General features: G+C 48.2%; 17 protein-coding genes across 17 annotated transcripts; 8 read left to right on the plus strand and 9 right to left on the minus strand.

Annotated features, from left to right (window-relative positions):
• Positions 1 to 12756: 12756 nt before the first annotated feature.
• On the plus strand, positions 12757 to 13062 carry PtA15_7A404 (uncharacterized protein; the record flags this gene model as incomplete). Its single annotated transcript, XM_053171007.1, has 1 exon — positions 12757 to 13062. The coding sequence occupies one exon, from the start codon at positions 12757 to 12759 to the stop codon at positions 13060 to 13062; it is 306 nt and encodes a 101-aa protein (XP_053022231.1).
• Positions 13063 to 19041: 5979 nt separating this feature from the next.
• Positions 19042 to 22148, minus strand: PtA15_7A405 (uncharacterized protein; the record flags this gene model as incomplete). Its single annotated transcript, XM_053171008.1, has 14 exons — positions 19042 to 19161; positions 19235 to 19374; positions 19437 to 19687; positions 19756 to 19936; positions 19993 to 20098; positions 20167 to 20240; positions 20300 to 20479; positions 20538 to 20737; positions 20817 to 20830; positions 20923 to 21002; positions 21079 to 21167; positions 21255 to 21370; positions 21439 to 21657; positions 21720 to 22148. The coding sequence occupies 14 exons, from the start codon at positions 22146 to 22148 to the stop codon at positions 19042 to 19044; spliced, it is 2199 nt and encodes a 732-aa protein (XP_053022232.1).
• Positions 22149 to 22907: 759 nt separating this feature from the next.
• PtA15_7A406 (uncharacterized protein) lies at positions 22908 to 25056 on the minus strand (the record flags this gene model as incomplete). Its single annotated transcript, XM_053171009.1, has 7 exons — positions 22908 to 23074; positions 23138 to 23249; positions 23318 to 23733; positions 23796 to 23904; positions 23971 to 24517; positions 24586 to 24607; positions 24696 to 25056. The coding sequence occupies 7 exons, from the start codon at positions 25054 to 25056 to the stop codon at positions 22908 to 22910; spliced, it is 1734 nt and encodes a 577-aa protein (XP_053022233.1).
• Positions 25057 to 26103: 1047 nt separating this feature from the next.
• Positions 26104 to 26704, plus strand: PtA15_7A407 (uncharacterized protein; the record flags this gene model as incomplete). The annotated part of the gene is made up of 3 exons (XM_053171010.1): positions 26104 to 26224; positions 26327 to 26415; positions 26522 to 26704. The coding sequence occupies 3 exons, from the start codon at positions 26104 to 26106 to the stop codon at positions 26702 to 26704; spliced, it is 393 nt and encodes a 130-aa protein (XP_053022234.1).
• A 4589-nt stretch (positions 26705 to 31293) lies between these two features.
• PtA15_7A408 (uncharacterized protein) lies at positions 31294 to 31562 on the plus strand (the record flags this gene model as incomplete). Its single annotated transcript, XM_053171011.1, has 2 exons — positions 31294 to 31385; positions 31442 to 31562. The coding sequence occupies 2 exons, from the start codon at positions 31294 to 31296 to the stop codon at positions 31560 to 31562; spliced, it is 213 nt and encodes a 70-aa protein (XP_053022235.1).
• A 547-nt stretch (positions 31563 to 32109) lies between these two features.
• Positions 32110 to 32653, plus strand: PtA15_7A409 (uncharacterized protein; the record flags this gene model as incomplete). Its single annotated transcript, XM_053171012.1, has 3 exons — positions 32110 to 32239; positions 32317 to 32396; positions 32483 to 32653. 3 exons carry the CDS (start codon positions 32110 to 32112, stop codon positions 32651 to 32653), a joined length of 381 nt encoding a protein of 126 aa, XP_053022236.1.
• A 5562-nt stretch (positions 32654 to 38215) lies between these two features.
• Positions 38216 to 41020, plus strand: PtA15_7A410 (uncharacterized protein; the record flags this gene model as incomplete). Its single annotated transcript, XM_053171014.1, has 5 exons — positions 38216 to 38359; positions 38432 to 38511; positions 38571 to 39433; positions 39507 to 39601; positions 39680 to 41020. 5 exons carry the CDS (start codon positions 38216 to 38218, stop codon positions 41018 to 41020), a joined length of 2523 nt encoding a protein of 840 aa, XP_053022237.1.
• Positions 41021 to 43258: 2238 nt separating this feature from the next.
• Positions 43259 to 44075, plus strand: PtA15_7A411 (uncharacterized protein; the record flags this gene model as incomplete). The annotated part of the gene is made up of 2 exons (XM_053171015.1): positions 43259 to 43269; positions 43355 to 44075. 2 exons carry the CDS (start codon positions 43259 to 43261, stop codon positions 44073 to 44075), a joined length of 732 nt encoding a protein of 243 aa, XP_053022238.1.
• Positions 44076 to 49774: 5699 nt separating this feature from the next.
• PtA15_7A412 (uncharacterized protein) lies at positions 49775 to 50022 on the minus strand (the record flags this gene model as incomplete). The annotated part of the gene is made up of 2 exons (XM_053171016.1): positions 49775 to 49778; positions 49856 to 50022. The coding sequence occupies 2 exons, from the start codon at positions 50020 to 50022 to the stop codon at positions 49775 to 49777; spliced, it is 171 nt and encodes a 56-aa protein (XP_053022239.1).
• An 8953-nt stretch (positions 50023 to 58975) lies between these two features.
• PtA15_7A413 (uncharacterized protein) lies at positions 58976 to 61496 on the minus strand (the record flags this gene model as incomplete). Its single annotated transcript, XM_053171017.1, has 3 exons — positions 58976 to 59065; positions 59267 to 59295; positions 61280 to 61496. 3 exons carry the CDS (start codon positions 61494 to 61496, stop codon positions 58976 to 58978), a joined length of 336 nt encoding a protein of 111 aa, XP_053022240.1.
• Positions 61497 to 70808: 9312 nt separating this feature from the next.
• Positions 70809 to 71643, minus strand: PtA15_7A414 (uncharacterized protein; the record flags this gene model as incomplete). The annotated part of the gene is made up of 4 exons (XM_053171018.1): positions 70809 to 71104; positions 71172 to 71207; positions 71284 to 71460; positions 71538 to 71643. 4 exons carry the CDS (start codon positions 71641 to 71643, stop codon positions 70809 to 70811), a joined length of 615 nt encoding a protein of 204 aa, XP_053022241.1.
• A 1095-nt stretch (positions 71644 to 72738) lies between these two features.
• PtA15_7A415 (uncharacterized protein) lies at positions 72739 to 75925 on the plus strand (the record flags this gene model as incomplete). Its single annotated transcript, XM_053171019.1, has 7 exons — positions 72739 to 73191; positions 73291 to 73437; positions 73527 to 73606; positions 73694 to 74109; positions 74210 to 74487; positions 74581 to 74955; positions 75038 to 75925. The coding sequence occupies 7 exons, from the start codon at positions 72739 to 72741 to the stop codon at positions 75923 to 75925; spliced, it is 2637 nt and encodes an 878-aa protein (XP_053022242.1).
• Positions 75926 to 76610: 685 nt separating this feature from the next.
• Positions 76611 to 77840, minus strand: PtA15_7A416 (uncharacterized protein; the record flags this gene model as incomplete). The annotated part of the gene is made up of 4 exons (XM_053171020.1): positions 76611 to 76693; positions 76768 to 77002; positions 77103 to 77374; positions 77474 to 77840. The coding sequence occupies 4 exons, from the start codon at positions 77838 to 77840 to the stop codon at positions 76611 to 76613; spliced, it is 957 nt and encodes a 318-aa protein (XP_053022243.1).
• An 8785-nt stretch (positions 77841 to 86625) lies between these two features.
• PtA15_7A417 (uncharacterized protein) lies at positions 86626 to 86979 on the minus strand (the record flags this gene model as incomplete). Its single annotated transcript, XM_053171021.1, has 1 exon — positions 86626 to 86979. The coding sequence occupies one exon, from the start codon at positions 86977 to 86979 to the stop codon at positions 86626 to 86628; it is 354 nt and encodes a 117-aa protein (XP_053022244.1).
• Positions 86980 to 93771: 6792 nt separating this feature from the next.
• PtA15_7A418 (uncharacterized protein) lies at positions 93772 to 94404 on the plus strand (the record flags this gene model as incomplete). Its single annotated transcript, XM_053171022.1, has 2 exons — positions 93772 to 93963; positions 94039 to 94404. The coding sequence occupies 2 exons, from the start codon at positions 93772 to 93774 to the stop codon at positions 94402 to 94404; spliced, it is 558 nt and encodes a 185-aa protein (XP_053022245.1).
• A 6055-nt stretch (positions 94405 to 100459) lies between these two features.
• PtA15_7A419 (uncharacterized protein) lies at positions 100460 to 101362 on the minus strand (the record flags this gene model as incomplete). The annotated part of the gene is made up of 3 exons (XM_053171023.1): positions 100460 to 100997; positions 101069 to 101172; positions 101294 to 101362. The coding sequence occupies 3 exons, from the start codon at positions 101360 to 101362 to the stop codon at positions 100460 to 100462; spliced, it is 711 nt and encodes a 236-aa protein (XP_053022246.1).
• Positions 101363 to 110384: 9022 nt separating this feature from the next.
• PtA15_7A420 (uncharacterized protein) lies at positions 110385 to 117569 on the minus strand (the record flags this gene model as incomplete). Its single annotated transcript, XM_053171025.1, has 6 exons — positions 110385 to 110602; positions 111109 to 111550; positions 114317 to 114448; positions 115650 to 115928; positions 116157 to 116276; positions 117552 to 117569. The coding sequence occupies 6 exons, from the start codon at positions 117567 to 117569 to the stop codon at positions 110385 to 110387; spliced, it is 1209 nt and encodes a 402-aa protein (XP_053022247.1).
• Positions 117570 to 121434: the final 3865 nt, after the last annotated feature.

Raw genomic sequence — 121434 nt, forward strand, 5'->3', positions numbered from 1 at the left:
CAAATGAGGAAAGGTTCTGGCAATGGGAATAAAAGATTGTACAAATGGGGAAAGTGATGTGAACATAGTAACTACTTGTAATGATGAGCACTACTGAAAGAGGTAAGCACAGATCCAATGATGTAATGTGTACAGTAGGCATAGTACATAATGAGTAATGTATGAAAAGGGTTTAGTATGTGAGAATATATCTGTAAAAAGAATGTAATGAAATGATTCAAGTAGGTTACTAATGAAATGAGTATTGTAACTAATGAAGACTGTAGGTTTTCTGTAAGTCTTATATCCTCTATAACTACTGAACCATTGAAGATAAAGGGGTACTATGTATGAGTGACTATAGGTGAAATTTGGCGTAAAATCTGAATATGCAATAATAATGAGGTATTTGTGAAGGGTTATGGGGGAATGGGCAATGTAATGATGAATATATGAAAAGGAAAGCAATAAAATACTACTTATGGTTTGGAATGGAGCACCACACTGGTGTAAGAAATGTCATCTGGACTTACACGTTTATTCACATCTGCTACACACCCACACCCGAGTTGGGGTTGAGGCAGGAAATGGATGGTGATTTGCAAGAAATGCTTGTTGATTCCATCAGCAGGGAAGGGACCCCATTGACCCCTTCCCTGATGCACATGTCAATTCTGAGACTTGCTGAATTGGAACCGCAATGAAAAAAGGTCAAAGGACCTCACTGACGCCATGCCAAGTCCCAAACGGCCGACTGGAAGTCGGATAAGTTGTATCGCTGTTTGCTTGAGGAGTGCATGAGCAGGGAGGGGACCCCATTGACCCCTTCCCTGACCCACATTGATTCAAGGTTGGATGTCGCTGTTTGCTTGAGGAGTCCATGAGCAGGGAAGGGACCCCATTGAGCCCTTCCCTGACCCACATCAATTCGAGACTGGATGTTGCTGTTCATTGATCATAGGAGATGGTTGTTGTGTTGAGGCTGGAGGAACAGCAAGCTTGACAATGCCTCTCTGGAGGAGACTGCGGGGTTCCGGGTTGTTTGGAGGATCACGTCTCGCGCGCGAGGAGCTGATTCACAAGCGTGCAGGTGGCGTCCCTGGAACTTGAATTTTTCTTCCCTATTCTTCCTCCCTGATGTTTTGGATTTTCCTCCTGGGCACCAATTTCACAAAGTGACTTGGTGGTGTATGCGTTGGGTGGACAAAAGCAAACGTCTAACGTTGGAGCAAGCATGATTCTAACATGCTCCCAACCATCCTCAAACAAGGACGGTTTCCCGCGGCAGAATGGTGGGGTTTGGTTTGTCCAACGGTCTCCAATCAAGGATTTGTTGGAAAAAGAGTGTGCTGTGGCACAATCCTAGAACGGAGTGTGCTGTGGCACACTCCTAGAACGCAGTGTGCTTTGGCACACTCCTGGGACGCAGTGTGCTTTGGCACACTCCTAGAACGCAGTGTGCTTTGGCACACTCCTAGAACGCAGTGTGCTTTGGCACACTCCTAGAACGGAGTGTGCTTTGGCACACTCCTAGAACGCAGTGTGCTTTGGCACACCCCTAGAACGGAGTGTGCTTTGGCACACCCCTAGAACGGAGTGTGCTTTGGCACACCCCTAGAGCGGAGTGTGCTTTGGCACACCCCTAGAACGGAGTGTGCTTTGGCACACTCCGTTCCAGCGCTTTGGAAATTTAAGGATTTAAAGCAAGTACCATGTTGATTGGTCTTACCACATCCCCTCCCAAACAAGAAAAACACAAATCACCTCCACAGGAGCATGCGGATGTTAGGCTTTTGTCCTGGGAATGATGGAGGCAAGGGCCAGAGGTGGGTTCAGTTTTTTATTTCTCTTCTGTTTTAGTTTGCAGCTAACTTCTTGCTTACACGTCCAGGCACCTATGCACTTGAAGACAGAATGACGCCCAAAAAAATAGCAGAAGACATCAAGCTTTGGGAGGAGTCACAATCATAAAACAAATTCCTTGGGGAAAGGCTCCGCCGCCCCTTATAAATCAAACAAAAAGGTGATGGACAAAAGCGCTATACCCAACTGGGATCAGAAGGAGGGGCCCGAAAAACACTCCAAAACAATCTTTGCGTCCAATGTTTCTGTCACGTACAACAACTTTTTCAACAAGAATCACTGCGACCAGGCGGATGTCAACCCCTTCACGTACGGGATTTTTGCCTATATTGATCCTTCTACTGGGAGTGCGCCCACCCCCGTCAAACAAAAATGGACATGGCTTGGTCTTTCCGCATCATGCCGTAATCATTGACTACGCGGTGTGCAATGGAATCGTCAAAGTGGTCTGGCAGACAAAGAAATTCCATGATTACACAACAGCGCCCCCTGCCTCAGTTTCAACAACCAAAGAGTCAACGCATTACAGCTGTTTGTTCCAAATGAACAAAAACTTAGCTTGGATTGTGGAGAAGCATCAAACTAAAACTGATGAAGAGGTACGGCTGGCAACACATTGCAAGGCATTGAAGGAAAATGCGGCGGCGGAGCGCGCAGAGGAGGAAAGAAGAAAGAAGGAGGAGAAGCAGAAGAAGGCGGAGTGTGCTTTGGCACACTTGTATTACGGAGTGTGCTTTGGCACACTCCTATTGTGGAGTGTGCTTTGGCACACTCCTATTACAGAGTGTGCTTTTCCACACTCCTATTACGGAGTGTGCTTTGGCACACTCCTATTACAGAGTGTGCCAAAGCACACTCCTATTACAGAGTGTGCCAAAGCACACTCCTATTACAGAGTGTGCCAAAGCACACTCCTAGATCAGACGGTGCTTTGGCACACTCCTACAAAGGAATTTGCTTTGGCACACTCCTACAACGGAGTGTTGTGAGATCCGCGCCCCACACAGATATCACAACCCAATCACAAGACGACTCGGACCCGCGCCTCTTAGTCTGCGGCTCCCCACCACCCGCCTAGCTCAGTAGAGAACCGCGTACTGAATTCTCCTACTGAGCTAGGTAAGCTCTCATTTCTCTTCCTCCTCTTTCTTCCTCTCTAACTCCAATTGTATAGGAGAGAACCGCGTACTGAATTCTCCTACTGAGCTAGAAATCCAAGCATTGGTTCTAGAAATTCTCAGGTTCTCTCCGAGACACAAACAGTCTTGTACGGACTAAACGGACTACACTGATATTCCTGAGGGACTCAGTGAAGGGCTAGACGAAGCCCTTACACTTTTTTTTTCTCAAACCAATGCAAAATCACCCCGAGGATTGGGTCCAACTTCCCCTCTCTTCTCCGATTGACGCGAGAACACCCATCACGATGCGCCCGAGCCGTATCATCTTCCAACTCCGCCTGGGAGGCTCCCTGATTAAGGCCATGCTTGACACAGGATCCGAATTGAATCTGATCTCGCAGCGGGTGGCCCAATCTTCAGGTCTCGAGCAACTCCCGTTGGAAAAACCCGTTCGGATTGGCCTAGCGATGGACAACAACTCCCCAACACCCCTCCTGCTATGATTCTACACACACGCCGCACTCTCCGTCCCTGCGACCTCAGTTGAGCTCGGGACGATTCCCTTCTACGTGGGACCGATCATTGGCGGACACGATGCGATATTGGGGACCCCCTTCTTGCAACAGGCCCAAGTCTTGCTATCCTACCCAGATCACTCGATTACGTGTAAGACACCCGCAGCAACAATCTGGGACTACCGGGAGCTGCCATTAAGGACCTTTTATTCTCCTCAAATCGCCAGCGTGACCACTTCAGCTGACTCCCGCGAACAAGCAGAACGCGCCATATTGTCTGAATTCTCCGACCTCTTCCCGGCCGACATCCCAGCAGTGCCAGAAGATGGCGAGAAACCCACGTTCTTCCCTGACGGGCCCTTCCCTAACGTCATGCAAGATGAGAACTCCAAGGTTCGCCACCGGATTATTCTCACCGACCCTCAAGCGGTCATCAATGAGAAACAGTACTCGTACCCGCAGAAGTACCTCGCTGCCTGGCGGAAACTGATCAACCAGCATGTCGAAGCAGGACGCATTCGCAGGTCCACCAGCCAATACGCCTCCCCCAGCCTTATCATACCAAAAAAAGACCCTGAGGTGTTACCCCGGTGGGTCTGTGACTACCGTAAACTCAACAACCTGACCGTCAAGGACCGGTCACCCCTCCCCAACGTTGATGAATTGGTACGCTTGGTGGCAACCGGTAAGGCGTTTTCGATCATCGATCAGACCAATGCCTTTTTTCAGACCCGGATGCGCGAGGCTGACATACCTCTAACCGCGGTCAAGACACCTTGGGGACTTTATGAGTGGAGAGTCATGCCGATGGGCCTCACAAACGCGCCGGCCACCCATCAAGCGAGACTTGAGGAAGCGCTCGGAGATCTCATCAACGACATCTGCGTCGTCTACCTAGACAACATCGTAGTCTTCTCGAATTCTTTCGACAAACACCAAAACCACGTTCGTCGAGTACTTGACCGGATCCGAGCAGCTAACCTTTACTGCAGCCCAAAAAAAACGAAGCTCTTCCAAACGAAGATCAAATTTCTCGGGCACTGGATCTCTGCGGAGGGCATCCAGCCGGACGATTCCAAGATTACGGCGGTACAAGACTGGCCAACACCGAGAAACGCCAAGGGAGTTAAGAAATTCTTGGGGACGGTCCAGTGGATGAAGAAGTTCATCTGGGGCCTCCAACGGTACGTCGGCACCCTCACACCTTTGACTAGTAGCAAGCGCGACCCCAAGGACTTTGTCTGGGGGAAAGCCGAAGACGACGCCTTCCAGAACATCAAAAGGATTATGACATCGCTCCCCTGTCTAAAGAACGTCGACTACGAATCGGACGATCCGTTATGGCTCTTCACCGATGCTAGTGGATCAGGACTCGGCGCTGCGCTGTTCCAGGGCAAAGACTGGAAAGGATTGTCGCCGATTGCCTATGAATCACATCAAATGACATCGGCCAAACAGAACTATCCCGTCCACGAGCAAGAGCTACTGGCAGTCATCCACGCGCTCCAAAAGTGGAAAATGCTATTGCTCGGGATGAAGGTCAACGTGCTAACAGACCACCACTCACTCGTCCACTTCATGAAGCAGAGGAACTTAAGCCGACGGCAAGCAAGGTGGACCGAAATTCTAGCCGACTTCGATCTCCGGTTTGAGTACATTCCTGGAGAAGAGAACACCGTTGCGGACGCCCTCTCCCGTAAAGGGATCAGGGAAGATGAGCTACCCATTGAACCAGGCGATGTAGCATGCGTAGCAGCCCTGACCGAACTAGGGACATCCCTCGCCCCAGGGGTCAGAGACCGCATCCGCCTTGGATACCAAACGGACAAGTTCTGTTCATCGCTGAAGAAGGCTCTTCCCCTCCGGGAAGGCTGCGTCGAACTCGATGGTCTCCTCTTCGTTGATAACCGTCTAGTCATCCCGGCCGATAAACCTCTTTGTGCCAGCCTGATTCAGGAAGCCCATGTCCGCCTTGGACATCTCGGGTACCTGAAAACCGTTGTTGAACTGCGCCGGGATTTTTTTTGGCCGGGGATCTCTAAGGACACACTGCAATTCGTCGAGGGATGCGAGGTGTGCCAACGAACAAAAGCATCAACCACGGCGCCAACTGGAAAAATGCAAACCCCTCCAGTACCATCTCGCCCTCTATCCGATATCGCCATTGATTTCGTGGGACCCCTTCGACAATCGGCACACTACGATATGATACTAACATGTACCTGCCGCCTTTCCGGGTACACTCGTATCATTCCAGTACTCCAGAAGGACACAGCCGAAAAAACCGCAGCCCGCTTCTTTTCCGGGTGGATCGCCATCTTTGGAGCCCCCCAGACAATCATCAGCGACCGCGACAAGACGTGGACGTCAAAATTCTGGAGGGCCCTAATGGAAAAGCTCCACATTCAATTCCACATGACGTCGGCTTTCCACCCCCAGGCGGATGGCCGGAGCGAACGGAGCAACAAGACCATTGGCCAGATCCTCCGGACATTCACGGCGAAGCGTCAGTCCAAGTGGCTCGACTCCCTACCCGCGGTCGAGTTCGCCATTAACAGCGCCATCAACGTTTCGACCGGGTACAGCCCGTTTGAGCTGTTCTTCGGACGCAAACCCCGACTCTTCCCCTCCAAAGAAGGCGATTCAGACTCGGCCCCGGCCCTGGACCGGTGGCTTCAAGCCAGAGAGGGCACCTGGGCGGACGCGCGGGATGCTCTGTGGACAAGCCGCGTACGTCAAGCAATCCAGCACAACCGCCTACGCCGAGACCGACCGGTGATACTCCCAGACTCTTGGGTGTACCTTGACTCAGCCGACTGGCGGGGACGCCATCAAGGCGGCGTCGACAAGCTCAAAGAACAATTCGAGGGCCCATACCAGGTCCTGCAGGTCTTCAATAACGGACAGAGTGTAACACTAGCACTTCCGGAAGGCGACCGCCGCCATCTAACATTCCACGTCTCCAAGGTCAAGCCCCGCATCCTCCCTGTTGACACCTCCCCTCCTCCCTCGGCCCCCCCTATCACAACCCTGCCGCCATAGTTCCTGCATTCCACGCATAATTATAGGGGGGGAGACTGTGAGATCCGCGCCCCACACAGATATCACAACCCAATCACAAGACGACTCGGACCCGCGCCTCTTAGTCTGCGGCTCCCCACCACCCGCCTAGCTCAGTAGAGAACCGCGTACTGAATTCGCCTACTGAGCTAGGTAAGCTCTCATTTCTCTTCCTCCTCTTTCTTCCTCTCTAACTCCAATTGTATAGGAGAGAACCGCGTACTGAATTCTCCTACTGAGCTAGAAATCCAAGCATTGGTTCTAGAAATTCTCAGGTTCTCTCCGAGACACAAACGGTCTCGTACGGACTAAACGGACTACACTGATATTCCTGAGGGACTCAGTGAAGGGCTAGACGAAGCCCTTACAAGTGTGCTTTGGCACACTCCTACAACGGAGTGTGCTTTGGCACACTCCTACAACGGAGTGTGCTTTGGCACACTCCTACAACGGAGTGTGCTTTGGCACACTCCTATTACAAAGTGTGCCAAAGCACACTCCTAGATCAGACGGTGCTTTGGCACACTCCTACAAAGGAATTTGCTTTGGCACACTCCTACAACGGAGTGTGCTTTGGCACACTCCTACAACGGAGTGTGCTTTGGCACACTCCTACAACGGAGTGTGCTTTGGCACACTCCTACAACGGAGTGTGCTTTGGCACACTCCTACAACGGAGTGTGCTTTGGCACACTCCTACAACGGAGTGTGCTTTGGCACACTCCTACAACGGAGTGTGCTTTGGCACACTCCTACAACGGAGTGTGCTTTGGCACACTCCTACAACGGAGTGTGCTTTGGCACACTCCTACAACGGAGTGTGCTTTGGCACACTCCTACAACGGAGTGTGCTTTGGCACACTCCTACAACGGAGTGTGCTTTGGCACACTCCTACAACGGAGTGTGCTTTGGCACACTCCTACAACGGAGTGTGCTTTGGCACACTCCTACAACGGAGTGTGCTTTGGCACACTCCTACAACGGAGTGTGCTTTGGCACACTCCTACAACGGAGTGTGCTTTGGCACACTCCTACAACGGAGTGTGCTTTGGCACACTCCTACAACGGAGTGTGCTTTGGCACACTCCTACAACGGAGTGTGCTTTGGCACACTCCTACAACGGAGTGTGCTTTGGCACACTCCTACAACGGAGTGTGCTTTGGCACACTCCTACAACGGAGTGTGCTTTGGCACACTCCTACAACGGAGTGTGCTTTGGCACACTCCTACAACGGAGTGTGCTTTGGCACACTCCTACAACGGAGTGTGCTTTGGAACACTCCTACAACGGAGTGTGCTTTGGCACACTCCTACAACGGAGTGTGCTTTGGCACACTCCTACAACGGAGTGTGCTTTGGCACACTCCTACAACGGAGTGTGCTTTGGCACACTCCTACAACGGAGTGTGCTTTGGCACACTCCTACAACGGAGTGTGCTTTGGCACACTCCTACAACAGAGTGTGCTTTGGCACACTCCTACAACGGAGTGTGCTTTGGCACACTCCTACAACGGAGTGTGCTTTGGCACACTCCTACAACGGAGTGTGCTTTGGCACACTCCTACAACGGAGTGTGCTTTGGCACACTCCTACAACGGAGTGTGCTTTGGCACACTCCTACAACGGAGTGTGCTTTGGCACATTCATTTTTGACTGTATCAGTGCTTCCTTAGCCCACAGGCATCAAAAACGCAACAAGCCAGACCAGCCAAAGACAGAAGAAGAATGTTGAAGGCATTGAAGCTGCTATTTGCATGCTCCACCTTGAAGGACCCTACCTCATCAACAAAAGCAAGTACCAACCCTTTGAACTTTATCCAGAATTCAAAGCATAGTACAAGGCACGAGTGGCGGCACAATACCTTGAAAAGAAGATATATGCAGAAGACCAGAAGAGAAGAAAAAAAGAAGGCACCAAAACAGTTTGCTTGGGAGATTTATAAGCAGAAACTGACTTCCAAAGAAATGAAGCTTGCACGTACTGCAGTTGATGAGACCTTTAAGGTTTACAACCATGGTCAAATCACAGTTTTTGATGTGACAAAAGAGCAAGATAGTAATGGCACGGTGAATCATGCAGAAAACTATAGGGCAAACAGTGTTGAGGAGGGTGTGATTAATCAATCTCAGAAGAAGTATGATCAAAGGATCATTGCCAACATTGATTTCACTCTTCTCACCTCACTAACTTTGAATATAATTGCAGACCTTGAGTTTCTGTGTATCTTCCTTCAATAATAAAAAGAATTTTTCAATTCAGTTAGTGACAAAGTTGATTCATGCGGAGGTTTCATGTGGGCAATTATTTGGTGGAAATCATCAACTTCCAGATTTGAAATATTTGGACTATACAAGAAATCAGATGCAATTCAAAAGAACCAAAAAGGATACACCAAACTCATCAAGGATGGAAAGAAGGCTAGTCAAATCCTGTGGGATCTGTTTTCTCCATTAGCCAAACATGAACTTCAAAAGAACCAGGAATTCATGATTCTGCACAATCTGCCCAGCTTCAAAGACTTGGAATGTCCCTTGAAGAACTCAAAACCAAACAAGTCTTCTTTGGCAACAACTTTGACCTTCACTCCTGTGGGATTCTTCAATCACCCCCACCAGGATGGCAATGACACCCCATGGCATCCTTTTGCACACCTGCTTTTTCTCCAAATCTTCAGGAGCCGTAAACTGGCCAATGGCAATGTTGGTTATGATGTCACTGGCGGCCCCTTTATCTTTCCCCACTTTTGCTTTGGGGTCAAGTTCTCCCCCAATATAATGTTCCGCTTCAACTTTGCTCAACAGCAATACTACCATTGCACCCTCCAACCAACAGAATCAGAATACTTCACCGGACTGTTGATGTTGGCTCAAATTTCAACAAAGTCATTAAACATTGCGGATAAAATCAATGAAGGAAAATATGGTGAAGAGGAAGAAATGCACAAAGCCAGTCTTTCTTGGAACTTGGAACAAGCCAAAAATCAATGATGTTGTTTTTTTTGACACTTCTTTTTCTTGGGTGAATATTGCAACTAAAATAAATATATCCATAACTGGTGGATAAGGTAACCTTGAAGTTTACAATAAAGTTACATTCACAATTTTGGGTAATGTAAATTCCCACCTGGTTCTTACTCAGCCTTAGTGTGTCTGGTACCCGCCAAAGGTTCCCTGGTACCAGCCGCAGGTGCGCAGCCACATTCTTTAATTTCTGGGAGTGTGTCAAAGCAGCCTCTGTTACAGGAGTGTGCCAAATCACATTCTGTCACAGGAGTGTGCCAAAGCGCCCTCTGTTACAGGAGTGTGCCAAAGCACCCTCTGTTATAGGAGTGTGCCAAAGCATCCTCTGTTATAAGAGTGTGCCAAAGCACCCTACATTACAGGAGTCAAACCACACGCCGCTTCTAACTCCTGCAATGGAGTGTGCTTTGGCACAATTCTGCTACAGAGTGTGCTTTGGCGCACTCCTGCAACAGAGTGTGATTTGGCACACTCCTGCAACAGAGTGTGTTTGGCACACTCCTGTAACAGAGTGTGCTTTGGCACACTCCTGTAACAGAGTGTGCTTTGGCACACTCCTGTAACAGAGTGTGCTTTGGCACACTCCTGTAACAGAGTGTGCTTTGGCACACTCCTGTAACAGAGTGTGCTTTGGCACACTCCTGTAACAGAGTGTGCTTTGGCACACTCCTGTAACAGAGTGTGCTTTGGCACACTCCTGTAACAGAGTGTGCTTTGGCACACTCCTGTAACAGAGTGTGCTTTGGCACACTCCTGCAACAGAGTGTGCCTTGGCACACTCCTGCAACAGAGTGTGCCTTGGCACACTCCTGCAACAGAGTGTGCCTTGGCACACTCCTGCAACAGAGTGTGCCTTGGCACACTCCTGCAACAGAGTGTGCCTTGGCACACTCCTGCAACAGAGTGTGCCTTGGCACACTCCTGCAACAGAGTGTGCCTTGGCACACTCCTGCAACAGAGTGTGCTAATTTGGCACACTCCTGCAACATAGTGTGCTAATTTGGCACACTCCTGCAACAGAGTGTGCTTTGGCACACTCCTGCAACAGAGTGTGCTTTGGCACACTCCTGCAACAGAGTGTGCTTTGGCACACTCCTGCAATAGAGTGTGCTTTGGCACACTCCTGCAATAGAGTGTGCTTTGGCACACTACTGCAAACAGAGCTTTCTTTGGCACACTCCTACAACCAAGTGTCCTAGAAAAAGCCAGTAATTCCAACCCGCAAGAGCAGGATCCACCTGAAACAGAGAGGTTCATGGATCTCTTCAAAGGCCCCATTGGGTTAACCAGTAAGTACACATTCCTATTGGGATTTTTTTTTGATTCATTCTCAAAAGCACATATAGCTTCTTGTTCTTTTTTTCTTTAAGATCTTTGATGCTAATATTTGATTAGATATTCAGTTATTTGATATTTTGTAGACCAATATCTACTCCCCTCTCTATAAAATCAAGAAGTAAACCCCATGTAGATCTACCCCCATGGCAAGCGGGTCAGGATTGGCTTTGTATTTGTCTTTTGGAAATGGCAGTGTAGGTCAATACATGTGCACAAGCCTGGTTTACCATGGCAATCAGAGCAAGCAATTTATTTTCTTTCTCTTTGCAAGTGTAATAGTTTTTGACACAAGTTGCTGCATATTTTCTAGCTAGCACTGCACCGTTTAACTCTTCTAACTCATAGGACTTGCCCGCAGCTGTTGACAAACAAGATAAGGACCATTCAATTTGTTTTAAAAACATTTCCCTGTGTTCTTTGGCAAACTCCTGTAACAGAGGGTGATTTGGCACACTCCTAGAAATGGAGTGTCCTTTGGAACACTCCTGTAACGGAGGGTGTTTTGGCACACTCCTGTAACAGAGGGTGCTTTGGAACACTCCTGTAACGGAGGGTGCTTTGGCAAAAAAGAGTGGGCTTTGGCAAACTCCTAGAAAAGGAGTGTGCTTTGGCACACTCCTAGAAAAGGTGTGTGCTTTGGCACACTCCTAGAAAAGGTGTGTTGTAAGGGTCTCACCAAGGCTCCACCCTTACATAAGCTATATTGTAATAGAAGCACCATTATCCATGCTTATACATAGAACCCTGATCATATAGCTTTCATTCCACCTCTTCTCTTCTTCCCGCAAGCTGGTCTTCATACTTTTCCTTCCTCTCATTGGCCAATCTTAGGAATTCACATCCTTTTTATAGACTTCTGGCCTTTGGCCCTCCATCCCTCTGTTCCTTCCAGTGAGGGTTCACAGAACCTTTACACTTTTTTTTCTATAAAAAGTTTTTTTCACTTTCCTTCTCTCCCCAAACGCTCTCTCTAGACCCTTGAAATCACCTCTGAACTTGGAATCATCTCTGAAATTTCAGGATTGCTGCAGGACTCTCAAAATCACCAATGGATCATCTGAATGACTAATACTTTGGCCATCCAAAGCTCACCATTGTCATAACAGCCTCACCCTCCTTGGACTTGGAGACTCTTCACCATTTGAACCTCATCCTTGTTGGACTCAGAGGCCCTTCATTTTTGGAACGGCCTCATCCTCATTGGACTCGGAGGCTTCTCATCGTCGGAACAGCCTCATCCGCGTTGGACTCGGAGGCTTTTTTGCTGTTGGACCAACTTCATCATTGGAACCTCTTCAGTATTTTCCAAGGCTCGCCCTTGCCGTCAGCACGGCAGTCCTCTTCCTTGCCAGCTCCACCCCCGCCCTCAAACCTTGCTTGCTTGGACACTTGATCCACTCCAAACGCCCACCTTCAGCTAGACATCAGGGCTTCGCGTTGTTCTTGTTTTGTTTCTGCTCTTGTCATTGCTCCCAAATCTCAGAGTCCCACCAGGACGACCTGGTTCTTGTCTCGTCTTTGTCTTGCCACAGCTCTTGCATTTCAGAGTCCCACCAGGACTATCTCATACTTTCCCTGCTTTTGTTTTCATTATCGCCATTGAATCTCCAATTCCTGCCAGACCTATCTCCGCCACCAGCCTCAGCCTCGCCAGAACACCCTCAACGTCCGCATCAACACACACACACCGCTCAGCCTTGCACCGCCCATCACGCCCCGCTTGCACCTCACACAAATCAAGACCTGCGTCTTTGCCGCCCTTGTCCGGCGCACCCACGCCGTTGCCCTCGCCTAGCCCCATCCTCACATTTGACACGCGCACCAACAGCCCGCCGATCATCGCCCTCTGCCTCCACATGTTGCTGGAAAGTCTCTGCACCCTTGTCTCCTCTCTCAATCCCATCGCCTCCAGCTCCTCCCCATTGCCTCCATCCCCTCATTGTACTCGCCTTCAGCCCTCGTCTTTGCCTCTAATCCCTGTTCGTCATCATTCTTGTCCTAAGCCCCTCTTCGTTGTCCCAGGATCCTGGTCTTTGTCTGAGGACCCTCGAGATCGTCTTAGGATCATCGTCTTTGTCCAAGGCAGCTTGTTGTTGCTCCATCCCCTAGTCATTGGTTCTATCCCCTTGGCTTCCCCTCTAGCCCCTCTTCAGAACCTCTAGCCCCTACTTGTCAACTCTGGCCCCTTTTAATTGCATAAAGATCATTACTCCCTGCTCTCTCATGGAGTTTCTTTTCTTTTATTCTCCTTTTTTCATATAGGAGGGGAGACTGTAAGGGTCTCACCAAGGCTCCACCCTTACATAAGCTAGATTGTAATAGAAGCACCATTATCCATGCTTATACATAGAACCTTGTTTATATAGCTTTCATTCCACCTCTTCCCTTCTTCCCGCAAGCTGGTCTTCATCCTTTTCCTTCCTCTCATTGGCCAATCTTAGGAATTCACATTCTTTTTATAGACTTCTGGCCTTTGGCCCTCCATCCCTCCGTTCCTTCCAGTGAGGGTTCACAGAACCCTTACAAGTGTGTGTTGGCACGTTCCTGGGGGGGGGATGGTTGCAAGAGCCAGTAATCTGATTGGATACATCTATCTGGCAAAGATGTGACTTTTCATGAGACAACCACTAAAAAAAAGGAGAAAAGCTTGCCTTAGTCCATGTTGGTTATAGGAGGTAGATTCTTCAATTTGGTCTTTTCAGCCATGAAGAATTGGCTGCAGTGGGTATGTGTTAATTGTGGTGGCAATGAATGTTGTTCAAGCTGGGAGCGGTCAGGTAAGGATTTTCCAGGCAGGTTTCCGTTCTCTAACATTGATGATTACGGGTGCTTGTTGGCCTTGGTCCTTCATCTGCTGAGCAACTGTCTTCATCAGGCAATCTGTCAGGTAGAGACAGAACAAAGGAGTCATACAGTTTCTGGCTGTGGGTTGGTCTTGATGATACAAACTTGTCTGTTTTATGTTCAGTGTATTGTTCCTCAGACAGACTCAAATCCAAGCAACTCTGTGGTGGTTGCAGAAACAGACATGAGGGAGAGGGACCTTTGGCACCGGTACCAACATCAAATTGATCACCAATCACATTTACATCATCTTGGTTGATTTCAATTACACAGATGAATTGTCCGCTGTGGCATCATCATAGAGATCTGCTGATGCCCAGTGGTCTCTTTGAATACCCAATTTCTGGTTTGCTATAGTGATCATCAATTGGGTAACCATCATAAGCCAGATGTTCTTGATTGAAGTTGTTGGTCTCCAGGTGAGGATGGTCATCTTCTGGGTTTTCCAAAGTACCTGAACAGCCTGCAGTAACATCCAAGGACATTGGGTTGATTTGTTGGGATGCTGACTGACCAGATGTTGCTCAGTTGGGCAATCAAAGGTCTGGATATGATTCTTTGATGCAGGCAAGCTTGTACAAAGTTTTTCTGAGAGCGGCTGTCGTATGATGGGTCCAGGAAGCACATGATTGTCAGAAAGGGAACGCCTGTATGGTTGTGTTGAGAAGACATTCGGCAAGCAACTGGCTGATTGTAAGTCTCTAGGTTGTCTCTGAGTGTGATTCTTCTTCCACACACAAGATTGCTTTGTGGGCCGGTTCTACGGGATTGATCAATAAAACCCACCATGGTTGAACTGTGGTAGATGTGCAAATTTGTTGAAGTGAGGTTGTAGTCCTGGTGGAGGTCCATAGAGAGTTGTGTATGATGCGGATCCTAAAACCAGATTCAAATTGGCAAGGAAAAGGCAAATCCGGCTGTAAGCACCGTGAGCGTGTGGGTCCATTGATTTCAGGTGTTGGAGGAGTGGGAGGCAAAGTCAAAATATAGAAAAGAAAAAAATGTGAAAATTCAAGATAGGCCTGGGATTTTTCATTGGATTTTCAAGGTAAGAAAAAAGGAAGACCCCAGTAGTTGTTTGTCAATGTATTTTTCTTCAGCTTCTGGCTTGTAACGGTTTTAACAAGATGCCTTAAGGGCTCATAACCTGTTGAGGCACAGGGACTTGGAGACGCAAGATGGTATGGATTGACAAGCTCTCAGCCCAGACTCACATCTGGGATGAGGAAGATACTGAAACCGTGGCAAGTCTCATATTGTGTAGCCCCTTTGGGCTACAACACCCCTCTGGATCTTGTGCAGGGCGCTCTAGTTGTGTGTTAAATTTCCTCTCCTCAGATGAGTAATAAGATCATTGAGTCAGAGCACAACAAATCAAGACCCACCAGTGCCCTCAAATCATCAAGCTCCTTGTTCATTCCCCACTCCTTTCCTCTCACCATTCCCCTCAAGAAGTGAAATCTCAACAGCCAGTTGACATGCGGCATACTTGAGTCAATACTCAATTAGAAATAGGTTTGTAAAATTGAATCCCAAGCTGGAACAGCCTGCAATATTTGGAATTTTCTCAACATCATTCTAGATAAGACTGAGCTCTGCAGCGATTTCTTAGACGGTGACCAGACCGTCAGGGGAGGTCACCAAGGTCCAAGCACGCAAGTGAGGAGAGGCTAGACCAGGCCAAGAGGGTTGGGACGCAATTATGATAGATTTGGTTTGAAACCCGGCTCATGCTCTCCTTGAGTAAACCTTCATAACTGCATTCCCCGACTCCTCTTGCTTGGCACCGCAAAGCTCTCCCCCATCCTTGCTATCTTCTCTGTTTTCTAATCAATAGCAGTTTTTTCAAGTCCTCCCACCCTCCCCAACAGTCTCAGGGCTCAAAGCCTGATGGGCAAGATGGTTAAAAAGGTGTAACACAAACCCCTTTTTCTCTCACACATTGCAGGAACCTCTCCCTTATCTTCTTCTCTGATCCAGGAGAGGAGTCTGTGAGATACCCAGGCACATGGACCAGAGTCTCTGCCCACTCCTGGGTCAATCATAGTCAAGGGAACTCAGGGCTCCTCACCGAGACCCAAACACTGGCCCGGTTGAAAACCTACCACAAGGGCCTGCGGGGGGACCCTCAAGTCGCTGTGGCAACAGAAGGGGTCTGCCCGGAACCATGTGCAGAAGATGAATGAACGGAGACGGCTTGGACAGCTGGGATCCATGGTTTGCCAACCTGGGCTTGTCAGCCAGCATCAGCCCAACGGTGGGCCAGCTAAGCTAACCGTAGCGTAGCGGAATTCCGCTAAACTTTAGCGTAGCGTTAGCGGAATTGGGCCTCTCTGCGCTAACGCTACGCGCAAAGGGTGCGCAGCTAATTTAGCTGTTAGCGTAGCGTTAGCGCAGATGCGCGCAATTGCGCTAACGCTACACACGCAGGGCGCAAAAGAGCGCGCGCTACGGTGCGCCACAGTGCTCTTAGCTGAAAAAAGGCCTTTTTTTCCGCTAAAAGCGCTGTAGCGCAGCATAGTGACTGTAGCGGCGCGCTAACACTAACAAACAATTGGCGCGCTGTTAGCGCAGCGTAGCGGCGCTAACGCTACTCAAAATGGGCGGGCGCTTTTTGCCGCTACGCTAACGCTAAGTGGCCCTGTAGCGTAGTATAGTGTAGCAGCCCACCGTTGATCAGCCCCTCCCGCCTGGTCAACAATACCACAGCCTTGTCAACTAGGCAGAGTGCCTCCCCCTGTGTTGAATAGGAAGAAGCTCCTGGTCAAAAACAGGAAACCACATTGACCAGGAGCAATCCCTCCCAGTCAACAACACCATACAACAGACAGCCGGGGGCAGTACCTCCTGGCCACAACAACATCCACCTGTTGACCGGGAGGAATCCCTCCTGGTCAACAACACCATACGGTCATAATTGAGTCTCAGCCCACTTGATGAATGGCACACACCGTTCATCAAGTGGGTACACAGCCCACTTGATGACCAGCACACACCGGTCATTAATTGGGCACACAGCCCACTTGATGACCGGCACACACCGGTCATGGAGTGGGTGCACAGCCCACTTGATTACCAGCACACACCAGTAATCAAGAGGGTTGTATACCCACTCAATGACCAAACTATGCCGGTGAGTGGGTTGTGTACTTGATGACTGCACTATGACCGGTGTGTGCCGGTCATTGAGTGGGTCCTGGTGTGTGCTGGTCATCAAGTGGGTTGTGTACCCACTTGATAACTGGACTTTGCCGGTGAGTGGGTTGTGTACCCAATCAATGACACCAGTGTGTGGCGGTCACACAGTAATTTAGGGACAAATCTGTTGCAGGGGATGCAAGATGAAAAGAACCAAAGTTCATGGTTGACAAACCTATGACACTTTGTGAGTGAGAAAGATGTTCTGATTCACTAAGAGGAAAACACCAGCAGTAATCTGGTATGGACTATATACAAGATTACTTGTGTTTTGATTGAAGCATACTACACATGATATATAAGCATATGGTTATCTCAACAAAATCATGTGTTGCAACACCCAGACGAGTTTGTTGGGGTTGCATCTTCAGTGACTGTGCGTGAATTTGTCTGGGTGTTGCACTGAAAAATGTGACACTTAACTCTTCACTGTGTCCTTGAAAGGGTTGTGTACCCACTTGACTGGGAGGGATTGCTCCCAGTCAACGCACTTGTACCCAGTTGAAGTGGATTGTGCAGTCCATTGTCCAGGCTGAGTGTCTGAGGACAGCTGGAGGCCCAGTGCTCAAAATTGAGCACTGGGCTGTGCCTTGTGGCTTAGGACCAGGCCATGCTGAGCTAGGCTGGAAGAACCCAGGTACTGATCAAAGTACTAGCATGGTAACTGCATGCCAACAGACCTCAGTTTCTCAAGTTTTTTTTGGTGTCTGAAACAAATACAATACATGGAGTGTATATGGTAAACATTTTTCATTGAAGATGCCTATCTATTTGTTTCTAGCCATTATCTTGTATATTGTGGCTAAAAACAAAAACTTGCACATGGAGGTATGCATCTTCAATGAAAAATATTTACCATATACGCTCCATGTGTTGTATTTATTTCAGTGTTGGTGTTAGATAATCCCAGCCAAAAGCCACATTTGAATTTATGTCTATGCAGTTATGATTTGATTTCGAAGACCGCTACAGCTCCCGCCGATACCGTAAGTACCAGATTGTATACCCGATTTACATGTATCAGAGTGCATGGGGCCCTCCTCCGATGGATAGGAATGTGTACACCAGCGAGGTTTCAGCGCTCACAAAGGCCCTGATCGACCCGAATCGGCGCAAAAACCGTGCATTAACGAAGCATGTGAGAGCCAGGAAGCCCGGGGCAGGCCCGCGGCCGAAGCCGGCGCCGGGGCGTTCCGCCGCTCCCTCCCTGCGCGGCACACGCGAGCAGAGATAAATATAGCACAACAAAAACAACCCCGGGGGGGTTTGTTTTTGTTTGTAGAATTTGTAAGGCAGAGAGAAACGGGTGGGCGGTCCCTGTCCAAGCAGGCCAAAAAGACGCGGGTCGGGGAGAGAGGAGGGGGAGGAGGGCCCGGACGACGCGGCCAGGAACGCGAGGACGGATCGGGCCAAGACCGGAAACCGAAGAAGCGCCCCGAAGCGGCCGCGGCGTGGTTTCGGCCTTGGTCGCGGCGCCTCGTTCTCCCTGGCCTGTCTTCCCGAGGCCTTCCTCCCGGCCGCTCTCTCGTCCGTCCTTCGTCTTTTCGGCTCTCCTTCTTGCGGGGGTGTTTCCTGCTACTGGTAAAATAGTGCGGGTTTCTGTTGTGATGGAAATGGAAAGAAAAGAAAGGAGCGAGAGAGAAGAAGCGTCTTGGGTGTCCATATCTTAGGGACTTTCCAACGCCCGTGTCGTCCATGTTGTCACCGCTCATTATTTTCTAGATTTTGTTTGTTCTCACACGTCTTCCTCTTCTCTTCGCCCGTCCCATCTCCTCTCATCTATGCAATGTGTGCCTACCTCTCAACACCAGCACCCCGGCGCCCAACCACCAACCCAGAAAAAGAAATGTTCTCACAACAAACAACGACCTACAAAAAAGCCCCACCCACAGTCAGCTGTTCCAAGTATCGTGACACGGGGTGCGGAGACCAGCAGCACGGGAAAAAAGAGAGAAACTCACGAGCGAGTAAAAAAAAGAAGAAACAAGAAATCGTGCATGATAAGTTAACCAAAGAGAGAGAGAATACAAGAACACCAGCGTCCACAGACTCCCCACTCTCCCCGAGCATGAACAATAAGGGAGAGGGAAGGTGGGGGGTCAATCGGAAGACGGTCCGGGAGACGAGTCGCGATAGCGGTCGCCGCAGAAGTCGAGTGCATAGAGCAGCCCGTCGCTGCACCCGACGACCAACTGATCGCTGGACAACGACATACACGTCTACCCCCATCCACCGGCATCATCAACAACCCTTCCCAATGAGCGCGAGAGAGGGAGAGGGGGGGAAACGCACGGGGTTGCGGGACGAGACGCGGGCGTCGGCGTCGAGCCAAGCGCCGCCGATCGGCTGCAGTCCATCGGCGTCCGTCTCCTCGTCCTCCTCGTCGTTGGCTCCCTGTTGGTCGCTAGGATGTTCGGGCAGATGGCCGATGACTGTTTGCAGCAGCGACAAGATCAGCGGGTGTGCGGGTGTGCGGGAGCGAGCGGGGACGGACAGATGCGCATGTCGTCGCCGAGCCGGGTGGCGAACCTGGGCGCGGCCGCGAACCTGCGCTTGAGCACGTCGAGGGTGCCCGAGTTGAGCTCGTGGGTGATGGGCGTGCGGGAGATGAGCCGGGGGGGCGCGGCCAGGTCCACACTCGGCAGCCCATCCGCCCCGCACCCCGTCGCATCTAGGTTGTACTCCAGCTGGAAGATCGTCGTTTTCGTCGCGATGATCACCCGCCGGGCTTCGGCCACGAACCATCTGGAGAACAAGAGCTTCTTCTCAGCCAGAAGGAAAAAACGGGGGGAAGCGGGGGAGGGGAGCGTAACTGGAAAACCTCGCCGCCCGGCGACGGCTTGTCCGCGCCCCGCTCGTAGCTCGTCTGCACCTTGTGCTGCGAGACGAGCTCCCGCTTGGCGATGCTGAAGCAGCGGATGACGCCGTCCACCTGGACACTACTGAACGTCGCGCCGAAGAGCGAGATCGCCGCACACGGGTTCGTCTGTTGGCCTACACAAAACACTACTTAACACAAGACCAAGAAAAAAAGGGGGAGAGGGACTCACCGAACTTGACGATCCGCGTCCCTTCGCGCCAGTTCCAGACGACCAATGCTTTGTCGTAGCCCCCCGACACCAGGTATTGGCTGTTCATTGCCAAGGTCCGGATGCCCTGTGGCCAGTCGGAATGGGAGAATCAGTGGCCTGTTTTTCGGGAGAAGAGATACGGAAAAGGGGCACCTTGTTGTGGCCAGATAGCGTGCTTAGGATTGTGCCGGTCATCGAGATAAGAAAGACCCGGCCCACATCGTTGCCTACACGCCACCCACACATTAACAACAAGCTTTGGGGGAGAAGAAGGGGGGTGACGGACCGCCGGCAGCAATGACCCCAGTGGGCCCGTACTGGCCGAAGAAGTCGAGCGAGGAGACGGGCGCGGGCATCTTGACGATCTTGAGACAGTTACTGGAGCGGACGTTCCAGATGCGCAGCGAGCCGTCGAGGGATCCGGTGACGAGAGTGACGCCTCGGAGCTTGATGGCTCCGATCGAGCCTGTTTTCCCACCATCAGCACGGGATAGAAGGGGGAGAGAGCGCGAGAAGAGACGGACCCGAATGGCCCTTCAGGACGACGACTCGCTGGGCTCGGCCCTTCCGCCAGTTCTCCTCCCGGTAATGCAGCCCTTTATAGAGCCCGAACCAGCCCGAACTGCTATCTTCCTGCGGCCTGGGGGGCTCGTCGTCGCGCGAGGTGAGGGCCAGCGACAGACTGCGCCAGATCTCCCGGCCCGACCCCATCACCACCTCGTTCCTGCCCCCCTCGACCCCACCAACAGCAACAGAATCAGCAGCTGTGTGCGCCCGTGCGCGCGTGGAGCGGGCTCTCTTACCAGCGGTGTGAAACCTGCGCATGGAGAAAATGTGGACCCGCGTTAACTTCACCTAAAGAAACAGACTTTTGCAGAGAGTTGGGATGGAGGACTAGGAGAGACGGACGCAGCGGGCGTTCAAGATGGACCCCAGGTCCAGATACAGCAGACATTTCACGGCGAGATCGTCCGGCAGATGGCCAATAACTAAGCCATTCGGCCCCGACGTCAGTCTTTTTGTTCTCGCAGGAGTGCGGGGGTGGAGAGAAGAGGGGCTACGAACAGTCGCGGCGGGACCGTTCGATCTGCTCGAGGTACCTGCGCAGGCTGGATATGTCTCCGGGAACGGCGGCCTCCAGCAACAGATGCAATCTGTGATAAAAAAAAAAACAGGGATGAATCGGTGTGTGTGTGTGTGTGTGTGTGTGTGTGGAGGAGAGAGGAGGAGGACGGACGGACAGATGGAGACGGCTGGGCGGGGGCAGCGTGCGGAAGTATCGGCGCAGGTCGAGGTCATTGGACGCGGACAAGACGTCGACTATCGATCCCTGAGGCCTCGGCGGGGCCTGCGCAGCCTTTCCACAAACCAGGAGCGTCAGCAACGGAGGCAATGAAGGTGTGGGGGAGGGGGAGGGGGGGAGACCTGGGCGTGCTGTTCGCGGAGGGTCTGCTTGGCAGCGAGGGCAGTGAGCCGGCGGATCTCGGCCTGGTCGGCCTCGAGCCGGTCCTGCAGCAGCTTGATCTCCGCGTGCAGGAGGTGGATCGTCATCGCCGATCCGTGGTCGGCCGAGCTCAGGACCCGGCGGAGGCCGCTGAGCTGGCGGGCATGCGTCTGGATCACCGTCTGGATCGCCGCGTGCATCTTCACACATACACTCCACTCAGTTTTTGTTGAGATGGTTGGGGGAGGGGAGGGGGACTGACTTCGGCGTCGAGCTCGGCCTGCTCGGGGACCTGAGTGACCAGGTCGTCGTCCTCGTTGTCAGTCGAGGCTTGGTCGGCCGTGGAGGGTGCAGAGGGGCCGGGGCTGGGCTGGTTGATGGGGGGGAGGGATGAGGCGGAGGGGATGCGGGGCTTGGCGAGCAGCTGGCGATGGTGGCCGAGCGAGGAGCGTGTGAGCGGGGAGGGCGTGGCGCAGAGGGACTGGGGCCGGCTGCTTGTGGAGGTGGCGATGCTGGTGGTGGACGGGGTGCGTGCCAGGGGGCTGCTCGAGTAGGCCGCTGACCGCCGCCGGCTGGCCGGGCTGCTGTTGATGCTGTCCGGTGCCGCCGGGCTCGACTGGGGCAGCGACCGGCGTGCTGCTGCTGTCCTCGGCGTGGTGCTTGCCGTCGTTTTCGGCGTGGTGTTCGCCATGGTCTTCGCTGCTTGTTTGTTTGTTTTTCTGATTTTTTTTGGTTGTGGTTGGCTCTCCACCCGATGGCCTGAGGGGTGTCACTCCCTGATCGGCAGAGTTCACAAGAAAAACCCAGAATCACTCCAACTAACCCCCAGCTTGGCAATTGTTTTAGACTTTTTCTCGGCAAGTCCTCCCTTCTTCATCCGCAGCTCTCTATCTGGTCCAACTGATTTTGCCACTCTGCAAGCAGTACCTCCAGCTGGCGGGAATTCTTCGATCATTTACCAAAAGCAGAAAAGAACTCTTGTCATTGAGTTGGCACAACAATTTCAGTCAATGTTATGATTTATCATGAGCTGCCACGCGACGTTCGCACTTGGGGCAGGGGGGACTTGGTAAGCACACATGGTTTTGAATTTTTACAGTGGTTGGAAGGAGGTTGTGTGTGATTGTACATGAACGAGTCAACCAACTGCACAATGGTACCCCAGTTGTAACGGATATCCAGCGGCTTAGGAAACCGCAACCACTTGAATGTCTCAAGGAGATAGAGGCTAGTCATCAATGATGGCACGGATGAGGAAAATGAACCACGGCTGCGAGAAAGTTGCATAACATTGTCCAGGAAGTTATACAGGTAAAGGAAGACTGTGCACATGCGAAGAGAAGAAAAGAGACAAAACGGTGTACATGGCTACATGGCGAGTTACATGGCGTGGAGCCTGAAGAGGCAAGGGAGTCTCCCTAGCGAGGGTAACAACAGAAAAAGCAATGATCTACTTCTTCTGGAAGGCCGACTGTTGGAAGACTGGGCCGAGCGAGGGCATGATGGGCTGCATGACCGAGGCGAAGTCCTGGGGGAAGATGCTGGTGGAGCTGACAGCCGAAGAGGCCGAGGTCCGTTGGTAGAACTGCTGGAACGACGAGCTGAGCGACGCCAAGGCTATAAAGAAGGCGGTGGGTCAATGAGGAGTAACCAAAGTAGACATGAATGATAGGGGCTTACGAGACGCGATTTGGCTCAAGGCATCTCCGCCAAAGCTGGTCTGCAGCGAGCTCACAAAGTTGGTGAATTGGCTAAAGGTGCTCGAGGCGATGCTACCGAATTGGCCCGGGCTCTAAAACCACCAAAGAGGGAGACTTAGCAAGCTACTTTGCTGATGTATTTTGCTTGTTGGCTGCTTACTTTGAAGCAGGTGCCGCAGTTGTTGGCTTGGCTCAGGACGGCCTGGAAGGACCGGGCGAGTTGCTGGCATCGCTGGAACGCGATGTCGCGAGTGAGCTGGCCGGCCGCGAGCTGAGACTGGAAGCCGCCGATGAGCCCGTTCAAGCTTTGGAAGCTGGAGCTGACGGACGAGACGCTCGAGCTCTGCTGGCTGGACGAGAAGCTGCTGCCGCCGGCGCCGAACCCACCAGCCTGGAAGCTGTTGCTGCTGGATTGCTGGTTAAAGCTGTTGGCGCTGAACTGCTGGACGACCGAGGGCATGATGCCTTGGAAGACCGGGCCGAAGTTCTGCGGGATGAGGCTGCTGGTGCTGATCGCAGAGGAAGCGGACGTCCTCTGGAAGAACTGCTGGAAGGACGAGGTGAGACCCGACAAGGCTGCGGGGAAACAAAAGGGTCAATGCCAGTGCACATGGCTGTAGAGACTGTTAAGGGCTCACGAGACGCGATTCGGCTGAAGGCGCTTCCATCAAAGCTGGTTTGCAACGAGCTCACAAAGTTGGTGAACTGGATCAAGGTGCTCGAGGCGATGCTGCCGAATTGACCGATCTGAAACAAGAAGACGGAGGATGAGCAAGTTGCCCTGATGGCTGAGTCTTGGCAAGAGCTGCTCACGTTGAAGCAAGTGGCACAGTTGGTGGCTTGGCTCAAGACGGCCTGGAGGGACTGGGCAAGTTGCTGGCATCGCTGGAACGCGAGGTCCCGAGTGAGCTGGCCGGCCGCGAGCTGGGATTGGAAGCCGCCGATGAGCCCATTCAAGCTTTGGAAGCTGGAGCTGACCGACGAGACGCTCGAGCTTTGCTGGCTGGACGAAAAGCTGCTGCCGCCGGCGCCGAAACCACCGAGACCTCCAGCTTGGTATCCCCCAGCCTGGAAGCTGTTGGCATTCGCGCTGTTGGCACTCATAGCATTGTAGCCGCCGCCTTGAAAGTTACCGAAGCCGGCCGCTCCGCCAAAGCCTGGGTCAACATCACCGCCGAACGCGAGTCCATTGCCGAGACCGCCATTGTAAACGGAGCCCGAGTTGTGGCTGTTGACAGAGTTGCTGGTGTCGGAGCTGCTCATGCTATTGCTCCATGGGGTGGAGGACGCTTGCGAGGCGTGGCTCCGATCAGCACTGGCGGCGTCTTGCGAGTATTGGGCGAAGCCACGAGGAGCGTGACTGAGGCGGAGCAAGCAAGCGTCAGTAACAGTCAAGCACATCGCCACCGGTCCACTGGCACTACTCACGTGGTGGGGGTAGCAAAGGCAGCTGCAGGAAACAGAGGAAGAACAGCGCAGTGAGTGAGCTTTGGGTGCAGGGAGGAGCGTCAGAAAGAAAGTGAGGTGTGTGAACGTACCGGTGGCCAAAAGGCAAGCAACGTAAACAGTGGACAACATGGCGGCGGGTGTGGGGGGTTTTGCTGGTTGAAAGGAAAGACTGGTGGAGGGAAGGAATTCCGGTGTGGTAGGTGCTATGTACAAAGTGGTGGATGGTGAGGGATGGGGATTGGAGAACAGGGGGGAAAGGCCGCTGGTTTTATAGGCCTTTGGATCCGCTTCGCCTCCGTGAAGCTGCTCACAAGACCAACTCGGGAGACATGTGGGTGTGCAAGTCCTGGCAGACGAGCAGCCACAGGACGAGCCCTGAGGATGGCTGCCTATGCTCATCCGACAAGCCGTCGGATCCCAGAGCCGCGAAGGACCACGGAATGGCCGCATCCGGTGGGGCCGTTGCTGGCGCACCCGTGGCTCTGCTGGTGCCGTCTGCGTGCGGAGGCCATCATGCGAGGCAGAGGCCCCAGTTGATCGAGATGGCCAGAGGGACGCGGGCAGTCCGCGGAAAGCTTTCCGCTCCTCCACCCTTCTCGTCTCAGGAGGCTGCCAAAACACTAGGCGATCGTCACAGCCTCTGCGCATCTGACGGGTACACGGGTTTCACTGTTGGGCACATATTTATCTTCATATGATGGGGGTATGATGTGGACGACAGTGGTTCATTCTTCGTCGCATCGTTGTGGAGAGGGAGGCCTTTCCCCTCTGCAGTCTGACTAGGGATACGCTAGGGCTTTTCCTATGATTCGATATTAATCCGAGGCTATAACGTCCCCGCTTAAGTGGTGCCTTGTATTTTAATAGTAGCAAATATGCCGACGAGCACGGGACACGACATGTAACCAGCGGGGCCACATCCTGAATAATTGTGTTGCAGGGCATGACGATCAACTGTATTCGATGTGTCATCAGTCTTTCCAGCATTGAGCCGTAGTGACCAAATGATTGCGCAGACATCGTGAAGTAGAAAACTGTTATGGCCTGGTGTATACCTCTCCGGGGGAGAGTTGATGCCCGCTACGATCGTGTAGTCGGGTGGTGCCTTTTCTTCCTTCCCCGGGGTTTTTACAAAAACAACCATTGCCGAGCAACAAGACAACAATCGTCGAGAAATCGCAAAGTGTGAGACTCCGGTTGATTGAAGCGCAGGATAAACCGGCGACCCTGTCGGCAGGGGATTCACCCACTCTATATAAAAAACAGAGCTGCCCTCGATATCATTTCCCCCTCTCAATTCTTTGAAGAAGTCCCTCACTGGAACACTCACATACCGGACATTCAGCCTGGTGCTGAACAAAATAACAGGAGCAGTGCTTCTTCATGATCTCAAACATCATCATCACTCGATCATTTTCATTATAAAATTATCGCCGCCTAATCGAAGCCCAAACCAACCTACCTCTAGCAGCATCTCACTTCTATATCCAACCAAACATGAAGTCGATTCGCTGCATTACCCTCCTTCTGCTCTTATCCTTGGCATCGGGCGTCTGGACCTTCAAATGTAAAAAGGCAAAACCTAACGGTGACTGTGTGCCAGCTGGCAACGGGACACGTGAGTTGTACTTTGTTTGTCCGTTTTTCATGAAAGACCCAAAGGGAAGTACAAATACCAAAAGGTTTTATGGATATGTTTCTGACTTTGTGTAATCTACAGCTGTTGCTGCTACCGCTGGAGCAGGACGTAAGAAGAAAAACCTCACGTGTGCTAAGAATAATCAGGCTCTATGTTGTAGTAAAGCTGCGGTGAGTACTAGTAATTTCATCTTTATTCCCACATGTCTTTATACTATTCACTGTTGACCCAAGAGCTGACAAGATTGAAAAAAAACTGGTCCCTTGAATTGAACAGGGTGAGCTTGCGGCGGCAGATGTTACTGACAAGACAACGTGCACAGCTCCTCCCAAGAAGAAACAAAAAAAGGGAAAGAAAAAAGGCGGGGGAAAGGGGAGGAAGAAGGGGGGAATTGCTGGTGCCATTGCTGCCCTCACTGGTGGAGGAGGTGCGGCGAAAGGAGGCACTGCTGGCACATAGGCCAACTGGTCTAGGATGACACACAGGCCAGAGCCAAAATAAAAAAGACACTATTGATCTATTCTTGATTCATGGGTATTATTATAGCTTATACCCGCATTAATTTTTACAAACCTTCAGTAAAGAAGTGAATGACTATATATTTTACAGACAAGCAACCTATTCCCAGTGAATCATGATCAAAGACTTCACTCAAAACAGTGCAGAAAATCATGTTCAGGCTTGGATCCTATTGGACAGTTTCAAAATGTTACTGACAGTGACAAAACAACTTGCACAGCTCCTCCCAAGAAGAAACGGAAAAAGGTGGGGGAAATGGGGGGAAGAAGGGGGGCATTGCTGGTGCTGTTGCTGCCCTCACTGGTGGAGGAAGCATGGCAAAAGGATGCGCTGCTTGCACATAGGCCAACTGGTCCAGGATGACACACAGGCCGGAGCCAAAATAAAAAAGACACTATTGATCTATTCTTTATTCATGGGGATTATTATAGCTTATACCCACATTAATTATTACAGACCTTCAGTAAAGAAGTGAATGACTATATATCTGATATAGAGCAAAATATTGGGAGCTGACCAAGACAGAATTGGCACCGGAGTGATGAGCTTGAATAGTAAAAATGAGAAATCCTACTTGCGCAGGCTCATAACCTATAGAGCAAGATATTGGTAGAAAGTCAGATTTTCTAATTCCCCCGGGGGTTTAATTCCCCTACAACGCCTGCTATATGTATGTACATGACTTTGTTGTGTAATAAAACCCCTACATCTTACAGACAAGCAACCTATTCCTGGTGAATTGTGATCAAAGACTTCACTCAAAAAAATTCAGAAAATTGTGTTCAGGCTTGGATCCTATTGGACAGTTTCACAATGATGGAAATCCTTGAGTTTCAATCCACTTTATGTAAATAACACTGGATATCTAATCCAATATTTGTGAGGAGAGTATATTTGCATCTAGTAGTAGCCTGCTTGGGTTTCCAAAAGTTGCAGGTGATTTGATATCTGCTGCCTGCAACCAGTGGGGATTGATTGGAAAAATTACTCAGGGGAGAGGTGCTTGATCATGGAAATTGGGATGTAGCTTGCCAATAGCTTTGCTGGACTCAAATATTATGCTCCAGATAAAATTTGCCTTTGAATGCATAACCCTTTTTTTTGGTTGATGCTCAACTCCTGGTAAAGGATTGAGGATCCCTTCACTTGGTGTTGTTGTGGGCACAAGGGGAGCAAGGCTGAATGCCCATAATTCTTTCTTCAACAAATGTATTTCTAGAATCTAGCATTGGCAGAGAGAGTGGACGTCCGGCGTTCTCTCATCAGCAATATAAATGCAGCTAGAAGGAAGGAAAGAGAAGGGGGAAGGAAACAGATAGGAAAGGAAAGGGTTTTACTTACTTAGCATTGGCAGACAGTGTTCTCTGCCAAGCTAGGTAATGAGAGATTGTGAGCTACGCATAGGCCAAAATTGAGGATATCAAGTAACTCCAGACCCCAGCCGGGTCCCCGGACGCTCCATTTGACTCTGGGTGAAGTTAGGAGTTGGGGAAGTTGACCTTTTCCTGCAGTCCTGCGGCGGCGAACTCAACAAAGTCCCTCCCAAGTCCCGTGCTTACCGGGTGCGACTCGAGCACCCTCCCGGCAGCCGTCTCCAAAGGAGAGGCTTCAGCCCCGTTTGGCAGGGCCCAGTGTCATATGCGGTAATAAACCGCAGCGTAATCTACATCTACATATAAATAAAGAAATGGCATCTGGGGGCCAAGTAAACCAGTACAGAGATCTGTCATGTGAGTAACGCCAGTGTTGGTATGCAAGTAATGCCGGCGTCAATGCTATGCTTTTGTATTAACCACATCTTACTCCACATGGTCATGAACAACCTTCAACCCTTCAACATATGGCCTGTGTCCCCAAGACGCGAGTCTGTTTGAGCAAACTCAACGGATTTATTATCTAACACCCCCTGGAGCCCCAAATTTGCAGGCTATTGCCTTGTAATCCAAATACGCTTTATTAATGCTCCGTTTGGCTGTCCACAAAAATGTGGGAGCGTAATAAAAAACTTTGCAGATTTTTTTTGGGGGGACAGGGGATATTATGCTATCCCCTGTCCCTGTTTGGCAGCCCACCAAGCATCATAAAGTTGACGACAGGAGTTCACGCTCCATTATTCCCCCCGCCATTTGGGATATTTCACCCTGACCCCAAAATTTGTGGTCATAATTGCTCCCTTCGGCCTCAAATCCGTGCAACTCAATGGCACCCCAACGCAAGAGACCTCCATCCTCAAACCTTCCCCCCCCCAATTGATCAAGGCTTCAATCCCCCCTCCGCTTCTTGACCCAAACAACCTGATTAATTCATGGTACCAACAATTGGCCCCACCTTTTGCAAGGCAAGAGGCGGATGTTGTCAATGGTTGTGGAGCCCGGTGGGGGCATCATGGTATCAGATTTGAGGAGGAGAGAAGTGCAGGCCGGACTTGTTTTGACAGGACTGCTGTGACTATGTGATGGTGGTCGTCCCAAACGGCCCTCTATAATTGTGTAAGCCCAGTAATAATACAGATAAGGTTTCATAAAGCTTATTTGGATTATTACGCTGTGGTTTATTACTGCATATGATGCTGGGCCCTAAACCTTATTTGTATTATTACTGGGCTTACACAATTATAGAGGGCCGTTTGGGATGGCCACCGTCATATAGCAACAGCAGTCCTGTCTGTTTGGTGCGCCACTCAAAACCAAGTCCGGCCTGCGCTTCTCTTCTCCTCAAATTTGATGCCACAATGCCCCCACTGGGCTCCGCAACCCTCAACAACATCCGCCTCTTGCCTCGCAAAAGGTGGGGCCAATTGTTGGTACCGTGGATTAATCAGGTTGTTTGGGTCAGGAAGCGGAGGCAGGATTGAAGCCTTGATCAATTGGGGGGGATGGTTTGAGGATGGAGGTCTCTTGCGTTGGGGTGCCATTGAGTTGCACGGATTTGAGGCCAAAGGGAGCAATTATGACCACAAATTTTGGGGTCAGGGTGAAATATCCCAAATGACGGGGGGAATAATGGAGCATGAACTCCTGTTGTCAACTTTATGACGCTTGGTGGGCTGCCAAACAGGGACAGGGGATAGCGTAATAGGGGGTTTCACAATAAGGAAACCTGGGAAGGTGTTCAAGCACTTGCGAGTATCATTATGAGGATGCTTGGGGCAATTTCTCGCGGGACCTCACACCAAATTTCCAAGCGAGTACATAAATATGTCACCCGCGAGTAAAGAAATTTAGGCTTTGTTTGGAGCCGATATGAATATAGGTGATATAATCATTGGTTAATTCAATGAAAACTACAAAATTCAACATAAAGCCTCCAAATATTTTTTCTAGGCAACCTACTATACTCATCTCTTCAATTATGAAGTCAGATTCAACTGATTCAGCCATATTCAGTACTGTAGTACCATTATATTGCTTTTGACCAAAACAAAGCAATATAATGGTATTATGGTGCTGAAGATGGATGAATCAGTTAAATCTGACTTCATAGTTGATGAGACCAGTACTGTAGGTTTCCTACAAAAAAAAAGGATTCTTTATGTTGAGTTTTGTATTTTTTTATTGAATTTACAAATGATTATGTCACCTATATTTATATTGGCTCCAAAGGAAGCGAAAATGCTTATTGTGAAACCCCCTAATATCCCCTGTCCCCCGAAAATAATCTGCAAAGTTTTTTATTACGCTCCCACATTTTTATCTAACTTAACTAAGTCCCTCTATTGGAGGGGGGACGCCGTCCCGCAGGGACCCTCCGAAGGAGGGACTTATGCACTATGTCGACCCCGTGGCAGTAGAGAATTAGAAAAATGATCTTTTTCAATCCTCTCTGGACGCGCCATTTGTCACCAGGCAATAAAACTTTGGGCGAGCAAAATGTGCACAACATCATGGAGTTTCTTTGTACATATTTTACAAATTTTTTGGGGCCTTGGGTGCCCCATGAAGTCCTTTCTTGTGACTGACAAGTGTCCACTTCATTGTGCATTCCACATTTTGCACTGTACAGAATCTGAAATTGATAATGTTACAACTATGATTGCAGCTCAACCAGAGGAGTTGAGGATGAGAAAAAATAGTAGAAAGAAGGGGACAGCTTAAGCCATCCCAGAAATGTAAATTAGAAAAAAAAAGGTTCAGAAACTCATGCGGGAGATTGGTTTTAAAAAAGTCCCCACCAAAATGCCTAATTCTCTACTGCCGCGGGGTCGACATAGCGCGTAAGTCCCTCCTTCGGAGGTCGCTTCGCTCCCCCGAGGAGGGAATTAGCTAAGTTAGCATTTTTATGGACAGCCAAACGGAGCCTGAGTTAAGCTCGCGGCTGCCGGCGGCAGACAAGCTGCCATCGTTTGCCTGACCTCCGCCTCTCCTGTGATGTCCTGCCAGGTCCTGTACTCCCATTTGGCGAAGCATTTGACCTTATTTTCAAGCGCCGAACATGGACGTAGCACTTTTTGCAAGCGTAACAGAAGCTTCATCACATCTCACTAGAGCCAACGGAGCTTACAATGTAACCAAGTATCCATACAAGTATCCATGACAGTCGCAACGGTTCTTTTAATCGAGCTTGCATTGATTCATCGTTATCCAGGGGCCTTCCATGCTACCGCCAACTGGATACGCAAAGAGTCCGGTTCGATCGTCAATCACTTTCGTCCGTACTGTAGCTGTGTTCCATTTGTAGCAAAGCGGCGACTGTCACGGGACGAGCAGCACTACCTACGTTCGATCGTAGCGATAATTATCGAGCGTCACAGGCCATGACGATTAATAACGAACGATTTGGCACGTTGTTCGAACGATAGCATCGGAGCATGATGATTCAATGATGCAGGAGATATCACGCACTGGAGAACAACGATTGACGAAGCATCTCAAAATAGAAGACGACGATTGTGAAGACATCTTGATGTGATATTAGACTACTGTTGTAAGCCAAAGTCTTGGTTTCTCAGCGCCCTGCTTCTAAGTTCTCTGCACTTGGAGACCAACGAAGTGCTTCATGCCACGTGCATCATGAGTTAATTGCCACTGTTAAGGTAGCCTATCGACATTTATGAATTGGAGAAAATAGCTGTAACGTTGACTGTTGGAAAGCGGTGACTCCATCGACTGGAGACATACGCTTTCAGCACTTCATAAATAGTAGTGGTGAAGATGGCCTTTGATCTCACTTTCCCCACCAACCAATCAAAGCAGTTCTACACTAGACCACAAACAAAGCCGACTTTCAACCAAGTGCTAAACACAAAAGGAGCTGTGCTTCTTTGCCATAATTTTTTATCAAATCGTAACTTACAGTGATTAAGCTAGATCTAATTATATATAACCAAATCTTATATCCAACCAGAGATGGCATCAATTCGCTTCATTACCCTTATTCTTGCTTTGTCCTTTGCATCAAATGTCTGGACCTTCCAATGCAATAATGCGAATGGGAAAACCAATGGGGTTTGTGTATCTCGCAATGGGAATGGGGCACGTAAGTCAAACAAATACTTCTTTATGGTGTAAATAAAAAAAGTGTATAACATTCACTAACTATAAAAAAATATTCAGCTACCGCCGCTCAAAACAATGAGGGAAATTTGACGTGTAACAACCAGGCCGATCAAACTTTCTGTTGCGCCAAGCAAGCGGTTAGTGATGAGTTGTGACGATTATTCTTGGGTATATGAGCAAGGACCAAAAGACTTATATTTATCTGCTTCCCTTGCTTGCACAGAATCAAATAACCCGGCAAAATCTCAACAACGAGTGTACGCCAAGTGAGCAAGCAGGCGGGCAGCAACAAGGAGGTACTGGGACAGGAGGAGGCAAACCCAAACCCAAGAGACGCCCCACCTCAGCCAGAGCGGAACAGCGTGAGCAAACAAGGAGACCACGGCCTAATTGAAGATTGGAAGCTGGTCGAGAAATCAGACAACTGTCCAGCTGTTTGCATACAAATTAGTGGATTGAAATGAAGAAATTTGCACCATGTTATCTCACCCTATTTGACTAGGAACTTGTACACTCTTTGTTATATCATTAATGCTAGTCCAATGATCCTTAAATCTTAGTTTTCCACTGAGTGGTAACTCACACCAACACCAAGAATATGAAGTGCCTAAAGCAAGCTGAGATCCTTCTAGTAATAAGCTTCTCACAATGAGCAATTTGCAGGCATCTATGTACTCAGTCTACAAGAGGAGTCAAATTGCCAATTTAGCTTTTCCTCCCAAAACCTACACAGCTAAAGCAGTGCAAAAGAGCACTGGATTTGAGCGTGCCCATATACCTGGTTGAAACTTGAAACAAACACACATGATTTCTGGACTTGCAGAGAGAGAGAGAGAGAGACAGAGAAGATGAGGAGGTGAAGCCCCAACAACCGAAAATGGGAAGGTAAGTTACCAATAACAGTAACATAACAAAAGTTTAAAGAGATTGGTTAAAATAATGGAATCAAGCCCAGGGGTCAATGGTGCCTTTGGGATGTAGTGGTCCTAAATAATTAACTCAAGCACTTTTAGAGGGTAGCAATGTTAGCATCTACACTTGATACAACTGAGCACCAACAACACACACTAACCTGATCATAGCAATGTGAGTTAGTGATGTACTTGATTTTTGTTGAGAACTATTGAGTTGATTGATTACTCTTACACACATTTTAGAAGGTAGCAATGTTAGTATCTACACTTGATACAACTGAGCACCAACAAGACACACTAACCTAAACAGCAAGAGGAATGTTAAGAAGAAGGATACATGATGAATGATAACCTAAATGAGGAACAGACCTGATTGTAGCAATGAGAGTTGGTGATGTACTTGATTGTTGTTGAGAACTATTGAGTTGATTAAGGAAAGGGCCAATACATAATTGGAGCGGACATTTATAAGAATCATCAACTAGGTTTTGAAACAATTGTGGCACAACTAGATTGTAGACAAGTAAGAGTAACATAGATTAAAATTGAGAAAGAACCCAAACAACTACTGTAAGCTCAATACTAAAGACACCCTGACTAGGGGTAAGAAACAATGGGCTGCTATGCTATGCTACACCACATCCCAATATCTATTAGTGTATTGGCGGTTATCTGGCAAGACAAATGGGGCATTTTTATCCCTAGTTAAAGCCTGAGTTGGTATTGCCATCTGGCCTGGGGAAGAGACCGTCTTGATCTTCAGTTGTTTGGTAAGCTATGATGAAATCAGAGGAGTGAGAAAGTCAGTTGTGAGGTACATCATTTGGCTACTGTGTTCCAAAACCAACTTTGGACTATTGATATTTCAGTTGACCAATATTCAGTAGTCAGCATATCTGTCTTGGAGATCAATTAAATTTGTTTCACCCACCCTTGGGGTGCATGTCAGGAATATTTTCATCAGAGTTGGTATCGCCATCTGGCCTGGGGAAGAGACTGTCTTGGTATTCAGTTTGTTTTTGAGCTATGATGGAATCAGAGGAGTGAGAATGTCAGTTGACAGGTACACTGTTTGGCTAAGCCAATTCACTTATATTGTTCTTCCCTATCACCTTGTTTACATGGTTTGATTACCCCAACCTTCTTATCCTCTTGACAATCAAGTTGTGCCAGAGAGAGGCTAGCTTTGAACTCCGCCTTCAAACCTTTTATTTGGTTGATTGTTGGTTCAAAAAAACTTTAACAAGTGTTGGATCAGTACTGCTCTTGAAATGCAAGTGCCACTTATTTACAAGAAACTGCTCCAATGTCAAAAGCAGTAGTTGTGAAACCTGCCATCAACACTCCAAAAATTACTCACATGTCCATTCAACTCCCCAGCCATATAAAAAATGATCATCTTATGATTTTCCTCTCCCACATATAAAACCATTCCCTTCCCCCCCTCTTTGCGTAGGTATCCCTGATTTGGTTGAGGTTGATGTTTTCCTGAGATTGCAAGGATCAGTTCCCCAAAATCCAGACTATTAAAATTAAGCTTCTTAAGTGTCACAATGTACTCACAATGTAAGTGGTAACACTCCCTTTTTTCACACAGTGACACCAAAAAGTGTACCAGGAAATGAAATGATCTCAAGAAAATAAAAATCCTCAGCTCTGAATTGGAATCAAAATCATTAGTTCATCTTGATGGGAAGATGGCAATTACAAACTATTTAGAGAGCCCACGTTGATATCCAAACGGTGTGATTTCTTGCATCTGTGCCATTGACAGGCACTTCTTAATGTATGGAATCAAGCTCATACTCAGGTATTGGGGTCCTGGGTGGGCCAGCTACGCTAACCGTAGCGCTAGCGTAGCGGAATTCCGCTAAATTTTAGCGTAGCGTTAGCGGAATTGCGCCTTCTCCGCGCTAACGCTACGCGCAAAGGGTGCGCAGCTAATTTAGCTGTTAACGTAGCGTTAGCGCAGATGCGCGCAATTGCGCTAATGCTACACACGCAGGGCGCAAGAAAGCGCGCGCGACGGTGCGCCACAGTGCTTCTAGCTGAAAAAAAGACCTTTTTTTCCGCTAAAAGCGCTGTAGCGCAGCGTAGTGACTGTAGCGGCGCGCTAACACTAACAAACAATTGGCGCGCTGTTAGCGCCGCTGAAACGTAGCGCAGCGTAGCGGCGCTAACAGCGCGCTAACGCTACTCAAAATGGGCGGGCGTTTTTTCGCCGCCACGCTAACGCTAAGTGGCCCTGTAGCGTAGTGTAGCGTAGCAGCCCACCGTTGGGTCCTGTAAGTCCAAGGAAGATTCAATTGTGAGGTTTTAGGTTGATCCTTCAGTTGATTATTGGATGATATGATGAACTGACAAAACAAAGTCAACACAAAATCAAAATTCAGAGGTGTGGGGTTGATTGACAAGCGCCGTTTTGCAGAGGAAGAGGAAGCTGCCATGCCAAAGCTAATTAATTGGAGGGGGGGCCAACATTAGGCCCTCCTGAGAAGCCTCCCACTGAGCACACAAAGATGTCTCTTGCCCCAGTGAGGCACCTGTTGAGTTGAATGGATGCGCGGGGGAGAGGTCACAATGCCCAACCCTCCCCAGCCCAAATAAAAACGTCTTATCTAGTGTCCACTTTGGTTGTTGTTTGCCTGGTACTTGCCGCAGGTCACTGCACCACAGTCCCCCAAAGCAAGTGGGGGAAGAGAGGCAGCGGGGGGGGTGGGGGGGTATTCCCCCTTCTGACCTCAACCAGGGAAAAGGAATCAAGCATCAAAAGTCTTGTTTCTATTCCGGCAAATAGAAGAGTGTGGGGGTTCAGGTGCAAGCCTGAAAGCCTCTAGACCTGGTGGGTGGGACTGGAGGTGTCTGAAAAATAGGGAGAGCAACTCTGAAGTGAGGTTGGCTCTGGTGATCTGAGGGGGAGGAAGGAGTCTGTAGCAAGGACTTTCCAACTCCTGCTTTGAGGGGATTCCTATATGAATTCCGCCAGACGGGTCTGGGCTGTGCGTGCATGACGCAAGTCTCAAGCCCAGACACCGCCCAGCTCACTCTTGGTGCCTCTCCCACTTAGCTGCCTTGATGGTGGGAACTCGCCGGTTTCCTACTCAATCCCCTGCAATCAACCCATACATGGGGAGTTTGAGGCCTACTGGAAAGGCTTGGGCTCAAAATAACAGTTATTGTATTTGTTATGAGAAATAACAACAGATAAAAATCATAAAAATAGGTTTTGGTTATTGTTAACCTGACATCTTTCAGCTACACCAACAATGAAATCAAAGTCAAAAGAACAACATCAAAAAATTGTATTGTTACAGGCAGAAAATGAAGGATAACAGTATTATTTGTGTATTGCAGTGAAAAAAAGAAACAATACACTAACAATACAGTAATTAGTGTATCAGACCACTGTTGTGTGTAGTGTCAAGCCCTTGGACAGACCCAGTCACCCAAGAGGGCATCAGAGGCCTCCTGGCAACAGGTGGCAGTCCGAAGCTGCCCCAGTATAAACATCTGTGGGCTGTGGGAGGTGGCAATATACTGAATGGGAACCCCCTCTTGATTGGCCCCGCAGTGTACAATGTCTGTTCCTTTTTTCTCTCTTTTCTTCAACTTGTTTTGTTACCCCCTGCAACTTTAGGAGGACAATAAGAATGATTCCCCCCCCCCCCCATGATATTGTGTTTCTAGTTCAGATAACATGGGTAACCTGGGATGTGGATGATTTCTCATGGGAGTGAGGGGGAAAGCACCCTCTGTTCAATTTACACAGGCTTATCTCACCAGATAACAAACACCCTATCTGATAATGGGGGGAAGTTTCATTACAAAAATCCCTCTGGATACACTTCCTGTTCTTGCAGCAACCCCAGAGGTAGGGTAGGTACAAATTCAATAGATCTGTGTTCTGTTAGCTTGTGTGTGGGAAGTACTGTCACTTCAAGAGGGGAAATGGGTGCCTCAGCACATGGGTTGGAAGCTGAAGAATTCCACTTGTGCTCTGTAGTTTGCCAGGGATAGTCTATGGATCATGAGGTCAACAGCAAAACAAACACAGTATGTCCAGTGGGCTAACAGATGTTTTTGGCTCCACATTTTGGGATGCAGAAGCTCTGGACACAGCCTTCAAGGCATGACATTGGCTACAGGGGTGCAAAATAAGTTCCCAAGAATGATTATGCAAAAAAAATAAAAAAATGTGCAAGTTTTCTAAATTCTTGCAAATTTCTCAGAATGTTCATTGCTCGTCACACCAAGGCCAGAAAATGGGAGAGCCAAGTAGGGCATGCAAGAAGAATGATAAAAAAAATGAAAATGTTTGAAACCATTGCCAATGGTTTTTTATTGAATCAAGTCAAATTAGTGGTGATTTGGGCTCCAGTCCCTGAGTTCAATTAGTGGATAGCCCATCCGCCCAAAAAATCATTGGCAATGGGTGCAAATGTTTTTTTTTTTTTTTCATTTGTTATCATTCTGTTTGCATGCCCTACTTGGCTCTCCCATTTTCTGGCCTTGGTGTGACGAGCAATGAACATTCTGAGAAATTTGCAAGAATTCAGAAAACTTGCACATTTTTTTTTTATATTCATTCTTGGGAGCTTATTTCCCACCCCTGTAGCCAATCTGATGACTTGAAGGCTGTGTCCTGATCTTCTGCATCCCAAGATGTGGAGCCCAAAACAATTGTTAGGCCACTGTACAGTGTGTTTGTGTTTGGTTTTTTATCCAACTGCCCACATGAAATAACTTTTGGATTGGCTGAGTCAATGTGTAGTATTGGGTCCCAATATGCCAAGCTATTCTTGGAGGGAGAATGCGTGGTTGTGAACATGCCAGCCAGGTACTTTCGCTTGCAAGAACAGAGAAGTATTTACAAGTAGTGTGATGGGTGGTGGCTGTATCCATGCAATCTCCGCCTGCGGCTGTTGTTTGGGCTCAGCCAGCGTATGTATATCCACCGCAGATCAGCCCTCGGCTTATAATAAGCAGCCCATGAGTCGCTGGCAGTGGCTGCTCCATCCTCGACGAACACGAACACGAACACGATGCATCGGCTGGTGTACATGAAGCGCAAGGCGAAGGCCGCACAACCCAAGCCAGCACCCGCAGACCCCGCCGAGCAGCAGCCCCTGCCCGTCCTCGAGCTCGCCCTGCCCGAGGCCACGAGCTTCCGCGCATCGCTCATCCTGGTCAGTCCTCCCCACACAAAAGAGCAGCAGCCCATCCAGCCGAGCACACTCACCCCACACCCCTTCATCCAGCCCGACCTCTCCCGCAGATTCACCCTCCTCCGGACGACCGGCGAGCTGCTGCCTATCGACCGCTTCCGCGACAGGCTCCGGTAAGCACACCCTGCCCTGCCCTGCCGCAGCCCACAACCGATCGCTGACAGACCCCCAGCCACGAGCGCGAGGCCGGCCAGATCACCTCCGAGGACGAGCACATCCTCATCCACCACTACCTGCACCACCACCCGAACGCCCTCTTCGCCGCCACCGCCGCCGCCCGCGACGCCGCCTACATCCGCAAAACGCTCGCCATGAGAAACGCCCCTGCGCCGCCCCCGCCCCCGCCGCCCGCCGCCGAGCCCCCGCCCGCCTGTCTCGCCGAGTGGCACGCCTCGGACGACGACGACGACGACGACGACGACGAGGTTGATGAGCTCCAGCTCTCGCCCGCACAGGCCCACAGACTCTCGCGAGCCGTCGACCGCATCTTTCCCACGCCGCGCCCAGACGAGCTCGGCCCCCAGGAGCTCGGCCGACCCGCCTCCTCCTCCCTCTCGCGGGCCTCGTCGGCCGCATCGTCCTGCGACACCCTCAACAGTCTGTGGCTGTGCCAGCCCGACGACTCGGCGGAGGACGCGGAGAGGCTCGGCTTCGGCTTCGCCCCCGCCCTCGACCACCTCCCGCCCCCGACCCCCTTCGTCGCGGACCCCCTGCCGACGCTCGACCTGACGTACGACGAGGTGCGGCTCATCCACCAGACCCTCGTCGCCGCCCTGCCGCCCAAGCGCCCCCGGGCCAGCCCCCGCTCGAGCGCCCTCCAGCAGCGTCTGACCCTCGCCAAGGCCGCCGCCATCGGCGCCTGCCACCCTATCCGCCCCCGCCCCGCCCACACGCCCCGCTCGCCCTCGCTCGCCTCGCCCGTCTCGGCCGCCGACAGCCCCGACGGCTCGTGCTTCCCCCTCACCCCGCCCTCCACCCATCTGTTCGTCCGCTCGCCCGAGCCCGGCGGGATCCCGTCGCCACCCCCGAGTGCCGGTAAGCCCTCGTCCCCCCCCCCCCCCCCCCTCTCTCCCGTCCTCCCGCCATTCACTGACGGCGTGGTCCACAGAAGCAAACGACGCAGCGCGGCCGCGGATGTTTGGCTCGCGCGCCGGCCGGCCGCAGCCGACGACGATCCTCTTCCGGGACGTGGAGGCACAAGCGGTGGCGGCGAATGCGGCGCTGCACAAGACGGACACGCGGGGGGCGGGGGCGCGGAAGAGGGGGGTGTCTCGGGCGCAGATCGGGCAGCCCGTGCTGGTGTCGGCGTCGGCGGAGACGACGCGGGGGATGATCCCGCTTGGGCTGCCGGCCGGCGAGCCGCGGGGCCTGCTGGGGGCCACCAAGGCGCTCAAGCTGCGCTTCCACAAGAAGAAGCGGCCCTCCGAGTCTGCCCTCCCCCCCGGCCCCCACCAGCCCGACCAGCACAGCCGGCCGTCGATGAAGTCCTTCGCCAGCATCCCCAACCTCCGCGCCGGCAGCGGCGCCTGGCCCGTCGACCCCCCGCCCGTCCGCGACGCCGACGCCGACCCGCTCGCCATCATGCCCGCCGGCGCTTGGAAGACCGCCCCCGCTCTGAGCTCGCTCAAGAGGCTCATGGACCGCCACCGCAAGTCCGCCGCCGAACCCGCCGGGTCCCCTGCGAGCCCGGTCTTCGGGCCCTCCGCCGACTGGCCCTTCTTCCCCGACCTGGCCGAGGACCGTGGGCCCCGTCGGATGAGGAGCAGTACTCGGGGCACCGCCGACGACCAGGAACGGGGGCCGGGCAAGAGCAGCGTCCGAGCGCCCTCCCCGGCCTCCTCCCACGCCCCCTCTCCCCACCCCCCGTCTCCCCCCGTCGTCGCCCTCCCAATCCCCTCCTCGCCCAGCCCACCACCCTCACCAGCCGAGCACTCCTCACACATCAACGTCTCCGGGCCCCCCGACAGTCCGCCCTCGCCCGTCGCCGGCCAACCGGCAGACGACCGATGGCTCGCCGTGGCCGACGACGGCTGCGCGCGCTCCGACTACGCCGAGTCGATCCTCGACCTCTACGCCCCTGACCCCGGCCCTCCCTCTCCAGGCCCCCCCTCGCCCGGCCCTCCCTCGCCCGGCCCTCCCTCGCCAGGCCCTCCCTCGTCCGGCTCCCACTGCAGACGCGCCAGCAGGGACTCTTCGCGCAGCAGCGCCAGTCGGTACAGCGCCAGTCGGTACAGTGCGAGTCGATACAGTGCGAGTCGGTACAGTACGAGTAGGTACAGTGCGAGCAGGTACAGCGGCCCCGGCGACGCCCCCGGGTCCCCACACGCCGCCGACATCCTGGCCCTCGTCACCGCCCTGCAGCAGTCCACGCGCTTCTCCGCCTTCGACCCCCCCGACGCCGCCGACGCCATGGCCCACCCCGCCGGCCCCGCCGCGTTCGCTATCCAGCGTCTGCCCCCCGTCCCTGCCTTCCTCAACCCCTCCGGAACCGCCCCTCCCGGAACCGTCCCCGCCGGAACCGCGCCCTCCGGACCCGCCCCCTCCGGAACCGCCCCCTCCGGGACCCGGGCGCCCGAGGACGACGACGAGCGGCGCGTCTGGAGACGCATCCTCGACGGCTAGCCGCCCCCGTCTCGTGCTTATTACCCCCCATCCGCTCCTTAGGCCGCCCCGTATATACACCCGCTCCCTCGTGCCCGCCGCGCTCGTCTATGGCTGTCGTGTCCGCCGTCGTCCGGTATTCCGTCCTTTATTCCATTCTTTGTTATGCCCTTTGTTATCCCCGTTGTTATATCCTTGCGTATATCCGTTGTTATGTCCATTGTTATATCCTTGCTTATATCCTTGCTTATATCCTTGCTTATATCCGTTCTTATGCCCGTTGTTATGTCCGTTGTTACGTCCGTGGTCCGCGTCCTCTCCTTTATCCTGTCCTCTGTTCTGCTCTGTGCTCGCTTCTGTGTGTCCTGTTGTATACCCTCCTCCGCCGTCGTTCCCCCCCGGGATATACATATTGTTATTAGCCGTCCCCGGACCTCGCGTGTGTGTGTCTGCGTCCCGCCGCGCCCTCCCGGTATTGTTTTCCTTGAACGGTCCGCCTTCAGAGCAGCCGTTTGAGGGAGTGGTGCACGCCCGGTGGGAAACTTGGAACTCAAACTTCTGTTGCACGGCAATTGTTCATTTCTCGAGCCCCTCACGCATCTGCACAAAATCAATTTGATACGGAAACAGGTGTTATAGGGTTGATGATGTTGAGATGAAGCAACCTGTCACACACCGAGTGTGTCAACGGCGGTGTAAGGTGGAAATACTGCGGCCCAGTTAGCTTCCTATGTATCGCTTAGGTTTGGACCGTGTATATAGTTCTAGCTTCCTAGCACCTTGTATTCCCTTTTTCTTTTTCCTTACACACTCTGTTGTCACTCTCGCCGCACCTCCCTTAGGTGCATATCTCACTCCTGTTCGCTTCCCTACGGTCCCATCATTCGGTCCCGTTGCTCACAGCCGCCTCTCGGCATTTCATAGGTATTGCCTCGGTTCTCTTTCTTTCTTTTTCTTTCATCTCATGTTGCTTCTTGTTCCTTGTCATGCAATGCACTCACACACTCTGTTGTCACTCTCGCCGCACCTCCCTTAGGTGCATATCTCACTCCTGGTCGCTTCCCTACGGTCCCATCATTCGGTCCCGTTGCTCACAGCCGCCTCTCGGCATTTCATAGATGATCACAGAGTACATGAGAACAGCGGATACTATCCGTAGATGTGTGTTTAGAAGGAAGACTGCCAATTTTGGCGTGTGTTGATGCCAGCACATGATCGGACAAGGAAAGGAGAAGTTGGCTCCGAGAGATTCAGCAGGGATGAAGACGTTGGCAAGGATTTGGTTGATTTAATAATGCTCCGGAGGGTTCGTAAGGTTATCAGGTTGATGCGGGGGACCACATTTATTGTGGGGGGAGTGAAGTAACAGTTCATCATCCTGGAGGGTTAGAAGCAAAGTCAAAGAGAGATCAAAAGCAGCTTTTTAGCATGAATTGCTCCGAGTGAAAAACAAGTCAATAATTTCTGCAAGAGGTTTTCCACTACTCACATAAGGCCTCCGGTCACAACACACCCCCGTCTCACCCACAGGACATACAAAAAGTGAGACTCCGACGGGCCAATAGTAGACCCCACCTATATCGTCCTTCGAATCCATGGAGTGTCGGGCTGAGAAGATGATGGGAAAATCAGCCTCTTTGGTTTGCACCGAAAGGTCAGGGAGATCCTGGAAAAGATGCTCAACTCACTCCAGGTCTTCGCGTTGTAGCACATCATAGAGGGTTTTTTACTGGGACAATCCCAATATTGGGTCCGGTCTGGCTCAGTGTCGCGGCGGCTGATGCGCCCTGCATGCGAACCTGCAGTGATGCACAGCAGCAAGATGGAGCTCAAAAGCATGGCAATTCCGGATCTCATGCTTGGGACTCAACGAAGCAAAAAAGTCTGATCTGCTGGCCGCAAGGATGTGAAGTCCAATCAAGTCAGGAATCGAGGCCAACCTATGTACCACGAGTGAAAAGAAAAGGGGAAACACCTACGTTGAAGGACAAAGGCCGTAAAACCTTGTCGAGAACGATGGGAAATAGAATGGAAGATACTTTCTCGAGAACTAATCAGAAGAGCAAGCAAGGACTTCGAAGGATAGGAATGAGATCAAAGACAAGTATTAGGTGCGTGGAGCGAGGGTGTGAAGAGTGGGAACAGCGGTGAAGGACCGACATCTTCTAGTGCTCTCTGAAGGTGAGGCCCCGCTGCAGCTTACCACCCAGCCGGCAGAACCGACCAGTGTTGGGGTATCAAGGCCCTGCAGGCGCCACCATGACCGTGCAGTGACCGATAGGAATAGCCACTCGCTGCCACTCGTCTGGAACCCTTATAGCTAACTGGACAACCACCCTGCCGCCCTCGCCACAGATGCAACCGAGAAACCCGCGGCCCTCAGCCGCCACATACGTCGAACACCCAAACAATACTCCGTGTGTTCACAAACGGGAGCATGTATCCTGCACCACGGGTCCACTTGGGCGTCGGCCTGGGGACAGGCGCAGGGCGCGGGGTGTGCCGCACCAGGCATCCCGAAGGCTTTTCCATGGGTACATATGCCCTGGTACATATTGTTATTAGCCGTCCCCGATCCCGCGCGCGTGTGTCTGCGTCCCGCCGCGCCCTGGCCTTGCTGGCCCTGCCGCCGGACGCGTCAGTTTTGCGTCCCTCGTCACCCACCGGGTCCTGGCTGGACCGTCGGCGGGTGTGCGGCGTACGAGTCGTGCACAAGGGCCTCCGCCTCCTGCCAACCGCTTCCGAGTGTCGATGTGGGGCGCACGCCCTCTCTGCGTCTGATACGGCGCCCAATCGCGGAGCCAAGCGCCCTTCCGCTCGCCGCCGCGAAAAGGCGCGCGCGGCGGTCGTCTGGCCACACACCCGCCACAGGGCAGCCGCGAGATATGCGCGGACGGGGGCCGCGTTGGCCCCCCCGACAAACGGGCTCCGCCGCAAGGTGCGTGGGTCTGGGGGTGTTTGGAAGACGACGTCGGTCGATGTGTGGGTGTGGCGCAGGGAGGCCGACATGTGGATGGAGCCTGATGGAGCAAACGTCAATTGGGAAGAGAGGAAGACATTAAAGATGACCAAATAAAAGAGAGCTAGTCAAACACCCCTTGTTTTTGGAGCCCTGGGAAGTCAGCGGTGAGTGGTGTCCGCTTTCGTGGATTGCAGATCCCTCAATTTGTTCCCTGTTTTGTTTTCCTGGAATGGTCCGCCTTCAGAGCAGCCGTTTTAGGGAGCGGAACTGTGTTTTGCAGAATGGTTGGATTATACTCAAAATTTCTGGTTTTGCTATCCACTTAACGTTAATTAAACTTGACACCAAACCTTAGGCCAACCTTGCATTCAAGTTTTTTTCAGCACATGCAGACAAAAATCTAAAAATTTTGGAGCAACTGAAAGATAGATTGCTTATTTTAATATATGTAATTACACGTTTATATTAAAATAATGAAAAGAATCTTTTAAACTGAAAAATCAGTTTTACCTGAAAGCAGCACGAGATCGTGCTTGACTTTGGTTTTCTGGTTGAGTTGCTATGCTGTCTGAGTCAAAAGCTGCGACGGGAATCAGTCGAATCTAATCGGGAAGAAATTGTATTCTCCATTAGCTTCCCCTCCCGTGCATTCCTTTTTGTCTTAAGCTTGCGCTTACTGATGCAGGTACGGTTATCGTAGTAACCTGGCTTTGTCCTGTCTGTACGGATGGGCTGCATATGAGTCTGCTCGTCAAACATAGTTTGTCCGAGTTAGCTATGCTTCTATTCTACTACTCTAGTCTGTAGAGTGTAGCTGCTCACCTTGCTGATCGATGCTACCCGTTATCCTGTTGAGGAGGGTGGTTCTGGTCTGGTCTGCAATGCGGTCGGCGAGGTTTCTGCTGAGGATAAAGTTTGTTAGCTTATGCTTCAACCTTATCTCTCTTCTCGCTGACTTACCCGGAGGTTTGCTTCGACTTCTTTTTTTCTGTTGCGCTGACCGTTAAGGTTCTGGCATCTGCGGGCGTCAAAGCGTGGCTCGTCAGCGGCTGTCTGGGTTAGGGTTTGGGTTCTGGACTGCGAGAGGGCTTAGAGCATCTCCAGCAGAGCGGGGATGAGACCCGCTACCTATAGCCGGCCGGGACCACCTTTCACACACCTGTCTCAGCTGTTCAACAGCAGCTCCACAGCAGACTGGCGATCACGCCGGGGGTGGATAGCTAGATTGCCATGCTGGACGACACGACTGCGATGGAATTCGATATCTCCAGCATGGATTCGGTTGATTTACTCAACTTCATGGACGACAACGATGATCACATTGCCTACCAAACGTTCGACCGGATTATTTCAAGCAACTGTGATGAATCTCGAAGGGGAGGAGGATCTACCGTTGGCCAAAAAACTATCAATTGTGAACACCTTCAAGGTGAACTCCAGCTACGCAAGGACTACTTTTCCAAAAACTCGTCATATCCAGAGAAGCTGTTTCGTCGACGATTCCGAATGCACAAAAGTTTGTTTGTCCAAATTCTCAACGCGGTCGAGGCACACAATAACTATTTTGTCCAGAAGCGGAACACCACTGGGAAGCTTGGGCTGTCCCCATATCAAAAGATATCCTGCGCTCTGAGGATGCTCGCTTATGGCTGTAGTGCTGACTCTCTTGACGAGTATTTTAGAATGGGTGAGTTATTCTTTTCAAGTATGAATTGGAATGCATTTTTTTGACAAACCACAATTCAATAGGTGAATCAACAACCCTCGAAAGTCTCAAGCGATTCTGTCGAGCGGTGGTGAATGTCTTTTCGGAAGAATATCTACGGAGTCCAAACCACGAGGACCTTTCGCGCCTACTCCATGTTGCAAAGAAGCGAGGGTTTCCGGGAATGTTAGGCTCGCTAGACTGTATGCATTGGACGTGGAAAAACTGTCCAACAGCGCATGCGGGTCAATATAGCGGAAAAGAAAAAGAACCTACGATCATACTTGAAGCTGTCGCCTCCTACGATACGTGGATCTGGCATGCTTTTTTTGGCTTGCCTGGAACCTTAAACGATGTGAATGTTCTTGATCAATCACCTCTATTCCAAAATCTTCAAGACGGAGTGGCACCGGAGGTCAATTTTAAAATTGGATCAAACAACTACTCAATGGGATAATATTTATCGGACGGAATATACCCCAAATGGGCAACTTTGATGCAAACGATTAGCTTCCCAAGGGGGAAGAAGGAAATTTTTTTTGCTAAACATCAAGAAGCTTATCGAAAAGATGTGGAACGGGCGTTTGGGATTTTGCAGGCTCGCTGGGGGATTGTCAAGCAACCTGGCCGACTTTGGAAGCACAAGGATCTCGCCTATATCATGAAGACATGCATAATTCTTCACAATATGATTGTTGAAGACGAACGAGATACTCCGGATGAAGATGATCAGGAGTATGAACAGCCGGAAAATGCCACCGAGGTGACTTCGACCGAAACCAGCGAATCAGACTTTCGTTGCTTCCTCGAGCGATATCAAGCGATACGAAACCAATCAAGACACAATCAGCTGAAGGACGACCTCATTGAGCTTCAATGGACTTTACATGAGAAGCGAGTCAGATTAAGAAGGGCGCTTGGAGATCTTCCGGTTGATTTAAGCTCCGACAGTTCTGATGACAACAATGAAGATTGAACTTGGCCTCTTTGTAAATTTTTCATTGATATTTACTTATTTACTTACTTCTGTTTCCAATATCTCTCACATGTGGCTCAATCAATCTCTGAGTGGCAATGAATCTCTTTGTTTTGTTTTTTGTTATCTTTGTTATATTTTCATTTATTCCCTCATTCACTCACAATCTCAATTTTCAGATTTCACAGTTAAATTTTCAGAGCACAAAAAAGTGAGTGAAAAGTGAGATGAATAAGCAAAAGCGAGTGAAATATGAGATAAATAAGCTTCACAATAGACAAAAGATCACGCGAGATTTTGATGAGCTTAAGAGTCGGAGGGAATCAAGCCAAGACGTTTGGCAACCTCTTCTTTTTTAGCGGTGTAGAAAGAACGAGAAATAGGATCCAAGTTCGAGAGATCTTTTGACATAACTACATGATCAGCAACAGTTTGCATGGCGGCCATCTTTTCACGAGAAATCTTGATGAGCTCTTTTTGTGCTTCGAGGGCCTCGCTTTCTTCATATTTTCTTTTTTTGGCCGCCTTTCGTCCTTCAGGTCGCGAAGATCCAATTGACTCAAATTCGTGTTCATTTCCTTCGTCATCTCCCTCGCCTCCTTTGACACTTGTGGGCTCAGAGGCTGCAATTGAACTGGGAGGTCGTTTTTCTTTCTTCGATTGCACCGTGATTTCGTCCATGGTGTCTTGCCACTTCGGTGAATGATGAAGAATGAGCCAGCAGTGATCAAGGGTGAACGCAAAGCCCATCTCGGCTTTGAACATCTCTTTCGCGTCGACGGCCTAATAATCAATCATAAAAAAATGTTAGAAACAATCAAATCAGTGAGGCAACCAAAAAAACACACAATTTCATCGCGGGTCTTGCCACTTCTGAGTTGGCGTTCGGCTTGTAAAAAGCATCCGCAATACTTGTTAACTCGATGGAGGATGATACCCCATCTACTTTCAAGGGCCCCTTGGAGTTGGGTTGGAAAAGGTTTGAAGTTCTTGTCGTTCTCATGTTCCTCAACATATTCTTTCATCATGTCGAGGAAGCATTGATGGATCCGTTCCCAAAAAGCCGAGAGTTTCTGACCCGTTCCAATATCGGCATCCTTGCTTGTGTTGAGCCAAGAGATGCATAAATGTTTATCTTCTTCAACTCTCCAATTTGGATTCTTTGTTTGTTTTTCTTTCTCTTTGTTTGTGTTGTTGTTTTCGTTTTTTTCAGATTCGCCAGTAGTGGTAGCAGTCGTAGCGGTAGCAGTTGTAGCAGCAGTAGAGGTAGCAGTCGTAGCGGTAGCGGTAGCAGTCGTAGCGGTAGCGGTAGCAGTCCCAGCAGCGGATTTTTTCGGCCTTGATGTTCTCTTTTTTGCAGGTCCGTTCCTTCCTTTGGTGGGTTGAAGCGGTTGAATTTCTGGAGAGGGTGTTCTCGGTGGCGGACTACGAGCAAGATCTTCCAGCATTGGGTCGATCATGTTTTTGGCGCGGTGGTGATGAGTGGCGAGTGGGTGATGGCGGAGTGGCGAGTAGGTGATGTGTGGTGTGTAGCAGCCTCTGTCGCGGGTGGCGATGGGATGGGGAAAGTAGCCGGCCGCGGTCTGGGATGGGATGGACTTGGATCAATCAAAGGTCGTTTAGGGGGTCTGCTGGACCCCGGAAATGTTGAGCAACCTGCCAAACAAGTCCAAAACTCGCGCGGTCCAAGCTCTGCTGGAGATGCTCTTACCTCTCTTTGCAGCTGGGCTTTGGTCTAGGGCTGGGCCCCGACCGCGGCCCATTCGGGTATACCCGACTATCCGACTCGGTCGGGCGGGGCACGGGAGGGTATTTTGCCAAGAAATACCCGACACCTTCGGTCAGGTAATTAACTCGACCCGTCGGGTATACCTGACGGAGCAACTTTCAAGCCAGGATGACCAGGCTCATCTCAATAGCCGGTTCAACCGGTCATTGAGAGAGAGTGTACCCCTCAGGATGACCGGTTGAACCGGTCATTGAGAGGGTGTATGCTCCTCTCAATGACAGGTCGGACCAACCATCGAGAGGGTGCCGTTGAACAGTTCAAAGAGAGGGGAAACAAGGATTTTTTTGTGCTCAATTTCTTATACAAGCCTGCATGTATGTATAAAATTGTAGGAAGCAGATAATATATTAGAGGATATAGTCACTTTAAGCTAATTGTATTCAATTTCATCTTGAGGTATATCATCATAAGGGATAGGGTCCAACATCCCGCATGAGCGGTACCACTCTTTGAGACAGATGAGACTTTCTATTGACTGAGCACTAAGACTGCCGCGCTGGGGTCCAATAATTGACTTTGATAATGAAAATACTCGCTCGGAAGGTGCGCTGGTGGCTGGAATTGCAAGATAGAATCTTGCCATTGCTGCGAGAGAGGGATATACACTAGTCTTGTGGTGCCAGTATTCGAGAACGTTCGTTTTTGGACCTTCATTAATTTCCTTCAGGTATTCGCGTATCTCCGAATCTAGGCTGTTTGTTGTATTGTCCGGTCCAAAAATATTGGCAAGAATTGAGCTCATCTGTTTTGGTTGATGCTGCGGTTGGCTTGCGTGGCTAGATCTGGCTTCGCTGCAATCAAAACCCCGAGCTTGGGATTTGAACATGGAAAGAACGGACAACGGATTAAATTTGGGTTTTATCTGTTGTTGAATGAAGTCGGTGTTCTTTTCTATATAAACCATCTTGATGCGTGGATCAAGTATCATTGCACAGAGAGGGGCATTCTTCTCCAAAGCAAGAAGTAAATATTTGGTGAGTTTCGAAATCATACTCTTGGCTGCCGGAATGAGTTGTTCGGATTTGTGGGCTGATTGAACTATCATTATTTGTTTCATGAGTGATATGTATATAGGAAGAGACATATTGAGTGTTGGATATCGGGAAGAGCAGAGAAATTCCGTCGCTTCGTGGAGAGGTTTCAAGAACTGCACCAACTGGGATACTTTTTCCCATTCGACCGGTTTTAGCGAGTATTTGGAAACTTCAGAGCCATGGCAGAACAAAGTACACACTTCCCTCAGTTCGGCAGCACGATCAAGCATTAGATAGGTCAAATTCCAGCGCGTCTTCACATCCAAAATAAGTAACTTGTTGTTGCTTTCGCTTTCCGGAAAAGGTTCTTCACCTGAAGATTGAGTTTTAGACGGCAATGAGTGTTTTGTTTTTTGATATTTGGTGGTATCACGGGTTCGCGAGAGGCACAGAGTCATCGTAGACTTAAACTGTTCACGTCGTTGAGGACTTGCTCGGACAAACGTTGTTAGACCGTGTATACGAGAGATAACAGACTTCAGATCAATGTCTGTTCCTCCAACAGGTTTGGTTGTTGCGTCGCCGGCGGCCCTTTCATTTGCGTCCAGCTGATTCATTGTCAGCTCCACCTCGGATTCGTTGTACTTGGCTCCAAAGGCCTGAAGGCCATCTTTTGCGGCAAGGTTGATCACATGTGCCATGCATCCAAGCAGGTGCTCGGATGCAAAGAACTGTCCATCAAGAAGCTCTTCAACCCTTGCAGCAAGTGTTCCATTGTTGCTGGCGTTGTCGGCGGTGATGCTTGTTAACGAATTTGCGAGATTGTATCCCTCAAGAACCTCGATAAACACATTTGCAAAGTTTACACCGGTATGAGCTCCTAAGTCATTCAAAATTAACTGAATCATCAGTTTCTCTGTCTTTTCTTTGTATAACATACCACAAACAACTGACCATGAACCTGAGGCATGGCAATAATAATATCTATCAAGTCCCAATTATCGGTAATTGCATGGCCAGTTATTCCCATGAAAGCAAGAGTGTTCGGCGAAGTCCATGCGTCAAGCGTGAATCCAACGTGTTTGATATGTTTAAAAAATTTTCTTATATGGTTGGAGTGAGACTGATGCAAGTAGTGTACTTCCATCGCAATCAATTTTTGGGGGAATAGCAAGTTTCCCGGTCGAACTGAAGGATTTAATAGACACATAAGTTTGCGAAAAGACTGTTGCTCAACAAAGGCAAAAGTTAGATCAGCATTGGCAAGGAGATATGTGATTGCTTTCTTGAGTGAATTGGATGAGAGCGGTTCTTCAGAGTTCTGGGGAGGAAAAGGTTGAAACAGATAAGTTTTGACCCAAAACCTGATTTTGATCTCATTCTCACCTGGTTAATTTTATTTAGGCCGCTGTCAACCTTGCTTGGATTGAGCAGATGATGTTTGCGAAAGAGATGTTCACTCATTGATTTCGTACTGCCACTTTGGTCGCGGGTTAGGAGGGCATTGCAAGGTTGACCTGTATTTTCCAAGACAACTGTACACTGGACCTTGTTTTTGCCCACTTTGTCAACAAAGTACTTCCAGACCCACGACTTCCGCAGGGTTTGCGAGTTGTCCGTCTGCGATGCACTTGGTGAGGTCGGAAATGGCTGAGTATCAGGCCAAACATGTTCCAAATCGTCCGCCGGCCGTTTTTTCATTTTTCGGAAGGTCTCTTGTGAGCGTTAGGGAGGTTGAGATTGACAAGGAGGAATAGAATGCCAGCAAGGAGAAGTTATCTCGTGAAACTGTCGGTCTCCGACGGGCATGCCCAATACCCGACGGATACTTGGTGTTTGAATACCCGAGATCGGGCTACCCGGAGGAGGGTTCCGGGTATATCCTCCCGAGCAGTCGGATATCACCCGAGGCCCAGCCCTACTTTGGTCTGGGTCTGGCCGCGCTAGCTTCCGCAGGGGTTGCTGCGGGTGGTCTGGGTCTGTATTCCTACAAAATCCACACCTACCTTTAAACCCAACCCTTCAGATTGACTCCCACCTGGGATATCCTTCTGTAATGACCCAGCGCTCGGTCGGCCCCTCCCTGCCCCCTCGGTACGGGCAGAGGGCAGCGGCCGATGGGCATGGGCAGTGGAGGACAGGGTAGAGAAGGCGCCCCGGTTCTGAATATGAACTCGGTTCGTCTCTAACCCAACTCCAAGACAATCTACCGGAGGACGCTGGCTCCGGGGGTGGATTTGGCCTTGGGCCTCATCTGACATCTGTCAGGTGCACCATGCGGGAAAAGATATTAAAAAGTATGTGATGGTCCCTGGTTAACAAAACCAGAAATTTTGGAGAATGATCCAAGCATTCAGCAAACCACAGTACACGCCCGGTGGGAAGATAGTTATGGTTTTCAAAGTTGGAATTCATGCATGCATAAATGCGTAAATCACACCCCTGGAGATTGGAAATGACCTACCCAATAGCACTGTTCACGTAAGAAATCTATGACCATGTGAGAGATATACATCAGCATACTTTCCCAGCCAAATTGGCTGGCACAATGGGATAAACTTTATTTCAATCTTGCTGATGTTTAGCTTACGTGAACAGTGCTAATAGCCTGCTTAAATGAAATACACAGGCTATGGGAGGTCTCCAGAGCTGCCCCTTGCTCCCCCCCGCCCTCTCCATATACATGACTAAGCAAGCTCCGAGCTCGGAACCAAGGTTCCATCGGCTTCCATGACTGCGTGGACCGCTGGGCCTCGCAGCACTCCGCCTCCCCTATGTGCATACATGCACATACACAGTATACATACGTTTTAGGCTGCCGGTCACTACCGGCCGGCCACATCCGACATCGCCCATCATCTCCGGCCTCAAGCGGCCGTTCAACATCATCCAACGACTAGGCCACCTCTGCGCGGGAATCCAATCAAGCGGCCGACTCAAAGCGTGTTGTTTTTCTTCGTCTTCACGAATCTGTTGATGGCCAGGGGCGGCGGATTGGTGATGGATCAAATGGGGCCAATCCAAGTTGACTGACGCTTTCATATATCTTTTTCTCCAGGAAGCCGTCGATTGCCCGGGGCGGAAGGATTTGTGGTGGATCCAATGGGGCTGATCCGAGTCAACTACAGTTTTTCGAGCCGAGGAGACCATCTGAGAGACAGGCAAGGATGGATCACCTTCCACAGGCACTCTCCAACCAAATGTGCTCAGCGGCGACCAAAAAACAGTCCTATTCTCACCATCTTCAAACAACGCACAACCGCCGCCGCCGCTGCTGAGGTTTCTGTCAGTCTGTTCCCCTTGACGGGCTTCATCATGGCCGTCATGAATATTTGTTCATACAACCATCATTCACAGTATCTTGCCCTGTGTTAGCAAATAAGCTCTAAGCAAACAACTGGTGTACTGTCAACTGTTGGCCTAATTATGCACTGAATTCCTTCCCCTTCAAATTCTTTGTTTAGCTCATGTGTAGCTTTTATGAGTGGTTTTTGTTCAGTTCAATTTAACAGTATTCAATTTCTGTAAACACTAAATTCAGATGCTTGGGCTAAGCTTTATTTGGGACACCATGAAAAAAATGATGTGAATAGGTTTCAGGTGACATTCAGTAAAATATGCTGGAATTCCAGTGGCACTCCAGCATTACTCCCCTTGAATAACAATGGCTCCTTTGTCATCATCAGGGGGTCCTACTACTTTTCCAAAAGTGTATGGTTGGAGTTAAGGCTGGAGTTAGCTTCACATCACCTACCGCCTAGTCCCCTCAGGTCTTTCATGGTGGCAGTTGTGGCTTGGCAAGGTTTGGGCAAATATGGTGTTAGTAGGAGAAGATTTCACTGTAGGTCCTCTACTACTTGATGGTTTAGAACAAAAAATTGGACAGTGTAATCATGTATTCTCCATCAAACAAACTCAATTTTATCAGCCCTGGGGAATGTCTGATTTGGGAGTTGTGGCCTTGATCTGTCAAAAGGCTGAACTAGTAGGAAGGTAAATATGAATCTGACTGTAAATTGTTTATTACTTGAGAGTCTGAAAAAAAACATGACAGCATCAAGTGATCCTAACTGGAAACAAGCTTTGGAATTTTTACCTTTGTGGCATGTGTAACTGAGTAGTTGCCTTGGTAGGATCTGACAAAAGGCCGCAGTTACCAGTAGGAGTTTGGGAAATATGAATTTGGCTGTAACTTGTTTATTACTTGAGAGTCTGAGAAAAATAAAATGACAGAATCAATTGATCCTCACTGGAAACAACCTGTTAAATTTCTTCCTTTGGTGAATGTGTAACTAAGGAGTTGTGGGCTTGGTAATGGTAGGACCTGACAAAAGGATTTAGCAGGATTTGGGAAATATGAATTTGATTGTAACTTGTTTATTACTTGATTGTATGAGAAAATAAAATAACAGCATCAAGTGATCCTCACTGGAAACAAGCAGTTAAATTTCTACCTTTGGGGCATGTGTAATTAAGGAGTTGTGGTCTTGGCAAGAGTTGAGGAAAAATCAAGTTACAGGAAAATTTGATTCTATTCTAACTCTGCTCTAACCAGGTGTTTTGAAACAAAGATTGGAAATAAGATATTGATGTACAATTTGAAAAGGCTGTAAGAATCTTATCCTTGGTGCATTTCAAACTGATGAGTTGTTTTCTTGGCACAAGAGGGGAGATATACATGTATTTGTAGTAGAAAGAGATTCCATTATTATTACCATTCTCTTGCTTCAGTTATCAAAACCAAAAAATGGACAGCATTAATTGATTAATAAATGAGAATGGTTTTACTCCTTTATTCTTGTGTAATTTAGGAGTTGTGGTGAGGCCAAAAGTTGTAGGGAATATGAATTAGCAGGAGAGGTGTATTTTGTTCTACTGTTCTCCCACCTGAATTTTTAACACCAAATATTGGAAGAATAAATTTCATTTTTTAAAAAAAAAAAAATCTTGAACCCTTGCCATGGGTCTGATTAAGGACTTGTAGCCATGGAAGGATTTGAGGAAAAAAGTGGGTTGGTAAGAAATGTGGATTCCCTTAAGAACATTGTGTTCTTTGGAGGTGCCAACAACACAACTCCTACATTAAAAATGAAACAAAGATTCAAAACTTTAATCTCCTTTTAATTATTGATCAATCAATAATCTCCAATTTTGTTTTTGATAACTGAAGTAAGAGAATGGTAATAATACTGGAATCTCTTTCTGCTACAAATACATATATTTTTTCTGGCTTGTGCCAAGACAACAACTCACCAGTTTGAAATTCACCAAGGATAAGATTCTTACAGCCTTTTCAAATTGTACATCAATATCTTATTTCCAATCTTTGTTTCAAAACACCTGGTTAGAGCAGAGTTAGAATAGAATCAAATTTTCCTATAACTTGATTTTTCCTCAACTCTTGTCAAGACCACAACTCCTTAATTACACATGCCCCAAAGGTAGAAATTTAACTGCTTGTTTCCAGTGAGGATCACTTGATGCTGTTATTTTATTTTCTCAGACATTCAAGTAATAAACAATTTAAAATCAACTTCATATTTCCCAAATCCTGCTAAATCCTTTTGTCAGATCCTACCAAGCCCACAACTCCTTAGTTACACATTCACCAAAGGTAGAAATTTAACAGCTTGTTTCCAGTGAGGATCAATTGATGCTGTAATTTTGTTTTTCTCAGACTCTCAAGTAATAAACAAGTTACAGCCAAATTCATATTTCTCAAACTCCTACTGTAACTGCGGCCTTTTGTCAGATCCTACCAAGGCCACAACTCCCAAATCAGACATTTCTCGGGGCTGAGAACATCAGGTTTATTTGATGGAGACCATCAAGTAGTAGAGGACCTACAATGAAACCTTCTACTACTAACACCAGGTTTCCCCAAATCCTGTTAAGCCACAACTCCCAAATAAAGCTTAGCCCAAGCACATGAAGTTATGTTTACAGCAGTTGAAAAATGTTAAATTAAATTGAACAAAAAGCACTCATAAAAGCTACAAATGAGATCAACAAAAGATTGAGGGTAAGGAATCTAGCACATAAGATTTTTCCTTGTACGCACAGGCTCTGAACAACAGCTGAATGGAGAGGAATCTTGTGAAGGTAGCAACAATTCTTACCGAGGGGGTGACAGCAGCCTGAGCCCATGGAAGCTTGGTCGGGGAATGCCAGTGGTGCCGGCCTAAGGTGATCCATCCTCACCCGTCCGCCAGGTAGTTTCCTTGGCTCGGAAAACTGCTAGTTGACTCGGATCAGCCTCATTAGATCCACCACCAATCCTTTTGCCCCGGTCATCAATGGCCTCATGAAGATGAAGATAGACAAAAGCGTCAGCCAACTTGGATTGATCCCCTATCCTCCCGCCCCTGGCCATTGACAAGACAAAGACAAACAATGAGCTTTAGCTTTGATTCCACCTCTTGATTGGAATCCCGCGGAGAGCTAACCTATGTAGTCTTTGGGTGATGTTGAATGGCCGGTCGAGGCCGGAGAGGAGGGGTGATGTTGAACGACCGCTTGAGGCCGGAGATGATGGGCGGCCGCTGCCGGTAGTGACCGGCAGCCTAAAACGTATGTATACTGTGTATGTGCATGTATGCACATAGGGGAGGCGGAGTGCTGCGAGGCCCAGCGGTCCACGCAGTCATGGAAGCCAATGGAACCTTGGTTCCAAGCTCGGAGCTTGCTTAGGCCCCGTTTGGCAGCAATCATGTTATGTGATGTTGTGCACTTACCTAATGTGATGCACATTACTCTTCAATTTCATATCTTTCAACATAACACGAGTGTTTGGCTGCCACTCGCGTCATACAGCTTGCCTACATAACAAGCTCCATGGCCGGTAAATACCGGCCATCGAGCGTACCTACCGGCAAGGCCAATTGAGTGTTTAACTCCTCTCGACGATGGACGGTACACGGTCATCAAAGGGAATACAGAGTCCCTTTTGGGGAACACATAGTCCCATTGATGACCATTGGTCATCGATGGGAATACATGGTCCCTTGGATGACCAATGGTCATCGAGGAGAATATGTACACAGTCCCTTCAATGACCAATGGTCATCGAGGAGAATACATAGTCCCTTTGATGACCGATGGTCATCAATGGCCAATTGTGTTGGATCGGTCATCAATCTTGATGACTGTTTCCATCGATTGGAGTGTGTACTCCGCTCGGTGACCGGTACAAAGTCTGTACCGGCCATCGAGGTGAGTAACAGAGATGGAGTTGGGGGTGTGTTGTGTAAGGGTGCCAATATCACCCCAAATACACCCCCAGGGGTACTATATCGGAAATGGCGGGGATGATGAGGAGTGATGAAGAAACTTGTGATGACCCTCATAACTCCTCAAATCTACCAAACATGCGAGTGATACAATATGGGCCTCGGTGAGGCCCGGTTATAGAAAAGCAGTCGTTATTACATAACATCACTGCTGCCAAATGGGGCCTTAGTCATGTATATGGAGAGGGCGGGCGAGGGGCAGCAAGGGGCAGCTCTGGAGACCTCCCATAGCCTGTGTATTTCATTTAAGCAGGCTATTGGGTAGGTCATTTCCAATCTCCAGGGGTGGTAAATCATAAATTCATAAAAATTCTTTGGCTGGGAAAGCCAAAGATTACTTAAGCAGACTGGTGAGATCAGGTGAGATCCCCTGCAAACAAAGTTTTATGAATTTATGATTTATGCATTTATACATGCATGAAATTCAACTTTGAAGACCATGTTGAGTGTAATTTGCGGACACAGAGCATAGTGCATATGCAATATGATGTGTACTCGTGGAAGCGCTAGTAAATACCAATCCGCACTTGGCAAACTTCTCTTTTCCTTGCTTTCTCGGATTCCCAAGTCTTGTTGACTGGTTGCGGGTGGATAACTCTCAGTACACTTGATCTAGTCACTCGAAAGCCATCACATTGAAGAAACAGCTACTCAGGTAATAATCAAGTGTTTATCAAGTCATCTAGTCACAAACTCACAACATCAATCTTTGAACAACTTAGCTACACGGCAGGGGTACTTCCTGCTACGCCCGTCCGTGGAACCGACAACAGGTGGGTAATCTGTGGAACCAACAAGGATTGGCTTGGTAAGCTCGTAGGTTCCACGAAATGGTTTTTTTCCACGTGGAACCAATGGGCTTCACACTTTTCCCCGTCGGTTCCACAATGTGCCTTCCTGGCATGCGTGGAGACCACGTCAGCTTGTTGCTCACGTCTGTTCCATGACATTTTCTTTTTTTTTTCACTTCCAGCCAAGACCACCTCAGGCTAGTCCTGAGGTTTTGAAAGCCAAAGAAAACTTGATGTTGAAGAGAGGAAAAAAAATGGAAAAAAAACTTAACAAAAAAACCAATTGCAAACCCAATTGCAAACCATTGTTTGGGGGGGGTAATATGGTGTAAAGCAGCAAGTACAACAATGTGAAATGGCTGACACTACAGGCATACAGCTGTCGCTCCCGCACGCAGCGTCACCTAATTTCGGCGGCCGCAGTAACTGCGCAGGTGACGCTGCGCGTGGGAACATCACCTGTTTGCCTGTAGTGTGAGTTGCATGGAACTCCCTCTCCTGTGAGCTCTCTGCCTGGTTATGAGTTTGAGTCCCACTGAGGATACTTTTTAACAGGCTGTGCTCCTGCTGAATTTTTAAGGCCTGCCTACGTGGCCACGTGGATTCCACGGGTACATATCTGTAAATATCTGTGGAATCCTTGGGGCCATCACGAGATGCCCCCGTGATCCACTTGGTGGAGAGCACGTGAACATGTGGACCAGCAGCTGCTGGTCCAACCTTGCGCAGGGGCACTACGGGGAATCCACAAGGATTCCTCGAGATATCCTTGTCGAAGGACTCCCCGGGTGTAGCTTCAATAACGTGAAAAACCATTGGTTCAGGAGGAGTACTCATCAAGCTCAAGAACTCACAGCGTTGGTTCCTGATTGTTTCTTTTTACTTAGCTTGTTTACTCATTTAATAAACCTTTGTTGTTCTCATTTAGTTATTTTTGTTATAGTCTTTGATTGTACTTTGTGTGTCGTTGGTCGTGTTCAGTTCACTTGTATAGATCACATCTTTTATTCCGTCAGTTGTTTTCTTTTCTTTCATCTAACTTTCATTGCGATTATCATCTTACTTATTGTAAATTTCTTTTATTTTGTTTTAGTTTTCTACTACTACTACTGGCCGAAATCTAACAAAAATTTACAATAAATAGAGAACGGGCGTAACGCCACAGATAGCAGAGGCCCTCAAGCTAGGAGGGCGCCCTGGCCTCACTGAACTTGGAGCTCAAACTTCTGTTGCACGGCAATTGTTCATTTCTTGGATTTGCGAGCCCATCAAGCATCTGCACAAAATCAATTTGATACGGAAACAGGTGTGATAGGGTTGATGATCACAGAGTACATGAGAACAGCGGATACTATCCGTAGATGTGTGTTTAGAAGGAAGACTGCCAATTTTGGCGTGTGTTGATGCCAGCACATGATCAGACAAGGAAAGGAGAAGTTGGTTCAGAGAGATTCAGCAGGGATGAAGACGTTGGCAAGGATTTGGTTGATTTAATAATGCTCCGGAGGGTTCGTAAGGTCTACAGGTTGATGCGGGGGAGCACATTTATTGTGGGGGGAGTGAAGTAATAGTTCATCATCCTGGAGGGTTAGAAGCAAAGTCAAAGAGAGATCAAAAGCAGCTTTTTAGCATGAATTGCTCCGAGTGAAAAACAAGTCAATAATTTCTGCAAGAGGTTTTCCACTACTCACATACGGCCTCCGGTCACAACACACCCCGGTCTCACCCACAGGACATACAAAAAGTGGGACTCCGACAGGCCAATAGTAGACCCTACCTACATCGTCCTTCAAATCCTTGGAGTGTCGGGCTGAGAGGATGATGGGCAAATCAGCCTCTTCGGTTTGTACCGAAAGGTCAAGGAGATCCTGGAAAAGATGCTCAACTCACCCCAGGTCTTCGCGTTGTAGCACATCATAGAGGGTTTTTTACTTGGACAATCCCAATATTGGGTCCGGTCTGGCTCAGCAGCGCGGCGGCTGATGCGCCCTGCATGCGAACCTGCAGTGATGCACAGCAACAAGATGGAGCTCAAAAGCATGGGAATTCCGGATCTCATGCTTGGGTCTTGCAGATATTCATGCAACCTAATCGAAACAGTCTTATCTGCTGGCCGCAAGGATAGGAAGTCCAATCAAGTCAGGAATCGAGGTCAACCTATGTACCAAGAGAGAAAAGAAAAGGGGAAACACCTACGTTGAAGGACAAAGGCCGCAAAACCTTGTCGAGAACGATGGGGAATAGAATGGAAGATCCTTTCTCAAGAACTAATCAGAAGAGCAAGCAAGATCTTAGAAGGATAGCGATGAGATCAAAGACTAGTATTAGGTGCGTGGAAAGAAGTCGTCAGGAGCCTATCAAGACAGATGCGGGAGGTTGATTGAATTGTTGAGGTTGGGGAGCTTTAGCGGAAGGAGGTTGTTGATGAGTGAGATGAGAAGGGTGTGATGAGTGGGAGCAGCGGTGAAGGACCGACATCCTCTAGTGCTCTCTGAAGGTGAGGCCCCGCTGCAGCTTACCATCCAGCCGGCAGAACCGACCAGTGTTGGGGTATCAAGGCCCTGCAGGCGCCACCATGACCGTGCAGTGACCGAAGTAATAGCCACTCACTGCCATTCGTCTGGAACCCTAGCTAACTGGCCAACCACCCTGCCGCCCTCGCCACAGATGCAAACGAGAAACCCGCCGCCCTCAGCCGCCACATACGTCGAACACCAAAACAATGCTCCTTGTGTTCACAAACGGGAGCATGTATCCTGCACCACGGGTCCACTTGGGCGTCGGCCTGGGGACAGGCGCAGGGCACGGGGTGTGCCGCACCAGGCATCCCGAAGGCTTTTCCATGGGTACATATGCCCTGGCGCTCCGCGTACGGGGTCCAGCGCTACAGAAGAGTGTGTTGCCTTTGCCTTGCGTGTCATCCTGAGACTGAGAGAGGAATGGGAGGGGCGCTACGCGTCCGTTGCACCAGCAGGAAAGTTCCTCAGGCCAGGGCACCTCGGCCTCGCAGAAACTTGGAACGCTGCACTTTGCGCCGCCACCGCCGCTCTCATACAACTACTCTTTTCCTTCGTATTTTCATGGTCTTCTGCTTTGTTCGCAATAGGCCTCGAGATAATGTATCGCTGACGAGACTTCAGTTGCACATCATTTATTTCTCGGATGGGCCAGCCCATTGGCATCGCGCATCTGCACAAAACGGTTTGGCACGGATATGGTTTGATGTTTACACTGTAAATGAGAGCCGCGAGCACTGCATGTATGGCTCAAGATGCCAATGTGCGCGCGTGCTGTGGCAAACGGACGCTAAATAAGGGAAGAAGCAGGTGGTGACATGGATGCAGCAGGGAAGAAGATTTGGACAAGCGGAGGGCAATGCCAAATTAGATTGGGAGCTAAGGATAAGGGCCCAATTATAAACAGTTATCAAAGTTTTATTGTAATATATTCCAAACTTGATTCAAATCAAAATCTCTTAACTTATTGTGGCAAATACAGGCCCAAATATGTTTCAAAAAAGCCTCAATAATTATGTACAATTATAAACCTGCGGGCCACACAACAGGAATTCCAAATTCCTGGCCAACACCACCTGTTCCGCCCGCCCCACCCAGCCTGTGCGATAACCACGACCGCACGGCCTCACCCAACCAAACACAATCAATTGCTGTAAATGATCCCCCCTCCCCTTGACCCCACACCTATTTCATATGTATGCCATGTGGCAATGGCAGCAACTCCAGCAAATCCCAGAACAAATCTATGTACACGCAGGCCGGACCGCCTTCACGCGCCCGCCTCCTTGGGTCCGGCGCCGAGCGCAGCTGGCACAGTTGCTGGAGGTGCTGCTGGTGTTGCTAGGGCAGGAAGTGGGGCCTGCGGGTTAGGGAGACTCGCGGCCGAGTCGGTTGCGAGGCTGGGTATGAGTTGATTGAGACCCCCAAGGTTCGTTGGCGGGTAGTAACCCGGGGGAAGCTGGTTGGTGGCCGGGGGGTGGGCCGTTTGAAGCATTCATTGCCGTCGAGTTATTTTTGGGAGAGCTGAGATTGGATTGGGTTGGTTGGAAACGCTTCCGGCGGCTGGGCTGTTGCCAAATCTCAACTGCCTGCGGCTGTGTATTGCTGACCAACGGTAGAACTAAGTTCTACCATTGGATTAGTGCGGTACAGTCTTGCATACATGTACTGTATGCCTGTAATTTGTTTTGATAACAAAAATTTGAAAATTTTTGATCCCAAATGACCTCCTTGAGGTCATTTGGGCTATTTTTGAATCTGTACATAAAAAAAATCCAGACAAAAAAAGTTTTGAATGAATTTGTTTTTTTTTTGAATAAAATTCCAATAACTGTTTATAATTGGGCCCTTAGTTCTACCGTTGGTAAGCAATACACAGCCGCAGGCAGTTGAGATTTGGCAACAGCCCAGCCGCTGGAAGCATTTCCAACCAGTATTCAACCAACCCAATCCAATCTCAGCTCTCCCAAAAATAACTCGACGGCAATGAATGCTTCAAACGGCCCACCCCCCGGCCACCAACCAGCTTCCCCCGGGTTACTACCCGCCAACGAACCTTGGGGGTCTCAATCAACTCATACCCAGCCTCGCAACCGACTCGGCCGCGAGTCTCCCTAACCCGCAGGCCCCACTTCCTGCCCTAGCAACACCAGCAGCACCTCCAGCAACTGTGCCAGCTGCGCTCGGCGCCGGACCCAAGGAGGCGGGCGCGTGAAGGCGGTCCGGCCTGCGTGTACATAGATTTGTTCTGGGATTTGCTGGAGTTGCTGCCATTGCCACATGGCATACATATGAAATAGGTGTGGGGTCAAGGGGAGGGGGGATCATTTACAGCAATTGATTGTGTTTGGTTGGGTGAGGCCGTGCGGTCGTGGTTATTGCACAGGCTGGGTGGGGCGGGCGGAACAGGTGGTGTTGGCCAGGAATTTGGAATTCCTGTTGTGTGGCCCGCAGGTTTATAATTGTACATAATTATTGAGGCTTTTTTGAAACATATTTGGGCCTGTATTTGCCACAATAAGTTAAGAGATTTTGATTTGAATCAAGTTTGGAATATATTACAATAAAACTTTGATAACTGTTTATAATTGGGCCCTAAGTTCTACCGTTGGACTAGTGCGGTACAGTCTTGCATACATGTACTGTATGCCTGTAATTTGTTTTGATAACAAAAATTTGAAAATTTTTGATCCCAAATGACCTCCTCGAGGTCATTTGGGCTATTTTTGAATCTGTACATAAAAAAAATCCAGACAAAAAAAAGTTTTGAATGAATTCGGATTTTTTTTAATAAAATTCCAATAACTGTTTATAATTGGGCCCTAACTGGTTTCATACGCGTTGAAACAGTTCTTCAGAAACATCGGACTGGAATATGGTGATGTACATACATGGGAAATCAAACAGAAATGAAAGCAGTTAGGCCCCAATTATAAACAATAATTGGGACTTTATTGAAAAATAATCAAAACTCAATTCAAATTATGATTATAGCTATTTTTTAGTAAGAAAAATACTTCAATAATGTTTCAATTGAAGTACAATTATAAACAAAATGCGCAACAGAGCAAATTTTGCCCTCCTGTACACAAATACTGGCCAGCTCAACTGCAGTATTGCCTGTTGAGACCATCCGCCGCTGGGTCCTGGGATAATCCAAGCTTCTTGGTACTGGCGACCTGTTGGCGTGCGGGAATAATTGAGGTCGGGGTCTGCCACTGGCCAGGATCCATCTGGATTGTCCAGGTACAGCTGGCTGTTGTCAGTTGGTTGAGCGTTAAGGTCCATGATCATCAAACAATTGGGGTGGGGTGTTGCCGGCGAATTGGAGGTTGATGGGCAGATGGGCGGATGGGCGGATGGGCAGATGGGCAGATGGGCAGATGGGCAGATGGTCAAGAGAGGGCCAGACCCCTGCCAAAACCACTACAATCCCATGCCCTGCACGTGTGTATTGGCTATTGAGTTGAAACTCAATTGTACAACCCTATAGTGATCATACACACCTGTATTCAGCTCGATAAGGGAATTATAGCAAATTTTTCATTCCAAAAGACCTCCCTTTTGGGAAGCAAAATGCAGATATTCAATTTTTTTTAACTAAAAAATAGTTAAGAATGAATCTCAATTTTCTTTTGATTATTTTTCAATAAAGTCCCAATTATCGTTTATAGGTGGGGCCTTAGCCGGAATTGCGTCAATTGAAGAACAAATTAACAGTTTCTCCAAGAAGTGGTACATACCTTACAACAAAGGCCCAGATAATATTCTGTGCACATAAAAAGCGGGTGGTTTGCAACACTCCCAATAACGCTTGTTTGGTTCTGCAACGGTGTCATCGCACCCTGCGTTTCCATCCCCGGGGTCGATACAGAGAGAGGCTTTTTCCCGAACTGTACATAGCTTACATCCCCCGTCATTCCCCACAACTTCATTTCCAGGTCAAAACTCATTGACCGGGTCGGGGAATGAGCCCAAGTTACTCAGCTGCTCACTTTCATCAAAGAATCTCAACTTATGCAGTCAAATCTGGTCAATCTGACCAAAAAAAGCAAGACAAAGCCATATGTACACAGAAGAAATCGGCTGGCTTGAAAAGGCCCAGATTTATTTATAACCGCAATGCATGCCAAAAACCAGAGCATGCATGATCATGCCACACAAACCAGCAAATTCTGACCAAATCCCTTGCATTCTTGTTCTCAATAATTATGGGGGTTTGATGATTGAATTGAAGTGCCATATCTAAGGTGGTATGGCCAACACTTCAGGAAATTTTCAAGCAAGGCTGATTGTTCCGCCACCACTGAAAGAGAAAACCGCAGAGAAAAAAAATCAAATGTTGCTGCCAAGCACCTTAAAAATGGCTCTTGAGTTGCAATGCCAACCCGTCTGGACCCCTCTGACACATATCTCCAATTCTATTGGCATGCAGAAATGTCCAGAGCAATGAGCATCAAGGAGCTCCCAGTGCTACGGATGGGTGTGGCTCCTGGCCATTTGTGCAATCAAGATTGGCAAGACCACTCTCCCCCAACAATTCTCACAAAAGGCTGTGAAGGTCAAGCAATGGTCAAATTTGCAATGTGCAAGCAGAGAGCCAACTAAAAAGCTTTGAACAAAAAGCAAATGATGTATACACAAGATGTTGAGCTTAACAAGTTGAGCGGCCGGCACAAGTTGTGGAAGGAACGGTATGTACATGCACAATTTACTACATATGTCTTGATAAACAGAAAGAGTGGAATTGCCATCCCAGTAACTGTTTACCGCTCTTGACTGAAAGGATAGCAATGACTAAGGGTATTCTTAGCACTCAGCTGAGCCTATTAGCAATTGGACAAGCAATGGTACAAATCAGTGGGAAATTCACAGCTACTGCGACTGTGCTTGGATTTTTTGGCTTCATTTTTGTAAGCAGTCGCCAAGTCCTTCTCCGCTTTGATAGAGGCTTCAGTTTTTGACGTGGAAGCAACCGCTTGAGTTTCCTTCATATAGACAAGCTCTTGTAACTTTTGAAGAGTGCGACTTGGGAAGAAGATTACTGATTTGTTCATAGTTAAATTATTGACAACATTCCAGTAGTTCTTACTTAACTTTGCAAGGACCAAGATCAAAATGATGTCGTCTGGAATGCCGAGCTGAACAATAGCAAATTCTCTGATCATTTTCTGACAATCGACTAGATAATTTTTGAGATCGCCACCATACTTGTATCGCATGAATTTGAGCCACATGCAAGCTTTGTTGTTAACCGAAGATGCATATCGGTCGACAATTGCATCCCAAATTTCATTTGGCTTTTCTTTGTTTTCAATATTGACAACGGCTTCAAGAGCAATTTCGCTAAAATGGCTGATCAGGATATTCGTGGTGGTTTTAATCTTATTTTTACTGGGAGAGCTGGTTCCTTCTCCAGAGATTACTTCCCAGAGGTCCTTACTCTTTAAATAGGCTCTCATTCAAATAGACCAAGATGGAAAATTAAGATCGTTGAGTTTACCGATTGAAGATCAGCTTGATTTGTCCTTGGCGTCAATGTCCGACATCTTTATGGTCCGTTCCTGTTTCGTAGGGCTACCATACTGATAATGTGAGAATTTTAGGCTAAAAGAAAAGAATTAGATTGAGTGCGGTCAACAAGGATGAATAAGAGGAAAACAAAGAGAAACAAGGACCTGTTGAAGAGCCGCCTAGACTGACGATCTCGACTAGAACCGCGGTATACTGAGGCTTGATGACCGTGACCGTGACCGTGGTTAAGAGATGTTGTCGAGATGAGGAAAGGGAATTAGGAATGGTAAGCAGAATCGAGGTAGAGTTGTCAACTACTCTTGATTGAGAGTCTCCTCATCCGTGACGTCATTGACGAGATTGGAGCTCCGTAGGCGTTCTGCGAATATACGTCATAAATGGTTGAATTTATGACGCCGCGACCCAAAGTTCGCCCCCCGTTGCCACCAAAACCTTGAAACCCCCGGGGGTCGCGCGTCATAAATTTGACCATTTATGAAGTATAACGCGGCAGCCAAACGGGGCCTAAGAAATAGCGGATTCCAACAAAGTAACATATGGAATTTGGCTTTGTTGACCCATTGGGTGTAATCTTCAACAATGTGCTTTAAGAACATATCAATGTGCATGCGTAAGTCAGATATATATGATTCTATATCTTCAATAAGAGAGGGGAAGATTAAAGCGCTCATATGACAGAGAGCGGACCAGATTTTGACGCAGGAAGGGGCCATGAACTGGAAAAAGAGGAAGGGAGCTGTTTGAAGGACAATTCTGAATTCTTTGCCAGTCAAGCTTTTGGAATATTTTACCATGATGGTGGGTCAGATGGATGGAATGTTGAGATAATTTTTGTTGAAAGATTTACCAAAGGAGGGACTTAAAAACCACTATGGAGTTTTTTTGGCGTGAGCACAAACACACCTTTTTTGTTTGGCTGTCTCTTTGCCAAAAAATCATCCAAAATTCCTCATGAAATATGTTTGTGTAGCCAAGAAGCTCAGTTCCACTCTCATATTTTTTTGTATTTTTTTGAGCAACTAATTGTAGATGAAAAAACAAGGAAATGGAGGTTTCAGCCTTTTCCCATTCGGAGTTGCAGCCCCGCGCGGCCACACAAACTGGCAAAATGTGGCAAGTTGAATCTAACCTAAGCAATCCTGGATTGAGAGAATCCACCATAGAGATGTATTTGATGGAGGATCAGCCTCAGCTATTGAGCCTCCCAATTGAGTTCCTGGCCAACCAAGCGGGCAACACCTTTGTACCTATTTGGTGAGGACAAATTTTTGGCTTGCCCCCGGGAGTAATGAGTGCCTGCTTGCCGAGGACCTTGGCAAGCAATTTTGCACACACATTTGGCAAAGATGGATTCCCTTCCGCTCACCCGTCAGGCTTCCTCTTTCCCTTGGATGTGGAAATGACACCTGCTTGCCAAGGTCTGGAAATTATCTTGGGCAAGCAGGTACATGTTATACATACACTGGGGGCTTCTTCTGCTGGCGCCCTTTGTACTTGGCCGGACTGAATTTTCTTCCATTGCCCCGGATCACTTGTACCTGCTTGTCAAGGAAGATTTCTTGGAAAGCAGGTGCAAGGTGCTTGCGTAGGAGGAATCATCACGGGCAAGTGGGGATCCGCTTGCTGGGGATGATTCCGAGGAAGATTCTTCCACAGCAAGCAGTCAGAAGACCCGCTCACCAGATAGGCCTCCTCCTCGGCAATATCATTGTACGTTCTTGCAGAGAGCAGCTATGTACAAGGTGTGCCCGCTCGCCTGATACATACCCGGCTGTCTCAGGAAACCTTCTCCTTGGCAGGCAGCCAGCACCACTGGCATGCCAGTGAGGAATCACGCTTGGTTGCTCGGCTCTGAGGGCCGGTTTCTATGTGTGGGCTCATCCCGGCTCGTTGGCTAGGTACCTTCAAATGTGTTTTTTCCATACCCCTTTTGGCTGTATGGATTTGAATATTGTTTTTTTCCTACCTAGAAACCAAATTGAGTTGGCATTGCTTAGGCTACATTCAGGTTTGCCTACCACTCCAACAAGGTGGTGAAGGCTGATCTCCAAAATGGATGAGGAGAAAGGCAATACCAAGGCCTTTCTCATCATTTTTTTCATGCCAGCATAACTGGTATAGTTGAAAAGTTATTGCAGAATTAAGATTTTTTCTACCAAGTCTCCAAAACTTGTCATGCCAAAAACCTCCTATGTTAGTCCTTCCTTTGGAGGCGGGTGCTTTGTGCCCAGGATGGAATCAGTTAAGTTTGGCTTTATCTGTTTTCTTGCTTCCTGCTGATGTACCAGCATTATCACCCCGTTTGTGGATGTAGGGTGATGGTTTTTCAGCAGTGCTCTCAATTGGACTGGGTATGTAAATTATGCAATGTGTTTTTACTGTCAAAACATGTCAACAAGGGATGGTTATTCTAGGAAAAACATCACCCACACCCACCTTGCACCTTTGAAGTGGTTCTGGGTACAGTAGTACTACTAGGGAATTGATTTTGGCCCCAAAAAGGTGTGGTAAATGGGTACTGCCCACAATTACCACCCACCCCATATAGCACCCCATAGCCCACAGCCAGGTAGACTGTGACATATGATGGATATCATACTACATCTTTCTGACCATTGTGCGGGTACTGTGTGTGGCTTTGCAGCAATGAAAAACACTGCAAAACCACAGTTGTACTGTTGTATTACATGTAATTTGACAGGAAAGTGGTGCATTCAAAATAAAATCCAGGCTTTTCTGATAAGCTTGCAGGCTTCCCTGGTTTGGACCCTGGGTAGCTCAAGCCTTCCCAATTGCCATCCTTAACTTTGAGAAATCAAAACTATCATTGGTCAAGAGAACCAAAAACCGCTTAATCACTGCTTGTGAGAAATTGTACAGTGGGTCATCTAATGTTTTTGGCACCACATTTTTGAATGCAGAAGCTCAGGCCACAGCCGTTAAGTCATGAGATTGGCTACAGGGGTGGAAAATAAGTTCCTAAGAATGATTATGAAATAAAAAAAAAGTAAAAATAAAAAAATGAAAAATGTGGAAATTTTTCAATTTTTTGCAAATTTCTCAGAATGTTCATTACTGTTCAAACCAAGGGGGGGAAATTAGAGAGCAAAGTATGGCATACAAAAAGAATGATAAAAAATGGAAATTTTTGAAACCATTGCCAATGATTTTTATTGGATAAAATAAATTGAGTCAAATTAGTGGTGATGTGGGCTACAGTCCCTGAGTTCAACTGAAATTGGTTGATAACCCATCCACCCAAAAAATCATTGGCAATGGTTTCAAAAAATTTCATTTTTTATCATTCTTGTTGTATGCCATACTTTGCTCTCTAATTTCCCCCCCTTGGTTTGAACAGTAATGAACATTCTGAGAAATTTGCAAGAAATTGAAAAATTTCCACATTTTTCATTTTATTTATTTATTTATTTTTATTTCATAATCATTCTTAGGAACTTATTTTCCACCCCTGTAGCCAATCTCATGACTTGACAGCTGTGGCCTGAGCTTCTGCATTCAAAAATGTGGTGCCAAAAACATTAGATGACCCACTGTACATGGTTGAAAGATATGATAGGAGAATAGCGGTATATTTGGAAAGAAAATAAAAGCATTCAGAAATATGTGCATTCAAATTAAGATGATTCAAAGTCACGTAATCAGTGTTGGATGAAGCAGGGTACAAAATAAGAATGGTTTCTCAATCATTTTCCTGGGCCCAAGGACTGTTTTTGTGATAATATGTATTGAGATCTGAGTTCTTCTATTTTATCATTTACCAAGTTCAGCATATTGCCAACTTCTTCATCATGGGATTCTTCCTCAGGCCAATGGTTGATCAAATAAAAAGCATGATATTTTCTGTCTAAAGATATAATGTGCTCTGAGATTAAATCCAGTTCTTCTACAGGTGTCATTGTTCTTTCATTTCTTTCAATCAAATTGTAATTGGATGCTATGGGCTCACTGTGAGTGAAATGTTGATTAAGATAGATATAAATATTTTCCAAATTGCCAATAAATTGATTCCTCCAGTTGATTGCAAGTGCCTTCTGTCTCAGGTCACGATGTAACCCAAATCTTTCTACATCACCTTCATTAGGCACATAGCTCTCATGATAAAAATCCAGATATTGTGCAAGAATCCTCAAATCCAATCTTTTCTGCCAACCTTTGTTCCAAAATTCTTGAAATTGCTTGGACTTCCATTGAAATCTAGTTTGAATTTCTTTTAAAAAAGTGATAGTATTTTCTATTTCTTTTATCATTTCCTCTCCTTCTTCTTGTTTTTTAGGATTTTTTCCTGCTTCTATTAGGCCCTCAAGCCTGGCAATTCGTTCATTTAGAATTTCTATTACCCCATCTACATATAATCCAGCTGGGATATTCTTCAATTGCTCCAATTTATCAAAGACAACTCCACCCTTGAACACGTAATTCATTGAGATCTTGGTAAGATACCTTGTATGACGATCTGTAATATCATCCAAGTAGTGATTGGCTAAAACCTGCACATACACATTGTAAAAATACTTTTTCTGTCTGGGTTTGAGACCTTCCAAGATGGAAATTAATTTCTGATTCAGCAAAAAATCATCTTCAAAGAGGTCATTGTAATTCTATTCAACTTACATTTAATTATGTTCAAAAAGTGTGCAGCTGTATTGGTTCTCAGTATATTTTTCCAATACACCAAATAGTGGACCCTAAATTCCCTGGCGGATTGGAAAACATCTAGGAACATAGTTTTTACAGCAAATTCTGAGATACCTGGGATATTAAAAAATGATTGTATTCCTGGTTCCTGTAAAGAACCGTAAATGTACAGCTGATTCATTGTTTGAAACAAAACCCTTGCAAGAGCTAAGACCTCTTTGGTTTCCTGTTTCATAAAATCTTGGATGATTCTGTTTAAATGGTTACTGAAGCTCTTCAGCATCTCATTTTCCATGTCTTTATCTCTTGAATTCTTCATGAATAACTTGCCTAGATTTAGTTTTCTGAAGGGCAGATCAAATTTATACATGTTTTTCTTGAAACTCCCTCCTTCTGAGCTCTTCAACTTGAAAATATCTGCAAAAATTTCTGGATCTTGGCGGAAACAAAAGTCCCTTGGGTTTGAATCCTTTGAAAAAAATGATTCATCTGATTTTTTCAATTTGGGGTTCTTTGTGGAACTTTCTTCATGCACTTGGAGGGAGCAAAACTCTTCTTTAAATTTTGAGGTACTAAATTTTGATACCAGTTTTAAACAGAACAAAAGAATAAAATATCAGCTCACAAAAATCATGAAGTTCAAAACTTTTTTTGAAAAAATCTCCTGGATATACTCTTCTGGTGCATAAATTCCCTCTTCAAAGATCTTAGGTTGTGGTAAATCATAGTAGTATGCCCATTTCCCTAACACATTCTCTATGCTGGGTTGCAATAGCAACTTGTGGACAGATTTCATCTCTTGAGCAAATGGAATCAGGAACTGTTTGGCTGGTTCATTTTCATTTTCCTTTATGAAGCTATCAAGGTCTTTGGTCATAAAGTAGAAGTCCTCCAACATGAATTTAATTTGCACTGTATTTTGGAATCAATATTCAGTTAACTGTTTCTGGGTGAACCAATAAGTAGGAATAAGACATACTCTGCGCTTCTTTCTTTGAACCCTTTTCCTCCAAATCTTTAAGATAGGATAAGCAGATCACTCAGTTCATCCGCTTGAGATGTTCCCCCAGAAATAATCTTTTCCTACTTACAATCGTCCACACATCCAGTTCTAGGCTTCCGGAACTGCCGAACAGTGTTCAAGTAGCTATTGATATCTTCTTCCCAAATTGGAGCCCTTTCCACCGGCTGCGCTGGTGCCGGATCATCCTGGAGCCTCCCATTCACTTGACTCCAGAAAGCCTCTACTCTGTTGGCTGGAGATTTTTCTTTTACGGAGGATGATGGCGTGTAAATTCAACCTATAGCCCATTTGGATTCAAAAAACTGGGGAAAGATTGCTTACTTTTTATTAGACTTGTTGCATCATTATATAGCGGAAACGAAGGACCTCCAAAGCTTCCCATGCATCGAAGTGCTTGTAAAGAGCATACACATAGGATTGCTTTCATTCTTCTGTGCGGCGAGGACGCTGCCATGATGAATGGGCAATTTTCAACTAGGTGAACCTCTTCCAACCTACGTAGACAAACGAGGGTAGATAGGACTCAGGAGGCAGGCGCCTTGCTTATAAGTCATCAAAACTTCAGACCGACTTCAACGACCGCACAGATCCGGAGTGAAACCTGCAAGAGAAGCTTATCAATAATTATGCGCCACCAGCCGCAGCGCCTCAACAGGCGAGTATAGATCGTCTCGGACCGAGGTGACGTCCTGGCTGAACGAGTATGTAACACAGTCTCTGCGCTAATTGGCTCGAATCTGCTCGAATCTGGAACCGGTCGGAGATCTTATGTGCTGTCAATACCGCAACCTCGAAACATATGGGGATATATAAGTAAATAAGTACCCATCGGAGAGACCCCACAGGGCTTGTACTCTTACCGTTATTTGGCTGGTGATACGGGCCATCATTTTTTTCAGCGGGGTGCCAACACATGTGCCACGTGTTCATAATTTAGAGCTGCAAATCAAAAAAGAGTACACTGGAAATGTGGTTCTTGCTGGAACTTTTTCAAGTTAAACCTCCGCAACCCATCACTGCATGAGCTATCTGCTCGGACAAATAGCAGTTGTCGGAACAAGGTTGCCCAAGCAGTTAATTTCTGCAGTGCGTGAAGCAGTTGCGCTGGTTTGGGTGAGATATTTGGAATCCTGTGAGAAACTCTTAAAACTTGCGTGCTGCATTTTCCTACCAAGAACGTGTTGTCTCGAAAAAATTAGCAGAGGGAAGGGCCCATGAGGAGGTATGGTCAGCAGCACGTCGATGGTGTGACCCAGGTTGCGTGAAGTCTGGCGACCGACGGCTTACATAATTCTGTTCTTGCCCCGACGTCCAAGGGCGACTCACACCAGCGAGTCGATGGTTGTTGAGTTTCGGGAGATGGCTGGAGCGAACTGTCAAATTTCAACCAGCGATTATCCTCGGGCTTCAGACTGCAGTTCAGCTTCCAACCTAAGCAACTTCTTGGACGAAAAGGCCGAGCAAGAAGTTGCAGACGACTAGGAAATCTTAGGAAGGACGATTTCCAGCCGAGCTCGGAACGATGTCCTGGCTATCCGTCATCGGTGGGGCCGCGACCTCCTTACTCTCCAAGGGAGGAGGGATACCCAACCTACCCGGATTCGGACTGGGAAACAAGGAGAGCAGCTCGGAAGGACAGTCGATTTGGACGCACTACGAAGGAGTCAAGAGGGAGGATAACTCGAGCGTATCCATCTTCGTCTTCGACACCGCGAACACTAACCAACTCAACTCCAACCCTTTCATTGGCTCCAAAGATCGGAAATTGCTCCTCGGATTCGCTAAAAACTCGCTCAAAAAATTGAGGTCCCTGAGACATCCGGATATCTTGAAATTTATCGATGGCACTGAGACCGACTCTGCCGTTTACATCATCACCGAGAAAGTTTCTAGTCTTTCGGCCAAACTTGACCAGCTCAAGATGACCAGCCAGACTGAAGTCGAATGGAAAATATGGGGCCTCAGTCGGATTGTGGCAAGTTTTTCATATATTTTCGTTTACCTTATCCAGTGAACACCACAAGAAAAGAGCAGGGCAGGATGGCTAATCGGACTCTGTGTCGTTCTTTGATAGTCAGCCTTGAAATTCTTGAACGGCCCCGGTACATCCACCCATGGCAACCTCAGACTCACTTCAGTCTTTATCACTCAATCCGGGGAATGGAAGTTATCTGGGTTCGAGGTCTTGAGTAGTCCGAAAGACCCCCAACCAATCCTATACGTTCGTGACCTTTCTTTATAACCTCAATAAAATTATGATACCTTGTGGAAAATAACCCCCCCTGCCAAATGTTTTGATATTCTGTTTAGACTCTTGGCGGTCTGTTCCCAGAATCAGCCAGGTACGCCAGTCCGGAGTTAATGAAGACAGGTTACGAAGTGTTGAAAGAGTAAGTCCGGCTTGAATTTGTCCAGTAAGACCCTGCGACGTGAATGACTGTCTTCGAACTAATATTTTCAGGTTGATGATTCACTAGACTAGATCCGTCATGTTTAGACTCATACCAACTCTATCTATTGATCCAGACCCTATTCAACAATCTACCTCCGAGTCCCGATGTGAGTTCCCAACAACGAGGGAGCATCCCGCCGGCGCTATTCTCGGCGGCCCGTCGCTTAGCATCCGCGAATCCCAAGGGCAGGTTGAAGGCTGAAGCCTTCTGGGAGATAGGCTTTGGCAGTGGCGAGGGTGGGGGCGGGGTCGCCGGCGCGTTCTTCAGGGAAAATCGCTTGATCAAGGTGTGCAACGGTCTCGAAGGCTTCTCGCTGGCTAGTCAGGGCGAACGAGCTTCCTTGGTCAAGTCCATCAAAGACTCTGCCGAATCTCTGCCGCCAGAATTCCTCAAATTCAGAGTCTTACCTTCTCTTGTCCAATCTTTCGATCACGGTGCAGGTCAGTAAAATATACTCGGTTTGGGTGCCGAGGATTATAAAGTGATTGACAACTAAATGTCGTAATTTTGCGGTTTGATACATTTCAACTCGAATCACAGATGGCCCAACACTTCTACCGCTCGCAATTTCTATCTCTTCTTCACTATCACCAGCCGAATTTTCGACGATCGTCCTCCAATCCTTGATCAAGATTTTCGCCAGTCCCGACCGGGCAATCAGATTGTCATTACTCGAGCTGCTGCCTCAATATGTCGATCATCTAGATAGATCAGTTGTCGTCGAGAAAATCTGGCCCAACCTGCTCACCGGGTTTACTGATACCGTCCCGATCATCAGGGAAGCGACGGTGAAAAGTGTCTTGCTACTAGCCCCAAAAGTAGCTTCTCCATTCCACTTATCCTGCCCATACTATAATCACATTCACCCACTCGAAATACTGATCTGATTCATCTTTGACATCTCTTGACAGCTTTCTGAACGGATATTGAACAACGATTTGCTGCGCCATCTAGCGAAAACACAGATGGACGTCGAGCCAGGCATTCGAACCAACACATGCATCCTTTTAGGACGTCTATCGAAATCGCTCACCCTGTCGACCTGCCGCAAGGTTCTCGTGCCAGCGTTCACTCGGAGTGTCCGTGACCCTTTCACCCCTGCACGAATAGCAGGACTGATGGCGCTGATGGCCACGGTCGAATACTACGAGCCTGAAGATCTGGTAGGCAAAGTAATCCCCGGGATGTCGATCTGCTTGATCGATAAAGAGAAGACAGTCAGAGATCAGGCCTTCAAGGCTTTGGACATGTTTCTCGAGCGCGTCAGAAAGGCCGCCTCCGAAATGGTTTGTCTCCGCTCACCACTGTCTACATCACTCTCGAGAGAACTCTGGACGCGAGGGCTGACCGCAGGAATTATCCATGTAGCCTGAAAGCGACAATACCCCCGCCTCCCTGGGCGATGCAGTAAACAACGCAATTTCGTCGTCGCAGCCTGGAATGGCCATGAATGCTACTGGAGCGGCGGGTGCCCTGGCCAGCTGGGCCTTCAGCTCAGTGAGCCGCAAGCTGACATCGAGCGAGCTTGCCTCCCCGGATCCGAAGGTACCTGGCGCGTCACCCAGCGGCAATTCAGGCACCCCGAACTCGTCCTCCTCTCACGCCCAGCTCCCCGTCCCGCCGACAAACATGGCACGAGCCGACTCTTTCGGCTTGGTCAACGCGTTCACGCTCGGGAACGAGCGGCCCCCCAAGGGAAGTGAGGCGCCGCAAGCCGACTGGGGAGGCGATCTGATGAATGTGGAAGCCGATGCAGACGATTGGTCGACCTTCGAGACCGGACCAGCGGTCCATGAGCCCAGTTTCACGCCGCTGCCATCGAAGATCAAGCTTGGCTTACAGGCCGCCAACAAGCCCCCGAAAGCGGCTTCATCCGGGGGCACGGGAGGCCGAATGAAACTGGGACAAGCGACACGAGGTGGTCTGACTGGGTCGAAAGGCAAGCCGGCCAATACTTCGGCCGCTTTAGTGGCTGCACTAGAGGCCGATAACGAGCTCGAAGAAGGCGCCGGGCGGGGCGGTGGGACCGCGGAGGATGATGCTGAGACTAAGGAGGAGGACTCCTGGAACAACGCTCCGTTCGAGCAGGATCCTCAGCCCCCCGTATCGGCCAAGATAACCCCCGACGCCTCTTCCTCCGCTGCATCCAAAGAATCTAAAGCTGCTCACATGGCTAGGATGAAAGAAGAACGACGGGCCAAGATGGCCGCCCTCAAAGCGAAAAAAGCTTCCTCATCAACACCCACAGGCTCTTAAGACTATGTTCCTCTCATCACCCTATCTCTCTTTCTCTATCTTTTCTCCGTATGATTGTGATTAGTTTTTTTTGTGTTTTGTTGCAAGCAATGGCCTAACAACATCGTTCTGGAAATCACAGCGCAGTGCTTTTTTGGCCTGGCTGCGCTGCCTCTCTCTCTCCTTCTCTTCGACTTTTTGTGTCGACAGACAAGCAACAAGCTTCCAAAGGAGACGTTTTTTCATGAGAAATGACTAGACCGTTGAGTGGGTGGTTATCAATGTAGCATGAGGCTGTGTGATGGCCTTGGTGGGGAAAGAAACTGAGCCGAGCCATGGCCGCCACACACACCGGCACATTGTTGAGAGTCAATACGTATGTACATTACAGGGCGTTTTCTTGACATACATAAGAGGAGTGGCCTCTATTTGGTGAAACCAATGAAGTGGGTCCCCATGTGGCTGGTAAGATTCAAGTGTTTCCATTTAAGGATGACAGCATCTGTTCAAATCATTTTACAATAGAACAACACAAAACGAGACAACTGATCATACTTCCAGATGAGTCGGGGGAATCAATCAAGTATTGTGGAAAATTTTCAAAATAAATCTAAAAAAATCACATGCACAGAACGATAGAAAAATGTAGATGAGCGAGCGGAGAAACAACGAGCATTTAGAAAGGAAAAGAGGCCGATGAAAGCGGTCACGCGTGTTTGACACTGGCGTAAATTTCTTCAATCCAGCGGCCCATAGTAGGGAAGTAATCTTTTTGGAGACAAGTGTCATCTGAAAGAAAGGGGGTAGCAGGAAGAATGACGTGAGTAAGGGGAGAGGATAATAGAGAGCGCGAATGGACAAACTATGGGTGCCATCTTTGAAAGCTTTCCAGTGTTTCTGTTTGGACGGACAGAGGTCATAGAGGATCCGGAAATGTGAGGTGGGGATCAAATCATCCTTCGTCCCCGACAAGAATAGAAATGCTGGCGACTCCGGCCCATCGCTTATCTGTTTGATCCGCTCGTCCGAGTACCATGTCTGGTGACACAGAAACGATAACGGTCCGATCATTGGCATCACTACTGGAATCAATTTCCTCTGTTTTTTTTTTTTTTTGTTGAGGATCAGGGATTTTGAGAGCGATGGTCAGAATCTTCAAGTGTTCTGATTCTCAGACAAAGGCAGATTTACGACTGACCAGGTTAGCAAACGTGTTCTCCAAAATAACCCCGGTTATTTTGCCTGCGTTGACTTTGTTGGAAGCAAGACCAATTGCGACTGCGCCACCTAAGCTTTGACCGTAGAGAAAGAGAGGAGAAGACTGGAGGATGGGGTGGGATTTGGTGTAATCGAAGACAGTCTGCGAGTCGAGAAGGATGCCCTTCTCGGAGGGCGTTCCTGAGGAATGCCCATATCCTCGATAGGAAATCGCTACCACGTTGCACTCAAACTGTTCTACTAAAATCTTGGCTATCGGTAACCTATGGCCCTGAGCTCGAAGAGAGGATAACAGCATTTTTTTTTTTTTTTTTTGAAAAATAAAAACATGAATGAATAGTGTTCCCGGACCGTCAAGAAGCTGGGCGAGGGAGTCAAAGCTGGGTTCAGGCCGACGAAGAGGCATACTGACCACGTTACCAGCATTGGCATGGAGCATAAGAATTGTCGGCCGACGGCGTCTCCAATCCTCCAACGCCTTTCCCGAAAGAGATTTCTCTGATCTGCGTGCGGCGAGGATGATGAATGCTTTGGTCATGACTTGGTCGGGTGCAATGAGCTCGATTTCTTCCCAATCCTTCATCTCAAAATCCGACGGCTTCGGAACTTTCTCTCGTGAGCCTTGGGGCATCGAGCTCGGATATATCATCTTGCCCTGGAACGAGTACCTGTGGTTTTTACCGTTCATCATCCATTCCAGGCCATCATAGAGCTCCATCAGTCAAGGACCTTCGAAATAACTTCCCTAAAAAGAATGCTGACTCACAGTAGTACCCCAATCACTCCTACAAGCGCCGCGTTAAACTTCAACACCCAAACCCCCAACCTGACTATCTTCATCACCCACGACCAATATACCGACGACATATTATGTTGGATTACTTTTTCTCCTTCGGAGGTGGTTCGTCGATCATGGGTCGCTGATTGCCGAGGTGTGCACTGAAATAGATGATCGGGGGAGAAATTACCCGCCTATGACATCCGGGGATCGGGTCGGGGTAACTGCTATACTTTCTTGAAATTTCATCGAGAAATCTACTTCAAATCAATTGGGAAGAGAGAACAGGGGAGACAAAGGTATTCAACGGAATAATAGTTGATCAAGCGCCCCTCGTTTTGGGAGAACTGGAATGGTCTATGAATCAGCGGTGACTGGTGTCCGTTTTCTTCGATTTCAGATGCCTCGATTCTGTCAGGATTCGGGCCCAGGCCCGAAAGACCCGGATTCAGCCCTTGAGCTCCTCCACTCGGAGGTAGACAGATCAGGACCCCGGCAAGCCCCTACTAGACAACCTTACGTAAATTGTTTCAAAATGATTTTTTTGGCAAAAATGATACTTGCGTAAACCTGTGAAACTTGTTTCAAATGGACACTGCTGGGATTTTTTTCTTCTGAAACATACTGATGTACCCTGTTTCAATCTGGTCTTCCCTTCAAAGGGAAAAAATGACATACTGACATGTTTTGTTTCAATTTGTTTTTTTGCGTAAACCTGTGAAACTTGTTTCAAATGGACACTGCTGGGATTTTTTTCTTCTGAAACATACTGATGTACCCTGTTTCAATCTGGTCTTCCCTTCAAAGGGAAAAAATGACATACTGACATGTTTTGTTTCAATTTGTTTTTGTGCTTAAAAGTGCAAACATAGTGTGCATACATATTAGGGGGGTTCACAATAGGATAAAAGTAAAGTTTTAGAGTCAATTTTAAGGTCTTTATCAACAAATTTTTAAAAATCTGGCAAGGTGTACAGGACTGGGTATCCCCTGAGAATCAGAGCAACGTCTTTATTTTTTAAAAAGTTGTTCATAAAGGCCTTAAAATTAGCTCTAAAGTTTTATTTTTATCCTATTGTGAACCCCCCTATTAGTTCCTCCCTGTTCTCTCCTGCTCCCATGTTACATTAGGAAGGTCTGAAAGGCTTCTAAAAGTGATTTTTTGTTGATTTTAATCCATTTTTTGCAGGGGGTTGAGAAATCGACTCCCAAAAATTAAAAAATCGACTCCCAAATCAAGTTTACGTCTCTGTCCCGGGTCCCCATGACCCAATTCTGACCTGGGGGCATTTTGGGAGTTGATTTTGTAATTCCGCAATCTCAAACGGGAGTCGGAATTTTAATTTCGCAAAAAATGCCGGAAAATAAAGAAAAATTTATACCTCCGCACTGGGGCACCCAAAGCCCCCCAAAATTTTACAGCACTCTAAATACACTCTCTAGAGCATATGGTAAGCTTCACGGCATTAGCACAACTCAGGGAGACCCTGTGCAGCTGGGGGCGGATTTGGCGGATTTCCTACTAACGCAATGCGCCATGTCCTGAGATACGGTGATCCAAATGCCCCCAAAATTTTACAGCACTCTGAATAAACTCTCTAGAGCATATGTTAAGCTTCACGGCATTATCACACCTCAGGGAGACCCTGTGTAGCCGGGGGCGGATTTGGCGGATTTCCTACTAACGCAATGCGCCATGTCCTGAGATACGGTGATCCAAATGCCCCCAAAGTTTTTCTGCCACATAAATACACTCTCTAGAGCATATGTTAAGCTTCAAGGCATTTGAAAACCTCAGGAAGACCCTGTGTAGCCGGGGATGGATTTGGCAGATTTCCTACTACTTATCCTCACTTGAACCCTTTATATCTTCTGATCAAGAAGAGATAAAAAAACAGAGGCAGCTCAAAGGATTCCCCGCCCTCCTATCTAAAATTACCGATACAGACCACAAAAATATTATCTCAGGACATGGTGCATTGCGTTAGTAGGAAATCCGCCAAATCCGCCCCCGGCTACACAGGGTCTCCCTGAGGTGTGCTAATTCCGTGAAGCTTAACATATGCTCTAGGGAGTTTATTTAGAGTGATGTAGAATTTTGGGGGCATTTGGATCACCGTATCTCAGGACATGGCGCATTGCGTTAGTAGGAAATCTGCCAAATCCGCCCCCGGCTACACAGGGTCTCCCTGAAGTTTTCTAATGCCGTGAAGCTTAACATATGCTCTAGGGAGTTTATTTAGAGTGCTGTAGAATTTAGGGGGCATTTGGATCACCTTATCTCAGGACATGGCACATTGCGTTAGTAGGAAATCCGCCAAATCCGCCCCCGGCTACACAGGGTCTCCCTGAGGTGTGCTAATGCCGTGAAGCTTAAAATATGCTCTAGGGAGTTTATTTAGAGTGCTGTAGAATTTAGGGGGCATTTGGATCACCGTATCTCAGGACATGGCACATTGCGTTAGTAGGAAATCCGCCAAATCCGCCCCCGGCTACACAGGGTCTCCCTGAGGTGTGCTAATGCCGTGAAGCTTAACATATGCTCTAGAGAGTGTATTTAGAGTGCTGTAAAATTTTGGGGGGCTTTGGGTGCCCCAGTGCGGAGGTATAAATTTTTCTTTATTTTCCGGCATTTTTTGCAAAATTAAAATTCTGACTCCTGTTTGGGATTGCGGAATTACAAAATCAACTCCCAAAATGCCCCCGGGTCAAAATTGGGTCATGGGGACCCAGGACAGACGTCGCGCGGCGGTCCGCGCGACGTAAACTCGATTTGGGAGTTGATTTTTTAATTTTTGGGAGTCGATTTATCAACCCCCTTTTTTGTAATACATCAGCAATGATAACCAGAACATCAATTTTGCACTTTTGTTATCCAAAACCCCCACAAAAGGCTGCAGATTTTACTTACGTAACTTGTTTCAATCCACTATGCCAAAATTTGCAAAATTGAACATACTGACGTAGTTGGTTTCAAACAGTTGTTGAGTGTAATTCGTGGACACAATGCATAGTGCATATGCAATGTTGTGTGTACACGTGGACGCACTTGTAGACTTCGCTTCAAACTTGGAAAAGTTCTTTTTCTCTTGCTTTCTCGGTCTCGCGTGTCTGGTCGGCTGGTCGTTCGAAGTTTCCACACGGTATACTTGATCTAGTCGGTTTGAAAGCCATCGCATTGAAGGATTAACTACTCAGGTAAAATCAAGCATCAATCAGTTCAACCAGTCAAACACTCACAATCACATTCTTCGAAAATCTCAGCTAGCATCAAGAATTGAAAAACAGTATTGGTTTAGGAGGAGAAAATATCAAGCTCAAGGAGTCACAGCGTTGGTTTCTGTTAATCATCCTTGGTTTCTGCTTGTTTATCTTATTTACTAAACAAATTGTTTTCTTTCAGTTTGATTTTGTGTTCTAGTTAGATTGTTCTTTGTTATAGTCGATTGTGTTCAGTTTACTTGTAAAGATTGCTTCTTTATTCTGTTAGTAGAGTTTCTTTTGTTTTGTTATCTCTTCATTGCGTTTGAACTCTTTCACTTATTGTTAAATCTTTCTCATATCATGTCTAGTCTTTCTACTACTACTACTGGCCGAAATACATAACGATTTACAATAAAGAGTGACCAGGCGATTCACTACAACAGTTGGTTCTCTCAAAAAAATCAAAACTACAGCCGTTTCAAAATGGCAAACTCCCGGGGTATCACGTAAGGGTGTCTAGTAGGGGCTTGCCGGGGTCCTGACAGATCAACCCTCTGCGCTCCTGTATTGCTCACCCACACGCTCCATCATAAGTACAAATCAGCCTCATCAGACCGTAGCAACCAAACCAGTGGAGATGACAAAAGAACTAACCGGTCCCTTGTCATACCGTCTTATCCAGGCAACAAGAACAGGGACCAAGAACCCAATCAGCTTTGTCAGGTCAACAGAACCCTGATCCTTGGCCCAGACCAACCCAGCCAACAACAAAGCGCTTCAGCCGCGCCGTAGGGCAAACCCTGGACCCTGAGACTTAACCAGGCCAAACATGTGCATACTTGAAGAAGCCACACCAACCCATCCTTGGGTATAAAAAATACACCCCTGACTCTCTGTTCCTCTCCCTTAGCTCTTGTCCACTTCCCATCAACCACACACCAGCTCACCCATCCTCATTATCACTCTTGTCCAGCTCAGACCAGCCAAACCCCACTCCAACGTACAAACCTCCCATTGCCTCAAATCTCGTATTTTTCTTGTTATCATCGGCAGCTTGCGACGACCTCATACCGCATTCGCGTCATTCTCAAAACCTTTTATCTTTTTCTCCTGTCTTCATACATTCTCTGTATCACTTAGAACACTACTTCATTTGCCCACCACTGCCCTTAAAGGTACATGACTGTTACTCTTGTTTTTCTTCTTTACTCCTTTCTCTCATGAAGACCACCATGAGCTGACGAGATGAAATAAAACCTTCAAGTCTTGATATTCTCACAGATTCTTTCCCTGTTTTGTTTTCCTTGAAGGGACCGCCTTCAGAGGAGCCCTTAGTTAGCTGGGAGTAGAAGGATGCTGCACGTCCGTTGGGAAAATAGCAGAGCCCCTCAAGCTAGGGCACCCTGGGCTCCCTGAACTTGGAGCTCCTTTTCTCTGGTGCTGCTTCTCTCATAAAAAGGGTTTTGAGTATTTTAAATTTCATTTTATCACTGCTTATTCACAATACGAGGTAGATCTATTCGTCTCAAAACTTCTGTTGTACGGCAATTGTTTGTTTCTTCCATTCGCAAGCCCATCATGCATCTGCACAAAATCAATTTGATACGGAAACAGTTTTGATAGGTTTGATGTTGACAGAGTAAATGAGAACGGCGGGTAATATCCGTAGATGAGTGTTTAGAAGGAAGACTGTCAATTTGTGCGTGTGTTGATGCAAACACATGATGAAAATTTAAGAAGCGGTCAGTTCAGGAAGATACAGCAGGGATGAAGCTGGATGAAGACTATGATGAGGGGTGGGTTGATTTACTTTGCAATCGCAGGATTATCAAGATTGCCAGCTTGATGCGGGTGGCACATTTCATTGTGGGGGAATGAAGTAATAGCTCATTGGGCTGGAAGGTTAAAAGGAAATTCAAAGAGAAATTGAAAGCAGCTTGTTAGCATGAATTGCTTCCAGTGAAAAACAAATTGATAATTTCTATAAGAGGTTTTTCACTACTCACATACGGCTTCCAATCACAACAAACCCCCGTCTCATTCTCAGGACATATAAAAAGTTGATAGGGCCAATTGTAGGACCTACTTATATTATCCTTGAAGCTTTGGCCCAAGGGTGAAACAGCTTCGCTGCAAACAGCGCAGCGAAGCGGTCAGCGCAGCGGTTTTTGGCCACGCTGCGCTGCGCTGACATTCAGCGGGTGGGGCGCTGCGCTAAGCGCTGATAGTTCTCACCGGAAAAAAATGTTGATAATTAGCGCGCTAAATCAGCGGTCTGTCAGCGGCAGGACCGCTGCACTGACACTTTTTTCAGCGGAAAAACCGCTAAATTCAGCGCAGCGCAGCGGTCCAAAACCGCCAATTGGAGAGCCATGGGGTCGGACATGACCGCTGATCTAAGTACAACATTAGAAAAAAAAACTGATGAAAAAAAAGTAATAAAAATGAGGAGTGAGAAATAATTAAATATAAATGAGGAAGAGGAAGACAATAGGCTACTTTTTTGGGGGTTTTGGCGGGTTGGGGGGGGGGGGGGGGAAGAATCATCATACTTTTTGAACTTTGGGTTTTTCTGTGCACTGTTGATGACTTTCTGGCAGTCTTCAAATTCTCCACCCATCCTGACACCATTCACAAGCCACACATCGTCCAAATCCTGAATTGTATTGACATTAATCACCCGGCCTGCACGTCGGGAGGTTTGCTTCACTCCTGCAGCTCAAACTTCCTTATTGGTGGAATCTGCAACATTCTTTTTTTTTGATTTGGTACTGGTTTGTGCTGGTGCATCAGAGAATGAAGCGGCGGGTCGACGAGTTTTGGTTTGAGTCAGAGTTGGGATGAAGCCAGGTCAAGTGCTAGGAGTACGAATGCGGCTGGATTCCTGGCGGGTGGATTGGGGGACATTGATAGGATCATCGATCGTGTTAGGAGGGGTGCAGGGGTGATCGGTCCGGTCCTGGTCTTCATTATCTTCACTAAGTCCGTTGTCTTCAGCCATGGTGATGAGGAGAATCAGAGGAAGGCAGGTTGGCTAGGGGTCGAATACGTGGAAGCCAAGCGGGATAGCACTTGGGCCACGTACGTGTCACTGCGGAAAAAATGCGCTGCGCCTCACTGACAGCGGCGCTTCCGCTGCGGCAGCCGTCAGCGCTCACAGCGGAAACAGCGCGCTGACAGCTGAAATAGCGGTCAGCGGCAATTCAGCGCAATTTCCGCTGCGCTGCGCTTTTTGTCAGCTTTAGCGCTCATTTATCCGCTGCGCTAAAGCTGATCACCGGAAATTGTCAGCGGTATAAACGCTGATTGGGCTGGAGAGTCAGCGGTGGACCGCTGCGCTGCGCTAAAAGTGCCGCTGATGTCAGCGCAGCGCAGCTGTTTCACCCTTGTTCGGCCTGAGAGGATGATGATAAAATCAGCCTCTTTGGTCTGTACAGAAATGTCATGGAGAGGATCCTGGAAAAGATGCTAAACTCACTCCAGGTCTTCGCATTGTAGCAAGCCAGAACGGGCTTGTGACTTGGACAATCCCAATATTGGCTCCAGCTCACGTCAGTATTAATCCGGGCGCCGCGATTTGGGTCAATGACGCGTCCTGCATAAGACCTTGAAGTGATGCACAGCAACATGATGGAAACATGATGGAGCTCAAAAGCATGTGGATTCCGGATCTCATGCTTTGGTCTTGTAAATATTGTGTTTTGCTTAATGGTTGGACTTCAAGAGTGAAGTTGAGTGCTATAGTTATGGGGTTGTCTGGCATAGCCCCAGTTTAATCTCCATCATTCTGCCATACGGAGCCTGCCTGTACCGAAGTGAAAATGATCATGATGATCTTTATTTCACAATGCGAGGCAAAAACAAAAAAAAATGGAATTATGGAATGCCATGATTGGTGCACAGCAACAGGACCATCTGCCCAAGCATTCTACAAAACACAATAGTTATCCAACCTAATCGAAAGAGTTTGATCTGCCGGCCGCAAGGATATGGAGTGCAATCAAGTCAGAACTCGCGGTCAACCTATCACGAGAGAAAAGAAAAGGGGGAAACCTACTTTGGAAAGAAAAGGCAGTAAGAACTTGTAGAAATCAATATTGGGAAATGGAAGGGAAGATATGTGCTTGAAAACTGATCAGAAGAGTAAGCAAGCAAGAAGGAGAGGGGCGAGATAAAAGACAAGGTCGTCGCGAGCCTATCAAGACAGATGCGGGAACTTGGAGAGCTTTAGCGGAAGGAGATTAATGTTGATGAGTGAGATGAAAAGGGTGTGATTGGTGGGTATGGCAGCGATGGACCAACATTTTGTAGTGCTCTCTGAAGTGAGGTCCCGCTGCAGCTTACCACCCAATCGGCCGAATCGACCAGTGTTGGGGTATAAAGGCCCTTCAGGCGCCACCATGACCGTACAGTGACCGATAGTAATAGCCACTCGCTGCCACTCGTCTGACCCTGCCGACCCCTCCACAGATGAAATCCAACTGAGAAACCTGGGGTCCTCCGCCGCCACATACGTCAAACTATTCCACACATTCACAAACGGGAGCATGTATACTACACCACGAGTGCACTTTGGTGCCGGCCTGGGGACATGCGCAGCGCATGGGTTGTGCCGTACCAGGCATTCCGAAGGCTCGTCCATGGGTATGCCCTGGCTCCGGGTACGGGTTCTAGCGCTACATCAGAGTGTGTTGATTTTGGCAGGCGTGTCGTCGTGAGCAGACTTTAGGAATGGGAGGCTGCTGCGCTACGCGCCCGTTGCACCAACGGGAAAGTTTCTCGAGGCTACATAAGCCAGGGCACCTCAGCCTGGCACAAACTTGGAACGTTGCGCTTTGCTCCGCCACCGCCGCTCTAATAGAATGTATATCAACTAGTATTTTCCTTCAAATTTTTAAATTTTTATTTCTTCACAATGGGCCTCGAGATAGAGTATTCCTGATGAAACTTCTGTTACACGTCATTTATTTCTCGGATGCGCCAACCAATGGGATCGCGCATCTGCACAAAAAAAAAATTGGTACTGATATGGTATGATGTTTACACGTAAATGAGAACTGCCAGCGCTACATGTATGGCTCGAAGATACCAATTTGCGCGTGTGTTGTAGTAAACAGACGTTAAATAAGGGAAGCAGCAGTTGGTACCATGGATATAGCAGCGATGAAGATTTTGACGAGCGGAGGGCATTGCCGATTCAGATTGGGAGCAGATCACTCAGCTGGATCAGGATAAGCTACATCCGCGTTGGAACAGTTCTTCAGATTGAATTTAACATCGGATTGGATGGTGATGTAAAAGGGAAATCAAATAGAAATCAAAGCAGCTTGTTAGCAGGAATTGCGTCAATTGAAGAACGAATGAACAGTTTCTCCAAGAACTATTACATACCATAGAGTCACAACAACTCCCCCGATAATGTTCTGCGCAGCTAAAAAGCGGGAGGTTCTGGTTCGGGAAGGCATTCTGTATATTTTCTGTTTTGTAAACCTCTGTAATGATGGAGTGATAAAATCAGTCTCTATGGTCTGCACAGGGAATCCATCGAGGGGAGGTTGACAAAGATGCTCGACTCACTCCCGCCCGCCGATTCGTAAAGGCAGTAGAGAACATAATGCTTCTTAGGCTCCAAATTATCTCGACACTCCCAATAACGCTTGTTTGCTTTCGCGACGGTGTCATCGCGCCCTAGGTTTCCATCCCCGAGGATGGGGTTTTCGTCGAGAGAGTTCGCGTCCTCGCTTCCCGCTGGTCCGCCAGCTTTCTTGCCCTGGTCGCGGTTGTAGACTGATGGGTTTCCAGCAGCGCTCTCAATCGGACTGCTGATCAACAGCAGCAGGACGGAGCCTAAAAGTATGGGAAGAACGGATTTCATACTGCCCTGGAGTCTTGTAGATATGTAACTTGATCCAAAGGATTCAATATGCCGGCTGCGAGTATATGAGGACTTCAAGGCTAATTGCACTCGAAACTCAGGACCCTTGGAAGTCTATCGCGAGAAAAGAGGATGTCAAATACCTTGAAGGGCAAAGGTAGAGGAGAAGAGGCAGTAGAAAAATATGAAGAGACAAGTAGTGAGAGCGCAGAACGAGGTCTTCGCGAGCTTATAAAGGTCAATATGGGAGTTGGATCGCTTTGACGAGTTTGGGGAGCTTGAGGGTAGAGAAGAATGCTGTTGATGAGTGAGGTTTTAAGAGTGCTATGAGCCGAACTTATCTTCTCCGCCTCGCGTTAAGCTTGGTCCTGAGCGCAACGGGAAGAGTGTAAAGAGCGATGCTGGACAAGGCAGATACGACACAGACTCTTGTAAGGGTCAGATTTGTTCTTTGCAGCCCAGGTGACCGCGAGACGTATACACCTACACGCAGCCGGGCAAATAGAGAAAAGTTGGCGGACCCCGACGTACAGGCGCGACCATGACGAAATTATCACCCAAAATGCCAGACCCTGCCAAACCCTGGAACTTGAACCCTTCACAGGTCAAATAACGGTCGGTAGCGCCTCGAACTTGGTCTCCTCCCTTCTGAGTTGGCAGGCTGGCGCCCCTAGCGCGAGGCGCGAGCCTCCGTCTCTGTGAGACAGAGAGCCTGCGGGGCTCTCCTCCAGAGAGGCTGTCTTAAGCTCGGTTATAGCGCCTACATCCGTAGAAAGTGTGACGCGCTGTTATCCACTCCGCCTACTCACCCCGGGCAAATCAGGGTCATGACAGGCATACAGGTTGCACACAAACTTAACAGAAGTCCCTCCCGTGCTGGCGGGGTGCGAGCACCCTCCCGCCAGAGAGGGACTTGCACGCAATGTCGAGGTTTTTGCGTGAGCAGTATGTACCAGCCAAATGGCTGGAAAGACCATAAAACCCCTCAGATGACCCCCAACGTCTCCAAAATTTGAGAAGCCGATGGCACCTTAAGAATCCTGACAATTGCCTACATGTTCTGGAATTTTAAAAATTTGAAAAAAAGCCATCAATCAGGTTAAACTCACTTGTAAATTTTGCCAATATGTCACAGACATTAGATTGCTTGCGGGGGCAGACCACCATCACACCCCTTTCACAACCCTCAAAGCCCCTTTAGAGACAAAAAAAATGGTTTCTTGAAACACATGTAGAAAACTCAACAATGCCACTTTTGACATACTTTTTTTAGGAATGATAGGCAAGAAGGTAGGCTCCAATTCCTCATTTTTTATTTGTTTGTAAGATGCTCCCTTGTAGGTACTACAGGATATTGAAGTCAAAATATAACAAAATATCACAAAATTCCCGTTCTTCTCAGGCCACGACCCCGACTTGACATGTAAGCCTCTCCGCTCTGAGGAGGCGCAAAGTGTCTCCAAAGCTCAGGTTGCACAGTCCTGCACCATCATGTAATATAAAAAGGGGCTTGACTAATTGTCTACCAAGAATTACATTCCAACTCCCAAATTTTGTTTTTTGGGAGTCAGAATGTAATTCTGCCGCATGAAATGGGAGTCAGACATGCAATTTGTCCAAAAATGACAAAAAAAAATCATACCTCCTCACTGGGGTACTCAAAGCCCAAAAAAAACATTACAGCGGGCAGAAACCCCTTTCAAGAGCACATGGTGAGCTGCACGGCATTAGCACATCCCAAAAAAGGAGTGTGCTACAGTGGGTCAAATCTGGCAGATTTCCTACTAAGCTATATGATGCATGGACATGAGACATGACGCGCAGGCATGATATATGATGCACAGACATGATACATGATTGAAATTAGGCCCCGTTTGGCTGCCACATTATACGTGATAAATGTGCAAATTTATCAAGCACGACCCAAAGTTTGCCCCCTGTCTCCACCAAAAACTTTGACCCCCCGGGGGTCGCGCGTGATAAATAAGCCCATTTATCATGTATAACGCGGCAGCCAAATGGGGCCTTAGCTAAGTCCCTCCCCCACCTGAGGCTTTGCCGGAGGGACTTATGCCCTATCAGGAATTCTTGCGTGAGAGTGAGACTATTCCAAGTTTTGGTGGTACTCCACTTTGAGTGCCAGAACTCAACTTAGATTATTTTCTACTGCTTCAAAAATTTAATGCACGATAGGCCTGCATCTTGTCTATCTCCTGATACAGTTTGGGACCATTATCTCCTCTTCTTCATGCTTATTTTATTTTTTGAAAACTTTGCAAAACATGATTTCCCAGGTTTGGAGCGGATCATTAAACAACAAAGCCCGTGCGCGATTGGCAGATCTGGTACAACGTGATATCATGTACGTGCACCCTCTTTACGGAGAGAGAGAACTAGCCCCAATCAATACTTGAAACGGTTGTTTTTTTGGCGCTAAGAAATGGGTTGGTCTGTGCTCATAAATCCCGGTGGTATGCTGGGATATGATGGCTATTTTCCTTTTATTTGACATTTTACAAATGTTTTTATGAAAAAAAACTAGGGAAATTGCGGCTGCGCCGCTGGCAGCACACTCCGTCCCTGGGCCCTCTGCACCAAACTTTTTCTGAAAAATCATACACAACACACATTGAAGGACTATATCTCCACACCTGAGTATAGAGACAGAACCAAAACTAAAGGTATAAGTACATTTACACAACATGACAGTTTCCTATTTTCAAATTACTGATGACTACAAAAATTTCCGACATTGACTTTTGTACATACACACAAATAAGAATACCATCAATGTGGTCACATCACGGCTTCTTTAATAACTGACAGATTCACCACATTCACAGTTTGAGAGCAGTTTCCATCAGAGACAACAATGCCAAAACAAATGCCTGCCTGACTTGTAGCGCAGGAAAGGGCAACATACAATTGTCCATGAGAGAAGACTGGCTGCGGAAGAAATTTCCCTGTATCAAACAGGGAATTGATACTGGGAAAATGTTGTGGCACAGGATGGGTCTGGTTTGTGTATCAATACTATTTTTGGGATCATTAATTCACTTCCTGAATTTGGGCCAGTCATGACTTCACATTTCAAGACATGAGGCTGAATCACCTTGACAAGGAGGCAGGTACCGCTACAAAGACCGCTACCTAGAGTGAGATTCCAGATGCAAACCACTGGCATGCCTTCCTTCAGTCAAAGCATTGGAACCAAAAAGCCTGGAATTTCAATGTTAGAAAACGACTCAAGACCCACTGTCTCATCACAATCACTTAAGACCTCATTGAACTCCCGAATATCAACGACTTGACCCAGCAGACAACGCACACAACTTGTATTAAGCACAGCAACATTGACATTCAGCGGTGTTGAAATTGCTTGTCCGCTATAAAATTTAGCCAGCCCCTTGTCATGATAGTTGCTTCTGACCAAGCTCAAATACCTGTAGACAAAGGCAATGAGATTTTCCATAACAACCCGCTGGACATAATTGGTAAATACATGAATCCCGGTCAAGGAAATGACTTCCGTATTGTTCATCATCCCTTTCCCTGAACCCACGTGGAGTAGCCATTCCAAAAACTCGGGTGCATCTCTGGACGTAAAAGTATCTTCAGAGCTCTGACTGGTAGACTGGAGCCACATATTCCCGGTTAAACTGTAATGGCGCGTCAAGGGCCATAAATATTATCCTATAAGACTGGCTGTCCCTTGTGCAAATATATTGCCACCACAGACTACGGGTAACATCTGCCTGAAATTGCCACCAAATACAAACCAAACTCCCCCAAAAAATGCATCAGAATCTTTAAAACAGCGCAGTGACCAGTTGACCATTTCTCTCGCATCCCGGTGACTCATTGTTATCTCGTCCTGTATGAGTACTTTTAGTTCTGCTAAGGTTCTCCCCAAATTTGTATGAATGTTGTAGTTTGCGTGTGATTGGGAATTGACCTGAAGCAGAATCAGCAATTTTGCATCAAGGACCATATGTCCGTGATAGAGAGCACACCAACTATATACTTTTCTTTGAAGGATTGGGAAGAAGAGAGAATGAAAACCAGTGAGTTGGGGATATATAGTTCAATAAAGGAGGCATTCAGGGACTGATTTTTGGTTCTAGGAAATTATTATTGTGTTCTCATATATGATTTGGTTGCAGGCAGGTTGGATTGAGCAGGTCGAAATTCTAGGGAGTAATTCTTTTCCTGAGGATATCCAATGTGGTTTGGCAATTTTGCAATGGGAATATTATTGGCAATTCTCTGATCTCAATCCAAGGACAATTGATCACTGAGGAGCAGGAACCTGACCTAATTCCTGTACTGGTGTGTGGATATCTCACAGTTGTACCTATTGGCGCCCTATCCTGATGATTGTGGACAGTGTCTGAGCGCATTGCCTAGCAATATTTAGTGTTCTAGGCAACAAAAGTCCACCATCCAAGGTACTATGACCCAAGGAGACACTCAATTTCTTTTAATTATACATCAGATCAGTGTGTCTGAGGATGTTATTGCATGAATTTGAATTAAATTTGTGGGAAATGCAGACAATGTTTGCTGATACTGAACATGAACCAGTTGCATAGAGTATTGTACAAGCTGAGCAATGTGGTGTTACAACAACTCTATTGATTTTCAAAGACTTTTAGCAGTTTGAGTATAACTATAAAGATATTACTACTCCTTTGCAATTGAATCCAATGGGAGTTTGGGTACTTGATCCCGAGTTGAAAAAATTACGTGGCTCTTAAGAGACAAAAAAATTGGGTCATCAAAGCTATCCAGAGCTTTGGTGATTGGTGGGCTTCTTACCTCACCAATTATGTGCCTGAATACTTACACCTACCCAAGAACAAAGTGTTTGATTGCAAAGAGCTCATGAAGATGAGTCTCAATCTCCTGTTGTGGAATGACAGTTACAAGCTGCGTCTCTCAAAGGATCCATGGGAAATTGCTCTGGTTGTACGCACAGGAATTCATGATATGCTTGGTTTGGATCGCGCTAATGAGGAGATAATTCAGCTCCAAGTCAAGCTGAGACGTCCCGTGTCTTGCGGGATATCTCAGTGGAATCATCTCAAGCAAAGTATCAATCAATCAGTTGAGGGTATGTTGTAGAACCCGTTCAATTTGTACTGTGAACTTTTGCGACGTTATTGGTACCGGGTGGAGCAATGTTGCTGACTTGCTGATTGCCGCCAGAAGTGGTCATAAAAGGATGACTGTACTTTTGGGAGTATGCACAAAGATAAACTGCAAAAGAGAATAGGTGATGGTCTGAGTATCAGTAAACTCAAATGTGGCAAGGTTGCGGGATCAGAAAAAGGCTCAGGTTGGGAAACGGGACGTGTACACACAGGCCACCATAATTGGCAGTATGATGTGATTCCTTATGGGCTGCGGACGGACGCGCGTGGCAGAAACAACAGCACCTTTTCCAAGGAATGGTCGGGGGACTTGATAGGAACCTAGCCGGTTATGGGAGCGGACGCTTCAACATGTTTGCATATGGAAACCAACCTTGCACGCACTTTTTAGCCAGAGGTCTGCGCTTTGTACTTTGTACGTCGGACACCGGAATTGAATGCGGCCTTCGCTTATGGTCACATGACCCTGGGAGATAATGCCTGGCGTTGCCATAATAGTCCGGCTTTATTGTGACCTACAAAAATAAGATGATGCTGATTTAGAAATGTCTTTGGGCTTGAAGGTTCGAGGCTATGATATGTGATGGATATGGAAAGCGCACCTTGCAGGAATTTCTAAAATGTTACGCCAGATTGGTATACACATGTACACGCGAACTTGACACAAGTCCCTCGTACCCAGTTTGGTAGAGGGGCGCGGGCGGCGTGCGCAACCCCACTACCATTGGTAGAGGGACTTGCATGCAATCCCACTTTCACCGCGTGACAGCAGGAAACCCTTTTGGTGTAGAGCACACCTTTTCGGCACTACACCTCACAAACCCAGAAAAGCTTGTTTTTTTTTCACTAAGGATGATGGCCTGCATCTTGCAGTCATCGTAGTCTATTCAGAATTTTAGTTTGAGCATACAAGTATCTCATTTATTTTTTTGAAAACTCTGGGTTTTGAAGATCCCTCTTCGACCATTAAGCTCCAAACCCATGATCTATAATTAAATCTTAAGTTAATTCTCCCGTGCCTTTTCCTCTTTTTTTTACGATCACAATTGATTAGTAAGCTACAGTAGGCTATAGTCCTCTAGCGAATCTCGGCCCGACGGAACCCGCTCACCTTGTCGGCGACAACGATTGATCTCGGCTGGACGGAAATCGCTCAAATCATCGGTATTTGGTTCACTCAACGGAACCTGCTCACCTCGTTGGCAACAGCACCATTCATTTGCATCTGGTTCCCACCGGTAAGTCCATCAAATCACTCATTCAAAAACTTCACATCCCCCACCCATCCCCAAAAGCACTGCAGTGTGGTGCGCGGCCGGGGCGACGTTGCCTCCCCGCCATAGTGTTGTGGGGTCGAGTGGAAACCGGCCTTGTTGCTGTGGGACCTTCGGCTCGTCTTTTGGGGAATGAAGTGGGGAGGTTGTGTGTATGTAGTTCAACCATTTTTGCTTCTTCTCCGCCCCCATATCCTTGGCCGCAATCCCTCAAATCAGCAAGAAAAAAAATCCAGCTTTGCCCCAACCGAACTCAGCAAGCAACTAGCATAATGCCTTTGAAGAAAACACTCGACTGGATACCGCCACCACGCCCAAAAAAAGAAAGAGATAAGATTCAGCTCGTCTGTGATTTAATAGCGGCCATGGATTTTACGCCAAAATTTTTCTTTGCCGCTTTCCTCAAGAACCCAGACATGGCGGCTGCTGTCGAACGCCGATATTGGTCTACGCCAGTTGGAATTCCCTCCACTATCCGACTTGTCAAAACCATTCGTAACAACATTCAGGAGAATCGTGAGGGAACAACTGCATGGCATGACTTCATTCTCAATGAGGCGAGTCAATTCTTATTAATTTTGAGCTTGGATTTCATATACTAATTCCTTGGCGGCTTACCTTTGTAATTTCAGGCCTCTATCATTGTTCAAAACGAGAACCCTCCGACCGGTTATTTTCCCAAGGGTGGATATTACAGCTCCGAGAAGATCAGGGCCAACTTTTTTGATTCCAATGCAAAGGGCCTGCGCGATCAAGAGCTTGTGGAGCAGCACATGCCCTTTTTGTTCAAACTTGTCACAAACAAAATGTGCCTCGATTTGACTCCTCCCCCAATGGACCCATCTGACAGACTTGATGACGAAGATGTCCCGCTTGAGAATTCTGACGCTGACAAACACGAGCCTGATCTCTTTGGTGATGGACCTAATGCTCTTCCAGATCGTCAGCAGCGAGTGATCACTGTAAGCTCTCTTTTCACATTCTCATTGAATTATTGACCAACAAACATGTTTTTTATTAATATTTTCAATAGACCGGGAAAACCATTTGTGCAATGGTTGCTTATCTGGCCAATCGAAGGCACAACGGTCTTCAAATATCCAATAGCTTATCGTTCTTGGCGTGCGGAGTTTCCGAGCGGGTAAATAAGTATCTACAGCAGATTGGTCTGACTTGCTCTCGACAAACAGGCATTTCGGCATTAAAGACTCTTGGACAAGAATCTATGTCAAATATCTCTAAAAAACTAGCCAACAAATCAAATGATCCAATTCCCGCCTTCCTCTGCATCAATAACTTGGATTTTGAACAGCGGGTCCACTCAAAATCTCAAGGCCACAATACAAAGATGTTCCACGGTACGTGGGGCTATATTCATCAACTCAACCCGCCAATTACGTCCTCACTATTGCCAGACAAAATCACCCTTCACGCATTTAAAGAAGCAATGTCAAAAGCCGCATCTGTTGAGATACACCCGAAGACTCTTTATGGTAGCATTGCTGAACACCTTCATTGGAAGGAGGTCCTCAAGTCTCAGATTTCTACTGTCCTCCTGAAATATCTCGTTGAGCCGGCTGATAAAAAAATTCATGTTCAAACCACCCCGCCCACAGTTGAGCAGATCCCGCATACCCCTCCCAACATCACCATGATGAAATTGATGGTCGCCTCAGATGAATCTTCGCAAGGAGTCTCCGATTTCTTTGATGGGATCCTCCAGCAGTCTTCAGTATCCAAGGAAGACTTCTACAACCGGTTACAGGTCATTGATGCCGACTTGGCAACCTGTCAAAATGTTCAAAGTCTACGAAATCTTCGAATCCCAAACCATCGCAACGAAGAGAATCTCACAAGCATACTCACAGTTCTTGGCGGCGCAAACACCCTCTGGAATATTGCTGGAGCAATCTTCACTCTCCACTTGGGAAACTCGGCCAACAGTCGTGATTCCGGTGCTTGGTGTTTCTTAGATGCATTAGGAATGCCATTGGACAAGCCTATTGACAAGAAAGACTTCACCTTGATGATTCAGAACATGGAGAAAATCCATGAGGCAACAATATGCCATCTATTAATGTAAGCCACTGCTGTAGCAAATTTTTCCATGTCACCAACTGATGAATTGAACATGGTTTTTGACAGGGTTGTCATGGGTATCGACAATACGGTACTAGGCCCAAAACTCCGCAAGCTCCCTTCCAATAAGATTAAACTCATTGTTGATGAGTGCTACAACCGCTTCTTCACCGCATCTGCTGTCCGTAAAGCCGGGGAAAATCTCTCTCCAAAGTTATCCAATCAACTTCTTCGGACAATTGATTTTGCAAGCGTGGTCGAAGCCAATAGGGCAATGAAATCAGGTGATATAGGTAGGGTCATGTACATGTGGAAGCGCTGGTCAGTGATGTCTCAGTCAATGAAGAAACTCAAGAATTATGCTATTCATCTACCGCGAATGGTCATTCTTTTGGAGAAAATCTTGCCGCCTGCTCTGAGTAAGGCAATTTGACTGTCTCTTTTCATTGCTCCAAGCGGAAGGCGCAAACACTTTGTGGCCAAGGACTTCTTTCTGGAATCGCAAAACTACTGGCTCAAGTATATATTCAATCACACAGGAAAGGGAACAGAAATTGATTGCCTCAAGGAAATTTATTCACCTAATGTGTCTCTGGTAGATTTAATCTTTTCAATCAAATCATTTTTCCTGTCTGACATTGAATTTCTCCTTTGAATTTCTAGCTACAAAACTTAATACACGATTTGAAAGAAGAAAGCGGACTGGTCAACTATCACCAATCCCACAAAAACACAATCACCCTCCAATCTCTCAAAAGCTGCCTCCAAATGACGCAAAACAACAATATCTGTGCCATTTCTCCTCAAGCTGGGCAATATATCCCAGCTAGCATCCCAAATTATTATACAAAAGGTTTGGAAAAAATACAAAAGAGTGTTGAAGGTGATCAGAAATTGTGGCTCCGATTGCGTCCACCTGCGGTTCCTATGTGGAAAGAGGGTCAAGGGGCCTTAGATTTTGGAGACGTTTCTGCCGATATCAATGGTGGTGATGGTTCAAGCAACGGTTCAAGCGCCGGGTCCCTGGAGCTTCGATATCTGGTTCCGTCTTGTGGTGCGTTTAGACATTCCATCCTAGCCCGCTCGTTTTCTTCTGATGGTTCGTAGGCTGCTCTCTTGAAAATAGCTAGACATCACTGATCCTCTTTGAGCTTTTTCTTCTTCCTTGCAATCTCCTCCACTTTCAAAAGTTCTGCCCGTTTTCTCTTCTGGCCAACCCTCTCGGCACCCTCTGCTTCTAACCTTAGCTGTTCTGCGGACCGAGAAGCGATTTCTCTATTGAGTCGATCCATTTTATTTTTGACGTCCTCATTGTACTGTGTCTTGTTTGTTAAGTAGGCCTTGAACTCAGAACCTTCATGAAATTCATTGATGATTCCAAACAACAAGTCAAACAGCCCATCGAGGCTCTCCGCGCCCAGGACTTTTGAGAGATCTTGTATACTTCTGATGTTGTCCAAGCCCTCTACAACACTCTCTGCGTGCCGTTCTTCAAAAATATGGTCCGGCATGAATGAAGCACAATCACTGAGGTTTTCTTAAAAATATTCATTGAACCTCTTGACTAGAACCGATTTCAAGTCGGAGTACAAATGATTTCTCTCTTGTACTTGCTTTTTTTGTTGATTTCGAGCTTTTTTGGTTGGTAAGCTAGGAATTTTCTCTGTGAAGGTATTAAGCGGGTTTTCAAGGGCATCATCCCAGTTATTGATGGTCATTTGCTTCCATTTTCTTGCCAACAACTCGGCCTCTTCCGGCAAGCAGTTAGAACACTCGCAAGGGGGGAATTTCTTCACTCCTTCGCGCATCTTTTCCGCCAGGTAGCTTGGATCATCAAAAGAAACTGGGATGTATCCATTTCTATCAAAGAATTCAAATGTAATGTTTCTTTAAAAAATCAATTACAAGAATGGGAAAATATCTTACATATTATCGACAGAGATTGCTATTCGTAGGCAAACTGGAGTCACGGCCAGTGCATCCATCCAACAATCATCCTCTTGCTTGTCCTCCCTGGTAAAATCCTCAACACGATTCTTCCCAAACTTGCGATGGTGCTCCATAAATAGAATAGCAAGCCCAGTTCTCCCATCTTGACCAGCACGGCCAATCATCTGACTGATAGTAGAAGGATCTCCTCGCCCCATGTGGATAACCCGACGCACACGCTTCCAGTTTTGGCCAAGTCCGAGTGCCATCGTACAGGACATACAAGGAAACTCCTCGGCGTTGAAGAGGTCAACGGCTTCCTTTTTCTCCTTTTCCCCGCTAGCAGCGTGGTATTGGCGAATGATGGGGCTGTGTGGGTTGTATTCACATCCAGGAGTTCCTCGGGCCTGGTTCACCACCTTCATAACCTTTAAGGTTGCATTGCGGGTCCCAGAGTATATCAGAGTAGGTGGAATATCTTGCTCGCTGACTTCTTCCTTTGTCGCAAAAACATCTAGCAGGTCATTTCCTGATGCTAAAGAAGACTTCATTGGCACTCGGATGATTCGAATCTTGGGACGTGTCAATTCTCCTTGGACAAATGTAACATTTTCGCTAGTTATTTTCAAGCTTTTCATGATGCTTTTGATTGCAATTGGCCGACATGTAGCTGATTGAAGCAGCACCGGAACTCCAAAGATTCCCATTAGACGAGCTCCTAAATTTCCGTACGATGGTCTGAAGATTCCGCGATCCTGTGTTCGTGCGTGGGACGAGCTCCGTTTTGCCTTGCCCTTGGCAACAAGGCCCCATAGGTATATCATATGGGCTTCATCCACAACCACCAAAGCCAATCGATCCTGAAACTGCTTCTTGTAGAAGACGTAATTGAATAGTCCGTTATTGAGGAAAACTTCGGGACTCTGTACGAAATACATATGGTTGGTTCAGTGCTCAAGCAATCATTCCAAAAGCAGAAACCTTACCAAATAAATAAAGCTATAATCCCCCTTGATAATCTTATCGGCCACCTTCCTCGTAAATGTCATCTTTGTCAGACTGATTGCAGTCATTCCATCCTTTTCTTTCTCCGCCACCTAGATGTATAAAAATGTAAATTATTAAAATATATTTAATAACTTGAAGTAAAATATTCACATACTTGATTCTCTCCAAGGGAATCAAGCGCATTCAACACCAGCATACTTGCCTTCCGTGTTGAGGGGGCAAACAAGTGGTGATACATTTCGGCAATCCGAGTCTTCCCGGAACTGGTGCCCCATAAAAAAAACGTATTTCTTTTTTTTACAAGATTTACAACGGCATCGACCTGTAAAGCCGTTGGTGTTTGACCAGAAAAGGACTCGGAATCTTTGATAATGTACTCCCGGAGAGAATCATCATCCATATCAAGTATTGTCTGTATCAACTTGATCCTACTGTCTTGGACAGCTTGATTCTTGAAGAATTTCTTAGCTAGACTTTTGGGAGACATCGGACCGGCACTCGAAGATCTTGAAGAGGAATTTGAGGTGGAACTTGATGAAGAACTCAAAGATGCCCTTGTCGGCACTTTGATTGGTACTCTAGGCATGTTTGCAGCCATCTGGTCAGTATTGTTTTGTCAGTGTGTTCTGCTGGTTCTTGATTTTCTGGGTTCTCCTTTGATGATTGTGATCACAACGCACTCCGCCAAGGAGCTTACCGATGACCATTGGAGACTTACAGAAAGTCAGTGGCCCTCACGTGAAAAGAGCTATGGCTTTTGTGATTTCACACTCCAATGGCATTAATTACAATCGGGCATTGCATTGAAAAAAAGAGCAGCTCAACGCGAATTTCTTTTGTCATTATAACATCAAGTTTACTACATAGGGAAAAGCTACATATTACAAGAGGTCCGCATCAGATCATACAAGGATTCCATGTCTTGGAATAGTCATCTAAGTGTGTGGGTTTTTTTATATCTAATTTAAAGGGGTAATCGGGGTAATTTGCGAATGCTGTCAGCCCCGCAACCCGACTTTGCATATAAGCCTCTCTACGAGAGTGTTGCCCCCGCAACACCTCCAGAGAGGCTGTATAAGCTTGATGTACCCGGCGGTTGCGGGAGGCCGGCAAAAAGGGTGGAAGTTCGGAGGTCAATTTGACGGACCTCGCCCAGCGAGCTTTGACCGTTCAAAAACAGAACTCCGGTCAGCCGGCAAAGACCCCATCAACATTGCAACCACCCCGCTCATCCGCATCGAGTCAAACCACGGGCAAACTTAAGGGTCGACCAACCGCAAGGGCAAATTGACCGTCCAACCCAAGCCTCAGCAGACCGGGGGTCAGGGTCATTTGACCCCTCACAACGGCTATTCAACGGCTATTTGCCGTTCCATCACCCCTCCCCGAAGCGAAATATTGGCTCGTTCCACCTCATCAGCTGGCCACACCTCCTCATCGATCATTTTTGATTGTTTTCAGCTCACTCTGCACCAGGAACCTCACTCGACACGCTGAGCAAAGTCAGGTGAAGAAATACAGGCTACCAGGGCTTTTTTTGGGGTTTTTATTGCATTTTAAACTTTTTTAGGCTTTAATACAGTTTTTTCTACTTTTTTTTGTTTTTGTTTTTTGGCGTTTTTTTTTTAGTATTGATTAATGAGAAGTAAGAAAAGAAGAGATGAATCAAGGATGGTAAAGATGAGGAAATCACTTGAACCAAACACAATGAGATCACCTATTCTAATTGGCAAGGGCGACTTCTCTCATCATGAGAGCATGTTTGTCTTTCTCTCCCTCAAAAATAACAAGGAGACTCCAAGATAAGAGAAGAAACACACCTTTTCTGTAAAAAAGGGGGTAAGAATAAGTGTGTTAGTTGTTCCGACAACCAATCCCGCATAAAACAAAGCAAGGAAGAGTGCACAAAAAGAGGGAACAGAAGAAATTAGGAAGGAGGAAAGAATTGGAGGGGAGTTGTTGTTTCAGACTGAGGGAGATTGGATATTGAAAGGAACAGGGGTAGACGAAGTAGGTGAGAGCAGGAGAGCAGGGAGGTTAAGGTATGAAGGTGAGCGGGTCAAAGATGGATGTAGAGAATGCAACCGTGAACAGTCCGAGGAAGATAGAGGAGAAGGTGACCTTGAGTCCGGAGGCGGCAGCAAGGGGTTTACTAGTGACTTTGCCGGGGTTTTTAGTGCCACCGGAGCCGAGACCGGCGGCGCCGTTAGTGGTATCGGTGAGCTGGCCGGGGGTGATCTTAGGCAACAGACCGCCTTCCGGGCTGAGATGGACGCCAAGGGCGGAGATGAGCAGGGCTGCGGCAACGTGCTGGGAGCGGACGTATTTGACAGGGGTGGCATTGGCGGTCCAGTTGCCGTTACAGAACCAATCGTCGTCGCATGAGTACTGGACCATGGCTGCAACCGACGCATCGATTGTCGACTTGATCGCACCCTTCACTTGGTCGGACGTCGCCTCCCGATAGGTGTACGCTAGGTTGCGCAGATAGATCGCCTTGAAGCCCTGCTGGTCCCGGTTGCATTTCGCCCCCGGCTCACAGGTCTCGGTGACCACGTTCGACACCTTCTGGCCGCTAAACGTCAGCTGGGCGTAGTTGTAGAACGGCGCGACCAGGTCGGCAATGTGAAGAACTGAGCTACTCACGCTTGTATTTCCAGATACGACTTCTCTGAGTTGTGGTTGAGAATTAAGTTTGGTTCAAGTATTGTCGGCGATTTGCAGCGCTGTTCGGGGTTGAAACTGGCAATCTATTTGCACAACTAGTTCAAACAGCTTGGGGGCCAGCCCCAGCTCTCGTACTCAGGTTCTTACCAAACATGCATCAGAAGCTGTTCGCGGAGAGGCCAGGCAAAAAGGGAGCAAACGTACCAAGTTCCGCATGTGAGTCCGCTTGTGCTTGACCATGGCTCGCTGCAGGAAGGTGATAAGGCTCGCCATCGCCTCGTGAGTGTTCAGAAGTCCTGGGGGGAGGGGGGGGGGGTTGTCCTCCTGAATGCGTGTAAAACAAAGGTCTAGATGTGATTGGGTCAACTATTGCGCCATACTTGAACTCATAGAGCATAGTACCAGCTCACATGGAGGCAGTGGGAGTGGAAGCAGAAGCGGCCGGGTGATCAGTCTTGCATTCACTCACGACGAGGGACTTGGTTGGAGAGGTGAGGTGGAGGGGTGTTGAGGGTGACGTGTCCCTCCAACGCACGGACTTGTGGTTGGTTGGAGAGGTGAGGTAGAGGGGTGTTGAGGGTGACGTGTCCCTCCGACGCACGGACTTTTGGAATCTGTGTAGCCCCCCCTCCCACTGGCCGCTGGTGGTTGTCGGCTTGTTGGCCGTCAAAGCTTCTTGACAGCAAATTGCCGCTACACCACGGGAGTGCGCCGACGTTGGTTTGCTGATTGTTTTTGCCGGCAACCTGACCCTCCCTGACCCAGCCAAACCTTCCTGCTGGCCGCCGTCGTGGTGTCGCGGTTTGCAGCCACAGTGTCGGGCCGACCACAAGCGCTGCCGCATATCTGACGGCAGCAGGGGCGGGTCGTCGACAGGCTGCCCTTGTTCAAACAAATCTCTCAGTGACTCTCCAGGTTGTGAGATTATGTTTTTGGGCAGCCCCATCGGCAATCAGCCGTCGAGCTACCCGCCATGTGATGGGTGCGTGGGATCATGTACTCGCACCTCTGCCGTGAGAGGCCGTGAGGGTCCAGGCATGAGACGCTCGGCGCGCCGCCAAAAAATCCTCGCAGCAAGGCTTGAACCCACGTTCCATCAGCAGGCCATGCCCAGAGGCACCGCATATTCCAACTCGGCCAAAGGCCAGTGGTGATTGGTTGATAGGTGAAATTTGACGATACAGCCTAGCATCCTCAAGATGGGCTGATCCAAATTTTGGCAAAGTCATTTTTTGTCAAAAAAAAAAAAAACACTCTTCAATTTTTTTATCTCAAGCTCTTGCATGAAAGAATAACCTCTGAGATGAGCAGGAAATGCTACGCTGAGGGAGGCCTCGACGGCAAGCCGGCGGCAAAACGCGGTCATCCTGACCCGGGTAAGCCTCGGCGAGACAGCTTCCGGGTTGGTTTGACAGCCCTGTGAGCTCAAGTCTGCAGTATCAGATGTGTCAGAAAAAAGACTGACCTTTGCGAGACGCCGACGACGTGCTGCCCTGCATTCGCACGGCAGCCCGACAGTGTGTCCTATGTCGTCGGGTTGTCGCTCCGAGGGAGCCCAGGACGAGGACGGCTGCCGGGCGGCTGACAGGCAGCGCGAGTTGGGTCGAGCCACCGGGTCGCCGCCAGGCAACTGACCGGCAGGCTTGCAGCGGAATGACCGAGGTGGTCGCCTGTCGTCAAAAGGGACGGCAGCCTGACCGTCGCAGACGCCGACGACGTGCTGCCCTGAATTCACACGGCAGCCTGACAGGAGGGACACCCCGACGCCGTGCTGCCGTGCATTCACACGGTAGCCAGACGTGTGTCCCTTTGTCGTTGGGTTGTCGGTCCGAGGGAGCCGAAATCGCTCTCGTGGTGTATGCCTGCCAGCGGATGTTTGGTCAGGGCGTGTTTGCCGGCGACTTGACCGGGCAAGTTAACATAACTTGCCTGAAGTCGAGTCAACTTCACCTGAGCTTGAGTTTCGGCGGGAGTGTGGTCAGATGGTCGGCGATTTGACAGAGCGGGGGTAAATTTGCCGGTGGCTTCCACCCCCTGTCAATCTGACGGGCGAAACTTTAAAAAGCGAAACCGCCGTGTATGGCCATTGAATGTCATTTGTTCTTTGTGATTGCTTGTGGAGCATGAAATGCATTTGGTATTGGCAATTGCAACTGATAGCTTGCTGCCGAAATGCCTTTGTCTCTCTTTGTCTGGTGGCTTTGGAAATGAAATTTGCAACAAGTTGGGGTGGGAATTGGGAATATAAATAGGAGGCCGCCTCCCCACGTTCGTTCCAACTCACAGGACCCTGGGAGGTTTTGATTGGCTATGCCCGTTCGTTCCAACTCACAGGACCCTGGGAGGTATTGATTGGCTATGCCATTATTGTTGTCCTCCCAGATTTGTCCTTTAATGGAGGACTTCCCGTCAATCTGGGAACCCCTTCCAGACCCAGATCTGAGCCAAATTTCGCAGGGAAATTTAGGCTTTGAGACTCTGGGAGGCTCTCAGATTGCGACGGGAAGTCCTCCAATTAAAAATCCTTGATTCCGCCAGCAACTCCTTATCCCGCAACCCCCCTACGGGGAAATGCTGCGCGGAAAAAGTAGGTGCCGACGTAATTAAGGATTTTTAATTAGAGCAAATATACAACCAATGGAAAAAATATAGAAAATAAGGGAACAAGGAAGCACCTCATGAAAAATGAGTTTCAAGAACAGAGGATGAGAACTGCAGGAGTGGCAAAGGATATAACAATTTTGTGGATCATTTATCCAAAAGTCTCACGCAAGAATTCCTGATAGCTGGCGAAGCCTCAGGTGGGAATTAGTTAAGTTTGATACATGATGTGCAGACATGATACATGATGCGCGGACATGATACATGATGCACAGACTTGATACATGATGCACAGACATGATAAATGATGCACAGACATGATACATGATGCACGGACATGATACATGATGGGCAGACATGATACATGATGCTCACATCATGTATAGGGTGTGTGGACATGATATGTGATGAGCAGACATGTTGCAGGGTGTGCAGACATGATACATGATGTGCGGACATGAAACATGAAACCCATAAATGATGCATGATGCGGGGATATGATATGTGATGCGTGGATGTGTTACAAGGTGTGCACACACACTTCAAAGAGTGCGCGGACATGTCAAAGTGTGTACAGACATGTAAAAGCAGCAGGAAAAAACAATGATCACTTGTCTGCAAGTGACATAGCAAAGTACAAAGGGGCCTTTGTAATTTTTCATGTCACTTGTAGGCAAGTGATCATTGTTTTTTCCTGGTGAAGGGTGTGCAGACATGTAAAAGGCATAGGTTAAATAGTGCACAAACATGTAAAGTGGTTCAAAGACATTTAAAAGGGCTGCACACATGTTGGTGTGTGATGTAACATGTCTGTACATCATGTATCATGTCTGTGCACCCTTTAAAATTCATGTGGCACTGTCAGCCTTAGAGATACAACAAGTATCCTAAAGCCTGCAAAAACTAGTAAACCATTTACAAATCCTGAAATATTATTGAATATTCAGAATCCTCGTGTTAAATTAAAGGGGGTCACCCACTCAAAGTAACCCCTCATTCCTACTCCTTCATACATTTTTTCATACATGTACATATAGCCATAAAGCGCTCCAAAGAGCAGGAAAACTACATAAAAAATCTTTACATAAATTAAAATACATAAAATTATATTAATTAGTAAAGTACCTTTCCCCCGTGAAACAGGAACCACGGGTGAGAGTAACACTTAGTACAAATTGATATTACACTTCATATTAAGCTATTTCACATGACAATTGGTTATACAAATGTCACGTGTGGGAGTAAGGGAAGTTGTGTAATATTGTACAAATAAAATACCCATAACCAAGGCAGAATACACGTCTACTCTTGGCATTTACCCATAGCCAAAACCAATGGGAATATTTCAGCGCCCTCAAAGACCTCTCCAGTATTTAAGGAGGTAATTGGGCCACTGTAATTGTCCCCCCAGACATTTCACCACCCATTAACCTGTAAGTTAAAACTCGTGAAAATTCTCATCTGGCTTATTAAAGCCACCACTTCCTTTATTTCTGCCCTTTTGGCACAAAACCCACTAGATCTTAACTCTAAATTTGCCAATATCCCTTATAAGCATTTATTACAGTTAAATCTTTATAAATAGTTGCTGTAAGACTCCCGCCTCTGACGCGCAGCCAATCAGTTTAAGCGCTTACCAGCTATTTCTACGTCAAAACCTTATATATCCCTGTTCTTAATAAGTAAACCTTATTAATTACAAATATCCTCCTCTTATATAAGAGTGTTTAAACCCTTGTAGTGGCTAAATACCACGTAACAAGTTTGGCACATTATTGCCAGTGTTTTATTTCAGTACAGTTATAGTACTAGGGTAAAAACCCTCATTTCTGACGGGTTTTTATCCTAAGTTTCATAAACATAGCTGACAGGCACCCTCACACATCAAATGTCATTCCCACACATCTTGTATCCTGTCTGTGCACCCTGTAGCATGTCCGCACATCACATGTCATGTCCGCAGATCACATATCATGTCTGCGGATCACATATCATGTCCGGGCATCACATATCATGTCCGCGCATCACATGTCATTTCCGCACATCACATATTGTGTCCTTGCACCCTTTTACATGTCCGTGCACTCTTTAAAATGTGCGCGCACAACCTGTAACATGACCATGGATCACATATCATGTCTGCCAATCATGTATGATGTCCGCGCATCATGTCTCATGTCTATTATGTCCGCACATCATGTATCATGTCCGCGCGTCATGTGTCATGTCCGCACATCATGTATCATGTCCGCGCGTCATGTGTCATGTCTGAGCATCATGTATCATGTCCGCGCACCCTGAAACATGCCCACAAATCACATATCATGTCCATGCACACCCAATACATGATGCACACATCATGTATCATGTCCGCGCATCATATATCATGTCTCATGTCTGCACATCATATATCATCTCTCATGTCCGCACATCATGTAACGTAGTGGGAAATCTGCCAGATTTGACTGACAGTAGCACACTTTGTTTTTAGGGTGTGGCAATGCCGTGCAGCTCACCAAGTGCTCTTGAGAGGGGTTTCTGCCCGCTGTAATGTTTTTGTGGGCTTTGAGTACTCAAGTGTGGAGATATGATTTATTTTTTATTTTTTGTAATTTTTGGACAAATTACATGTCCAACTCCCATTTCATGCGGCAGAATTACATTCAGACTCCCAAAAAAAGAAGGTTGGGAGTCAGAATGTAATTTTTGGGAGTCAATTAGTTTCAATTAGTTAAGCCCCAATAAAAAAAGGGATTGGAAAAACAACTCCCTTCTTTTGGGAAAACAACTCCCATATGTTGCCGCAACCGGCTTTGGGACTACTTTTACCAAATCATTTTTTGATTTGGGAGTCGTTAAATCTAATTTTTTGAATAGTTTATTATTTTTTCCCCAAGGAATGGGAGTTGTCCACCCAAAAGGTCCTTTGAAGAGGGCCTCTTTGGGAGTTGTCTGCGCCGTATATTACATGGCATGTAACCCGGGCACTGCAACCCCCATATAAAACTGCTACATGTTATGTAAACCGGGCACCACAACCCCCATCTAACATTGTTACACAACATTTAACCCCCATAAAACTTATTTCCGCAACAGATAAACACCATGTAGATATTTCAGCGGGATTTAACCACATGTAAAACTTACACCAAGTCCTTTGCATCTATTTAATTTCCAAAATCTGGCCAATTAATTTCTGTTCTAACAGAGCATTAAAGACATTTGGTACCTCAGTGGGAGATATGACCAAAAGCCCCCATCCCCTCAAAAATAACTTCTGGGGGTGGTAATGCCCAGAAGCTAACCTCTTAGAGAGGTTAATTAACTTAGTGTGTTAAAATTTTGGTGCATGGTGACTAAGGTTTTGGCGGATTTCCTTTGCAGTGGATCACTTCCCATGAAATATGGGACCCCCACAGGGGTGACTTTAGTCCCAAAAAGTCTAGATTTTTGCAGGGAAATCTAGCTTTTTGGGCTCTAGATCACTTCTGTGAGGCCCACAGATCTTGACAGGAAGTCATCCAGTGAATCCACCAGATTAGACCCACAGTGTACACCTCATTCCTGAGTTGTGCTAATGCTGTGCAGTTCACCATGTGCTCTTGAGAGGGGTTTCTGCCCGCTGTAAGATTTTGGTGGGCTTGGGGTGCCCCAGTGAGAAGGTTTTCTTTTTAGGACTTGGAAAAACGACTCCCATAAATTGGGAAAACGACTCCCATACGTCGCCGGGACCAAATTGCGACCGGGTCCGGACGTCAACCTAGCCCCTTTTTTGGGCTACAGCGCTTTTTGGGAGTTGTTTTCCTAAAACGTATTTTTTTTGGGAGTCATTGCGACTACAGCCATTCTCGAAAAGCTTGCGGTTCCAGCACCCTGTGAATCCGACAAACATTTTTTTTTTTTCAGCCCCCCAGCCTGTATTCTTCCATATCTTTGCATCTTCCAACCCCTTCCCTCTCTCCTTCTCTCCCATACCCCCGCCCATGCCCCCCGACCCAGCCCCACCTCCCCACCCAATCGGACCCAACCACATTCCAGCCGGACCGCCAGCCAGCCATCCCAGATAAGGATGGCTAATGGGCAGCCCGGCAACATCCAAACAAAGGGTTTGAGCTATTTCTTGAAAAGGCCTCTCATCTAAGTAAATAGTCTAGAACCCCAGAGGCTGTCTTGTCTGGTTCATGATCAAAAAAATTGATTGGCGCAATTGGAGCCCGCAGGTGGCCCATTGGAAAGCCCGCCCATTAGCCATCCTTAATCCCAGATCCCAATCCCCAACCGCTTGCATTGCTTTTCTCCGCTGTCGGTGAGTGCCCATCCTATCCTCCCCCTTCCCCCCCCCCCCCCCCCCCTGGGACATCAAATCCGACTGATATGATTGTCCCCGCGCAGTTTCAGTCCTCCCGGTCCCCCAACCACACCCCAAGAAAATTTTTGTAACCGGTGAGTCATGCCGGGGTTTTTTAATGACTGCTATCAAACACTCTCACCACCCCTCGATCAATTGGTTCCTAACCAACCTGTCCACCCCTCCCATTTCCACAGATATTCTGCTCCAGGTTGCCGAGATAAAGCCGTTTGTGTCCGCAATCAACCAACCCGGGGATCTCACTGCGTTTACATTTGGACCTATCTCTTCTGACAGTAAGTCTGAACCCGCCCCGCCGCGCGCTGTTGACGGCCTTTGCTGACATGAACCTGTTGTGTTTTGGGGCAGACATGGTGTTTGTTAAATACGCGCCCGAAGTCAAGGCGATCGTGGTCAAACTTAGCCAGGGAATGCCCCTTGCCGAGATCAATACCACAATTGACCAGAATGTGTCGCCGGACTCCCTCTCACGCTGGAACAGCTTATACCGCCGAAACAGGGACGTGGTGCGAGATCCGGCGCTCTATCTCGACCGTGGGCGCCCGTTGGCCTTCTCTCGCGAGGAGGCAGAGTTCGTATTGACCGCTCTCAGAGCTGAGCCAACATTATACCTCAATGAGATCCAAAGCCACATCCAGGCGATTACAGGGACTCGGCACCCAATCAGCACCATAGCATCCAAATTGAAGACTCGGCTCCTCCTGACTAAGAAGGTGGCCCAAACCTACAACACCAACCAAGACGAGGCGGCCCGGTTCCAATATATGGACCGCATTGGGCACTTCCCACTGGAATACTTGGTATTCCTTGGTGAGTACCCTTGAGTTTGGGCCATTACCAACAAACCTTGAGTTGCTGAGTTTGTTCGCCGCGGTCCTAGACGAATGCGGGGTGTCTCTTGGGACACACGCGCGAGATACTGCGTGGGCAACTTGCGGCCAACGCACAACAAGGATTCCCAAGGCGCTCCGTGCGAATCGAGTGACTGTGATGCCTGCGGTCTCGTTGGATGGATTGCTTGGGGTAATAGCCCAAGTGGGGAGTATGTGTTGGCTTGACATGCAATACTTCATTGAGACAGTATTGGTGAGCGCTTTCAGTTCCAGTATAATTCCTCCCCTTCTGAGCTACTGATTAAATATTGCATTGCATTCTCCCAGATGCCAGCTATGAACCCGTTTCCGGGCCGGAACAGCATACTTGTGATGGATAATGCCCAAATCCACCATGGGGGTGAGATTGCTCAGATTTGCGCGGCAGCGGGCGTCTTACTTATGTACCTGCCGACCTACTCCCCGGACTACAACCCAATTGATAAGGTGTTCGCGGTCCTCAAGTCACAACTGAAACGCCACCAGGTGCTCACTGGGATCCGCGCCGATGCCGAGATCATCAAGGAGTTCTTGCCGACATTTGTGACACCGGGATTGATGAGGGGCCTCTTCCTTGGGAGTGGTTACTCAGCTGGACAACAATAGTGTTTCTCTTTCTTGTGCTGGTCATGGCCTCCGCGCCGCGGTAGGGACTCCTTGATCCTTGTGTTCCCCTTCTCTATGCTTGTACTCCCCTCACAGCGAGTCCTCAATCCTAGTGTTCCCCTCCCCCATGCTTGTACCCCCCATGGGAATTTTGGACTTCCCCTGTGCAATGTGCTTGGCTGAATTTAGCGATTGATCTCAGATTAATCGCTTGCGCGTTTATTGGTCATGGAACCACTCCCGCGTGGTTCCATGACGCATAACGAGACCTTGGATTTCATCCCAGATTGGGTCAACTGGGCCAAGGCCCCTCAACGAGGATGCGGGGCCATGCAGACATCCTTGTTGAGCTGGCTTGCCTCCAAGACTGACTGACGCCAGGACTTTGATCCTGAATGAGGCTCCTGGGGCGCAGATTGGCCTCTGTTGCCGAGGTCTCTCGGTGCACTGGCACTCGGCATGGAGTCCATGGGGTGGGGCAGTAGAGAGACTCCCACTCTGTGAAGAGAACAAATTTTCATACTTTATTGCGTGTATAGCATTGTAGTTATATCATGCAATCATTCCATTGGTTTTGCCGGACTCGCAACAACTGATAACTCATTGAAATAGGGAGGGGGGGATATCTTAGCACTATGGCGGCGGGAGCTAACAACCAAATCTTAGCACTATGGCGGCGGGACCTAACAACCAAGAATGATGGAGAGAGATGATTGATATGATCGCGCTAACAACTAAGAATGAGACCAATAATCAAGAAAAGATAAAAGAAAGTACTTACCGCAGGATTTGGGGCTCAAATCCTGCTCCTATGTTAACCATTCAAGAAGGGCGCGGCGGGCTACAATCAAATCTCCTGAGTGGGAGGCACCATGGAGCGCAAAATAGCCGAAGGCGAGGGCTCCAAATCTTCCGAGGACGAGTGTTGGTCATCATAGCATCCCTCCGGGGGCGCCGGGCCATCGGAGGCGGCTTGCGGACCGGTGATAGCTGTGGCAGGCGTGGGGATCACCGGGGTTACCGAGGTTGGGGCAGAAGTCGAGCCCGCAGAGGCGTCGGTGGTTGCTTCAATTGCGGCCCCGCGCGCCTTAGTCGGAAGCGATACCGCGTTGTCCGCAACGGTGTGCGTAGGGATTAGCCACCTTGCCCCCTTCATCAGTTGTGAAGCCAGGGGATGGGGGAAGTTGAGCTTCTCGAGTTCGGAGGAGGAGACGTCAAGAAAGTAGTCCCATTGGTTGATGTGGCACAACTTGATCAAGCCGCGGGAGAGGTGATCCTCCTGTGGGACGTTGCACAGGTTGAGGAAGTGCTCAATGTCCAACGCGCGGCCGTTATCATTGAGTCGCAGATGGGACGTGGGCGAGCTGATGCTGATCCAGGAGTTGGGTGAGTCCGATCTGGGGGTAGGAATCTTGCAAGTCCAAGTGAACCGTGGAGGAGAGCGGGCTCGCGCAAAGTTGAGACGGCTGACCGTCTGCGCGATACCATGGGGAGCGGGGCTGCGGGGGACCAATGGACGTCTGTTGGTAACCCATGGTGAGGCATGACCTCAATGTCCGAGCTCACATCACGAGTGTGGCAAGTCGAGGGATGCGATCGGAGCGAATGATCGGCCAACATGCGGGCCGGGTCCTCGGATTCTGCATCAGTCGTGTCCAGCTCGTCGTTTTCTTTGCCAGGGGGTGCGCGGAATGGAGTGACAGGTGAATGTTCACCGCAGAGATCTGACGGACCATTGCGATCGTCGTCCTCAACGCCTAGTCCAGTTAAGTCAATGCCGAGGGGCCCAGCGTCATTTGTTGCTGGGGACAAGTCGCCGGGGGACTTTGCTACTGCACCGGAGTCTGGAATCCAACGACCTGGGAGGGTGTGGCCAGCTGAGGTGACTCGGATGGGGGTAAACACGAAGCCCTTCTTCTCAGGCTTGGGGGCTGGGACACGTCGCGCGGTCGATAAGGCCGAGCTCTTGCTAGGTGACGCGGCCTTTGCTGGCGTGGTAGGCGGGGGGGCTCCCTTGGTGGCAGAGGAAGACACGCCCGGTGGTTTAGTTGGTGAAGCACGCGACTTGTGCTTGCTCAGTCGCAACACTGGGTCGCTACGCTAACCATAGCGGTTAGCGTAGCGTAGCGCAGCGCGAATGCGCTATTTTTTAGCGTAGCGTTAGCGCAATTTCACGCATATGCGCTAACGCTACGCGCACGCGGTGCGCAGCTATTTTAGCTGATAGCGTAGCGTTAGCGCAGATGCGCGCAATTGCGCTAACGCTACGCATGCAGGGCGCAAAAGAGCGCGCGCTACGCTGCGCTACAGCGCCTTTAGCGGGAAAAAAGGGCTTTTTTTCCGCTAAAAGCGGTGTAGCGCAGCGCAGCGTAGCGTAGCGACTGTAGCGGCGCGCTAACGCTAACAAAGAATTGGCGCGCTGTTAGCGCCGCTGAAAATTAGCGCAGCGTAGCGGCGCTAACAGCGCTCTAACGCTATGCAAAATAGATGGGCGCTTTTTGCCGGTACGCTAACGCGTAGCGCTGAAATAGCGTAGCGTAGCGTAGCGTAGCGTAGCGTAGCGTAGCGTAGCGTAGCGACCCAGTGTTGTCAGTCGGGCCCCTTGCTTAGCAGCCAGCTTGGCCAGAGTGGGCGCGGGCCTCTTATCCGGGACAAATTCAGGGATATCCGGGGGGTTGTCCTGGTCCATTCCGGGTATCTTGTGCAGGAGACAGCGGCTCCACTTCGTCAGCGCGTCCCGAGTGACACGGATTGATGTGCCCGGGTCCTTGGGGTCCTTGATCCTCATGCACTTGGAGTTCATGCCGTACTTGCCAGTTAGATACACGTGTAGATCCGCGGCAATGCGCAAACGTTCTTGCTCATCCACGTCGGCATGGGGCTGTTACAAAATTGACAATCAATCCCAGATCAACAACAACTTGTGGGGCCCAGTGCAGTGTGGGACTAGAACGGGAGAAAACACTTACATTGACAGCCAGACGGGCCTGGGTGCGTTCAAGCGCCAAACAAGTATCGTCGGGCCCATAGCTCATTGCAACGTTGTAACAGCTAAGCTTCAAAAAGCGCAGCGCAGCGGGTTAGCGCAGCGGTTTTCTGCACCGCTGCGCTGCGCTAAATGGTAGCGGTCAGACCGCTAGCGCTTTCGCTAAACAAAATCCCTAAGAAAAAAATTGTATTTTAGCGCGCTAAAATTAGCGGCCATGTAGCGGCATACCGCTAATAATTAGCGGTAGCGCAGCGCTTTTCCGCTAATTTTAGCGGTAGCGCAGCGGTCAAAAACCGCTATTCTACATACACAGGGGGAAAAAAAACTTAGGGAAATAAAGAGGAAAATATTGAGGATAACAAGAAAAAAGATACCAATTTTTTGGGGGGGGGTTTATTTAGAGCATGAAGAGAAATCAGTCAAGGGAAAGAAAAGGCTAGCATTTTTGTTTGTTGGTTTGTTTAGGTTTTGGTTTGATTTTGTACCTGTCAAACTTTGGGTTCCTCCTTGCATCGTCAATTACCTTTTGACAATCTGAGAATATTCCTTCAAGTCTGACTTCGTTCCGTATCCACATATGGCTGCTGATACAGCGTTCGATCGTTCGTATTGCCAGTGCGGACCTACCTGGTTCGCAAACTTCGGCTGCTGCGGAGAAAGTCCGCTCGACTGTGGCTGAGCTGGCTGCACATGCTAGATAGTCCCTGGCCAACGACGCCAAGGTTGGGAAATCTTTGCAATGTACCTATGTTTGATTGGAGAAATAAAGAAACAGTTAGAATGTGCAGCGAGTTGGATAAATAAATAAAAAATCAAAATCACCTTCCACCAGCTCAATACACAATCCTTTTTATCCATAGGAAACGCTCCATTAATGTAGCGCTGTATTTCCGTGTTGGCTTCAACAGACTCGGCGTTTTTTGGGTAGAAGTTGAAATCTTCGCCATCAGATTCTGATTCGGACGAGCTAGTTTCTTGAGTTTGTGATTGTGAATCCTTTGGAGATGGGTCCGGCTGAAGCGACTTGAGGTGGGATTCTCGATCTTCAAATATTGATTGGATCAACTGGGTGATCCGTCGGACTTGAGAGTTGAATCGCTTATTAAATAACATCATTCGCCACGCTGGATGAAGAAAGGTGGCGAGGATAACGGCCTCACATTTGAGGGCTAGGTTGACATACTTCTGGGTGATTGTGATCATCGGTTCAAACATAGGCTCCAAGACAGTCAAATTTGCAGCTTCTTTCTTCTTTTCGAGAGAGTCGAGCATCCGCACGTATTCATACAAGACCATCGCAAGCTTGGGCCCATCTCCTTCCATTCGCTTCGTCATGTCCAAAAATTCCTAGGATAAAAAATATAAAGATATGAACCACTGTTATTCTCGACCGCAACAAAGCCCAAAAAAATCATTACCTTGAGGACCTGGTTTAAATCATTGACATCTTTCCATTCGGTCTTTGATAGCTCATACGCCTTGAAATAGTGACCTTCTGCAGCTCGCCCAGTGTGTCGGTCGGACTCGTTATCAAGGAGCTGATTAATGACCTTGCGTGCGTCGTAAGCCCGGCTTCTGCTCTCGTATGCAATATTCCATCTGATCCCATAGCCTGCGATGATACCTGGTCCTTTGTAGTTGAGTTTGTTGGCCCAAAGCCGATACTCGGCTTGCTTTTGCGGCGAGGATGCAATCCGTCGGCAAATATAATCGATCTGCTCGTTTTTCCGGTACAATGGTAGCTCTGTCAGCATTGCTTTCATGTGTGTATGGATTGGAGAGTTACAAACCTTTTTCAATGTGAAAGCAATACCTGTTGGTTCCACGTCCTCGTCTGCTTCCTCGTCAGTATTGTCATCACCCGACTCCCAGCCGGGCTCTTTACAATTTGATTTTTTTTTGGCGTCGTCTGGATCAACCTCCTGTTCAGCTATAGCTGGCGCAGGCTCAACTAACTCGATGTCTTCACCGGATGAATCCTCGACTGATACCTCGATGATTGTGCTAAGCTTCGGAAAGTATTTGTCCGCTTTCTCGGGGCGAACAATGGTCTTTGATAGGTTCAAAGCCTTCAGACCCGCTCCCAAAATAAGAGCGATGACATGACAAGTACACCGATGGTGATTTGATTGAACGTCCCAATCGGTAGCATCGACCCGACGAAAGATCGAGGCAACTCCTCTGGCCATCGTAAAATTATTACTGCCGGAATCGGTTGTCTGGGCAAGGATGTGAATATTTGTGCGAAAAAGTAAGTGTTGTGCAAAACCGAGGAAAAAAGGGAGAAGCAATAAAAAGACTCATCTTTTTATGGAGGCCATGCTTCACCAATACATTGGCAAATGGTACTGCAAGGTACTCGCCATTGTGATGCCACGAGACATACTTAATGGCAAGGTGTTGGCACACATACTTCCACTCTGGGGTAATGTAACAGCAAGCCATACCAAGGAAAGCTTTGTGGCTTCCCTTGGTGGTCCATACATCTGACACGAGTGATACCTTTGAGTCAGAAGCCTAAACAGAATCAGAAGTGATATTGATTTATCAGCTTTGAAGATGTTTTGGCCTCGTTTGTAAATTAACCCACCCTAATCGCTTTGAGAACCTGGCTTTGCTGTTCGAGGTAAAGTTGATGAGCATGTGAGGCGGCCCAAACCCGAGAATTTAAATCGGCGTTTGGAAGAGTGTAGTCAAATGAGACCCGTAGAAGAAAGTCCTCGACTCGTAACCAGGGCAAAGAGTGTCGGATGAGCCAGAGGACGAGCAGCTTGTTCAGAGTTTGATTATCGAACCGGGACTTTGTTACGTATGCAATTAGGGTACCCTTGCCGTTATTATTGTTTGAAACCTTCGACTGCTCCGCTGCAGTGGGAGGAAGGTGAGCTCCAGCCTTGATGGCGTTGGCGCGACCTGGGCATGCCGATCGAAGTGAGGAGCCCTTTAACTGTGCGCCATCCCGATGCGACTTGAGATTGTAGTACGATCCCCCGGAAGTTTTGAATTCATTCGGACACCATCGGCACGCCCACGCAGTGTCTGTAGGATCCTGTAAGGTTGGCACAGTTGGATTGGGATGGATTCAATGTAAATTATTTTAGAATATATGATTATATGACTTACCTGCTTGGGACCACCACCGGGTGGATAAAAATAAAGTCGCGCATGATCAAACCCATCCTTGTCTTTATTTGATTCCTTTTTCTTCTTATTCGCATCACTGCACTTCTTGTTTTCCGCATCAGAATCTTGAGCTGTATCAACAGTGACTTGAGCCCCAGTACGAACGTCGACCTGTTTAGTTCCGGAAAAAGGATTCGTTGGGGTGGTGTCTTGGCCAGTCGGGTGTGGTTCACCTTCGTCTTCGTCTTCTGAATGAATGGTAACTATTTTTTTGTTGTTCTTTGGAACACGGCGCCGTTCAGTGTTGGCGGGAGCTGGACTTTCAGGGACTAGCGACCGGCGAGAGTCGCCTTGGATCGGTATGAAGCCTGGCCGGTGGCTTGGAGTACGAACACGACTGGACTCCCGGCGATGAGATGGAGGTGGATGATTTCCATTTCCGGTATCAGGCGGGGTAGACGGGTGATTGATATTGGATTCCGCTGGTATGACAGATTGGGACCGAACCATGATGTCGATGAGCGTCGAGACTGGTGGAGAGAGATTCTCGCGGACCTGGTGCCTCTGACATGCGACCCACGGCTGGGCTGGTGGTCGAGCTTGTTGCAGCCGGCGGCAAGTGCGCAGCTTTTAGCGGTGGCCGCAGCGGTTAGCTTTCCGTAAGCGGCCTTGAAGCTTTTTTGCGCTGCGCTGCGCTATTTCGCAGCTTTAGCGCCATATTTTCCGCTGCGCTAAAGCTGACGCCTCTCAAATGAAAGCGGTAGACCGCTATAAATTAGCGCTAGCGGTAGCGGTTTTGTGACAGCTTCCGCTAAATGCCGCAAGGAAGTAGCGGTGTGACCGCTGCGCTGCGCTAAATGGCCGCTTTTTTTAGCGAAGCGCAGCGGTTACATCGTTGCTCATTGCGAGGGCATCCTGCTGCAACCGCGCCTGAGAAGATCCAGAGGGGTATGTGAGCCAGAAACCCCAGGAGAACCTTATGAGCAATATATAATCCCACTTACTGCTTGTTGGACCTTGGCCAATTTGCGCGGGTCCTGCATAGACACCATTACAGATAGAGCGGCCAGGGGATTCTTGCCCGCTTCCGCCACAAACTCGGTGAATTTCTTGTTGGATGTGACCATGACATTCTTCCCCTTGGCGAAAGTCTTGTTGGAGGGGATGATCAACTGCCACTTGAGCAGCCCCTCGCCCTGCATCTTAGTGAGATGGTCCCCAAGGAAAGGGACAAGTGAGTTGAGGGAATCGATGCAGTCGCAGCGGAACTTCGGCCAAGTCGTATGGTGAAGAACAGTCTTCAAGTACGCATTGCTCTCTGTGATAACCCGTTCCCACGGCTTTGCGCTGGCGGCGGTTATGTTGCGCGGATTCACTTGCGCAATCTGGCCGGCGGCGGACATCTGGTAAACGTGATGCTTTATGAGGATCACGCGAGGCGGCGGCGGACCTCTGGGTGCCGTGATCAGAGCCGCGGTGGCTGGTTGCGCTGGGTCGACTTGGGGAGCAGTGGGGCCGGGGCCATTGGCTTGCAAGGTGTTGCTGTCCTTGTAGAACAACTTGCAGCCGTTGGCCTGCAAGTCCGGAGGCTGACTTGGGCCAAGGTAAGACTCTTGTTGCTCCCCAGGGAGATTTGCAAACAGGAGCGGGTCAATGCGGTTTGTCAGTGTGAAGAAACAATTGGCTTGTTCATTTTGTGATGACTGACACCGGGAAGGCCCCAAAAAGCAGGAGAATCAGCCGACATGGACAGGTTCAATGTGGGGACGGGTTGGAGGAGAGGAGTTGATCATCATACATACCATGATTCCAACAAGGTATCCGGTTGCGTTGATTGAGGACAAGGACGGCTTTATCTCGGCGACCTGGAGCAGAATGTCTGTGGACAGGTGGGTTAGGAACCTGTTTGATAGCAGTCATTAAAAAACCCCGGCATGACTCACCGGTTACAAAAATTTTCTTGGGGTGTGGTTGGGGGACCGGGAGGACTGAAACTGCGCGGGGACAATCATATCAGTCGGATTTGATGTCCCAGGGGGGGGGGGGGGGGGGGGAAGGGGGAGGATAGGATGGGCACTCACCAACAGCGGAGAAAAGCAATGCAAGCGGTTGGGGATTGGGATCTGGGATGGCTGGCTGGCGGTCCGGCTGGAATGTGGTTGGGTCCGATCGGGCGGGGAGGTGGGGCTGGGTCGGGGGGCATGGGCGGGGGTATGGGAGAGAAGGAGAGAGGGAAGGGGTTGGAAGATGCAAAGATATGGAAGAATACAGGCTGGGGGGCTGAATAGACCGGTCATCAAGAGGATTTATCCCTCCCGATGGGACACACCCCTCTCGATGACCAGTTTGTACCGGTCATCAAGAGGACACGCCCCTCTTGATGACTGGCATCAACCGGTCATCAAGAGGATCCATCCCTCTCAATGACCGGTTTGTACCGGTCATCAAGAGGACACACCCCTCTTGATGACCGGCATAGACCGGTCATCAAGAGGATCCCGGTCATCTAGAGGACAGATCCCTCTTGTTGACCGGGATAGACCGGTCATTGAGAGGATATATCCCTCTTGATGACCGGTTTGTACTGGTCATCAAGAGGACACACCCCTCTCAATGACCGCTACAGACCAGTCATCAAGAGGTATATCCCTCCCCGCAGACCTCCAACCCGCCCTGCCCGCTCACCACCCCACACTCCCCGCCCCGCCCCTCGCCATCTCCATCCCCGCCCTCTTCCCTCTTGATGACTGGTCTGTACCGGTCATTGAGAGGGGTGTGTTCTCTTGATGACCAGTACAAACCGGTCATCGAGAGGGATATATCCTCTTGATGACCGGTCTATCCCGGTCATCAAGAGGGATCTGTCCTCTAGATGACCGGGATCCTCTCGATGACCGGTCTATGCCGGTCATCAAGAGGGGTGTGTCCTCTTGATGACCGGTCTATGCCGGTCATCGAGAGGAGTGTGTCTCTCGAGGTCTTGCCGGTCATTGAGTGTACATGACCGGCCATTGAGGGGGGGCTGGTTTTGGCGTGGCAGGGTGTTCACTCCATACCAGCCTGGAGTGCCGGGTTGGGCACTCCAAATGGGGGCTGGTTTTGGAGTGAACAATCCTCCACTCCAAAAATCTTGGAGTGTTCCGGAGTTCACGCCTTTTTTGGCGTGCATCCGGCATTTCTTTGGCGTGCCTAAAGCCTGACCCTTTTTTTATTATCCGCCCCACCCATAACTTTTTTTTCCCCTGCACTACATGCGTAAAAATTTGATATAAAGGAGGATTGTGCATAAATTGAACCCCTTCAAATTTATAGCAATACACCACGGCTCTACTTGTAAAGTGAGTCGCGCGGCGGGCGGACCCTCCAGTCAGATTTGGGTCGGGCCGTCCTGGCAGGACGTCGAGCAGCCCTTCGGGTCGGCCCGACCCTGCCCGACCACCCGTCGGCTGTTCCTCCTGACAGGGAGGGCAGGCCGACCCGCAAGGCAGCATGGTCGGCTTGTCTGATAGGTCCAGTCAACCCATCTGCCCGGCAGGTCAGCATGGTTGGCCGGCCCTCAAGGTTGTCAACAGGTCGGCTGCCCCCAGAAATGAGCCGACCTTCCCAATGAGTCACCGGACTAGTTGACCTGTCTGTTGGACCAAGGTCACAAACTCACCTGAAAAAGTGAATTTCCTGAGACCACCAGTACAATCTGCCAAGCGTGCTCGCGGATCGTACAAGAAGAGAAAAAAAAAAGAAAAAAAATGTTGGACTTGGCACCGTTTGCTCTTCATGATAAGTAGAGAATGCGGTATATCATGTCAACTAAGGTATTTGTAAAAATCAATACTGTTGTTACCGCAGTAGTCGTGAGCAATCACATCTACAACTGAGCAGTGTCTAGTGCATAGTGGGATCGCTGGATCGACCCCCCCATATGACAATTTTTGCTGCTTGGGTCTTGTCATGACCCTGGGCCCCGCGGCCAACGTCTGGGTAATCCAGCTTGAAGCTCAACGTCCGGGTAGAATTCATGGCCTAGCAGCCGTCGGGGTCAGCCGGATCTCCCGGACTTTTTCTCCTCCCAACGTCCGCTCTGCAAACCTTTCCTGCAGGGGCAGATGGGGGGCGGCTGACGTCGGCGTGGACGTCCGCCCGCCGTTCAACTGCACCCGTAGTTTAGCGTGCCACCAAAACATCAGATATGAGGGGTGCACATTTTATGATCCGCCATATTCATAGCTTTTGTTTCCCACACACCACATGCATAAAAATTTCAGATCACAGAGAAATATGCATAAAATTAAACCTCTGAAATTTTAAGCAATATTGTGCCATCAGAACATGAGATATGAGGGGTGCGCAGACGGAGTAGGAAAATGACTGCTAACCACACAACTTTTTTGTTACAAACCCAAACAGTCTCAAACATCCAGGAATCTTTTAATGATGCATATTATCTGTGCTATTGGATTATTATCAATATTGTGTCATCATAACATGAGATATAAGGGGGGTGTGATTGGCTCAGTAGGAAATTACCGCTAACTGTATAACTTTTTTGTTACACAACCAAACAGTCTAAGAAGCTCAGTGAAATTTATATGCTGTATATATTACGTGCTGTGAAAATTATGGATACATTATGTAATCATAACATTAGGGGGGTTCACAATAGGATTTTAATAAAATTTTAAAGCTCATTTTAAGGCCTTTATGAACAATGTTTTGGAATTTTTTTAAGCTGTTCACATTTGGGTGTTCCTTGGCAATCAGAGCAACTTCCACGTTTTCTGAAAATTGGTTCACAAAGTCCTTGAAATTGGCTCTAAAGTTTTATTAAAATCCTATTGTGAACCCCCCTATTACATCTGAGGGCTGCACGTTAGTCATCATGCATTACCAACTTCAAACCTCATTTAGAGCCGGTTCCCCTGAGCTTCATGTCCATTTTGTTGGCTCAAAAGAACCACCTGAATCTCTACTTTCAAATGGCGCAATTTCTACATTTTCACGCTGACGTTCCCATTTTTACAGCACTTTCTGTCCAGCCTTCTGCTCCAATGGCAGTGCGCGCACCCCCTGGTTACATAACCCTAACAAAGTGGTACATTGGGGGTAAAATATTACATGATTTTTACATGTTACATGCTGGGCTACATGTTACATGTTGAATGTTGCGTGTGTAAATGGGTTTTGTGGTGTGTATACTTGTTGCTTACAGGTTACATGGTGTTCGTGCATGTCACGGGTGGTGCATACATGTTACATTTTATACACGTGTCACAATTTTTGCAAACTTCTTGCAAGGGGGTTACATGGTGCGGGACATTCATGCGGGGTACTTGGGGGTTACATGTTGTGGGAACATCCTACATGGGGGGGTTGTGTGTTGCAGAAACATGTTTCATGGGGATTGTGTGTTGCAGAAACATGTTTCATGGGGATTGTGTGATGTGGGAACATGTTACATGTTGCACAAGCTTGATACATGGTTAACTTGTTGTAAATTTTACATGGGGTGTAACAATGTTATACGGGGGTTAAATGCCACACAAAAATGTTATACAGGGTTTCCATGCCACGTAACAATGCTATGTGGGGGTTACATGCCGTGTAACAATGTTACATGGGGTTTACATGCCGCGTAAAAATTTTATACGGGGTTTACATGCTGCGTAACAAGTTTATATGGGGTTACATGCTGCGTAACAATTTCATATGGGGGTAACTACCGGTGCACCCGGACAACTCCCAAAATTGTGTTCTGCGGAAGGCCAATTAGGCAGCCGACTCCCTTTTC

The sequence above is a fragment of the Puccinia triticina genome, chromosome 7A, assembly GCF_026914185.1.
Source record: "Puccinia triticina chromosome 7A, complete sequence".
In the NCBI taxonomy this organism is placed as follows: domain Eukaryota; kingdom Fungi; phylum Basidiomycota; class Pucciniomycetes; order Pucciniales; family Pucciniaceae; genus Puccinia; species Puccinia triticina.